The sequence below is a fragment of the Triturus cristatus genome, chromosome 4_1 (assembly GCF_964204655.1).
Source record: "Triturus cristatus chromosome 4_1, aTriCri1.1, whole genome shotgun sequence".
Taxonomy (NCBI): Eukaryota; Metazoa; Chordata; class Amphibia; order Caudata; family Salamandridae; genus Triturus; species Triturus cristatus.
This window is the reverse complement of record NC_140585.1, coordinates 1000576726-1000720904: the sequence shown is the minus strand read 5'-3', so window position 1 is coordinate 1000720904 and position 144179 is coordinate 1000576726.

Below are 144179 nucleotides of genomic sequence, written 5' to 3'. Positions count from 1 at the left end.
CGATGCGGCATGTGGTGACTTCTCGAGCCATGTGCAGGCGCTGGGTCAGTTTCTTCGGCAATGCATCGGAAACAGGTGCGAATGCGTCGGGCTTCTCATCGTTGCGTTACTTTCCCAACTCCCAACAGCAGGAAGAACCTCCAGAGGCCCAGTACAGCAGTAGGCACCTCCCAGCAAGGAAGTTCAGGCGAGCTGGGGGTGAAGTCTTTGTATCCCCAAGACTTACAAAACAGGAGGCAAGTTCTACTTCAATCCCTTAGAGATCTTCCTCAAGCAGGGGACACAGCACGCAGCAAAGTCCTTGTAGGCCAACCCCAACAGCACACAGAACAGGGGCAGTACTTCTCCTTCAGCTTTCCCGGCTCTCCTTCTTGGCAGGTTCCTTAGTTCAGCAGTAATCTAAAGTTCAATGGTCTGGGCCCTACTTTTTATAGCACAAATTCCTTTGTTCTCTGGTGGTAGAGAAGCTCATTGCCCAGTCAAAACCAATGCTGTCCTCTCTGGTGCAGGAGGTGAAGACAGCATTGGGTAAGGCAGACCAAGCCTATTCAGGTGCTAGTGAGAACTCCTCCCCCTACTCAAAATGCAGCCCAAGTCTACTCAGCCCAGCCCTGACTCATTCAGGAAAGGCAGGGCACACATCAAACACCCCCAGTGGCCGTCTGAGAAAATGCCTATCCCCAGCCTCTGTCATTCAAAAGCCAGACAGTCAATCCATTAACCAGCAGAGGTACACCGGATGGCTAAGCAAGAAAAATAACTTTTCTAAAAGTGATATTTTCAAACACTCATTATAAAAATAATCTTTACTAAGAGATGCATTTTTATATTCTGAGTACAGGCATTCTAAACTCCATCTTTCTATATAGTCCCAATGGGAAGTTATGTTTATAAGATGTTATAAATAAACTCTCATGGGAAAGATAGCCTTTCAATTGTGAAACACGAAATTGGCATCGTTTCACTATCAGGACATGCCACACACATCAGGGCATGTCCTACCTTTCACAAACACTGCACCTTGCTCTCAGGGGTACCTTGGGCCTACCTTAGGGGTGACTCACATGGAAGAAAAGAGAAGGTTAGTGGCGCACTTGCCAGGTCAACATGGCAGTACCAAACTGCACACAGACACTGCAGTGGTAGGTCTGAGTTACATGTACAGGCAGCTCACGTGGGTGGCACAATCAGTGCTGCAGGCCCACTAGCAGCATTTGATTTACACAGGTCCTGGGCACACACAGTGCATGGTCCTAGGGACTTACCAGTAAATCAAATATGCCAATCATAGAATCACCAATCCATAAATACAGTTTACAGGGAGAGCATATGCCCTTTAGCACTGAATCATAAAACCAACAAAAACAGTGTCCAAAAACCTAGGCCAAAAGCAAAAAGTCTGGGGATAAACCCGCTGGACAATCCAGGTCTAACAATGGGTAACAGTGAATTACGGGAATGTTTTTCACTAAGCAGTTCTGAGTGTTATCAAATAGACAACGAGAGCGAAGATCGAGCTGTCTATGGTGTTACTCTGAAACCTATGGTGAAAAACATCCCCGTAATTCATTGTTATCCATATATAATTTCATGCTATGTATGGTCTCCAAACACATGTGCCCCTTCCTTCAACTACTGCACAGGGGCAGAGGATAATGTGAGAGGTATGAATATCATGCCCTTTCCTTCCTCACACAAATGTGAAAAATGAATATCTTATCTTATATCCTTAACCAAACCCCACTACCTTCCCAGCGTTCCTTCTCCCTCCTGCACCTGTGATTTCAGTCAGAGCAGGCAAGCAGCACTGTGCTCACAAGCCATGTCACCTGGCTGGGAAGGTTTTTATAGTGTCACGAAAGTTGATAACTAGTTTTGTTAACAACTGTTTTGATGTCATAGCAAGGAGTTCTAAATTTCAGAAACTGAAATAATTGATAGAGGCTCTCTATGAGAGTCACATATAACATTAGAATTGCTACATTCTAGGACCTCAAATGCCAGTACTCATAATAAAAAAAGTTCACATTTTTATCTATGCATGTATAGTTAAAGTAGATTGAATAGTAGGTGAAGTTTCCAGATTTTCGTTGAGCAATCCAAAGTATAGTTAAAAGTGCTTTAGGTTCCCTCTAAGGCACTTAGCAGTGTTCATGCCAGCGTCCGTGAGAGAGTGCTATTAAGTGCCAGCAGTTCCTGCATTCCTTTGATCGATGTCCTGTCCACAGGCACAAAACTGTGAGGATAATGAGGAGCCAAAATGTAGGAATCTGTCTGTATATCTGCATCTACCCATGACACAGGTGCCTGAGAGGGAAAGGCAAGAAAGAGAGGGCCGGAAGAGTGGAGGGTGTAAGTTATGATGCTGGATCCCACCAGAAATGCAAGGCCCAAGCAAGGAGGGTTGCCAGGAGGCAGGGTATCTTGGCTGACAATAGTTCAAAGAGCAGGAACAACTTTTGATGGGTTGGGAATGTTGAGGCTTGTAATAAAGCTGTGGGTCTACATGGTTGAGAAGCTGTCAAGAAACTCTCACCAATGAGCTGGGTGCCTCATTGTGCTATGGTGACGCACTACAAGTAGTACAAAATCAATGGAGGGATGAGGAGAGATATTTAATGAGGTCCTACACACACACTACTCATAGGGGACTATAACATAAGCAAGTCATTGGGGTTGTTACTGCTGTGGGGCTCAGTCAATCCTATGTAGTGAGGAATCACTGATCTGATCCTCAGAATCACAAGGGACTTGAGTGGTCAGATCATGAAGCCCTCTCACACCCAAAAGGGTGTAATGTTTAATTATAGGGTGCCCCTCGTCAAGCCAAAGCTGCAATGCATGACGGTCCGGGGGGCTTTTTGTTGGAGATATTTTTGATCCTTAGATGCCGTTAGATGCATGCATGTGAGGGGTCATAAAAATAGGGTGGTGAAGAAAAGATGTGGTTAAAAGTGTCTAAGGGAGCCTAGGATTTTTTTAATTATTAAAGTGATGGTCCCTTGACACAGTAAAACCAAGGGGCTATCTTGAGTCACAATGGGCCTTAATAGCTAGTAAGTGGAAAATGTGAAAGGGTCGATATGATTCATGCCCTATTTGCCTGGAAGGTCAATTGGCATTTCATCAGGACCTAGGAATGGAGACAAAATATTGAGCCAAAAATATGGAATTGCACAAATATTGTGTCAAAAATATCGTGGGTCAAGAAAATCGGCACACAAATTATCGTGGTCAGGAATATCGATTTTAGGTAAGTAATATCGAATTAAAAAAATATTGAAACGTTTTATATCATTTGCAAAAATATAGATGTTAAAAATATCAATTTTGTATTAATGTTATGTATTTTAGTATATAATTTTATATATGTGTGATGAATGTACTTTTTGTATAAGAATTGTTTGTATTTTTATTATATGTGTTAAACCTTTAGTAGTTATTAATTTTTTTTATTTGAATTTTGCGATTTTAGTTCCGTAGGGGGTTGTGGGTTTATAGGGGAATAGGGTGGGAAGTAATTTAATTATATAAATTATAGTTATTATTTTTAGTAGTTACTATTTTACTTTTTATTAGAATTTTGCGTTTTTTAGTTCCGTACTGGGATGTCGGTTTATAGGGGAATAGGGTGGGAAGTAATTTTATTAGATTAGGGGGCCGATTCCAATCCTGGAAAAAGGCTATACAAATCGTTGTACAGAGCGTTTTTCCCGTGCGACTCGTACCCGGTAAACTTTTCTTACAACCTAGGAAGTACGATTCGTACAGAAAGCCTTTTTCCGTACGAATCGTACAAAAGGCCATACGGCTAAAATAAACCAACGATTCTGATCCGGAACAGCTTGTACGCGACGTCCGTAAGTATTTAAGCAGCGGTTTCTGCGCCAGCAAGTATGATTCGTCCCTACGGCACTCCGTGCAGCTCTTTTCTTACAGGAGCCAAAAACAGCCGTAAAAGCAGAGTCCCCAGGGGTACGAATCGTACAGGCATACACCCCGGTGCATTGTGTATGTACGGTGCGTACACCCAACATCGCGTACCCCAAAATTGCATACCCCCAACATCGCGTACCCCAACATCGCGTACCCCAACATCGCGTACCACAACATCGCGTATGTACGGTGCGTATACACATAATAACAACTCACAGCTCAATTTTAGACAACAAAGTTACTCAACAATATATAATAAGACAAAATGAAAAAGAGAAAGAGAAAACAGACCAAATACATCACAAAATTACAAAAAATACACATCATCATTTAAATAACACATGTAAGATTACACATAACAAAGGGAGTGCTTCTTTTCCGTAGATTGACAAACTAAGCGCCGACGCGTGTTTCGGAAAAGGACCGAGGTCCAACAAGTCCTTCGTCAGGGCACAGGAGATCACAGTCATTAATTGGTCATAGATCCAATCCACAAATTTCTTTAAGAGGCATATCAATGCAAACTGTGAGGTGTAAGGGCTCCTTAGCAACACAGTGTAAAACTGGCTGTAATCTGTGGACAATAATGAGGCACAAAAAGGTATATATAAATATTAAAAACTAGTTAAGAATATATCTATTGGAGCTAACCACAACCAACAGCACACCAGAATCGTGAAAATGGAATGGGGAAAGTGATTCAAACTCCTAAGAGGAGTGTGGAAGTGAATTATGTACAGTGAGAAGGAATGCCACAAAGATCATTAGAATAATACAGCAGATGTAAAGAATAGAGGCGACTTACTACATTCAGATCAGTCATACAGAGTATGAAAACGATCATACTAGAGACAGAATACCTACTATTAGAGAATCCGACCACCAAGCACCAAAGTCGTGACAAATGGAATTAGGATAGTGATTCACACTCCCGAAAGGAGTGTGGAAGTTGGTTATGCACAGTGAATGGGAATGCCACGAAGCTCACACGAAAAATACAGAGGATGTAAGGAATAGAGGCGACTACCTGCGTTCAAATCAGTCACACAAAATATGGGAAAGATAACAATGGGGACAGAATACCTACTATCAGAGAGCCCGGCCACTAATTGCCAACCACGTCCGAAGAGTACAAATTGAGGGCGCGTAACCTCAGAAGTAGAATCCAATATAGAACGCCACTATGTGGGGATAGAAGTACAAATAACTATGCTATTCAATGCCTGTACTGGTCATGATAATACAACCATACAAAAACTGTCTTACTATATATCCGGTACTCAGGAGCATGTAGTCATAGTCACGGGCACAATGGTGTATAAATATTCCTCAACTTAGGATCTGGACGTATCCTAATGTATAACAGAAACAGATGTACGTAAGAGTTCAGACGCTCTACGTGTTCATAAATAAAGTAGGCTCAAACTATGATAAGCGAAATGGCAAAAACAGGGGAGCCTACAAGTGGGTAAAGATGTATGTATGTATGTATGTTCTTATATAGCGCTCGACTTACCCTTGGGCATCTTGGCGCTTGCATTGGGAACCCGTCCTGGCTTTTTCCCTGTGAGATAACCCGTACTGGGCATCCCCAAGGTGAAAGCCAGGCATCCCGCCGCAGGGGGGGCCGCAGTGGAGATTAAGCAAGCTATTGCCCAGAGTTGCAGAGTGTGAACCCATGATTCGAGTAGGCACCGAAGTGAGAATTATCGAGTCCGTGGACAACTTGGGCTCATACCCTGCCGCGTCGGGAATTGAACCCTGGTCCCGGGTCTGACCTCTGCTTCAGGGTATCCCTCCTCTAACCAGTGAGCCACACTTCTTGATGGGTATTTATAATTAGAAAGAGCCGCATGGAATCCACAGCTTCTTAAAATCAAGACATGCTCACACATGTAGAGAGCCAGATGAAGGGGGCCAGAAAACAATAAAAAAAATAGTACAGTGAAGATCGAGTCTGTAAAAGTATAGACAATCTAAAGCCTGTTCAAAGGTGACGCGCCATGTACACTCACCTGACGAAAAGGCGCAGAATCCCGCATGCGGTTCCCTTGGTCCTACGGCGGTCCAGTGAAGGCCTCTCAGAACCGGGTGTAAACATACCGGAAGTAATTGGATCCACCTGCGATGTAATAGGGCGCAAACGCGGACTACTAGAATGCGCACTTGTCAAGGCGCCATCTTGAATGTGGACAAAGGTCTCTGATCCCGTGGCTCAATGAGAAATAAAAGCGCAACCTATTTAAATAAGGTTTTATCTCATAGAAAGCTCGTGAATGATGGAAAAAAGCTTGCCATTTTGCGGACATGATAGTATCACCTAATTAGCAAAGTCTAAAGATATAATAGACATAAAAGACAGACTGCCCGCAAGGTAAGGAACAGATTCACTAATTACAGTGAAAATGCCAGTAGGAAAGCTGAAACCATATACAGATACTAGAAATATGACTGAATGTAAATAAGAACAATGAAAAAATAAAAGATATGCAATATAGAGGAGATATATTGGTGAAAAACCCATACATATAAGTATCCAGTGATATGGATGCAGGCTATAGAATAAAGCCAACTAGCTCATAAATACTAATTTAAAGACTCAGAATATGAGCCATAAAAGAATAGTAAACAGAATAGTTATGGAGCCTCTGAGGAAAGATATAGATAATCGCAAAAGGCCAAACAATTACAGTAACGTATTTTGCCAAGGGCAGTGCTCATTCAGGCCTGTAAGAGAGGTCCGGAGAGTGTAAATCCAGAACACTTCTCTTTTGCCCCTGAGTCCATTGATGTTCTTATCTATAGGGTTATGGACTTTTTCGAAGATGGTCCATTTAAGCTCAGTGTCGGAATGTTGCTGGTCAAGCCAGTGTTGTACGAGAGGAGCCCCTCTACGTTTGTTTTTGATCGCTGATTTATGCTCACTAAAATGGGTTCTGAACTCTCTACCCGTCTTGCCCACATATCCCTTGTGACAGGGGCACAGGATAAGGTAGATGACATAGGCAGATCAACAGTTGCTCATTTCTTTAAGTTGGAAAGTTTGTTTCCCCCATAGTAGTTCCGTTGATACCAAGGCAGAACTACACGCATGACAATTTCCACATTTGTGGTTACCTTTCACTGGAGTGGTGCCCATGATAGATCTCTGATTAAAAGATTTCACTTCATCTAGTCTGGATCTAACCAAGATGTTTCGTAAATTTCTATTTCTTCGGAAGGCAAAAACGGTCGGGGCAGTGGGTTAGAATGTGGTCCCGAATTGAGAATATGCCATTGTGAGCATATAACTTGACGCAGTTTGTTATTAAGCGTGGAGTGTCTAGTGACACAAATAAGTTTGTTATTCTCCTTGATGGGTTTTTCTTGAAAAAGAGCATCCCTATTGGAATACTTTGCCCTTTTGTAGGAATCCTTAACAAGCCTGTAAGGGTATCCTCGTTTGATCAATTTATTCCGGAATTCTTCTGCGTGGGTCTCACAATTTCTGAGATTGGTACAATTTCTCTGCAGTCTTAAGAATTGACTGAAGGGAATACTGTCTTTCTGGCTGCGGGGATGAAAACTTTGATACTGGAGTAGAGTGTTCCTAGCTGTGGGTTTCGTATAGAGGGATACCTCTATTACTCCGTCAACCACCTGAATCCAGATGTCAAGGAATTCAATCTTCAGTTTACTAGTGTTAGGGCTGAATTTAAGATTAAGATCACACAGATTCAGCCAAAGACAAAATTCAACTAATTGGTCCTCCGGTCCGCTCCATATAAAAAAGATGTCATCAATGAAGCGATGCCAATGTGTTATATTTTCTGCAAAGGGTGCATTCTCATTAAAAATAAACCGAGATTCAAACTGCCCCATGTAGATATTAGCTACATTTGGGGCACAGGCTGCCCCCATGCTTACGCCTTGAATTTGTTTACAGATGGATTTGTTAAATTCAAAATAGTTTTCATGAAGAACAATACTGAGACACTCGAGTATGAAAAGTTTATCATCGGTGTTATTATTGGCTTCCAAAGAGTGTTTAACTGCTTCTAGGGCACCCTTTTGGGGAATGTTGGTATATAATGCCTCTATATCCATAGATACCAAAGTGTCTACATGGTGGTTGAATGGAAGTCCTTCAATGCTACTGATAAGATGGCCGGTGTCTTTGATGTATCCCCGAAGTCTACTCGCCAGAGGTCCCAGAAACGTATCCACATATTTGGACAAAGGTTCTGTGATGGATCCTATAGTCGAAACTATAGGTCTGAAGGGAGGTTGTCTGGCACTTTTATGGGTTTTGGGTACCCCATACAAAATAGGGATGGTAGCGTATGGTCGATTAAGATAATCAAACTCTTGTTGGCAAATGGAGCCTCTTTCTAGTGCTCCGTGGGTAATACATAGAATGTCTTCTTTAATTCTTTTGCTGGGGTAAGAAATTACCTTTAAGTAATGTTCAGGAATTCTGAGCATGTGTTCAATCTGTTGTTGGTAGTCAGAACTATTAAGTGCCACAATGCCCCCTCCTTTATCACAAGGTTTAATGGTAATGGTCTTATTAGTAGAAAGGTTTTTGAGGGCCATATATTCCTCATAATTAAGGTTGTTTATGGGCTTGGGGACAAACTTCATGATGTCATTGATTTTAGATGTGACAACCCTTTCAAAGATACCCACCTCGGGACCCACTTCCTAAAGGGTAGGGTTAAAGAACGAATCAGGGCGGAGTCCTGACCTATTGATGATCTGTGGTCCATGATGATTTTCAAAAAATGTATTCAATCGAATTTTCCTAAAAAATGATTGAAGATCCCGTTGGAACTCAAATTTATTGAGTCCTGTACTCGGGACAAAGGATAGTCCACGCTATAATACATCTAGAACCTGTTGGTCCACAGGGATGCTAGATAGATTAAAGATCGGTATTAAATCACTGGTGGTGGGAGTATTCATTCCCGCCAGTATTGATTTCTCCGAGTCTGTAGAAAATGTTGTTGTTTTTCTGGGTATAGATACTGATGCACCGTACATACGTGATGTTGAGGTACGTGATGTTGGGGTATGCGATGTTGGGGTACACGATGTTGGGGGTACGCACCGTACATATGCGATGTTGGGGTACGCGATGTTGGGGTACGTGATGTTGGGGTACGCGATGTTGGGGGTGCGCACAGTACTTGCGCACTGGGGATACGCACAGTACATATGCGATGTTGGGGGGACGCGCAGTACATATGCACTGGGGGTACGCACAGTACATGCGCACTGGGGGTACGCACAGTACATGCGCACTGGGGGTACGCACCATACATACACAACGCACGGGGTGTATGCCTGTATGACTCGTACCCCTGTACGACTCGCACCCCGGGAACAACTTTTCCCGGGATACGAGTAGTACAAAGTTCGCTTCGTAGCGGGTAATGGCATTCCCCGTGTACGGGACATTTTCCGTACAAATCGTAAATCGGAAAGCCGGTCCGGATCGTACTAGTACGGTCGGACTGCATTTTTACGATTTGTACGGAAAAGTGTCCGGGTCCGTCTCGTACAACTTTTCCCCATCCGATTTGTACGGATTGGGCCGATCCGTATGTATTTTTCCCGTACGGATCATACTTCACGGGTCGGACGGGACTTGTACGATTTGTATGGAAAAGTTTACGGATACGAGTCGTCCGGAAAAATAAATACAGGATCGGAATCGGCCCCTAAATGTGTAAATTAAATTATTATGAATAATTTAATAATTAGTTTTTATTTAATTTTAAAGCAATAATTGGCAATTAATTATGTTAATTGTGTACTTAATTTTAGGTGTGTGTTTTGGGATTTATAGGTGAAAATGGTGGGAAGGGTGGGAAGTAATTTATTTTTAATTGATGAATTAATAATTAGTTGTTAATTAATTTTAATTAATTAATTAGCAAATAATGGTGGTAATTGTGTATTTCATTTTAGGTGTGTGTTGTGGTGTTTATAGGTGTAAATGGTGGGACGGGTGAGAAGTAATTTATTTTTCATTGACAAATTAATGATTAGTTGTAAATTAATTTTAATTATTAGTACTTGATGGTAATTGTGTAATTCATTTTAGGAGTGTGTTGTGCATATTATAGTGTTAAAGAATGTGTATTCAATTAATGTTTTTTTTATTATTAATATTTTTTTAATTCATTATTAATGATGGTGATTATGGAAATAAATGTAAATAAAAATGCTGACTTTTTATATTAATGTGGTGTTATAGGGTAAGAAATAAAATAAATACATTTATGTTTTAAATATTTTGATTGTTTGTTAATAGTTGCTTCTTTAAGATAAGTATTATTTATAAATGTATTTATTAATTTATTTTAGATCATATTTGTACCTTTTTGTTATATGTAATTAATATATTTAATGGTAATATTTAATATATTTAATCAATATTTTTAAAATATTGTTTATTTATTTCTAAGATTATTCAGTTTTTTCAATTGCTTAAATGTTATTAGTAATTTTTGTTTCTCTGCCATCCAACACTTTCCCTACTGTTGTACTCACTGGAGTGGTAATATTAATGTTTACCCCTCTGCTATCCAGCATTTTCCCTTCTGTTCCACTCACTGGAGTAGGAATAGTAATTTTTACCCCTCTGCTATCCAGTATTTTCCCTACTGTTGCACTCATTGGAGTGGGAATAGTACATTTTAGCCCTCCGCTATCCATTACTTTCCATACTGTTGCACTCAGTGGAGTGGGAATAGTTATTTTTACCCCTTGATATCCAATATTTTCCCTACTGTTGCACTCACTGGAGTGGGAATAGTAATTTTTACCTGTCTGCTGTCCAATATTTTCCCTACTGTTAGACTCACTACAGTGGTAACAGTAATTTTTACCTCTCCGCTATCCAATACTTTCCCTACTGTTACACTCACTGGAGTGGGAATAGTCATTTTGACCTGTGTGCTATCCAATATGTTCCCTACTGTTGCACTCACTGGAATGGGAATAAATATGTTTACCCCTCCGCTATCCAAATGTTTCCTTACTGTTGCACTCTCTCGAGTGGTAATAGTAATTTTTTACTCCTCCGCTATCCAGCACTTTCCCTACAGTTGCACTCACTGGAGTGGGAATAGTCATTTCTACCCCCCCCACTATCCAGTACTTTCCCTACTGTTGCACTCACTGGAGTGGTAATGGTAATTTTTACCACTTCACTATCCAAAATGTTCCCTACTGTTGCACTGTTTGGAGTGGAAATAATAATTTTTACCCCTCCGCTATCCAATACTTTCCCCACTGTTGCACTCACTTGAGTGGGAATAGTAATTTTTACCCCTCCGCTATCCAATACTTTCCCTACTGTTGCACTCACAGGAAAGGGAATAGTAATTTTTACCCCTTCGCTATCCAACTCTTTCCCTACTGTTGCATTCACTGGAGTTGGAATAGTAAATAAAAAATTTCCGCTATCCAACATTTTCCATACTATTGTATTTATTAGAATGCAAAAAGTATGTTAACATTTTTTTAATAGTTACATTTTCAATTAAGTATAGAATTTTTCTTTATTTTAAATTATTGATATATGTATATATTTAATTTTTTATGCTATTTAAAAGTTTAAAAATTAAATAAAGATAATAGTTAATAACTTATTTTAAAGTAATTATATGTATATGTATAAATTATTATGTTTGTGTTTTTATATTTTTTAAATTAAGTTAGTTTTTATATTTAGTTAAAATATATATTGCATTTAAATCATTTTGTTAAAGATTATGTTAATATTTCATATATTTAACGTATAATATTTTATTATATATATATATTTTTAAATCGATATTTGTTACGTCTATATTTTTAACTTCAATATTTTTGTTTTAATATTTTTTACTTACCTGTTAAGGTATTAAAGTCGATATTTTTGTACTCGATATTTTTTTTTCGATATTTAGAACATCGATGTTTTTAGCATCGATATTCTATCAGTGAATCCCTAGGAATAAATCTACCCTATCTGTAATAATTTGCAGGCCCTTGAAATGGTCATGGGTGCCCGCTTGAGTATACAATACTGCTCCTGTGATGCGGTGGGGTAGATTCCACCTAAAAAAAGAAAAAGGGTTATGTGTGAGTTTCAAGAAGGAATGCCCTTAGACTAGAGCGAACTTGGCACTTTCTATATGTCATGGTGATTATAGTGTAGATCTTCCATCATAGCATATGTGCTCCATTGTCACTTCTCATTTACTCATTTCATGTTTATTGTTATGTTTGTAAAAACCATCACAATATTTTACAATTAATACAAGATAATAAAACATGTTTGCAATAAAATACTTCGCTTTTTAATTAATCAGTTTCTTAAACGTGCATGTTGATATTTCAAGGATACGAGATATTAAAATATTTGGCATCTCAAACATGTTGTTATCTCATTTTCTTTTGATTATGGCCAATAGGTTTCAGCAAAGTTGTTCTAAAGTGGCTTGTGCATAAAAATAAGAAATTAATTTCTAATTTTAAAATGGCCAAGGGACTAGAGTCCCATAGTTTTATGGACGTCGTATTGCTCTCTTTTACTCACAATCATCTGTTTATTTAGACATTATGCAGACCCAATTTCTCGTACTAGAGCTACACGCTTGTTGCACTGTTTGAGTGATTTGTCATGTGATTGTAAACATTTCAAAAGTTTACAATTTAGCTGAGGGTCCGTAGGGTCATGGCTCCTCATGTTCGCTGTTCTGCAGGTACAAACTACAAATCCCTTTCTCACTGAATAACCGTTTTAGGAATATGAGAAGTGCTTTCCCTATTGTGGGACATATGCAAGCCAAATGCAAATAATCCTCAATGGGGGTGCCGCATAACCTGCACGTTTTTGGGCCTTTGTATCTCCATGAGGGTTTGTCTGCTAAGGATGGCAATTCTCCTAAGCTGATAGCCAATAACTTTTTCTTAAGATGCACAGGATAAGTTAAAAGAAGGTATGCTGCTGGTTGCAAGGTGACGTATGTTTGAATTGTCATCCAAGCACCGCCGCAAAAAATTTGTTTTTATCCTCCACTAATGAGTGAGTTTTTCCTGCTTTATTGATCGCGTGTCAGAAAATGGAATGTGACCAATTTAGGTCCCATAAGGTCCCATAAGCCAACTATATTGATTATTTCTAATGAGGATAGCAAATATTTGTTGTAGCTCGAAATTGTATTGTTAACCTGTGACTGCCATAAAGCATTCGCTAGAGGGCTGGACTGGTTATTTTGTATCCTATACCAGGATTTGATTGTGTGGTATCTTCTTGCTATCTCTAGTTGCATCAATCCAAATTCCAACCCGATTTGTGCAGGTGAAGCATTACAAGGAAGACCAAATACTTGTTTGTACGTGTTTATTTGTAATCTGTCTAACATATTGGAGTTTTTACCATGCATCACCATACTCGCGTAAGTTAACGAGGGAAGCAATTTTGCATGGATGTTATCACTATGTTTATATCAGGACAGGGCAAGCAACAAGAGGTACAGTGTAAGTGTATCTTCTTTTTGTTAAAAACAGTATGTAAAATGTTTAGAAAAACATAGACAAGTGCACATAATTTTGCCTGCTGTATTACTCCATTCACAAAGATCCATGCTCTAGTGAGGTAATGTATCATATCATCGGTGAAACATAGGTAACAACTATGCATATCATTGTAAACTTACAATGAGCATTAAAAGTATGTCTCTCCAGACCTTACTAGAAACTATGCATAGAAATACCTTTTTAGGTCTGGCAGAGGGCTGCGAATGAGCTACGCAGAGAACTGGTGTTTCTGGTAAGGTCTTGAGAGACATATTTATTACGCTCATTATGTTTACAAAAATCATTCAACAACAAATAGTTCCCCTCAGAGTTGAAGAAAGACCCTTAGGAAATTCTAAATCCTTCCATTGATTTAGTTTTGTCTGTTGTGCATTGCAAATAACATTTCTGTATTTGCACAATATTATAATAGAATGTACTATTTAAAAACAAATAAAATTCCAAGTATATACCAAAAAATAGATCGCTTAGCTCACATATGATAAATATAAATAATAAAAAGACAATACACAGTAAATTACACATCTTCCCATCTTACATAAAATGTATTACAACAATTATTCTTTTCAATTGGATGCAATGGGGATGAAAGATTGTTGATGCAGCATTTTGGTGGAATCATATGTATATCCCAACTTCTTCAGGACATATATTGCACATACATCTCATAGCAATAAGTTCACTCAACACACTGTTAAAAAAATTGTAATGCACATTGACTATTATTCTTCTCTTTACAACTCTCTTGTATTAGCTTTATTAATCTTTTTATTTCACTAACGGCTAGAAAGCCCATCACCCACTTAGTCCAATATTACATTAGGGGCTCCTGTGCATTCATTAATTTCTGTTAAACACTTTCCTTATATCCTACCTCCCAAATGTATAAGCATTAATTTGCAGTCAAGATTTGTACCTAATTTCAAATCAATCCCATGCAGCTTCCTCACCTTAGAGGTCAATCTTATCTTACTAAATATTTATAGCAATCCTGCTTTATTTGTAATTGATTGGCATGTACACCTCCATTTAGTGGCCGATTCCGATTCCGGCCGCAAAATGTACCGGCCGACACGGACCGGCACCGTACGACCCGTGCAGTACGATGCAACGCGTGTGAATTACAACCGACATGTACGGAATACAAGCCGCACGACCGAGCCATAGGAAAAACAGTGATTCGCCCGGAAAACTGACGCGAGTTGCACCGACCGACACGTACCCGGATTGAACCCGACCGACACGTACCCGCGATGTCCGATCCGCGCAGTACGATGCAATGCGTGTAAACCCAGACTGACTCTCACGGAGCCCAAGCCGCATGACCGACACGCACAGAAAACAGGGAGCTCAAGCAATAGAGATCTCCGTGCCCGACACGTATGAAATACAGAAGGAAGTCAGGGTGAACGAGCCGGAGAAGACCGCATGAGCCAACATCAGCGTCCGTCTCGGTCAGAAGAACGTCTCCTTCATGCCTAGAAAACCCAAAGGAAAAAATACAAAAAAAGGACCAAACAAGCAATGACAAAGCCAATAAATATTGAAAAAAACCAACCTGGAACAAAGACACACCCACAACTCCACCTATATAAAGGACATCAATCACTACCATGATCCTTTGCAAATAGGAGACAACAGCCAGCAGAAAACATCATCACACAGCAACCACACACACACTCACAACTCACCCATCACACAACTTTCACACCATTAGCACCTCACCAAAAGCACACACACATACAGCTAGCAAAACCAACACTAACCCACCCTCACTTGCACCCTCACCCACACATCACTCACCACCACCACCCATCACCATGCCCCCAAAGAAGAATCCAAAGTTCACAGATGATGATTTAGAAGTGCTGGTAGATGAGATCATCAGAGTAGAACCACATTTGTTTGGTACATTGGTCCAAAGGACCCCCATGTCACAGAAAACAAAGATGTTGGTGAGGATTGTGGACAAGTTGAATGCACAAGCACCAATGTTGCGCACAAAGGACGATATCCAGAACAGGTGGTATGACGTGCGCAGGAGGGTCAAGAAACTCATCGAGAAAGATCACGCCTTGAGTCAGCGCACTGGCGGTGGCCCTCCTGCCAAACCAGTCTACTTCAGGACCTGGGAGGAGAAGGTGCAGGACATCCTACCACCAGAGAGCGTCCAAGGTCTAGCAGACATAACAGAGCCTGGTGAGTACACAAACAACATACTCAATATTGTGTGGCAAGGGTACAGTGAAACCATGCACCATTAGCAAAGCCACAGTAACCAATAGATAATCATCCCAAGATGTGTATGCTAGTCAGACAAACACAATACATGCCATCTCATAGTGACTTGGAACTGTGTCATTACATGTACCAACCTACAAACAAATAGAGCAAGGCAGTGGCACAAAGCCAAATACACACTGTCAGACAGTTTGCCAGCACAAACACACTACCTCACAGTGCAGCTGACTGACAGGAAGGAATAGTGGGTATGTAGGTGAAGTGAGTGTATCCAAAAGCATGATGGGTTTGTAGTCACAGATAATGCTCCCCCTCAAAATTGGCCGATCAAGACCTCTCTAAACCATGCCCACATCACAGGGAGTGGAAAATGACTGATAAGATGGCTGACCCTGGCTCCTGCTGTGGGGAGCACAAGGCCCTGGTAGGGCTTGTGCGCCAATCAGAAGCAGGACACTGACTGACATCCTGAAAGACAACTTACACACCCTCCAATGGAAGCACGTTTCATGGTGGGATGTCTGGCTGGGTGGGAAGGAGGACTGACAGCTCTGACCATGCTTACCAGCATGTGGAGACACACACACCCCTCAACACAAACTCCACACAACTCACCGGGTAGAATGCATTGACTCACACCGTAGTGAAATATCAGCCAAAGATACACCATACTGGGTGCTGCTGTGTGAAGCACAGGGGCTCTCTCTGGACTTGTAGCCAAACAAACACCAGGACTGCACAGTCAGCCATCTTGCCATTGCTGTCACTCCCCCTCACAGGGAAGCAGAGTCAAGAGGAAGAAAGTATGGGCATGCTGGGAAGGGGGATGTAGCCAAGAGCCTGATAAGGTGTTGCAGTCACAGACAATCCCCACCCACATGGCCCATCAAGCTCACACTGAACCATGCCCGCCTCACAGGGAGTGGGAATGGACTGACAAGATGTCAGACACTGGGCCTGAGAAATGATGTGGCTGACAATCACACATATGCACTGGCCAAACAAAACCCGGCTGCACACACAGCCATTGCAACCATATGTTCAAACTCATTGTCTGGGGATGCAGTGTCCATGGGTGCCCCTTGGCCAGGCTGGGGAGGTGTGTCTTGCAGATGACAAGTGTGGAGAGCCATATATGGTACATTGCACAAAACACACAGGAACTCACATATACATCATTGACAGGGGTCATCTGACAGTGAATGGAATGGACACACCAATATAGCCGATACCATAGCATGGTCTCATTCACACTCGGTGCTGTTGTGAGTTGCATTCCACTCCTACATCGTGCTGAAACATATGCATCCTTCACACAACACACCACTCACTGACATAGACACTGTAGACTTAAGGTCTAACCTGGACTGCATTGGAGGAGACATGCTACTCACAGCAGCAAAACTGCAACACACACACCACCGGCCCTCACTGTCATGAGCATTGAAAAAGTCAGAGTGCTACCTTGCCCAATCCATGTCACCGTGGAGAACATTGACAAGTCAAATCACATATGCACGTACAAAACTTAGCACCAGACTCATTAACGATGGTGGATCTCTGACAAAATTTCGAAAGTCAGAAATTCGACCTACAAAAATATCGCAACAAAAATATCGATGTCAAGAATATCGACATCCTATCTACAACATGGTAAGTACAAAAATATCGAAAATAAAATATCGATGTCAAAAATATCGTTTTTTAAAATATCGGGGTTTTTTTTGTTACAAAAAATATGTAAAATAAACATAATAATACTTATAAATCAAATAAACATAATTAAATATCTTTCATAATGTTAAAAATGAATAATTAATCAATATATTTTAATAAAAAAATAATTAAACATATACATATAATATATAATATATATACATAATAATGTTTTTATGAATATTTTAATAAATTATAAATTATTTAAAAATATACAAAATTGCAAAAACATTACACACATAAAACAATAACATAAATACAAATTAAATAATTATATATAACAAATTAAAAAAATTACATTTAATTTAAATATTGTTAAAATTAATAATATACTACATTAGGTAAAATAATAAATAAAATATTAAATAGCAGAGACAATAAAACTACTACTCCTACTCCAAAAAACAACAGAAAGAAAAATTTTGGATAGCGGAGGGATAAAAATTACTATATCCACTCCAGATAGTGTAACAGTAGGGAAAGTGTTGGATAACGTAGAGGTATAAATTATTATTCTGACTCCAGGGAGTGCAACAGTAAGGAAAGTGTTGGATAGCGTAGGGGTAAAAATAACTAATCCAACTGTTAAGAGTGCAACAGTAGGGAAAGTGTTGGATGGCGTAGGGGTAAAAATTAGTATTCCCACTCCAGACAGTGCAACCGTAGGGAAAATGTTGGATGGCGTAGGGGTAAAAATTACTATTCCCACTCCAGACAGTGCAACAGTAGGGAAAGTGTTGGATAGCGTAGGGGTAAAAATTACTATTCCAACTCCAGAGAGTGCAACAGTAGGGAAAGTGTTGGATAGCGTAGGGGTAAAAATTACTATTCCAACTCCAGAGAGTGCAACAGTAGGGAAAGTGTTGGATAGCGTAGGGGTAAAACATGCTATTCCAACTCCAGAGAGTGCAACAGTAGGGAAAGTGTTGGATAGCGCAGGGGTAAAAATTACTATTCCAACTCCAGCGAGTGCAACAGTAAGGAAAGTGTTGGATAGCGTAGGGGTAAAAATAACTATTCCAACTCCAAAGAGTGCAACAGTAGGGACCGTGTTGGATGGCGTAGGGGTAAAAATTAGTATTCCCACTCCAGACAGTGCAACCGTAGGGAAAATGTTGGATGGCGTAGGGGTAGAAATTACAATTCCCACTCCATACAGTGCAACAGTAGGGAAACTGTTGGATAAAGTAAGGGTAAAAATTACTATTCCAACTCCAGGGAGTGCAACAGTAGAGAAAGTGTTGGATTGCGTAGGGATAAATATTACTATTCCCACTCCAGACAGTGCAACAGTAGGGAAAGTGTTGGATAGCGTAGGGGTAAAAATTACTATTCCAACTCCAGAGAGTGCAACAGTAGGGAAAGTGTTGGATAGCGTAGGGGTAAAAATTACTATTCCAACTCCAGAGAGTGCAACAGTAGGGAAAGTGTTGGATAGCGTAGGGGTAAAAATTGCTATTCCAACTCCAGAGAGTGCAACAGTAGGGAAAGTGTTGGATAGCGTAGGGGTAGAAATTACTATTCCAACTCCAGAGAGTGCAACAGTAGGGAAAGTGTTGGATAGCGTAGGGGTAAAAATTACTACTCCAACTCCAGAGAGTGCAACAGTAGGGAAAGTGTTGGATTGCGTAGGGGTAAAAATTACTATTCTAACTCCAGAGAGTGCAACAGTAGGGAAAGTGTTGGATAGCTTAGAAGTTAAAAATAACATACTTATAAATACAATGATTCTTTAAAATAATTAATAATGTAATTATTAAATAACTCAAAATTGCTTACAAATACCAATAGATATTTATTAAAAACATAACTACCAATAAATATTTAATTAGCAATACATTATTAAAAAATACCAATATATAATAATTAATGAATATTAATTACCAATTAAAAAATATTAAACAATTACATTTTTTATACCACAAAATAATTATCAAACTTTAATTACCAATTAAAAAATATTAAACAATTGCATATTTTTTATACCAAAAATAATATTTATTATACATTAATTACCAATTAATAATTACTTATTAATATAGTAATTAGAAATATCATTAAATAATATTTAAACATATCTAATTACCAATTGATTATTAATCAACAATAACCCAATTTTCATAACCAAAATATTATAATTTAAAATATTTACCAATTAATAATTAATCTCCAATTAATTAATTATCAATACCCAGCAAGAAATGTAATAAATACTTAATTAGATTTCAATTACTTCCAACACTCTTCCCCTATAAACGCACGAAACACTCAAATAATAAAATAATACAGTTAACATAATTATCAATTAATCAATTAATAAAAACGAATTACCAATTAATAAAAATTAATTACCAATTAATACTTAATTAACAAAAATATAATTATCAATGCCAATAAATAAATAAAAATATTACTTAATTACATTTAAATTACTTCCCACCCTATTCCCCTATAAACCCACAACCCGCTATAGAATTTAAACGCAAAAATTATTTAAAATTAATTTATAATTCCTAAAAATTTATAATTAATTTCATATAATTAAATTACTTCCCACCCTAATCCCCTATAAACTCACAACCCGCTACAGAATTTAAACGCAAAAATTATTTATAATTCCCAAAAATGTATAATTAAATTAATATAGTTAAATTACTTCCCACCCTATTCCCCTATAAACCCACAACCCGCTACGGTACTAAAACACAAAATTAACTTAAAAAAAACATTATTAACATATAAAAATTGTATATATATATTTTAAAACCAGTTGAACACTTAACAAAAAATAATTAACACATACATATTAAATACATAATAAAATACATAGCAATATTATACATATCGATATTAGTGACATAATTATTAGTAACATCGATATATTTCATATCGATATTACTAACTTCGATATTACTAACATCGATATAAAAAAAATCGATATTACTTACCTTAGGGTCGATATTCTGTCCATCGATATTCTTGACATCGATATTCTGTCCCTTCGATATTCTAGACTCGATATTATTGTAGGTCGAAATTAAATTTTCGATATTTAGACTGCTCACCAACGATGGTGACATCACTTCCTCCAAAGAGATCACAGGCATACAGGACTGTGACCATGTCATACCGATACACCGATGTGGCACACAACGACTAGCAAAATCTGCTACCACACATGCCCCAATAGTACAACATATCCTTAGTGGAATAGCACGTATGTCCTGGTTAAAGCTCACAGGTGTACAGGGATGACACACCTGTGTCAGCAACGTGATGGCCCTTGAGTAGTAATGGTCATGTACAGACAAATCTATACATGAGCTGGGCATGCACACACTTCGACATGCACATTGAAATGTTTCATTTTGGCTGGCCAATATGCAACAGCAATATCAATCTCTGTCCGTATCCGGACGTACAGTATAAAATGTCAACACAGACAGCACAGGGACACAGGACCCCCAGGAAGCTACAGACAACACCACCCAAGGGGTCCCAGTGTCACCTGTGCGTGCCACCGCTGGTCGTGCCTGTGTGGATAGGGGTGCTGGGAGGTGTGGGAGGCAGAGGGCGCGCCTTGCAGAGGGGTCTGGACTGCATGATAACCCCCAACTGGCATGCATCATAGATGCGTACCAGGATAGCATCGGAGGATTTGGCCAGGTAGTTCGGATCCTCAAGGACATTCAACAGGAGCAAGCTGCCCACCATGCCCGCATGGAGGCAAAGTGGGATGCACTTACTGCGGTGCATCGGGATATACTCCAATGCCTCCGCCAGATCAGCACAAACATTTCCACACCTCCCTGTGTGGCCACAACATCTGTTGCCACACCATCTGCCAGTGCCACAGGGAGGGAGGATGACTCTGGCGGAGAGTCACATGCACCACGGAGGCCTGCACCTTAGGATCTGCCCCCAAGAAGAAGAGGGGTCGTCCGAAGAAGGACGTGTGAGACGCAGGTGTCCCTGCACATCCCCCAGGACCTCTAAACCTGTTCTGGACAATGTTCTTTGTGCGCAACCCGTTCACCTTATCGTATTTAACACAACTCGCCTACATGACATGGAGGGTTCATGTTGGTCCAATGTAGCAGATGACTGTGGACTCTTCTCTGGACATTTCATCTACCAACACTTACAACTCTACTGTGAACTTTGGATTCAAAACCCAATGTACAGCATCTACCCTCCTGTGCACTATCCTCACACATGTTTGTAATACACATGCACAAAACATATCACAAGAAACCTACACAGAAAGAAGTTAGCAGTTCTACACGATTGTGGAGTACAGACCACCTGAGAGGACACATCACTGCACGCATCCAGTCAAGTGTCACACAGACAGACTCAACCAGCAACAGAGCAGCCACAATACATTTCAGGCTAACTCCATACATTGACATAACAACCCTGTAAACTCACATACAGGTGAAGAAGTTGTTGATGAGCTGTGTGCGGACGTCACCCTCATCATCATCATCATCACTGGCATCGTGTCCCAGGCCTGGATCCTCCACAGGTGGCGGAGGTCGGTCATTGTCATCCTGGATGAGAGGCAACTTCTTCCGCACTGCCATGTTGTGTAGCAAAGTGGTACAAAAGGGGGTGGTTGTGTAGCATGCAGCATACAAGGATAATTTTGCACACCTTTGCAGGGTTATATGGGAGGGCCCCTCCAGTCTTGTCCAGGCAGCGGACGCGGCTTTTCAGGAGACCAAATGTCCGCTCAATAACCCTCCTGCTCCGACCATGTGCCTCATTGTAGCTCATCTCGGCTGGTGTCACAGGGTTCCTGAGGGGTGTCAGCAACCACGGCATGTTGGGGTATCCGGAGTCACCTACACATAAACAATTAAACAATTAGCAGAGTTTTGAGGGAGGGCAGAATACAACATTACCAAACACACACAATGGTAAACAGTCAGTACACACCGACAAGCCAGGCACGCTGGTCTGGCATCTGTGACATCAGCGTTGCAATGCGAATACTCCTCATGATGTAGGCATCGTGCACAGAACCGGGGAAACGTGCAGACACATGTGTGATACACATGTCTGCAAGACATACCACCAGAGCATTGATGGAGTGGAACTGTTTCCGGTTCCGGTATGCCTGCTCATGTGCCTGTGGTGGTATCAGGGCCACATGTGTACCATCAATAGATCCGATGACATTCGGCATCCTCCCCAGTGTATAAAAGGCATCCTTTATTTCAGGGAGTTGACCTGGGCTAGGGAACTTGATGTACAGGTCAAGGAAATGCAACATCCCCTCCAAGATATCGCGTGGCACACGACTAAACATAGTTTGCAACATACCACCAGCAGTAGCCACAGTGTACTGGAAGGTACCAGTAGCAAAGAATTGCAGGGATGCCATCACCTTCACCTCTGGGGTCAGTGCGGTAGGGTATGTCCAGCCAGGTAGCAGATGTGGCGCCAACTGCTCTGCCAACTCCTCAATCAGTGGCCTGGTGAAGCGGTACCATCGGATGAAGTTGCGTTCCTGCATTGTTTCAAGGTCTGGGAACGGTCTATGGACAGCTGGTGCCCTGCAGAACAGAGATGCACAAAGGACGATTGTCGGTTCATCCACCCATGATGCTATGACCAAGCAAAATTTCACATGATACATCATGCCAATACACAATGTACTGAGGTGTGTGCTGTTGGGCATCAACACATATGTCACCTACATGGCCATCACCTGACATCTCAAGTCCACATGTCCACATAAGTCACATGTAGTGCAATGGCCAATCATTGGGCTGTGTCACCCTACCTATGTACTGCTGTGACGTTACAAACACACAACACAGTGACAAGTGAGGCCTGATGTCTCCCAGGCATCACAGATCTTTGCCATGCAGATACCCAGGGTCCCTATATTGCCACATCGACACTGGCATGACATGGCGTATCATGTACATGCCACAAGGCAACCGTGAGTCCCACAGGTAGTGGCCACTGTTGTCTCTGCAGGCCCTACATGTACGTCTCTTAGACACACACACAACATCAATGTTGATGCACAAACCACATGGATGTGGAGACTGTCTCCCATTGGGCACATTTGATCAGCCACAATCTGAGACACAGCATGTACATAGACTGTGGGTGTACATCAGTATTGTGGCTACAGGTCTCACTGTGATGTACATGCCATCACCCCCAGGACTCAGGGTGTATGTGACATGTCCTAACCATATCCAACCTGCAAGCAACTGTATCCATGACTCATGCCCATAACTGTACAGTTGCACATCACAGTGGTAATGTGCATAACACACAAAGGATTCTGTACCCATGAACACATGCACAGCCTGGGAGTGGCTGCACAAAAGTGCCACACAACAAACCAAATGTTGACCGCCCCAACACACAGGGAATCCAGCCTTACATACCATGGGACACTGTGTGGCCAATGCTGTAGTGTGGTAGGTGTGCATCTGAGTCCCTGGCAAGTACTTGTGTGTTGAAGCCGTCAAATAGTCACACCAATGAGGCCCAATGCGGGTGACAATGCGTACGCATTGCACAGTTCAGGACCGAGCCGTGCATACGCTTTGCCATTGACTGCAATGAGGCCCGACTCGGGTGACAATGCATAAGCATTGCACAGTTCAGGACCGAGCCGTGCATACGCTTTGCCATTAACTGCAATGAGGTCCGACGCGGGTGACAATGCGTACACATTGCAAAGTTCAGGACCGAGCCATGCGTACGCTTAGCCAATGACTGCAATGAGGCCCGACTCGGGTGACAATGCGTACGCATTGCACAGTTCAGGACCGAGCCGTGCGTACACTTAGCCATTGACTGCAATGAGGCCCGACGAAGGTGACTATCATGCATACGCGTTGGGCAGGCAGGTTCCAAGACCGGCGAACGCCTTGGCCATCGAATCGTATGGAGGCAGGTGCATGTGTATTTTCAAACTACGCGTTGTACTGTCAGTTGACCGAGCCGGGTGCACCCATTGGCTCTGGACTGTCATGGAGACGGATGCAGATTCAAAACTTGTACGAGTTGTGCGCTGGAAATTCAGTTGGATGCCTACAACAATGTTGCAATTCCTAGGGTTCTATGAAGGTGTAGATTTGAACGATGCGGAAGACGTGTACGAGTCGTACATTTCCATGGACTGGCCAGATTCATAGAATGCAACCGTGTTGGACCTATCACTTGGGACACATGGCACAGGTTCTGCTTCTGCAGCACAGATATAAGGTTGGCTGGCCCCCAGGGAGCTCACTTGCCTGCACTACATGCTACTGGACCACATCCCTGCTACCACTGCTGCTGTCTCTTCATCCTCTGGCTACTGCTTTGGCACGTACTCTGGAGAGGGCTCCACCCTTCACTGAGGAGGAGAACTAGGCCCTGCTGGACGGGCTCCTTCCACAGTACTGCAAGCTGTATGTGAAACCAGGGGAGCAGGTGAGTGTGCAGTCCACTGCCTTCTTAATTGTACATGTTGTCTGACTAGCAGTACTAGCAGTGTGTACACCAGTGGCAAGCCTACTCACTGAGTACTTTCATCCCCCAAAGTGTTTAGGTACATGTAATGAACAGGTGTTCTGCAGCTAAAGTGCATTGGTGCAAGCTTCAACTTCCCAGGCATTGTTAGCATGTCAGACATGCAGGGCATTTGTCCTTTTCCATGGGTGCACTACCTTTGTAACTCATTTTCCTTTGTGATGATGACATGTATATCCAACTGTGTGCAGCACAAATATGGGGCATGTATGTTAATGGACTTTTAACTTTGTCATCCTCACAGGTTGGTGCCCACCAGAAGCAGGAGATATGGCTGACCATCCCCCGGGCAGTTCGATCGGTGGCGGTCTACAAGCGCCGGATCCACAAGTGCAAGAAGAGGTGGCAGGACCTTCGAGGCTGGACCCGGAGGATCGCAAGGGTCCAGCTGAAGCTGTTGCCTCCTCGCAGGAGGGGCGGACACCAGACCCTGACCCCCCATATGCTCCGGATACTGACGGTGGTCTTCCTGGACCTGGATGGGCAGTTAAAGGCCAGACAGCAGCAAGGAGGGGGTAAGTCCATGCCTAATCTGTGTACTATGTCTGACATGCTAATTGCAGTCTTTTGGCCTGTCACACTTCCACATTACGTGGGTCTTGTAGTCCAATACTCATGTCCCTAAATTGTGTGATGCACCCTCCTCATCTGATCCACAGGTGTGGACTCTACAGTATGTTGCTTGTGTCACTAGGGCACTGTGTCCCTGCATTCAGCTATGCTTCAGCTTCCGGACAGCATCTGTTACCGTGACTCTGTTGTGGGTTTCATGGGTGGGTAAATTGTTTACACAATGCCTGAGATCTGACATGTGATCTGTGTGTGCCCTGATATGTGTTACAATTGCTGGTCTGACTCGCCACATCTGGCTGGGGATTTCAAACAAACACATGCAGCATGGGACTTCAATTGTTGTGCCTCAGGAGTATGTATATCAAGTGTGTCACACTTGCTTAGCCACCTGACTACTGTCCAGGGCTAAACACTGTTTCACGTAGACCTAGGCAGTCATGCCTACTGAAGGGCATTTAGAAACACTCTGTAATCCCACTCCTGTGTATCAACTTACAGGTTGTGCTAAGTGACATGTGCCTTCAGGTGTCTGCCTCTGTGTCATTGTGGTGTGGCTTCCTTTTACGTACAACTGGGGTGTTCATGAGTTTGAGGGTCAGCAGGACATATGAGATGTGACTATGAGAGACAAGTCTTGTGTGACATATAGGTGTGTGATCACTTGACAGTGCACAATGGTGTATGCAACTGTGCACTTCAGGCAGCTGGGTTACATGCACAGCAGACTGTGATGTGCTAATGTACAGGGAGTTGTGTTCGCAGAGACTCATATGTCTGATTTGTATGATGTGGGGTCTTCTGGGTCAGGGATATGTTGTTTGCAGGGGATGGGCAAGTGTACTTGTCGGCTGCAGAGTTTGCTTTACCCATGAGCTATGATTGTGACACAGTGCATACTGTTGTTGTCTGGATGCCCTGCCCCTGTGACAGGAGACAGTGTTGACTGACTTCCCAGGCATGCCAGTGCCATGGCATTTAACTTGCTATGAGTGATCCTGCATTTTGTTCAAGTGTGCTCCATGCACCCCATTGTGGCATTGACTATCAGGACATGAGAACATCATAGTGTTTGTTACTGGCATGCATCACAAGCATGTGAAATGAGACTCTGCCCATCCATTCATCCTGACACCTGTACTGAGTCAGCAGCAAGAGATGTGATTTGTGTACAGTGACAAACTCCTACATGTTCACGTGCATGTCCAACAAATGTGTGGTGGTGTATGTCGGCACATTGGGGTATTAGCATCCAACATGCAACAGACATATGGGTGCAAGTCCAGGAGGGATATGAGTTTCATGGTTGATGGTGAGACTGACAATTGGCTTATTCTAAACAGTGTGAGCACTTTGAGCAGTGTTCAGCTGATGATGCCAGGGCTTGCCCTGTGATGTGATGTACTCACTGTGGTGTGTGCAGTCAGTGCAGGTCACACGGCCACAGGAGGGGACAGCTCCACGGACCAGGAGGAGCCACAGAGCCTGACTGGGACAGAAGGCGAGGAGTTGGAGGGACCCAGTGGCACGGAGGACGAGTGGAGCCACACCGAGGAGTCCTCAGCAACATCCACCCCAGTTGAGGGCCACAGCAGCTCTGAAGATGACTCCCTTGTGGAGGCGGGTGTCAGCATCCACCAAACCCCAGCTAGTGAGGCTGTCCCCGCCACTGCCCCCACCACCACCATCACCACCCCCCCATCGGCTCCCATCCCAGAGGTCTGTGGAGGCTTCCGTGTTCGGGAGCATGACTCCTTTGTGCCAGGCACTGCACCCCCTGCCCCTGTGTCCCCTGCTGCCCTGAGTGAGGAGTCTGTGGACTTGCTTCGACAGATCCATGTAGGGCAGACATCAATGCTGTGTGTCCTCCATGCACACACCAGTCTGTTGACACAACTGGTGTCATTCATGGAGGGCATTTCATCGGGCATGTCTGCTCTACAGAGGACCAATCAGTCTGTGGCCTCCTCCCTGACGGCAGCAGTGTCCCTCCACCAACAGTCCCGCACCCCTCCTACCCCTGCACCACCCACAATTCCTAGCACCCAACCTGTTCCAAGCACACACAGACCTGCACATTCTCACAAACCCACAGACACAGGCAGCACACAATCACCCAAACCAAGGTCTAGACGTGCACACAAGCAAGCGCAGGGGACTGATACCACACTCACGGGGATGGTTTGCAGACGCACACACAGTCATCCACAACCACTCCGCAGTCCTCCGATAACTCTCCCTCACAGTCCCCTTCCCTTGCCTCACCTGCAACCCCATCTCCACAGAAGCTCTTCCTCTGTGACCTTGGCCTCTTCCCCACCAACCCAGCAGATCCATCTTACAAGTGGAAGATTGCCCCTCACACCCAGACACCCTCCCCCAGGCGCAGTCAGACTGAGGCCCTCACCCGCAAGTCCCCCCGGAGCCAGAAGAGCAAGATTCTACCCACGACCCTCAGCTCCACGACAAAGTCTCCATCCTCCATCCCGCAGGCTACCACTCCACAGGTTCTCCTGCCACACCCTGCCCCAGGTTCCCCCACCCACTGATACACCAACCCCAAAATGCTGAGGCCCTCCCCCCTACCACTTGCTCTTCCACCCCTGGTCAGACAGTTTGTGCCACTGATGTGGGGACCGTGTCCCCTCCTCTGTCCTGCCAACCTCACCTGAATCCCATTCCGCTCCCATTGAGTTAGGCACTGCAGTGGAGTCCACGACCACCCCATCTGACTTGGGCACTGCAGTGGGGACCCAGTCCACTCCATCTGACCTGCCCACTGCAGTTGTGCCGGCACACACCCCATCTGACTTGTGCCCCACAGTTGGGACTGCACACACTTCTTCAGTCAGCTCCACTGCAGTTGCCAGTGACTTTCCTGCATCCACCACCCCTTCACTACCTCCTTCTGCTGCTCCCTGATCCTGTCCCTGCGGTGCCTGGCCTGCCCCCATGTTTGCCCCTCCAAGGGGATGTCCCCTGTCCTTACCAGTGCAGGCAAGCAACGTGTGACAGTTGTCACTCAAGTTAACTTCTTGTCATTTGGATATGGACTCGCCATTGGCCTTTGTTTTGAAAGGACTTTGCATTTTTCATTTGCTGAATAAAGCTTTTTTCTTTATCCTTGTGAATTTGATTTAGCTGTACATTATGTTGATGATGTTTAACATGACCTTGCAGTTGTAATGCTGGATTTCAAATGTTGAAAACTGAGGTGTTGATGTGAGGTACTCCATGTGATCCATGAAATATGTATCCTATTCTGGTCGTTATCCATATCATCCTTTGCAGCTAACTGGGTGTGTCATGATTAACAATTTGTGGACACTCTGTAAACATTTCATTTACATGGTCACATCTGTGGCTTGCACACATGCACATATGATGTGCTTCCTATTGTCCAATTTGTCTATTTCCCTGACTGTGGGCGCAACTCCTCTGGACATGTAAGTGTGGGCATCATTGGTGTAGGAGCAACTGGGTCCTCTGTACAACTTGCTGGACATATGTATTGAGTATGTGCAGATGACTTAAGGGACACTGCCGTGCCCAGGCTGTTGTGACCAGAGCCTTAATTGTGTGGTAACTGATGGCTGACTGACTAAATGTTCTGCTGACATGACTGAGACCTGCTGGGGCTATGTTTGGCACAGCTGAGCTTCCACAGGAGTTAACTTCCCTCATGTAAGTGTGTTGTTCCGTGACATTGCCTGGGCCCATGTTGTGTGGGCATGTGTGTGTGTGTCCACATCCCTTTTCATACACAGGGTGTGTTCCCTTGATATGTTCCTGCTGTTAATGCTTGCTGAGTGGTACTGTGTTCATCCCACAACTTTGCCATGGGCTATCAGATGTGTGGGTGCATGACACACTACTGTTAATTGGTGTTTCATCATTGGGATTTGTCTGTTCTGAGTGGTGATGATGTTGTCAGACGCAGATGGGACACAGTTAGGGGTCCCCAAGGCACTTGTTTGTTCGCAATATCATGTTGCTGTCCCACTTGTCCGGTTCAGGGCTGCAATGTTTGCAGGTATCAGCATGTGTGCCTTGTGGTTCTCCTTGGCTTCTGCATTGTCCTGGGACTGTGGCAGGTATTCGGAAGGTTACATGAGCTTTGACGTCATGGCCTTGTACGGCATACTATGCAGTATGTCTGTCATTCACCAGGGTTGTAAACTGTCCTTGTGTGATGAGTCTGTGCACCTTAGTTCCTCCCAACATTACTGTGTTTGTCATGGGTGCATGTGCAATGTCACCTGTCCATATGGGCTTCACAGATGCACATTGGTGCAGTTCAGGGTGTGTGGTGTTGAGGGTGGACTGATGTAAATGTTTGCATGGATGGGCCCCTAACCCCCGTTTGTCCATGGATGACGGGCCATGCTGAGTGATTTGTGTTTGTGTATGTGTGATGTACGTTTGTGGCACAGGACTAGGCCTGGGCAAAATTTACGTTCCGTTCGCAGAATTTGCAATAATTTGGCATTTCCGCGTTCCGCGTAGAGCGCGGAAATGTCAAAATTTCTGCATTCCGCAGCTTTGCAATAATTTGGTTCTTGCTCGCGCTGTAAAATAATACATTCTCGCGCACGATCGCCTTACCTGAATCCCCGCGTTCGCCGACAAGTTTTCCCGATCCGGTCGCGTTCCCCATGAGATGTTATATTGTTTTAGCCATTTGCGCTGTCTCGCGACAGTTCGCGTCCGCAGTGACGTCATGCGTCGCGCGATCACGTCTTTTTTCTCGCGATCATGCACCACGAGACAACTGAAAACAAGATGGCCGCGCCCGCGAGCAACCACAGGGGTAAGTTAGCGACCCGCAACCATGCAAAAAATATCGCGAACGGGCGGGAAAAAAACTTCCGCATCTTCGCGATATTTCCGCTTGTTTGCAGAGATTTTTTACATTTTCGCGATAATTTGCGAAAGTCGCTTTCGCAAATTCCGCCCACCCCTACACAGGACACATGTCTGGGTTTCACAGTTTGTACGACATCTACCTTTGTCAGCACAGTGGACGTGTCATGCATGCTTGTGTCACCCCAGTGTCTGGTCCCTGGGGGTAGTGCTGTTGTGTGTCAGTCTTTCGCTGTGTTTGTTGCTGTTCATTCCAGCTCGTGTCACATGTGTCTGTTGTGCTCCGTCTCATCTCACAATATCTGATTGCCCACTAAGGAGTAACCATTGATGGTTTGCTTTTGTATGGCACTGTGTCCACATCTGTCTCACTCTGGTTCTTCCCTCCTCATGTGTTGTGTAGTTGCCTGGGGATACTGAGACACACACATGTTGTGTCAGATGTGCAGTGTGAGGTTGCCTGTTTGCGTTTGTGCATCTGCACCAGTGCATTGGTATTGCTGTTGTTGGCCATTGTCTGGATGTTGTTTTTGTGATTTTCCCTGCTGTGCCTTTGAGTCATATCACATCATTCTGCACATTCATACTGGTTGTTAGGTGCCATTGCTGCCATGGAATGGGAGTTTGTGACCTGACACCTATAGTCTACACAGGTTGTTTTGATTTGTGTGTCTATTTTCGAGATGTGTGTATGCTTTGTGATGGTCACTTCTGCTTTTGTGTCATTGTACACTGTATGCATTGTCAGCCCCCATGGGTGGTGCTTGTCTGCACATGGCCGAGAGTATGTTAGGTTTTCACAGCACTGTTAGCCTCACCACATCTCTGTCGGTATGGGACACAACCACTACTTTGCCCCAAAAGTGTTTCATGTGTTGGGACCAGAAATCATAAATGCTGTTTGGCATTTGTAGCTTTGACCATGATGACACTTACCTTTTGGTCACTGTGATGAGGGGGGTTTTGGACCCCATCGCCACAATGCTCAACATTTGCTGAAGTTTGGAAGCACACAATTAACTTTTGTTCTACACAGTGAGGGGGTGTTATTTTTACATTGACACAGTGCTAGTGATGCTTGCCTTGTGTAGGCCACACTCAGTTTTTGGTCACACATGTGATGGTAATTGCATTGTATGTTCGAAGTCATTATCACTGTTGTGGGCATTTGTCACAGACTACACACTGTTGTCACGATGTTAGGGGGATGTGTTTTGCAGGCATACCTAATGTTGGTGCATGATGGATGTGTGGCGCATCACCCATCCTATGAGTTGGGGTGGCAGTAGTGATGGGCAACATAGACCCTATTGGTGGGGGTAGCAGTTGTGATGGGCAACAGGTCCCCTATGGGTGGGGTGGCAGTAGTGATGGGCAAAAATAGGGAGTGGGAGTAGTGATGGGCAACAGGTCCCCTATGGGTGGGGGTGGCAGTAGTGATGGGCAACATAAGCCCTATGAGTGGGGGTGGCAGTAGCGATGGGAAACATAGGCCCTATGGGTGGGGGTGGCAGTTGTGATGGGCAGCAGGTCCCCTATGGGTGGGGGTGGCAGTAGTGATGGGCAACAGGTCCCCTATGGGTGGGGGTGCCAGTAGTGATGGGCAACATAGGCCCCATGGGTGGGGGTGGCAGTTGTGATGGGTAACAGGTCCCCTTTGGGTGGGGGTGGCAGTAGTGATGGGCAACATAAGCCCGAAGGGTGGGGGTGGCAGGAGTGCTGGGCAACATAAGCATTATGGGGGGGTGGCAGGAGTGCTGGGCAACAGATCCCCTATGGGTCGGGGTGGCAGTAGTTATGGGCAACAGGTCCCCTATGGGTGGGGGTGCCAGTACTGATGGGCAACATAAGCCCTATGGGTGGGGGTGGCAGGAGTGCTGGGCAACATAAGCCCTATGGGTGGGGGTGGCAGGAGTGATGGGCAACAGGTCCCCTATGGGTGGGGATGGCAGTTGTGATGGGCAACATAAGCCCAATGAGTAGGGGTGGCAGTAGTGATGGGCAACATAGGCCCTATGGGTGGGGGTGGCAGTTGTGATGGGCAACAGGTCCCCTAGGGGTGGGGGTGGCAGTAGTGATGGGCAACATAAGCCCTATGGGTGGGGGTGGCAGGAGTGATGGGCAACCGGTCCCCTATGGGTGGGGGTGGCAGTAGTGATAGGCAACAGGTCCCCTATGGGTGGGGGTGGCAGTAGTGATGGGCAACATAAGCCCTATGGGTGGGGGTGGCAGGAGTGCTGGGCAGCATAAGCCCTATGGGTGGGGGTGGCAGGAGTGCTGGACAACAGGCCCCTATGGGTGGGGGTGGCACTAGTGATGGGCAACAGGTCCTCTATGGGTGGGGGTGCCAGTAGTGATGGGCAACATAAGCCCTATGGGTGCAGGTGGTAGTGGTGCTGGCCATGCAACCCCTTTGGTGGCCTGTTGCTAGTGGGCAGGATGCGGATCCCCTGTGTGTGTGTGACGTTTTGCGGGTACGTGTCGTTTGTTTGTGTGGTGGGAGTCTGACTTACCGTCTGCGCCGTCCGCGTCGGTTCCTGATCCGGTCATAGATGTACAGTACTGGTATGACCTGCGCGATGGGATTCATGATGTGTTCGTCTTGTACACGCTGCTAGTTGCTCCGTCTCGTACCTGTTGCTAGCTGGTCCGTCTTGAAGCCGTGGATTGAGTTCTGGCGCGGATCGTACCTGATATGCTTCTTTTCCGGATGCTGTGACATGGCGTACGTGGCGCCCCATCTGGAGCGTAGGAAGTACGCATCGTACTTGTCCGGCCGGAAACTGCTATGGATACTGCTTCCGGGTGACTCGGTTCGGCGTTCGGAGTTTGGAGTTACGGCTCGGACGGAGAATGATGCTTGAATCACAGCCTACGTGTCGGTCGGATTTTTGGCAGTTATGCTCATCATACTTCATCAACAGGACGGACCGGCTCCGGGTATGGGTCGGTCGCAAGGTAAGGCTACGAACAGCTCTCGGAGAGCTGTCTGACCCGGATCGGGATCGACCCTTTAGTGTGTTCCTTCTGTATGAAATAATCCCCCTTAGTGATCTTTAAAGATCACCCTTTACTGTACCACTCTCATACACTAATCATTTTTTCAAAATAAGAACGTTGGTATCAACCTACAATCTTTTTTTATCCTGATAGCTTTTATTTATATATACCTTGGTGTATAGGTCCACCTTCATAAAATACATAAAGTCTGTGAGCTTCTGTCACATCACCACTTTCTGTGCTCCGCTAAACATCTGTGGAGCCAGGCCATGTAGATGTAGTCCCCGCAAGAGATTCATAACAAATGTAACTATTTGGATTGTTTAGCCCAGAGTGAATGTTCTCTTCTGCTTGATTGGGATGGGCTTCATACTGAAGGCTGAAGTTTGTGCCTGGCATCTGCAAGGTCATTCATTACAAGGAGAATCGGGCAGTGCCCTGGGTGTGGGCTGTTTTAATGTGCTTGCATGTGTTTTGAATGCTGTTTCCCTGTTCTGTTTCATTTTTAGTTTTACATGGCAAGGACCGCAATCTAGTTATTTGCAGTAAATTTACACTCATAGATGTAACTTTGTATCCATGCCTCATGCATAAAGGAGTGAAGATGTACTCCATGGTGGGCTTGTAAGCAGTAGTTTACATAGAGTTTGATAACTGGAGAAACTCAGAGTTTTGAAGCTGTCACAAGTGATAAATAAACTCACTGCAATACATGAACCATAACTTAATTTGAGCTTTTTCAGCATCTTGGTATATTGGAAGCACCTTAGTGTACAGCGGTATCCTGCAATGACATTTCACTGTTTCTGGTGGCATTTATTTTCTGGAACATGAACATCAATATTTAAAAGTTGTGTTTTCTTTTATTGTCATAGAATTTAATATTGGGTTTCTTTTTGGAGGCATAGCAGTGCTCCCTATCATTGACATTTTTAGTGAAATAGCACACCTATTTGTCTGCTATTTTTTTTATGTTCCAGCAGTTTTGGTGGACATATACGTATTATATCTGACATCCTTAGCATAGTATTCTTCCAACCTGTTTGCTGCCACTCCTGTTTCCTGAATTCGTTTTTGATGCCTTTAGAAGTCTGCATGCTTTACCACTGTTAACCAGTGCTAAACTGCTTGTGCTCTATCCCTACACAGGATAACGTTGGCTTACACCTAATTGACACATTTAATTTACTTATACGTTCCTAGTAAATTGTCCTACAAGTACTCCTGAAGCAATTTGAGGCAACACTGGAAGTTATTCCCCCTCGAAGCACAACACAAATGTGGCACATGAATTGCATTCAATTAAAAAATGGAAGGTTTCGACTTCCAATTGGATAATATCAAATGGAACACGCTGCATTTTCTGCTGTTGGACAAAGAATGTTGTTTATGGAATTATTTGCCCTTGACAGAAACTTTATATTGGCAAAACAAACCAGGAGACACTGCAATGAGTCATTCAACATAATTAGAGAATCCGTTGTAAAGTAGACTCAGTGCCACTGGTTAATCACTTTGATGAGAAGAAGCACACAGAAAATGATCTTAAGCGGATGGTCTTCGCGGTTCTCCAGTCTGATCCAAGAGGGGTTGATCTAGAAAGTTGTCTTACCCAAAGGGTAGCCATCTTATTGTGAAATTCAAAAGAAACAAACGAGGATTAAATGAAATGTCTGAATTGCAAACGTTATAACTCCAAGTAAAGGACTACATTTACTAGCATTCTTGCTAAGCACCATTGTTAAAAAATGTGAAAAGAACACAGCAATGCCAAATCTAAAGCTTTCTGGTATTAGCTACTTGCTCAAAATGAACTCAGGATTGAGAAGTTAAAGTCAACAACAACACTTTGACTGCATCAACCAGTATTCCTGCTCGGTGAAAGAAAAAGCCCTGGATAACGGATGAAGAAATTCTGAGTACTGAAATGAAACACTGCGCTTAAAACAGCGCCTAATCACATTGATACTTGGGAAGAATTTGTTGTGCGACATAGACAAATGATTTCCTGAGTTTGTATGAAAATAAATAAGAACGTGTCTACCCAGTTGAGAAGAAAAGGAAGCAGTTAACGAACTGCATTAAATAAAAAAAATTAAAAAAGCACAAAGACCAGGATTCCCTTGGCTTTATTACGCAGAGCGACGATATTGATAAAGCTGGATTCTTATCTTATTGTATCTTACCATTCCTAAGAATCCTCAGGTCGACTGGACCTTCCTACCTGCTGAACAGTGTGAAGGGAAGAAAATCTATATAGCAAATTAAACTTCGACTTTATACTTCAAAAATCACTGACTCCGAATTCCAAATTTAGGGGTTTATTACAAAGCCAAAAATAGTTGCACATACAAGCACATCATCACGAGGTTAAGAAAATAAATGAGAACTAATACAAAGAATATCCTACGCAGGAGTCTCATCCGACTCAGAATAAGGAGAATAGAAGCATCAGACAACCAATAACTGCTCCAATCTCTATGTTAGAACTCATTAACCTAAAAAGAAAAAGAAATTAGTCTATCCCTACACTATCTCTAAAATGACATCCCCACTTAGCATTGCTCCCAGGCAAGAGAGTAAAAGGTGTCAGTAGTGAAGACTTCCCTAGAAGTACACTCACTTTGCTTAAGTCAGTAGCCAGAGCTCGTTCTGAGATACTCTTTCTAGCTTCCCCTCTAATCCTCAACTGCTGAACCCTCCGGGCACTGTCCCTAATTCAAAATCATAAAATAGTAGAACACCCCCTTATCACACCTCTTCGGCCAGGTCTTCCTTCTGTATTTTTCCATTGTAACTCTTACTTCATCCAAAAACCTTTTCCGCTGAAAGTATCGTATCTGCTTTCCAGTGTACTTCCATGGTTGATTCTCCTACCGTCAAAGGGTTAGTCTTCCTAATGAGCTAGGTGTCCTTGCACCTGTAACAGAAACATGGGAACGAGAAACTTTCCACTCTCTGAGATCTGCTGACTTTTCTAAAACCCAGAGCCTTTCCAAGGCAAACAATTTTCGGCCTACAATATTCAACTAACATAAGAACGAATAGGCCTTTCTCCTAAACGTATATGCGATTAGGCCTTTATTCAATTTAAACACACAATTCTAAAATCACATTATAAGCACATTACATTACATTATACTTCATACGTGAATAAGCAAACTACACGTGCAGACTTTAATATGGTGCACGTTTAAACCTAATGCATCACATTATACGTGAACTAATTCATTATGAATCATCTAAAATACAATTTCGATTAAACACTGCATTGATCTTCATAAATGACATGATTACACTTCTTATTAGCACTATTATATACTACTTTAGTACTATATTTCTAAAACCTACACGTTAATATATTTCCTCTAAATATATGGGTGTGGACTACCTCTGATTATGATGCACCCCTATGATTTCAGAATAACATGGCGCTCTATCAGTTTTTCAGAGACCTTTCCAATTCCCAGGACGACAAAAGGCAACAAACACTTACATGCGAGGTTATTTAAATACATACAAGCAGCTGCACTCAGACACTTGCAGGTGAGTTTTCTCTGCGACCGATATTTAGAAATACTTGATGTAGAATATATGCCAAAGGACTGATTATAGATAAAGTTCTCCTACTGCAACGAGACACTAGTAGAGTTATACAGGCATAACATGCAATTCAATAAGTGATTGTCTTCAATACCTTTTGCTAGCAAAGCTAATCATTAATTGGTTGAAAAACCAACTGAGCAGAACCAAACTGCAGGAATTAGATATTTAGATATGACAACAAATGATTGTAGCCACGTCGTAAACGACGTTTTACATGTCATTTGTTTATGTTCTCTTTCGAGGACAAAGTCAAAGAGAATTAATAAGAAACTTAAGTGATACGTACCTAGATACTCAACAATGGCAACTAATGTCATTTAAAGAGTCAAAAGAAAACTCAAACCGGGCAAATACCATGAGTTCTATGTGAGTGTGTTTTCTTTTGATGCCACTGTTTCATCTTTGGAAAAAAACAGGATATAGTTAAAGCACACAGCAAAATAGATGTAATGTACAGTTGACTGTGAAGGGTTAAAGTTAAATATAAAATACCCACAATAATTATGAGAATATAGCAAGGCAACTTATTAAGTTAATTGTTTTGAGTTGTACCCAATTCCTGGTCCTGTGGCTTCCCCAACACGACGGGGTTTGAAACATGCTAACTACTGCACATAAGGGAGTTGGTGGACTGTTCAACTATATAAGGAAACCCTTTTTGAGAAACTGGGTGCCTTGCTCTGGTTCAGCGAATCAGTTGTGACAAGCCCTTAATATGCATGATCTTAGGAGTTTGGACAATTGATATAAATATGTGCTCCCAAGATCCAGCACTGGGAGCTCACCTAAGAGCAGGTGAGTAATTTAGTTTTTGTTACTCAGCTGATTTTTGGTGACTATTTTAAGATTTGAAAAGTCCACACTTAGAAGAAATTTCAGGAAAAAGCCAGTCAATGTTACCCTATGAGGAAAATAGAGTTCTCGGTTTAAGGGTAAGTACTCGACTGCCAGAGTTGAGGTTCTGGGCATAGACTCAGGGGTCCCCCAGGGTCAGGTAGGTACAGTTGGTTCACCCTCAGCGACTCTAGGGCGGCCGGGTGCAGAGAGAGTCAGGCCCAATGTTATCCTATGAGGGATAGGGGGGCCTTGGTTGGTGGCTGCTGACTGGCAAGCCACGCGGCTGTGGGAGCTGGGCTCCTGGTCACTTACTCAGGGCAAGTGGGGAAGTAGGTAGGTGTAGAGTTTTCACTGCCAGGGCCACTCGGGTGGCTGGGTGCAGAGTGCTTTTGAGCCTTCGGGCGCTCAATTGATTTCAAAGGGAAATCTCCGGTTTAGAAAAAGACTGCAAGCTCGGGGACGAGGACTCTTCAGGTGCCACCACCACTTCGAGAGGTAAGTTGGGTAGTTGGAGGATAGGTAGGTACCCCGGGATTGGGCACAGGGGGCCGCGGGGTGCCGCGTGCAGGGGTGCCTTTTGGTGTCGGGAAATCTTACCCTCTGTTTATCGCGGTGGGGGGGCTCCTTGTTCTGAGGCTTCAGGCTTCTTCAGGAGTGTCGAGGGAGGTCCTTGGGTGCTGGACTCGGGGTCACAGTTGCCGTGGGGTCGTCCTCGGGGTCTTTGTTCACTCCGGCACTGGCCAGGCTTGGCTGGTGCAGAGTGTGCTGGGTTCGCGGTTCCGGGCTGCTGCCAGGGATTCGAGGTAGGTTTTGAGTAGAGCTTCTACTCATGGGAGTCCCAGGGGCTTAGAGCCAAAAGGTAGCCAGGTCCTCCAGGGTTGGTGAGGTTGCTGGCCACAAGAGATGCCGGGTTGGAGCAGGAGCAGGTTCGAGGGTCGACAGGCCGGTAGGGCTGGGGCCAAAGCAGTTGGTGTCTTCCTCTTTTTAGCAGCTGCAGGGCAGATCTTCTTTCTTCTTGCTCTTTGTAGTTTTGAATCTGGAATCTGGGGAAGGAAGGTTCAGGGTGCCCTTAAATACTAGATTTAGGGGCGTTACAGGTAGGTGAAGGGCAGGGACCAATGGGTCGCTGTCCGAGGGTGGGTACACCCCCTATCCTGCCTCTCTCCTGTGGGAGGGGGGCAGTAGCCTAGTCCTGATAGGGTAGGGCCCCCCATCTTCAAGATGGCGAGAGCCCGGAGATGTGCTTCACCTCGCCTCCCCCACCTGAGGGGTGGGGTTGGCAGGCTGGCACATCCCCTGTCCTTATTTGGGGTTTCCGGCCAAAGCTTCCCGCTAGAGTGGGGGGTTGCAGTGGCCTGGGGGAGCTCACAGAGGCGGCATGCCTTTGAAGCTTCCTCCTGCCCATCCTGGGGGAGGAGATTTAGCACCTTGCCCAGGATGTGCATTGTTGCAGGCCCAGGAGAGCAGGGGCTCTCCTACCCAGGGGCCCAGCAACATGTCTGCTGGGTGGCAGCCTAGGCAGCCTCAGAGCAGACGTGGATTTGTAGGTTAGGTTTAAGGGGGCACCTCTAAGATGCCCTCTGGGGTGCTGGGTACATTAAATCCCACACTGGCATCAGTGTGGGTTTAATGTGCGGAGAAGTTTGATACCAAACTTCTCAGTCTTTAGTGTTGCCATTATGGTGCTGTGGAGCTCGTGTTTGACGAGCTCTCAGCACCATGTACTCTTAAATGGCAGCACTGCACTTACAGTGCTCAGTAATGGACCTGGGCACTGTAGGGGCACAGGGCTCCTGCTCCTGTGCCCACACCATTGGCATAAGGCACCCAGCTAGAGGGGTGGCTGACGTATGCCATGGCAGTGTAGGTGTTGGGCATGGCACACAGGGATGTGTGTCATGTCGACTTTGTTTTTGTCTTGCACCCAAACACTCAGCCTGCAAAGGCAGTGTGTGTGTGTAAGGGTACAGGGCCTCTAAGGGTGACACAAGGAGTGCTGCAGCCCTTAGAGGCCTTCCCTGGTCACAAGGCTTTGGGTACCTAGGGTACCATTTACCAGGGGCTGACATGTGGCCAGGGTTTGCCTATTTGGGTTTGGTTTGTTTTAGGGAAGGAACATCGGCCCTGGGCACCTGATTGGCAGGAGTCAAGGGCACACTCAGTCAAAGTACATTCAGCAATTCAGCAAAAAGTGGGGGGCATACCATGCAAGAAAGATGGCACTTTCTCACATAACACCCCCCCCCCCCCCCCAAACGAAAGGTGATGAGACTAACCTTGCCCTATGGGGTCTTCATTGTCTAAGTGGAAGAACCTGGAAAGTCCATCTGCATTGGCATGGGCAGTCCCTGGTCTGTGTTCCACTTCAAAGTCCATTCCCTGTAGGAAGATGGACCACCTTAGTAGTTTTGGATTTTCCCCTTTCATCTGCATTAGCCATCTGAGAGGTCTGTGGTCAGTTTGAACCAGGAAGTGAGTACCAAACAGGCATGGCCTCAACTTCTTCAGGGACCAAACCACAGCAAAGGCCTCCCTCTCAATGGCACTCCAACGCTGCTCTCTGGGGAGTAGCCTCCTGCTTATAAAAGCAACAGGTTGGTCTTGGCCTTCATCATTGGTCTGGGATAGGACCGCTCCTATCTCTAGCTCAGAGGCATCAGTCTGCACTATGATCTGCTTGGCATAATCTGGAGCTTTTAGAATTGGTGCTGAGCACATTGTTTCTTTTAGGGTGTCAAAAGACTTTTGGCAACTAACTGTCCAGTTCACCTTCTTGGGCATCTTCTTGGAGGTGAGTTCTGTGAGGGGGGTCACAATGGACCCATACCCCTTCACAAACCTCCTGTAGTATCCAGTCAAGCCAAGGAATTCCCTGACTTGGGTCTGGGTTGTTGGAGCTATCCAGTCCATGATGGCCTGGATCTTGGGTTGTAAGGGCTTTACCTGGCCTCCACCTACAAGGTGGCCCAAGTACACCACAGTGCCCTGCCCTATCTGGCATTTGGATGCCTTGATAGTGAGACCTGCATTGTGCAGAGCCTCTAAAACTTTTCCAAGGTGGATCAGGTGATCCTGCCAGGTGGAGCTAAAGACAGAAATATCATCAAGATAAGCTGCACTAAAGGACTCCAGCCCAGCCGGGACATGGTTCACCAGCCTCTGGAAAGTGGCAGGGACATTCTTTAACCCAAAGGGCATCACAGTAAACTAATAATGCCCCTCAGGGGTGGAGAATGCTGTCTTTTCTTTTGCTCCTGGAGCCATGCCAATCTGCCAGTACCCTGCAGTTAAGTCAAAGGTACTGAGGAATAGGGCAACTCCTAATTTATCTATCAGCTCATCTGCTCTTGGGATAGGGTGAGCATCTGTCTTGGTGACAGAGTTGAGCCCTCTATAGTCCACACAGAACCTCATCTCTCTCCTTTCACCTTGTTGATGAGGTTTGGGGACCAGAACCACTGGGCTGGCCCAGGGGCTCTCAGAGGGTTGAATGACCCCTAACTCCAGCATCTTGCTGACCTCAGCTTTGATGCTCTCCTTTACTTGGTCTGACTGTCGATAGATTTTGTTTTTGACAGGTGCACTGTCACCAGTGTCCACATCATGGGTACACCAGTTTGTTAGACCAGGGGTCAGGGAAAAGAGGCTAGCATACTGCTGCAAAACCTGCTTGCAGTCGGTCTGCTGTTCGGCAGAGAGGGTGTCTGAGAAGATCACATCATCTACTGATCCATCTTTTGGGCTGTAGGAGAGGAGGTCAGGGAAAGGTTCACTCTCTGCTTCCTGCTCCTCATCAGTCACCATCAGCATGGTGATGCCAGCCCTGTCATTGTAGAGCTTGAGGCGGTTCACATGGATGACCCTCTTGGGTGTCCTGCTAGTGCCCAGGTCAACTAGATAGGTGACCTCACTCTTTCTTTCTAGGAGAGGGTAAGGGCCACTCCTTTTATCTTGGAGAGCCCTTGGTGCCACTGGCTCCAAAACCCACACCTGTTGCCCAGGTTGAAATTCAACCAGTGCAGCGTTTTGGTCCTACCAGTGCTTCTGGAGCTCCTGGCTGGCCTCAAGGTTCTTGGATGTTTTTTCCATGTACTCAGCCATTCTGGACCTTAGGCCAAGTACATAGTCCACTATGTCTTGTTTGGGCTCTTGAAGAGGCCTCTCCCAGCCCTCTTTTAGAAGACAAAGTGGTCCCCTTACAGGATGACCAAACAGAAGTTCAAAGGGTACCTCCCTGTAAGCGAAAAGCAGGCATGGTAACAGGACATCCCATATTTTTTTGAGTTTTTCAGGGAGACCCATGATCATACCTTTCAATGTCTTGTTAAATCTCTCAACAAGGCCATTGGTTTGTGGGTGGTAGGGTGTAGTAAACTTATACTGCACTCCACACTCCTTCCACATGTGTGTTAGGTAAGCAGACATGAAGTTGGAACCTCTGTCTGACACCACCTCCTTAGGAAACCCCACTCTGGTGAAGACACCCAGGAGGGCCTTGGCTACTGCAGGAGCTGTAGTAGTCCTAAGTGGAATTGCTTCAGGGTACCTAGTGGCATGATCCACTACCACTAGAATAAATTTGTTCCCTGAGGCTGTGGGAGGTTCAAGTGGACCCACAATGTCCACTCCTACCTTTTCAAAGGGGACCCCCACCACTGGTAGTGGGATGAGGGGGACCTTTGGGTGGCCACCTGTCTTGCCACTGGCTTGACAGGTAACACAGGAGCTGACAAACTCCTTCACCTTTTGGTGCATCTGGGGCCAGTAAAAGTGACTCACTAGCCTTTCCCAAGTTTTGGATTGCCCCAGATGTCCAGCTAGGGGGATGTCATGAGCCAAAGTTATGAGGAACTCCCTGTACTTCTGTGGTACTTCCACCCTCCTGGTGGCTCCAGGAGTGGGGTTTCTTGCCTCAGCATACAGTAATCCCTCTTCCCAATAAGCTCTGTGGGTACCACTGACATCTCCCCTTGCTTCTGAAACAGCTTGCTGCCTCAGGCTTTCAAGAGTGGGACAGTCTCGCTGACCCTGGCACAGCTCTTCCCTAGAGAGTCCCCCTGGGCCCAAGAGTTCAACCTGGCAAGGGTCAAGCTCCATGGACTCAGTTCCCTCAGGGGTATCCAAATCCTCTCCCTGGGGAGAGGGGTCCTAAATGTTTTGCTGCATAGAAGCTGGTTCCCCAGTCTTCTTTCCTTTTCTCTTGGCTGGCTGGGCCATTATTTCAGGCTCCAGACCTACTTTTTCACGCTTCCTCTTGCTCTGTGCTCTGGTTTGCACACACACCAATTCAGGGATGCCCTGCATGGCTGCATGAGCCTTTAGCTCAACCTCAGCCCAGGCTGAGGTTTCCAGATCATTTCCAAGCAGACAGGCAGCTGGCAACTTTGGAGAGACCACTACCTGTTTCAGGCCAGTAACCCCCCCCTCCAGCCTAATGTTACCATGGCCATGGGATGACTAGTGGTGACACTGTCAGCGTTGGTGACTGGGTAAGACTTCCCAATCAAGTATTGCTCAGGGGAAACCAGTGTGTCTTTCACCATAGTGACACTGGCACCTGTATCCTTCAGAGCTTCTACCCTAGTTCCATTCACCCAGGGGTACTGTAAGTATTTCTTTAAGTTGGGGGGCCACACAGCTACAGTGGCAAACTCCACTTCTTCCAAGGAGACTAGACTTGCTTCAGTGTGTTCCCAGATTTGCTCAGGGTACACCTCTGATCCCATTTGTATGCTTGCTGCCCCAGGAGTAGCTGTACTGGGTGCCTTAGGGGCTTTGTTTTGGGGGAAAGCTACAGTTAGGTGTCCTGACTTCTTACAGTTCTTACACCAGGCCTTTAAGGGATCACAGTTCTTCCCCCTATATGGTTGGAGCACATAGGGAGTAGTTTGGGTCCCACCCACCTGAACAGGTTTTTGGGGCCCTTTTGTAGACTCAGACTTTTTATCTGGGGGATTCTCACCACCTTTCCCCTGGGGAGGCTTTGTGACCACTTTCTTCTGGTCACCCCCAGTGGCTGTCCTTGTCACCCTAGTCTTGACCCAGTGGTCTGCCTTCTTTCCCAATTCTTGGGGAGAAATTAGACCTAGGTCTACCAAATGCTGATGCAACTTTTTATTTGTGCAGTTACTCAATATATGTTCCTTCATGAATAAATTATACAATCCAGTAAAATCCTGCACACCATGTCCAGCTAACCAACCATCCAGTGTCTTCACTGAGAAGTCTACAAAATCAATCCAGGACTGGGTCTGGGTTTTGTGATCCCCCCTGAATCTAATTCTATACTCCTCAGTGGTGAATCCAAATCCCTCAATCAGAGCTTTCTTCATGAGGTCATAGGATCCTGCTTCTGGCCCAGAGAGTGTCAGAAGCCTGTCTCTGCAGTTACCAGAGAACAGTTCCCACAGGAGTGCCCCCCAGAGAGGTTTCCTTACCATTTGGTGATATCATCCCCTTCCTCAAATTTAGGGACAATCCCTTTGGGGATTTTAAGGTCAGAAGTTTCCTCCCTATCCTTATTTTTTATTATTGCTGCCACCATTGATGGGTGCTAAACCCATCTCTCTCCTTTCTTTTTCTGGAGCCAGGACTCTAGCTCTAGTCTTCTGGCCAGCCTCATAAGGCTGTCCTCTTCACTAGTGGGTTCCCCAGTGTTCTCTCTGGTACCAGAGCCACCTGTGTAATCTCTAGGTGCCCAGATGCTAATCCTTGGATTGAAGGGTATGGGTGCCCTCTCCTCCCTAGGGGATAGTATGGGGGGGTTATTGTCAACCTCCTCTGCTTCCCCTTCCTCATCTGAGTGGCCATCACCATGTTCAGATGGGTGGTCCTTAGCATACTCAGCCAAGAGCTCCTGGAGCCCTAGTTTGGTTGGATGCAGGCCCATTGGTAAATTTGTAAGTTTGCATAAGGACCTCAATTCCTTGAAAGACAAGTGTAAGTAAGGTGTGAGGTGGAGCTCCTCCACCAGGTCGATGTTATTATTGTCACTAACAGCTGGGTTTGTTTGAGTCATTCTAACCTGACAGTTCTAATCCTCTACCCTGACTATAGTGACTTATTTTTCTAAAATTCTAATGGGACTTAAGCAAGGCCCTAGCAAGACTTTTAGTAATTTTGGAAAAGACCAATCAGAATTCTAAAGGCAATTTTTAAGAGTTCTGTCGTGTGATCAGATGGTAACCAAGTAGTCCAACAAATGCAAGTTTGTATCACACCGCTGATCCACCAATGTGAGAAAGTGGCTCTGTATATACTGTTCCTTAATAGGTACAGGGTGTACAGAGTCCACAGTCCCCCAGGGTTTGACAGAGGTTAAAGTTAGATATAACCTTACTCTCTAAAGTGGTAGCTTGGTCGAACAGTAAGGCAGTCTCAGAGAACAGTGTAAAGCATTTGTTGTACACACTCAGTCAGCAAATGGTCTCACACACTCAATACCTGAACTCTAGGCCAATGGTTTAAATATAAAAAATATATGCTTGTTTTATTTTAGAACCAACACTTGGATCTAAAATATACTTTCTCAGAATGAGATGTTTCATATAAATACTTTTGCAATATGCAATTGACTTTTGTAAACAGTTACAAGTGGTTGCAATAGGCAACTCTATTTTAAAGACAACAATGCATTGAGCTCAATGGAAAATTCAAGTTATTTGCAACAGATTACTTTTTAGATTACTTTTGGAATTCCAGAACTGGATCCTAGATTCAGTCCTGGGTCAGTACTCAGAATCAAGTGATGAAAGTCGACTTAATTACTGTAATGATTTTTAAACAATATTTAGCTATTTTAAAAGTTGACAGAAAACATTTCAATGAAAACAGTCAATGATTCCCTATGGAAGAAAATTCAAGTTGCAGGTACAGTATGTTCTCGTTACTTTTGTACTGGGTGCCTAGACTCAGTACTGGGACCTTTATCCAAAACAGGTAAGTAATTACGTTTTCAGATATTATACGATTTTCGAAGAATATTTAAAGATTGCAGAAATCGACACTGAGAAGAAATTTCACAGAAAAACAGTCTTTGATTTCCTACGGAAGAAAATTGGGTTACGGGTAAGTACAGTTGTAAGTATTTTTCAGAGTCAGTGCTGGGCACCAAGATTCAGCACTGGGAGCTCACCTAAGAGCAGGTGAGTAATTTTGTTTTCGTTACTCGGCTGATTTTTGGTGAATATTTTAAGATTTGAAAAGTCCACACAGAAGAAATTTCAGGAAAAAGCTGGTCAATGTTACCCTATGAGGAAAATAGAGTTATCGGTTTAAGGGTAAGTACTCAACTGGCAGAGTTGAGGTTCTTGGCATAGACTCAGGGGTCCCCCAGGGTCAGGTAGGTACAGTTGGTTCACCCTCAGCGACTCTATGGCGGCCGGGTGCAGAGAGAGTCAGGCCCAATGTTATCCTAAGTGGGATAGGGGGGCCTTGGTTGGTGGCTGCTGACTGGCAAGCCACGTGGCTGTGGGAGCTGGGCTCCTGGTCACTTACTCAGGGCAAGTGGGGAAGTAGTTAGGTGTAGAGAGTTCACTGCCAGGGCCACTCGGGCGGCTGGGTGCAGAGTGCTTTTGAGCCTTCTGGCGCTCAATTGATTTCAATGGGAAATCTCCGGTTTAGAAAAAGACTGCAAGCTCGGGGACGAGGACTCTTCAAGTGCCACCACCACTTCGAGAGGTAAGTTGGGTAGATGGAGGATAGGTAGGTACCCTGGGATTGGGCACAGGGGGCCACGGGGCGCCGCGTGCAGGGGTGCCTTTTGGTGTCGGGAAATCTTACCCTCTGTTGATTGCGGTAGGGGGGGCACCTTGTTCTGAGGCTGCAGGCTTCTTCAGGAGTGTCGAGGGAGGTCCTTGGGTGCCGGACTCGGGGTCACAGTCGCCGTGGGGTTGTCCTCGGGGTCTTTGTTCACTTTCTTGGCTGGTGCAGAGTGTGCTGGGTTTGCGGTTCCGGGCTGCTGCCAGGGATTAGAGGTAGGTTTTGAGTAGAGCCTCTACTCATGGGAGTCCCAGGGGCTTAGAGCCAAAAGGTAGCCAGGTCCTCCGGGGTTGGTGAGGTTGCTGGCCACAAGAGATGCCGGGTTGGAGCAGGAGCAGGTTCGAGGGTCGACAGGCCGGTAGAGATGGGGCCAAAGCAGTTGGTGTCTTCCTCTTTTTAGCAGCTGCAGGGCAGGTCTTCCTTCTTCTTGCTCTTTGTAGTTTTGAATCTGGAATCTGGGGAAGGAAGGTTCAGGGTGCCCCTAAATACTAGATTTAGGGGCGTTACAGGAAGGTGAAGGGCAGGGATCAATGGGTCCCTGCCCTGGGGTGAGTACACCCCCTATCCTGCCTCTCTCCTGTGGGAGGGGGGCAGTAGCCTAGTCCTGATAGGGTAGGGCTCCCCATCTTCAAGATGGCGAGAGCCCGGAGATGTGCTTCACCTCGACTCCCCCACCTGCGGGGTGGGGTTGGCAGGCTGGCACATCCCCTGTCCTTATTTGGGGTTTCCGGCCAAAGCTTCCCACCAGAGTGGGGGGTTGCAGTGGCCTGGGGAAGCTCACAGAGGCGGTATGCCTTTGAAGCTTCCCCCTGCCCAACCTGGGGAAGGAGATTTAGCACCTCGCCCAGGATGTGCATTGTTGCAGGCCCAGGAGAGGAGGGGCTCTCCTACCCAGGGGCCCAGCAACATGTCTGCTGGGTGGCAGCCTAGGCAGCCTCAGCGCAGACGTGGATTTGTAGGTTAGGTTTAAGGGGGCACCTCTAAGATGCCCTCTGGGGTGCTGGGTACATTAAATCCCACATTGGCATCAGTGTGGGTTTAATGTGCTGAGAAGTTTGATACCAAGCTTCTCAGCCTTTAGTATTGCCATTATGATGCTGTGGAGCTCGTGTTTGATGAGCTCTCAGCACCATGTATTCTTAAATGGCAGCACTGCACTTACAGTGCTCAGTAATGGACCTGGGCACTGTAGGGGCACAGGGCTCCTGCTCCTGTGCCCACACCATTGGCATAAGGCACCCAGCTAGAGGGGTGGCTGATGTATGCCATGGCAGTGTAGGTGGTGGGTATGGCACACAGGGATGTGTGTCATGTCGACTTTGTTTTTGTCTTGCACCCAAACACTCAGCCTGCAAAGGCAGTGTGTGTGTGTAAGGATACAGGGCCTCTAAGGGTGACACGAGGAGTGCTGCAGACCTTAAAGGCCTTCCCTGGTCACAAGGCTTTGGGTACCTAGGGTACCATTTACCAGGGGCTGACATGTGGCCAGGGTTTGCCAATTTGGGTTTGGTTTGTTTTAGGGAAGGAACATAGGCCCTGGGCACCTGATTGACAGGAGTCCAGGGCACACTCAGTCAAAGTACATTCTGCAATTCAGCAAAAACTGGGGGCATACCATGCAAGAAAGATGGCACTTTCTCACACTCAGCTGACCTGCTGCAACTGGACCTGCAACTGAACCTGAATGAGCCCTGTAAGCCTCTGCAAAAGTAAGTTTCTGATCCCCAAGAAGTGTTTCCTCAGGTCCTTCGATCCTTGACTGGTGTCAGATTGCAGTCCTGTACAAGAATAGGTGAAATCCTGAAGTTTTGGGCTCTTTGTGACCATGAATGGGCCCATTCACACCAAGACTCTGCCAGCCAAGATGATCGACAATGTGAAGCTACCTTGGGCCCGACTCTTTGCACTACAGCGACCACCAGCGATGACCGGCAACCCAAAATCTGCACTTCTCGCTACACCATCAACAACTCACAATTACTGCCAATGGGGACTCCACCAACGACCATCCGGGACAACCAACCGGCTCTCTTCGATACAGCAAAGACAGTCCTTATTGCCCAGCCTGCTCTTTTTGCTTCACCGATGACTACCCTCAACACTCTCCCTGCGGCCTTTTCCACAGAGATTTGAACTCTTCTTGCCACAATTTAGAGGGTACCTTTTTCAGTGGGTATAACCTGGTCCCTATTACTAGCCTGTGCTCTATTGTGGTCCCCATGAACTTGTTACTTCCCTCCAGTCTAGCATGACCGGATGACCACGAATGGTGCTTGTGGCTTTTGGCACTATATATACCTAAACCTTTCAAATGTTATATCTCCGGTTCTACTGATTGAATAGTTTTGGTTCTAGTATCATTTCATTTATTACAATTTATTCTTTTGCTCTATATTGATTTGGGTTTTTTCTTGTGTTTTTACTGTTTGTGTGCTGCTTAAATATTTTACACTTTCCCTCTAAGTAACCCTGATTACTTTGTACCAAGCTACCAGAGGTTTAAGCACAGGTTAATTTAGTGCCTTTTGGGGTTCACCCTGACAAAGGTTGTGGCTGTTGATTCAGAAGGAACTCCACCCACCTCAAACAATTCAAAACCTGATTTCTTACAATACATAATTTGCTGCTCTGACTGCGGAAATATTTCTTAAGGCATACTTCATCAGCTTTGGGTTCTTTGGGTCATATGACATTTGCATTACAACTCTGAAAAGAGTAATTCACTTACAGATCTAAAAATATGTAAGAAAAATGTGTTTATATACTGGGCTATATAAATAGATGTCACATCTTCATGGTGAGTTTAATGGAACGTCTTTAGAAGATATGAATCAGTTCCTTCAGCTCATAAAAAATAAAGGGGCGTATTCTCAAGGATTTATCGCCGAGTTAGCGGCACTTTATCTCAGCCAAAGTGGCGATAGATTTATCTCCCTATTCACAAGCTGGTGCTAACAGACGATATTGCCAGTTTTCCTGCGATAGCAGCCGCAAAAATCATTGCCACGGATGACACCGGCAACTAACGCTAATGAGATGCAGAGTAGGTGTTCCCGTGCAAAAAGCCACAACAACATCACCTCGAAACATTCTCAACGACCAGCCAGATCTGCGATAAGATCACAAAACATGTGATTAGGCGCGTTAGCAGTAGGGAATTAACACCTGCTCTTCCCTGGTATTAAGTCGGACGATAACCTGCACCAGAAATGGGAGCCCAGCCCACAGCCACACCTGAAGAACAACAGATGCCATGGAGCTACTGATCATGCAGCTCGGACACCCAAGAGGGCCACAACTCCCACTGCCACCACACCCAAGTCCCATCCCCGGAGCCCTACCCCAAGCATTCCCCCCCACCCCGGACAAAGATATTTTGCATCAACTTTACAAAATCATGAGCAAAACAATTCGCCTGATGTCGCACAATTACAACAATTAACATTCATGTGTGGTAAGAAAAAGGAGAACCATTCATTAATCTTTGAATTTCCAAACACAATGTTTCATTTAAATTTAACTCAAAACAACTATTTGGAAGAGTCATGGCAGGTCTCCCCTGGACAATCTGTAAGTCACAGCCTGCAAGACAAAATTCACGATAAGAAGGTGTGTCATGCGCTCATCAAAGGACAGAGAGAGAGAGAGAAAGAGAGAGAAAGAGCAAGAGAGAGATAATGAGAGAGAGAGAGAGGGAGAGAGAGAGGGAGAGAGAGAGAGAAAGGAAGAGAAAGAGAGAGAGAGAGAGACAGAGGGAGAGAGAGGGGTACACAGAGGGAGAGAGAGGGGGAGAGAGAAAGAGAGAGAGGAAGAGAGAGAGAGGGAGAGAGAGTGAGAGAGAGAGAGAGAGAGAGGGAGAGAGAGGGAGAAAGAGGAAGAGAGAGAAAGAGAGAGAGGGAGAGAGAGGGAGAGAGATGGAGAGAGGGAGAGAGATTGTACAAGGAGTGCAAGGCCACTCGGGCTCTTGGCTCATGCATGCCAACTGTTGTGTGTGTATCGCTATTGGTGCACCATAAGCCTAAGGCCTAGCCTCAATTACAGCGCGAAAGCCACATCACATTTCCAGAGTGCAAGCAGTAGTCAGACTAACATTAGGGATGAAAGCTCCTTTGTCTCAATACATAAGGCGGAAGGACATCTGCACCTCAGACCTTGGTCCTGCATGCAGCTGGAACCCCCTGAGAGAGATACCATAGCAGATGATGACGACTCCCACAGCACGCACAGCGCTAATGAAAGACCAATGTGTCTACACCCCACTCACAGAAGTCCTTGCTTGAGGTACTCCTGCATGGGATGCCCTTGACACTTACGTACATAGCAACTCATACGTCCAAACGTTGCACACACATACGACTCATTGCTCCGAGCTGTGGCATATCATCCACATAGATGCAGCAGGTCAGCAGAGTGCCGGTTCTAAGAGAGCCACCAACACAATGGCAGGACATCCCGGGCACATACACCCCCCCTGTCAAGTGGAACTGTACTGTGCACGTATGCTGCATTTTTTGGGGGCACTGCCACTGGCAGTGTTGCGCATCAGTTACCGTCTGAAATTTCGTCTTGCGTACATCACCTGCGTCCAGCTCTGGTTCCACTGTCGATCATGCACATTCGAGTGGCCCATTGATGTCTGCCTATCCAACACAACGGTAGCTGAACTGGATTATGACTTGTGTGTGCGCCCTCTGTTGACCCACGACCAGGAGTGTAACCGTGATACTCGTGCATGGGGTGCCTTGATATTTGGCGTATGTGCTGACAGTTGGGCATGGGAGATTGCACAAGTCCTTGTGTCCAGTGACCACATCGAGGCGCTCCCCTATTGGGCTATGTTGCAGATTGGTGAAACAGCATGGACGGAGAACATCTGTATGGACCAGTTAATGGATTGGCTCACCCTCGTGTTTGCTGAACTCGACAACGACATACTCTTGGAACTGATTGCCCAGGAAGCTGCGCTCGCATTCATGGATGAGTAACTAAGTTCCTGTAGCCACAACTGATTGTAACCCAGAGCACAGGTCCCAACACCTTGTTGCATCCTGGATGAATGATCACATATCCCACCATAACAGTGGACATGCATGCATTCGCCGGGACTCAGAATGCATGTACGTGCACCTACGCGTGTTGACAAACACCTGTGCAAGGTGAGGCAGTTCCGTGGGCAGAGCTGCAAAGCGTCGTTTGGCAATGTTCCTAAATCTGACATACTGATGAAGAGAGAGTACACACATGACAATGAAGTACAACATGTGACCTTGCTGGACCCTTTCACCTGCTCACTGTCAGCAGAGCAGACAGTCAGCGCGGTCCAGTGGTACAGCACTATGCAGATCCCACGGGCTGTGAGTCATGTCCCCTGACACGGGGCAATGAGCATACACCAAACATCACATGACTGGTCCAGCAAGGTAAGGTGGGCTGAGACCGTTGCCATCCGTAATGATTGGTGTTCATTTTTGCCTCCCCGTTTCTTGCACCTCTACATGTTCCTTTGCTGCCTGTTAGTGTCTGAAGCATTGGTCTGCATGTTGTGACCCTTGTCTTGCCCGTACTGACACGCACATGCTAATAAAGTCTACGCAACTTCACTAGTGTTCAGTGTTCAACTGTGATGAGTGTTGATTAGAATGAAGAAACATGTGCCTCAATGTGCATTGTCCATACACAGGGAGGGACTGACTGACGCATTTCACTTGGGAGTGATTCCCTATTGACAGCTCCACCTCTGTGAGCCAGACATTGTGGTTGGGATAGTTGCTGGTAGACCTGTGCTCTTACGTGTCTTCAGCAATGTGAGTATGGTGTCCAACTTCTTGCCATGTGGATCAATGTGATCCATCAAAACAGGCTGTGTCCACACAGTTGAGTGTGAGTACGTATGTGTAGAGATGTTCTGTTATCACATGTGATGGGGGGCACTACTTTGGGCCTCCTACAGAATTTGAAATTTTTACACACAGCCCTATATAATACATGGACGTGGGGCCACGTTGAGGGGTTGCTAGATTGTTGTTCATGAGCAATGAGGCCACAGCTAGTTCACACCTTCACAGTCATCTAATTGGCCATGTGGGTCATGGTCAAACATGCGCATTGATGTCATTTCCCAGGGTGCACCTTTTTGTGCAATCAATGACCCTACATTCATCCATACTTTTATACTTGATTGAACATAGACATGACACATCTGTGTCATTTGGAATGTTTTATTCACATTCTGTCGAGTGTCAGAGCTGGAGCAGTACATGGCCATGCAAACCCCATATTACATGGTTGCCCAGTGGAGGGCCAACCAGAGTCCTTTGGGGAATGACAAGTTAATCAGAAGAGGAAGAGTTCTGTCCGCAGCCTGATTGCTGTGTCATTGGTAACGAGAGCAGATATGGCAGTCCATGTAGGGGTGGGTGGAATTTGAGTAGTTGTGTTACGCATAGCTCCGTGAAACGATAAAAAAGCTCCACAAGCACGCAGAAATCCGCGAACACGCGGAATTGCTTGTTCCGTTCGTTTGCGATGCTTTTTTCCTGTTCGCAAACCCTATTTGCATGCTCAGGGGGAAATATCTCACGAACATGGATTTTGAAAGCGCGAACAAGCGAAAAATTCCGCAAAACGGCGGATAGTAGAATTTTTGGCAATTCCGCGTTCTCCGCGGAACGCAAAATTACCCAAATTCCGCAAGCGGAACGGAATTTACCGCCCAGGCCTAAGTCCATGTCGGGCTCCAGGTGAATGTCGCAGAGTGTTTCGGGGGACAGTGGAAGGTGTTGTTCCAGGGCAGGATGCAGTGGGCTGAACCCAGCAGGAACAGGCCATATGGTGGGGATGAATGCTACAACCTCCTTTCGCACACAGAGTCATTACCATCCATATCTTAGTCCTCTATAGATCTTCTGTGTCAGGTGTGTCAGGTGTGTGGTGGTATTATGACTGCATCACTGTGTGCCACTGCCACATCAGGAGGCGGAGGTGTTATGGCTGCATCACTGTGTGCCACTGACACATCAGGGGGCGGAGGTGTTATGGCTGCATTACTGTGTGCCACTGACACATCAGGGGCGGAGATGTGTGTGTCGAAGTTCCTGCAGCAGTCATCTGGGACAGGCTCTGTGGCAGCAAGATGCGGATCTGCAGTGCATAGCAGATCCCAGCTACATCTCGCTGATTTTCAGCCATGGCAGCCATCCTTCCAGCCTGCATCCGCTCCATGTTCTCCATTGTCCTCCGCAGCTGTGCTAACTCTGTGCTGTCATCGCTGGAGCCTGTCTGGCTAGACAGTTCTTGTATCCGAGTAATGGTTCCAGCCAGGTCAGCCAAGGATTGTTGTAGAGCATGAAACGGACTGTGGGTGTCCGTTATGCACTGTTAGTGGTCCCTGATGGGACTTATACACCCACGTATGGCATCTAGTTTGGCTGCCATGAGGTCAAAACCCACCCGCACCTCTTCAGCCAGTTCCTTCTGGCAGCTCCTTCTGGCAGTCACACACTGCGTTGGAATGCCATGTGTCTTTCTGTGAGGTGGTGGGAGCCAGCCGTGGTGGTGGGTGCTTGCTGCTGTGTAGTCTGTGCAGGGGGTGGGCTCACCTCGATGCAGCTGGGCTGCCCTGCTCCTGAGGTCATCATCACTGAAGAGATGTCTAGTCTGCTCTGCAGGACATTTTGATTGTCCCTCTGCAATGTATAGGGGAGATGCAGGTTAACAGTGTGTTCCATTTATGTTGACGCACTGTACATGTTTACAGACAGACAGCATGACAATGTACATTGTGACTGTTTTGGAGGAGCTGGCTATTTGATGGGAGACAGTGGACATTTCGACTACTTGACGGATGTGAGGTTGTACTCGTACATTATCATCTCACAGTTTCCTGCTATGCCAGATTTGATAGGCCAGTTTCTACACACAAGCAGCACCAGTTGTGTCCTCTGTCCTGTTGTGAAACTGTTGCACTTTGTACCACATTGACGTCAATGTTGATGTGCTGTGATTGCTAGGTGTGTGTGCTGCATTGTGGGAAACTCGCCCATGCAGCTCTGATTTAGCAGCCCCTTATCCCTTTGAGGCTGTGTGCCTTTGACTTGTGTGCTTTTATTGTGCTGAGTTGCTGGCCACTTGGGTCATTTGTGCTCTTGGATGGTTTTTGTACTCTTGTGCATTGTTTGTCCGCAGATGTGTTGTTGACATCAGGGGTTGTATGTGCACGTGGATGTGTCAGAGTGTGACCTGCCACTTTGAGGATGTGATCCACATTGGGCCACCTCAGAGTTGTGCCGTACACCATGTCATATATTTTGACTGCAGCCATGCTATCGGTCATGCAGTGTCCCTTGGATTGTCAGTGTGGCTCACAGAGCCGCTGCTTTGCTGGATTCAGCTCATGTTCATGGGTAGGTTGTAAGACTGGCGATAAGGAGGGGGCCCCTTTGAGCACATAGTGGAAGGGGGCCTACTTGGTGTTTCTATGTGTGCTGCAGTGTGCCAAAGGTATCGCGGACATGTTCCACAATCATTGTGGGTGTGCAGTGTGCTACACATAATTGTGCATTTGTGCCATTGTGCCCATCTCCCCCAGTTCCCCCAGTCCCTGGTCATTACTCACCCTGTTGCTGTTGGGTCAGGTTATATCGAGCTGAGTCCGGACTCCCAACTCCTTGCACCGTCTCCACACTGGTGAGGTGACTGTAGCCACAATTTCCTAGAGCTCATCCAGCTAATTCAGCTCCTCCTATGGCGCAGGACTCCCACCTCCAGTCGCCGTTGCTGCCTTCATGTTGGCAGCGAGTTTCTGCTTGGTTTGGCTTTTCACATCATGCCAGCGCCTCTTGACCTCCTCCATTGACCTCATCGACACTCTGACTGCATTCACGTTGTTTACGATGGACTGCCATATTTCCGTTTATGTTGCCAATGACACAGTGGAGGTGACGACCAGTTGTTGGTAGTGTTCTATCACCTCCGTGACGACAGTCTACTTTTCCTGCGGACTGAACCTCGTCTTCCTCTTCCTCTTCTCCTTGCCCTTCCCCAAACACGTGGTTCCTGGCTGGTCCTCCGTTGGGCTTGTGGGGTTCGAGTTGTCCTCTGCACTCGGTCCGGGTGCATCCATGGTGCTACGCAGTTTATTTTGGTGTTTTTTTTTGTTGCTTTTATAGTGGATTTTCCAGCATGACGTGGGAATTGCAGGCCTGTCGCTGGTTATCGCTGATTTTTGTATCGCGATTTGGGGCATCGCAACTTTTTTCGCCTTCGCGTTATGCATTTTTTTGGCGTTGCGTTAATTTTAGCGCGATCATTTGACGCTTCATCGTGAGACTATCACATGGTGCCGCCGGGTTGGGAATAGAACGTTAACACAGTGTTATTTTGTCATGATAGACTGTGATGTGCAAAGCTGCGTTAAGCTAATTTTGCGATAATTATCACAGGTTCTTGAGAATATCCCCCAAAGTGTCCTTTGACAAGTGAATGCTTATCAAAACGTAGACTGACCCCTCCGTGCAAGTTCTATATTGTCTACATGTCTATTTGTAGCTGCAATGTGAAACATTATTTAAGATCAGCATTTTAAGTCTGCTCGTGTGGATTGTTCACCAGCTCCAAGATTAAGCAAACTAAAACAGTGTGAATCTACCTATATACATCCACAGACTAAGACAGAGCTAAAGCACGTTTTAAAAAATACTATTTAATCAAGCCGTTTACTGGTTCCCATTTGGTAAACTACCTGATCCGATACGATTTCTCCTATATTAGTAGCACAGTTCTGAGATTTGTATATTCTCAAAAGTTTCAGATGTGCGAACAACCTTCACAGTTTGCCCACACAGCTCACACGATTAGCATTTTAGGAATGTATCCGCGATATTTCATTCAGAGGGATACTACCATCAATGTATTGACGAATGCCCCCAAACCTGCAGGTTTGTGTGTCATCACCTGCCTCTTCGGGTAAATCCTGGCAGGACGTGTGTATGCAAATGCATTAGTACATTTGAAAATCACAAATAAGGAGCACAAATATCCATGTGTGAAGTGAAAACTTATAATTGCAAAATAAAATTAAGCCTTGCAAAACTCTTTCTGAGTTGTTCCTTTTGCGACTTGAATTTCGTTTTAATTCTGCCAGATAGGAATCTGACAACTGTTTTATATTTCCTTGCAAACATAAAAAATCTGTCACAAAAAATCAGCCTGAAACAAAAATAGAACGAATTAGTGTATATTGAGATATACATTAACTGGCATTACTGGCAACAACGGGGGTTGAGCTGAGGCGGGGACTCCACTTCCCAGACTCCCCCTGCTCCGCGTCGCACTGCCTACGTCCTCTCTGCGCCGGAGGTGCTTAGGACTGCCGGAGGCTTCCCGCCCGAGCTTCGGTGGGCCTGTCATTGCCAGGAAGAGGCAGGGCAGTGCCACCCCCTTTCCACCTGCCCTTGGACTGTGTTGATGGACGATATTCGCCTCTAAGGCACTGTGCTTATTTTTCTCTTTATTTTCTCTTTAGTTGTTGACCCCGCTGGAACCTGATTTGGACTCTACCCATCGTGAGCGAACTGATACAGCCCGGCGACGGTGCGTTCTCTGCCCGCTAAGTCATTATCCCTCCAACCACAGGGTGATTGTCCTACTGAAACTGTGCTGAGCTGTTGATACCTTTCCTGTTTGCTATTGTTTACCCTATCTGTGGGCTAGAGGGATGGGGAAAAGGAAATCCATGGAGGGCAATGGTTGCTGCCCTGCAGGGAAGGGGAGAAAGGTTAAGAAGACACTGAAACATCCAGGTAGCAACTGTGTTGTCGACTGGTTGACCGCATCAATGCCCTCATCAGTGAGTGTGAGAACATCCTTGTGGAGAAACCTGCTGCTGCATCGAGCATCACTCCTGCCTTATCCCCCCACGTATCTATGACTTAAGCCACTCACCTATCATCCCAGCAATGTTGCAGAAAACCTCTACTAAAGGGGCAATCTTATGTAACCAGGAGCTGCAAGGGCCTGCTCACCCCCCATAAATCTCCTAAATAACTCCAGTAATACCATCGCGCAGCTAGGACCTATAATCTCCTGCTCCAATAGGTTTACCCCTCTCTTGGAACTGTCCGATGATCCACCCCCTTCTGTGCTCCCTGCAGCGACTACACCAGTATCTGTCCTAGAACCCTAGGCCACCCACAGACTTATTGACACACTAAGAGCAGAAATAGGGTCTTTAAGATCTATGATAGAAGGCCTTACCACTCTTGTTAAATCATTAGTACAGAATGGCCGGCCATTCCAACAGGACGGCCTGCACTCCCTCTATGATCATTGCCCAACACACGAGACTCCGACTAATGGCAGGGGCACTATTTCTTACGGTCCTACCCATCCTCCCCTTCCCCTTCCCACTCCGGTCCTCAACCACGTTTCACTCAAATCTATTGCTAACCAAAACAATAATCTAAATATTCCCCAAAGCACTCCCTACAATGTAGTGGCTGCGCAAGAGCCCATTAATAATGCAAGATCTGTTGATCTGCCCCAGGCTCAGGACCAGCAATTGCTTTCCCTCTCCCTACATCAGCCAGCCCACTCGGACACCCTTCATTCATCAAATACCCAGATAATTTACATGACCAACATCCTCAAACTCGGTAAAGAGAAGGGCAATGAATGTAAACACTCCTTAACCAACAAAGTGATCCGTTGGATCCGCCACGTCAGGAGCTGTCATTTGGTAATTCGCAATGACATAATTAGGGCCCGGAGATGCACCTCACCCAGGCATCCACTTGACTTCATCGAGCTCACCCTCAAAGGGGCTAATCTGGTATAAAATCTTATTGCCCTGGAATACCGCACCTGCCCCCGCTAACCTCTTCTTTTCAGTTTAAGCTCCTTCCAATCCGCGATCGGGTCAGACAATCTATCCCCTTACCGTTCTTCCATCTAGTGGATGGCTCCTTTCTGGAGACTAATTATTGACTACATGGAGAAGCACAGCAGCATCCTGGTTTACACACCTTCTCACTTAACCATCTAACTTGTTCTACCAGTGCTGTGCCTCTGGAGATGGCGCTCCAACGTAAGGAAGACAGTTCCTGAGGGGAACTTGGAACAAGTAGCCCCTCCTCTAGCACTTGCACTGAGCTGCAAGAAGATTTTCTAATAGGCCCAAGCCTCCAATCCCCTGCACTCGTTCCATCTTGTACTCCCTTTCTAAAAGATGCACATGGCCTTGCAACTCACCAACAGCTAAGGATATTATCATGGAATGTGGCTGGGCTAAGCAGTAAAATGTCATCCCCCTATTGGAACGACCAAATTGAGGGTGCTGAAATCTGCATTTTTCAGGCCACCTGGAGCCTGGTTCCCTTACATAAACCAGGTTATGTCTGTTTTTGCTCACCAGTGACAATCATGGGGGGGGGGGTGCCCATCGGGGGGTATATCATCAGGGTGAGCATCACTTTGTGTTTTCAAATTACAAGTCTCACCAGCCCTAGCCCTGACATCCTGGGGATAAGTATCAGAGGGCCTAGGGGGGGAGCCACAGGTAACCTCTTTAATGTTTATCTAAGGGGGACCAAAGTGGGCAGACCCTCACCCATCATCGTAACGCTGTAAGAGTTTATCTACCTGCCCTCCCCATGCTAGAGTGGTCATAGCAGGAGATTTCAAATGCACCTTCGAGCCGCTGGACAAAGACAAACTGTTAGGAACTAAAGATGATGACCCTAAATGAGCTGTTCCCCCATTAAATCTCCCACCAGTCAAAAGATGGACACAGTTGGCCCTCCAACTTAATGCCCTCACTGTTGAGTTTAGTCTGAGGGCAGCCAATGGTAGAACACCATCAGATGTGCAGGGTGCGAACACATTCAATAGAGTTATTAGCCCATCTCGCATTGACTATATTTTCCTTGACGTGCGGCTCTGGGGAGACCTGATAGACACATGAGTGTGGGAACCGCTACAGAAAGTGACCACAACCCCTCTGCTTAGCTATAAAATCTCTGTGGGAAGCCCCCAGCTACTTAACGAGTGACTTACCCCCAACTACCACCATAGAGATCATCCCCTTGAACTGTAATAGATTTTTTAAATGGCAGAAGGTATCCCTCCAGAATACTGAGATTGCGGACATCCGATACAACCTGGCCACAGGCACACTTGAGCTTCAGGCTGCCGCCTCTAGCTCAAGTGAGCTGGCCAGGTTGCCTGTAGTCCATTCTCATGTTATCAATCGACTAAATGTTCATTTCCTAGCTCCTAATTTGGACACCAAACCTAGTATGCCAACAAAAGGGCCTCACTCGTGGTCTACTAAAGACTGCAGATTTAAATGACTACTTTTAGCTGCAGCAATCAGGAACAAGAACAGTTCCCTGATTAAAGCAGCAAGGAAGTCCTACAGAGCTGCCCTGCAGCAAGTGAAGATGGCTTGGGAGGAATCCCGATGGCAGCAACCAAAAGCAGCAAGTTTGGCCAAGGATGCTTCGTTGTTCTGTACTCTAGTGACTTGGGGCAGCAAGTTAGGTATATGCTCGCCCCCAAACTTGATCCCAGGCCAGGAATGGTTCAATCACTTCCAGAGCCTTTACTCAACAACAGAGGCTATGCCCGCTGTGGAGCTTGATGCCCAGTCTTAGCTTAAAAGCAACAATAGGCTTTTCACCCAGGCTGAAATAGAGGCTGCTATAAGCAGAGTAGTGCCCTCTAAAGCAGCAGGTCCAGTTGACCTGCCAGGGGATTTATTTCTTGCAGATATCACAAACTGGGCTAGTTATATCATCCTTTTGGAAAATGCCATTGTCAGTGGAGCCCCTGTCCCTGAGCCCTGGAAGGGCACTTAGGTGGTTCCAATTTCTGAAAAAGGGCTCTAGAGAGGACCCATCAAACAATAGGCCCATTAGTCTGATTGATGCAATGCAGAAGGTCTTTGTTAGAGTCCTCCTGCAGAGGATCCAGCTATGGCCAGACGACAACGCCATTCTTTCACAGTACCAGGCTGACTTTAGGCCTAGGACAGGAACTATCGATCAGGTGCTTCACCTGTTACTCATTTACTGGAAGGTAGTAGGGATCGGCAAGGGCAGTCTTTACTGGGCATTTATTGATATAAAGACTGCCTTTTGATCTGGTCCCTAGGAGCAAACTGTTGTTGTCTCTCAAGGACATGGGTATCCCCGCATTTATCTTAAACCTGCTGGTGCGACTTCACAAAGGAAATTATTCCCAGGCCAGATGTGGGGCACAGGGACAACTGACAGAGCGCATTTCAGTCAACGGGGGAGTTCGGCAAGGTTGGGTCATGGCCCCTACCATATTCTCCCTTTATATGAATGGGGTGGTCTGCTTCCTACAAGAAGTTCCAGCAGAAGCACCAACCCAGAGGGCCAAGTGGCTAAATCCACTGTACCAGCAGCTGGGAACACGGGGCTATCGGGTTGCCCTGCGCATCCTCAGGACTGATGCTAGACCTATCTGTGCATGCTGTGTGGCAAAGTTTTTTAGTCACGCATGGCTCATCAGACAGACGTTGCGGTTAGGACAAGCACAGCATTCTGCCGAAACATGCTGACTCTCAATCACTTTGGGGCTCGACTGCTAACCCCCTTAGTCCCATAACCATATGCTAAGCACTTTAATTTCTTCCCTTGTTTTACCTTTTTAATGTCATTATCCTACGGAGGGTTGGATCTTTCCTATAAGGTATAAGGTTCCTGGGGGTTTGTATCCCGATACCTGATTCCACCTAAACAAATTATAAAGTTGTTTTCCTTTCCTATTTTTAATATTCCTTTTTATGTTTTTATCGATATGACATGTACAAACTTTTAAAATGTGGAACCGGGTAACTGCAGTTTTTATTGAGGATGCAGCAGAGTACCCAGAAGGACTACATATTACATCACTTCTTAGCGTATTCCGTATGATAATAAGTTGACTCTGTATCTGTTTTTATAAAATGTCTTTTATTGCTTTTATGACACCGAATATCGAAATAAAGCTTATATCGATATACATTTAATTCCACAGTGTTTATTATTTATCTATTTACATTGTCCTACTGCAACAAACATTTTAAAAACAAAAGGAGATTTTGTTAGAATGACTACATTTTTATTTCAAAGATATATTTCAAAACAAGGAACTGTGATTCACAAACACTATAAATAAGACACACTTTAACATGTGAGGTAGGTGTTCTTTTGCAACACATCACGCTGACTGATCACATTAAGGTAAACCACCTAAATGTTTCAACAACAAAAGTCACAACATCGCAGAGAAAAAATAACACTGAGACATAAAGTGTTACTGAGTAGAAATGTTACTCAAATGTACATGACTATAAAACTACTAGCTACTCCAACAAACAACTTGTTTCTACTGTGACAAAGAATATGCGCAATGATATTTTTAGTTTAATTGTGGAAAAATACATTTATTCAGGGTAGGTTATTGTACAATTGCCCAGACATGGAGTACAATATCTAGACAATAGCTAACTGATTCTCATCACGGAGATATCAGGCGTTTATTCCAAGTACACATTAGACTATAAATGCATTTTGTAATATTTTGCTTTCAAAGCTAATACATTTCCATTAAAAAATTCAGTTTGCTGGGAGTAATGAGAGAGGGAAGCCCCTCTGCGGTTCTTGTGTCTTTCACCCAGCATCCATTGTAAAGTTTATTACTAATACCCGTTACAAGCTCAAAAAACATTGGCAAAGCCAAAAAGATCTCATCTTTAAAAGGCTGAACTTAGATTTCACCAATGCTCTTCTGGACGGTAATTGTACGCAAATACATGCATCATGATGCATACACATTCATAGTCAGCAATCTTGGGGTGTGTTTTTTGTAGAAGAAACCTATTCTAAAATGGCTGCTGATGAATACACACGTCCTTACTTTAGTATGTCTATTAGGCGAGCTGACATATTTAGCATTTCCATCAACTGCTGGCATACAGATTTCTGGAAATGCTTTGAAAGTTTGACTGATGGCTCCGTCAACAAGCCTTATGTCAAACGTGCATGTGTTTTTTCATTTGAAAAAACAAAACCCCAAAGCAGGATTTTGATTTTGGAAATAAAAAATCATGCCTCTCTTGCTATGGTGAGGGGGCATTTTTCATGATGTACTTCCCCTTACCACCAGGGTTTGCCTGGCAGTGACAGGCAGTAAAAAATAACTATAAGCCTTTCCATCTAAATTAGGTGGGTGGATATATAGCCGTTTCTCTGGTGACCCTTACTCTGTTGGACCATCTATGAAGTTCGAGAAAGACTAGTCTCTGCCATGGCCTAACAATGGTCCACCAGCATTTAAATTGGGTGAGGGGACCATCATCTTAGCGATAAGGATACTCCCTCGCCATTGTGACAGACTGTCCTTAAAGCCAACATATAAATCAGGCCCTAAGTCCCAAAGTAAAAACTCTGACCGTCCCACACCTGGTTAGTATATCTGACCAATGCCTTAAATCATGACTAGATCCCAGTCTACAATGGCCATTAACTACCATTTGGTGGTTTGTGCTTTTTTGCTGCTATTTGTCATTAAATCTTTAAAATAAATCATCTGTCCGGTTGACCTTACTGGCGTTTTGTAATTCTAGTGTCATTTTTTTGTGCATTAAATTTACTCTATTATAATAAGTTGGCATGCAATTTTTATTGTGTTGTTTTTATGACATTTTGATTGTTTTGATACTTCTAAATGCGTTGCACATTTTCTCTAATTCAATTCTATCAGCTGTATGACAGAGCTACCAGGGTGTTCAGGTTTAAATTACTGAAATCTTCACCAGGGCCTAACAAGTACGTGACTTTATTACTTATTGTGGACTACCATCCATACCAACTAATAATTCACTTTCTCACAGCATGCATTGTGGCACATAAGACCCATTTTTAATTTGCCATTCCAACATGGCAAACCATGACCATGGCAGACCAAACCTGAAAAATAAAGTGTATGACAATGCATGAAAGGAGGCCATCAGCCCATCAAATTTGGTGGCGTCAGTGTGCTTGCAAAAATGACTAAACAACTAAACACAGCAAATAACATGGGGAACATAACAGGGAATAAACCAGGGAGCATCTAAGAGGAAAGTAAAAAGAGAGCTAAGGTGGGAGTTGAGGAGAGAAGAGAATAGGAGAGGAGAGGAGAGATTGGCAAGCAGACCAAGGAAGCACATGCACTCCCATTGAGTGTAGAATAATAAAGAAAAAAGAGTACAATTAATTCAGCAGTGGAAGGATAGGACTCATTCGGATACTGTGAGACTGAAATGCCTAGGTTGGGAAAATACAAGAATAAAGTAAACAAATCAAGAGCAAATACTTGAGATAGAATACAAAGCCTTCCAATGATGAGCAGGGGAGGGACCTAAAGCCCACTCTAAATATATACATAGTGCAATGAACACTATAGGTATTGCTAAAACTGTTTGTAGATGAGGCCTAATAAGTTAAGCATGTGTGATGAAAAGTCAAAGGCAGATACAGGTGTTAGGAAGCAAATTTAATTCTCCCAACATATCAGGCTGAAATATTACATCAAAGCACAGCCCTCAAAATATGATATTTAGAGAAGAAATTCCTTAATTGCTAATAAAATAACAAAAGAGTTGACTGCAATTAAAACAGAGACTACAAGCAACTACTAGCTGGCTCATTTTGTGTGTCATTTCAGATTTACAGACTAAAAAGACAGTGTTTATATTGCCTCTTTTTCACCATACACTGGAGAATAACCTGCAAAAACAATGTTTTATTTTATGCACTGTATTCCACTTACCGCACTGTTTCGCTCTTGCAATCTCCTTCTGACAAGGTAAGAGAAACAGAGGAATGTGCAACATTTGTGTGAAAGCAGAGATCATAAAATGGGAACAATATTTCAGTTTACATTTAACATCGCCCTCAAGATAAGACTGGAAGTAGAAAAGTTACTCAAAAGGACTTCAACTGCAAACTACAAATCATTGCAACTACCTTCTTTAGCAAACCTGTCTAAAATTACACACAAGGAAATGTACATTTTGTTATGAAATTGAGCTAGTAATTCTGGACTTCCTTGTTGAATGTCTGTTTAGAAGTGCAGTAAGATATGCAGAATAAAGTTAAGGAGGTGATCTCACCAACTACCTCAAACTAGGTAAAATCCTTTCTTTTAAAGAGAGAAATGTAAAACTTTAAATGTCAAACTCCTACTGGGTTTTTCCGTGGAAACAGCATGCAAGAAGAGAAATTCCTGACTTCCCTCCTTCACCTATTGTGCCCAATGTTGTCAAAGCAACAATGGTAGATTGGGGAAAGGAAGATAAGAGAAAAAGCAGTTCCAACGCTGTCTTCGTAGTTAAATGGTAATGATTCAGATAGGCAGGTGTATTCCTAAAGTAGACAACAAGTCCAAGGGTAAGATATATGTAAAACTGAGCTTCAATGAATACAATAACCAGTGCAAAAACAGCTATGTAAATACCTTGGTAGTTCCCCTCTTCCGTAGGGTAACCTGATTGTTAGAGTGGAATATGGTGACGCTATAAAGAGAAAATATGTGCTAATAACTCATTCTCTGTTTTAACCCTAACATGATAAAGCCAACATACATTAGTTACAGCCACCTGATAGTGTAACAGCTCTCTCCAAAAAGGAAAAAAAATAACTGAAGCGAAAACGCTAGCTAGCTACCAGAATAGGCACATACAATATATAAAGTATTCCCTACTTCAGGAATATTAGTAAACAACAAGACTTCTTCATCTTTTCTAGGAATTCCATCACTGAGCAGGACTAGGCAGATCTCCAAACAGCATAGAACACATCCCAGGTAAGTATTCAAAGAAACTATAATGTTGAGAGTTAAGCTTATGCAAGACCACTAACAAATTAAGAGAGTCACCCATGTCTTTTTAGGACTGAGACCTCTTACCTGTAACCACCAAGAAAAGGGAAACAACAACAAAAGGCAACCTGCGCGGCCATCAGCAAAGACAAACCGGGGTCCCGGAGATCTCTGTATCGTCACCTCCAACTCGTGACCACCGAGAAGGCAGGAAGAAAGGCTGGGCACACGGAGAGCATCAAGGAAGCAGGGATGTGGCCGCTGAATGAACTCAAGACGGAGAGGGCCAGGACACTGAAGCTGCGCCGGAGAGGGTGCCGCCACCAGGAACACGGAGCTGCGCCAAGGAGTATGCCGTTACAGGAAGCAGGTGAGTAACCCAGAAGTGGAGCGGGAAATGCAGAAACACTAGAACACGAAGCGTTCTAGTGTGAGGGTACAGGTTATTAATACTCTCCTGCTGCGGCTCGTAGCGAGCAACTACAGGTCTTACATTAAATTGAAAATGAACTAAAATCAGAAATAATGAGAGTATATATGTTTCAAGCAATAATACTAAAAATATTGTCACAATGATATATCAATCCTGAAAACAAATGAAGAGATGAGTTTTGACAATTTAAGCAGACCAGGCATCATATCGAAATGGCCAAATGAAAAAATGTGCCCAAAAGAAAATTTGTCTGATAAAAAAAATGCCACTAGATCTACTGCCTATAGTTGTGAAGCAACAATACAAATCAAATCCCTGTATCAAAAGGGGTTCGCCAAGTGTGTGTTATGGCCCTAACACTATTTTCATTGTTTTTAAATGGGGTTGTCAACTTCTTTCCCTCCTACCCGACAGATGCACCTTCACTGGCAGGCACTAGAATACCCATACTCATGTTCGCAGATGACAAATTCATCATCTCTAAAAACACAGAGTGGCCTCCAACGGGCACTAACCCACTTTGAAGAATTTTGCAAGACAAAAGTCATGGTTCTTCACAAGCATCGGGCAATTAGAGGTAGTATTCACTTAAACTTAAACTATGAGCACCTTGAACAGACTGATTTTTTAAAATTACCTAGGAATCACCCTGGGAAAAAACTTAACTGGAAACCCCAGATAGAAACCGTGGCTTGAAAGCACTGCCAATTGGCAGGTGTGCTACTAAGAGAACATAAGACCTCCCGTACCAAGCCCATAAGCCCAGCCTTGAAAATATATAACACCAAAGTTACAGTGTCTGTACTATATGGAGCTGAGCTATGGGGCATTGGCAATTTGGTACCATTAGTCTTAGCTCAAAACAAATTCATGAGAGGAATCACTGGGCTCCCACAAAACACACCACTCAAGCCCATTGACCTAGGATGCAACAGAACAGACGAGATAGCAAGATATCGCCCAATAGCATTCTGGCATATGCTATGGACCACCCCTGAGCTGTCTCACTATGCTAGTGCACTTAAAGATGTTTAGAAAGCAGACACCTACCACAAGATACTTTGGTTGTAAAGGGTGAAAAGTACACTGGTTAACAGAGGTCTGAGACATCTATGGGAAGACCCAGTGGGCCAACGGTTCCCCTAGAAAAAAAACAATAAAGGAGCTCTACTGGTCCATGATCGCAATGAATAGCACACAATCCATTGAGAGTTCATCACTGACAAGCAAATTCCTAGAGTTCAAGCCGAGCCCCCAATATGAACCATACTGGGATGTCATATTCAGGCCAAGAGGATGTAGCCTTACGGCTAGAGCAGTTGACCTCAAAGCTAGGGAACCGGGTTCGAGTCTTGGCAACGATGCTCAACATTCAGTGATTCTGGGCAAATGAATGTGTCCATTTGTAACGAGACTGGTGCTCTTTAAATCGCTCTGATACCCGATTTCTCGGGTCTAGTTTGCACTATATAAAACTCTTATACATTTTTATTTTTTAAAAGACAGAAGCCTATACTTCCAATTTCATTTAGGCTCATTACTGTTAAAATCATTCACCCATAAATGGCATGACACCAACGATAGCAGATGCAATGTATGTGTAGAATATGAGGAGACTTAGTCACACATTTTATTTGTCTGCCCTGACCTATAAGGCCCCACGAGAAAAATGCTTAAAACCATTGTGTTGAAATGTGGGAACTAGGGCCAGCATTATTGCTCTAAGAATATTGCAGACAATTACTGATGAACTGTGTGTTATTGCAACTGCCAAATTTTTAAGCTGGATGTGGACAATCAGGGCTAAAATGATTAGGTTGATTACAGCTCCCACAGCAGTGGCCAACTAGAAGGATAATGTTGGTGCCCATCTGTCGGTCTACCGCTGTAACAGGCTGTGAAATGCAAAATATTATGCCCATAGACTCCCAGTGTCGTATATGCTGCTGGGTACATGATAGTGACCGTTAATAATGAACAAAATCTTGTAGTTTCCCACAAGTCTTAATAAGCTCAACATACTTTTTGTTTTTTAAAGACAAGAGAGATCCCCCTGGGGATGATTCGCTGCGCCCTACAAATGAGTAAATAATAATAATAACAATAATGATTTGTATATTTCCATGATAGTTTTAATGAAACAGTCACATTTAAATTTTACATTTGATTGAAACTAAAATAGAAATTAAAGTTTTATATTTGTGAACATAATGGTTTTAAGGTTTCACCTCACATAATCAACCTTTAATTTATTGTATGCTCTAAACGGTCTTGTACATTAACAAGGAACAGCTGTACATTGCTATGTATTATGGTTAAATGGGTGCTCATTTTTATAACAAAATGTTTTATATATTATTGCGAATGTCTTTTATGATCCTGGCAATCAAAATAAAGATTATTAATTGAATTGAATTGATTGATAAAAACAAAATTCAACGGTATCGAAAATACCATCATCAGTCTCTTTCATTCAGTACTGGATTTTGTTAATTTTCCTAGTCAAATTGTAAGACAACCAAGTCTAATTGCCAATGGGAGTTGTTTCCACAGCAGAAGGATCATGACAGCATATGATTGTTCAGTGAGACAAATTGGTGTCATATATGTTTGCGCCAAACTTTGCCATATTGTATATTGACTGGCTTGAAACCGAGAGGTTACTGTCACCTTTCAATACTTTTCTCCCTCACATCCTGGAATGGAAAAGATATATAGACAATATTTTCCTTATTTGGAAAGGCACCAAGGAAACCCTTCTCCATTTCCTCAATTGGCCTAACGCACACTGCAATGGCCTTAACTTCACCCTAACCAAAAGTAAACAGGAGGTAGCATTTCTTGATCTGACTATTATTGCACACAGTGAAACACTGTGCACTACATTCTACCGCAAACCTATAGAGAACAACACCTTATTACCTTACAACTGTTACCACTCCAGAGCCTTACGTGACTCCCTTCCCTACTCTCAGTTTCTTTGCATCCGAAGAAATTGTTATCGCAAGGTAGATTATTTTAGTGAGGCCCAGATTCTGTCCAAAAACTCATCATGAGGGGCTATCCACACAAATTGGTTAAGAATTCTCTTAAACGTGCCTGGTACTGTCCCAGGGATACACTCATGATTAGGGCAGATGATGAGGATTAGAAGTATCGCTGTGAATCCTCCCAAAAAGAATAAAATACAAAAAGTGGCAAAATGAGGGAATCAATCCAAACACAGGTTTAAATCCAGTCAAACAATCAGATCCAATGTTCAAAAAATATTTCATAATACCAGTTGTAATGGACGAGTTTAAGATTATTTGCACAAAGTCTGCTATTTAGGTGGGGTATGGTGTTTATAACAGCCTTTTTATTTCTGAGGCAGTTCTGACAGATTTCAAGCCGCAAGTCTCAGCCGAAAAGGTTAAGGACACCTAAGTTTGTACTAAGACTGCAACAAGTTTTGTCAAAACGCATGTCCCTTGTATCAATTCTGGGCCAATGGATATTTTTGATTACTTGTGGAGGAAGGGATCCCAGGTCATGCCACAACACTGTATTGTTTTAGAAACTATAATCACATGCAGTTGGCCAGATTCTACCCCACAACATTAACATTAAATTTGAACCATTATTTAAAAGTGTGAGGTGTATTAGGATACCTGAAATGGGCTTTACTGATAAAACAGAACCTTACTACTGCTTAAAAGGATTGCCCATTTCATGCAAAGAAACAGAGTTGCACTCAAGTGAGTGACCTAGAGGATTTCTGCAACTAGAAACACTGATATACACAGGGTTGTCTTCATGTAAACACGTGAGAAAAAGGTGCATTTTACGAATGATGCAAAAGTGTATTGAAGATTTTCTTGAACCAGCCTAATAATGTATATTTCTGGCACTGATAATTGGAAGGGAAATGACTCCATCTATAAGACATTAACAGGTGGATTTTCATTTACAGAAAATGAGGTTCCCATAACTTGTTCAATACTTCATAAGGTGTAGCTGGGTTATTTTGTAGCCATTGTATTTTGTGTTAATATTGAGCTATATGGCTCAAAAATGGCTGAGCCTGTTACATTTAGAAGTTGCCAAGTCACATGACCTGCTTGAAGAGTTTGTAAAGTCCCATGTAATTGTGTTATGGCTCTAAACTGAACCTGGCCATATTGTAAAAACTAAGCCTCTTTTGAAGAGTCCTAATGCTGAGAATGTGATGTTATTTAATGAATACACTCTTTTAGAAATTGTCTGCATGACGTTGCCTATAATTAAAAAAAACTGCTTGCATATTTTCGGGATCCATTTGTCCAATACTTTCAGCAACTTCTCTTTTGACAGTGTGTTCCATTCATTGTAAATAGCATATATTCCTGTTGCTGTAAATGATTTAGTTCTAGCTCAATGCGGTTCCAGGAGAAAATATGAAATATCCAAATTTCCTTTAATTAGGGACAAATGCTCATTTACAACTTACCTGCACTATTTGTAGTAACGACTACCGGTATGCATTTATTATATCGGGGATGCGGGCAATTCCATTTTGGACCAGGAGTGTTGGAAAGAGAACGGTGCATGCATGTATTAGAGTCAATGGGCCATAGGGCTAAACCTTCAGGAAACAAATAGTGAAGAATTCAAAGTTCCACTCTGAATTCTGTTTTTTAACCCAGCATCTGAGATATTTGCTTTCAGTCACCAGTTGGTGAACTGTGTTGAGTCAATCTTTGGTATAGAGGGTTTCTAAGATCTTTCATTGTTCCAGTGGAAGAGGTGTTGCGCAGCAGCCAGGGTGCCTGACTTCAGACCACGGGGTTCATGGTTCAATCGCTGGTGGCAGGTCAGCCCAGCACCATGTGACTCTGGGTAATAGCTGGCTTAATCTTCCTGAGGGCCCCCAGCACTGGAAAACCACTTCGGAGGTAGCTGTGCGCTTTCAAATTCAAGGTTTTTAATATTATTATTCCAAACCCCAGATAGGTAGTCAGCCGAATTGCCTCATTTAAGAAAATCATTTCTCTGAGTATAACGCATGCTCTGAAAAGAACTTCTTTTCCTTGAGCTTGCCAATATTTAGTTCCCTGGGTACTTTTTTCATCAAAATATTCTTTCCAATACTTGTGTCCTTGAATGGCTAATTCTGATTAAACTCCTCTTAATAGATTATCTTGTTAGAAGTAGGTACGTTTTTCAGGAGTTGCTCTGGAAGTTGTGTAAAATATAAAGCTGTAGGGTGGACCTGTCTTCGCTGTGAAAGTAGGAGAATTGTAATAGTATACATAATTGTGAAAACGATACATCATTGTAATGAAGGGCGTTCAAATAAGGATCCTTGTTAGACTTGGCTTTTTCAGCTGGTTTACCCCAGACATTTAGCTTTTTGACCTATTTTTCAGTGGTTTCAGGACTCTGGGCAATTTACCACTGCTGTTCAATGCTAAAGTGCAGACTCTTTCCATGTAAATTCTATTATGATTGGTTTTCCATGATTGGGATATTTAATTTACTAGTAAGACCCTAGTACAGTGTACTGTAAATCAAATGCTACTAGTGGACTTGAAGCACTGGACGTGCCACCCACTCATGTAGTCTTTCAAAGGAGTCTCAGACCTGCCACTTCATTGTCTGTGTGCAGTTTTTACTGCCATGTCAACCTTGCAAGTTGACCCACTTGCCAGGCCCCAACCTTCCCTTTTTGTACATGCAAGATACCCCTTGGGTAGGCCCAAGGTATCCCCATGGCCACGGTGCTGTGTATGTGAAAGGTAGGACATGTACTGGTGTGTGTCACATGTCCTGACAGTGACATTCTGTGCATTTCATTTTTCACTGTTGCAAAGCTATCTGTCTCATGGTCTAGCAGGGGAATTGCTTTGTATGATCTTACAAGCATAACCTTCTCTAGGGACAAAAGAGAGAAATGGAGTTTAGGCTTCCTGAACTCAGGATTTAAAAATTCATCTTTTAGTAAAGATGATTTTGATACTGTGTGTTCTCTGTCTCTGCCTGTTGTGTATTCGCTGTCTGGGTTGTAGACTGACAGGGGTTGATTTGTGCATTCACACTAAACAGACATGGGGGTTGAGGTGTGTCCTGCCTTTCCTGGGTGACTTATAGCCAGGCTGAATAGACCTGGCCGCATTTAGACTAGTGGGAGGAGTTGTTGATTGCAGCTGAATGCTGTCTCCAACCCCTGGAGTGAGCCTGGCCTGAGCCAGGGAGAACTGGATTATTTATGCCAGCGGAACTTTTGTTTGTGTCAACTTCAAAGGTAAATGTGGTATACATTTTAGAGCCCTGACCACAGAACTTTGGATTACTGCAGGACTAAGAAATATGCCAGGAAGAAGAGTTGGAATAGCTGTGAGGATAGACTACGACTTTGCTGTGTTGGCCTACAGTTGCTTTTTCTGTCTTTGGCAGGTAAAGGACTGGACTGCGCTTTGTGCATCCTAAGTATCACCAAGAGCTTGATGTAGAGCTTGACTTCTGTTGAAAGTCTCAGGGAAGTCAAAGACTTCAACTTCTTCTGGAACTGGATGTTTCAGCTGCCACAAACGAAAAAGGTGAACTGGTCCAACCGATGCCTCTGAACGACTATCACCAAGCGGCTGCCTGCACCAAGACCTTAGGGCATCGCTCGTCGCACTACTTCACTTCACACCACAGCCTTGATGCCTGCTGACATCGGTGCTCCTGACTTCAACCACATGGAGTTCAACCTGCAACTCATGTGACTTCAAGGGCCTGTCAACTCTTGCAGCAATGTCCGGAACCAACACCTGCCAATGCTGCTCTTCTGGAGCACACCGCAAGGTTTGACACTCTGCATCTCCAAAGGTACTGTTTTACGGGTTTCCGTAACACCGTAGCCCAGGACACCGCGGTCGGCCAGAATTGTTGGATTTGTTTGCTCACGATGCTGTGATAGCCCCGAACAGAGATATTGACTTTGAGGAACTGTATATAAATTCTATTTTTGCCTTATTAGTATTTAGATCACTGTAAGTTGGATTTTTATAATTTTGGTCTTCTTTTGCACAGATAAAATATTGGATATTTTCCAAAAACTGATGTGGTGTCCTTTTGTAGTGTTCTCATTGTATTACTGTATGTTATGTGCAAATGCTTTACACACTTCCTCCGGGATAAGCCTGACTGTTTGTGCAAAGCTACCAGCATGGGTTATGTTAGATGTGTAGTCCCCTTACTCTGTCTAGAGTAGTGGATTCTGTCTGGCTTAGGTGCATACCCTAGCCAACCAGAAAACCCATTTTAAACAATCCTTATTACTAAGGGCTGTATATGCCTATAAATCAGACATCATTCATCTGAGAAATTGGGTTGTTGGTTCACGGCGTAAAACTCTCCTTAAATAAAAGCCACAATCCTTGTCAGGGTGAAAAAAAGTCACTCAATTAACCTATGCTTATCCCCCCGTAGCTTGGCACAAAATCAGTCAGACCTAACTTAGAGGCAAGGTGTAAATTATTTATGCAGCACTTAAACATTAATGAAGTTAAACACAACATAAGAATAATCCCACCCCAATTTAGAAAAATAGAGTACACTTTAATAAAGTATTTGGTACAAAATGACAACAATCCAATCAGTAGACCCGGAGTTATGAATTTTTAAGCTTTAAATTGGAAAATAGCACCTAAAATATCAAAGAACCAAGCAAGAACATCTAGTCATGCAAAATCGGAGCAACGTTGAAAGTTATGGCCAACCACGCTGGAGCGTGGTTTGTCTAAAGGAGGTGTATTGGGCCTGATCTCAGCTTACCTTCGGACTTGGAAGAAATTTTAAAGAAAATGTTCTGGGAAGGCAAGGTGCAACGTAGCAAGGCAGCAGGCAGTGTCCAAGGAGGAGGAGGCATCGCTGTGAGGCTGCTGGATGATGTCCCAGTGAAGATTTCTACAATCGTACTTTGTCACTTTAATCAAAATCAAAAACCGCCAGCAAGATGCAGCTGCAGGCTTTAGCTGATGAGGGCGCCATGAGGCCATATATCCCTTTTGTAAAGATCCTCAGACCAGGATTTACTGCTGTGGAACTTAGCAGAAGCTACAGCGAAGTCAGGCGGAATAGTGATGCACCTTGAGGAAATCAACAAGCAGTTAGGTCACACTCTCCTCTTGGTTCTCACAGAAATCTTTGGGCAAAAGGTTTGGGACATCTGGCCACTTTTAGTTCCACTTCCAAGGGAGCAGCAATGCAGAGGCAACACTTGGAGGGACAGGAAGTGAGGAATCACATCGGCAGGGTCCAGGTACCTGTTCAAAATGGTTGGAGCCTTTTCTGTCTGTGAGGCTCAGATCTGGAGGCCAGGCAAATAACCCTTGGAGTCACTCTGGAGCTCCTGGTTTCATATAGAAGGGCATGGCTTAAGCAGCAAGGCAAACCTCTGGGGGCTCAGAGGTGCAGGATTCATGCATCACAGCAGTCCTTCTTGGAGCAGCAAAGCAGTTTTTCTGAAGTACATAGCAGGCCACAGCAGCAGGCAGTTCTTGGAGAGTCCTTCTGCAGGTCCAGGGGTGAACTGAAGAGTGGATCTAAGGGTCCTATTTGCCTCCTTTTGAGTGGGAGAAACATCTGGAGGCATCTCGTCACAAAAGTGTCTGGAATGTTCTGCCTCATTGCCCTGGTCTGGGGGTAATACAAAAAGGCCAACTTCCAACTACACCCAGTCATGTAACCCATGAACAGGCTGCAGGCACCAAATGGTTAGTGTCAGGGTCCACCCCCAAGAATGCCTGTTTTGGCCCCACTACTGTAGATATTTCGGGGCGTATCAAGAAGATGTCCAAACATTCTTGTCCTCACTCTGTGGCCTTTGGTAAGATCTAAGCCCCCCAAGCACCTGATAGATCAGCTCAAGCACCCATTTTGTTTTACTAATGTGACACTTTTTATTGCTATGGTGGCTGTGCTTAATGTAACTGTGAGGAGGGTGTAACAAAAATTAATAGTCATCTAGTGGTGTTTTTTTGCTTTTGGTTCCTCTCTCTATTGTTTCAATAAGAATTGCTGAGATCGTGGTAAGATCTTGGCTAGTCTCGGCAGTCATGTTGGGTTTGGCAGCTATTTAAATCACCCCCAAAATGCCAAGCCATGCTTTTCCTCAAGACCTCAATGAGGGAGCAGCTTGCCCCTCTACCACTACAGAAGCAGTACTCACCTAGAATCCGGATTGCTCGATTTTTTCCACCATCACTCCCAGCACCCTTGAATCCTGCAACCTGGGGGCCCACAGCAATCTCCAACAACCGTAAACAAAGGAAGTAAAGGTCAGACCAAACTTCAAAGGTGCTGTACATGGAAACCCCAAACATCCCAAATATTACAGACTAAAGGCCTGATTTAGATTTCGGCGGACGGTTTACTCGATATCCCATCCTCTGCAATATAAATCCCATGAGATATTATATGATTTATATTTCTGCAGATGGTATATCTGTCACCATTGTTATGGAGTAACCTACCTGCCAAAATCTAAATCAGGCCCTAAGTCTAACATGAAACAGTGTAACAATAATGATCAATCTTACCATTATAAGTAAATCCATGAAAACGACGAAATAGTTGGCATATCGTGGATATGTTTTGGCATACCGTGTCTTCGAGTTGTGATGGAACATTTGCAATGATTAAGGTAATGTGTCGTCCTCTTCTCTAAGGTATTACCTGCTAATAAACAATATATAACTCTGTTTAGATTTACTTAAGTAATGTGAAATTGTTAGCAAATTCATGTATGTTTCTGTAGAAATCACTGGATCCAAGAAGGCTGATTCACAGGTACCTATTGGGACATGGGCAAGGAATTACAAAAGCACGGAAAACAAGGGGTTAAGAGCAACTAAGGGGTCCATTAAGATGACGGGCGGTGGCACCAACGCGGTGCCGGCAGTGTGAAAAAATGCATTTTTCCGCCTGCGAGCAGCGGTCCTCACTCCCGCCATATTAGTATGGCCAAACATAGCCCATTTCCTGACCGCCATCAAACTGCACCCGCCACTGCAGTGGTGGGAGCAAATGGGAGCGGTGGGAGCAAATGGAGACTCTCCACCGTGTGGAATGATGTCCGCTCCACAAATTAGGATGACCCAAACAAGCAGACGCACCACAGCGGAGAAACCGCCCAATCAACGACGGCGGAAGCACAACAGCGGAGCACGAAACCAGTGTCCCGGACCACACCACCCTGTCACGACTGCCATGAACCCCGCTCTACACGTCTTTCCAGTGCTGTACCTGCTACATCACCAGGAACTCATGGACCGCCGCGGACGCCGCCGCAGGTATGCAATAACACAACACATAGCACATGGGCTGACACAGGGTCCAAATCCATATCAGACACCCTGGTGGGGACAGGGACACATCCACAAGGGCACCCACCTGCCACCAAGTCACCCCTCTGCATCCTGGACACACAGCTACCGCCACCATGCAGCAATGTCCCGGTCACATCACCGCAGCGGTGAACACAAGGAAATACATGCGCACAATGCAGAAGGCAGGGTCAGTGCCAGGCATGGGCAGGACACAAAGGCCGCAGGGCTGCACCCCCTCCCACCACACACTAGCACACCCCATGAAGGCACACACCATGGGCCCCTCCTGTGCACCCCATGCACAACAACAAGCCAGTTCAATACAAACCCTGCACCACAAAACAAACAATCATGTAGACAGACACTGCAGGAGTGGCTGCACAGGAACACACAACACACAGCACTGTAGAACAGGGCCAGGGAAACACACACACCACCACAACACCACACTTAGGGAAACTAAAATGAGGACAAGCACCAAATGAATACATACAAGGAACAAACATCCAAATGGAGACACAGTCTTCTTAGTCACACATTCATACCACAGACTGACACACAGACATATACTCACCCCACATGCCAACAGCAATGGAGCACAACAAATAGGAAAACCAAAGTGGGATGCACACAATGGAAGGCCAAGGAGACACACAACAAGCATGTGCACAGCACATGCAAGACAAGGAATAGAGAACAACACCCTCACACGATCAAAGCACACATGGCTGGTACAGGCAGTGAGGACAAACCACAGACATCACAGTGCAACAACACAGGGAGACAGCAAGGCAAACCATGTAGAGGCACAAGGATGAAAGAAAGGCCCTGAAGTCAAACTGTGAACAAGCACACATCTATACAACTACTTCACAGGAGTACACCAGCAGCACTACACACTGGGACCATTGACACATGCCATGACTGACAAACACCAGTAGGAATCCACACATATACCCCCTCACACCAGCAGCACACAACACCAGTGCCAAACACACTGAAGGCTGGCAATACTTGCCAGTCAACACACACACAAACAATCACACATCCTGGGGGTAGCCGCAAATATCACACACACACAGGGATGCCACAACAAATGTCTGCACAAAACCAACACACAAACCCATGACCCAACAGAAACACACACAGAACCACAACAAGAACAGACATGCGCTGTGCAGCTAAATTGTAGAAAGGCAATGGGAGCACAGACACAACAGGAGGGCACAACATCATCACTCAGGAACAATGCACAGACAACATACCACAACACACACAAGAAGTGCACAATCACAGAAAAACACAGCCACATCAAATAAACAATGGATGCACAGGCACAAAAATCACACAGCGAACACAGCAGGACATCAGGGGATGCACACCAGGCAATAACAAGGCAAGAGACGCACACAGCACTGCATGCACAACAAGCAGTGTGTGCACACCAGGCATACCAGCCACACACAGAAATCAGTGACAGAACAGCAATCCACACAACACCATACAGCACAACACAAACACAACAGCACACCCAGGAAGTGAAGCAATACCACAGCCAACACACCTACATCCAACACAACACCAACAGATGCACAAGTCCAGGACACAAAGGTGGAAACAACTTGACCAGAGGACTGGGCCGCACACACAGTTGGCCTGCATGGGAGCAACCATGACTACCAAACAGCACCAGCACATCACATACAACCCATTGGGGAAATACCCTGAGTGACACATTGACCCTGGACAAAGAACTGCACCACAAAGCACAGTGGCACAAATGAAGTGATGGGGAGGGACACACACATGGAAACCAAGGGGACCGCTGACACCAAAGTGAAGTGTACTGCATGCCAGTAGGGGACATGGCAGGAGTGTACCGTACACAAAGAGAGGGAGTGCAGGCCCACAATGGGTAGGCATCTAAAGCACAGATAGGAGATGGCATGACAACACACACAACATTCCACACTGGAGGCAAGAAGGCACCATCTGACAGCAAGGCATGAGAAAACACAAACACAATGGCTATGTGGAACAGCAGGTCTGCACAGTCCCCACAAACAGCTACCAGACACATGGATGTGCAACAAAACACAACACTGACTTGCCAGTCACACACACTGCATACTCACAAGTGACAAAAACAACAAGTAGGAGTCAGACAGAACTGCAAGGACACACCAACACACTATACAGTGCACTACATACAACTCACACATGTGCATACAACCACATCCACAGGGCTGAACAATCAAAACAACAGGCATACAACTCCTGGGTGACACATGTGTGTAGTTTACATTGCAGGGGAATGCACACATCAATACTCTCCACAAACTCACCCACTTCACACCGCACACCACCTGACCATCCAAGAGTGCACATGGAAAGTAAGCCATGGGACTAAAATGACTGGCCATCACAAGATGACCACACACATACACCACTGGGCACACATAAAGAAATAACACACATACATGATGAACCTGGACAGCCTGCCTGCAAAACTGTGTGAAGAAACCCACTCTGTGCTGGCAGTGCCCCCCAACTTGACATGTGTACAATATAGTCAACATGAACTAATCAAGTAAATGACAAATGCTGCACATTGTAAAATTACACCATTGCCTCAACAAGTATCTGGGTCATGAAGAACTGTAGACCCCGTCATCCCAGAAAAACATTGACCATGTTGAAGTGGCACGCAGAGCATGTGGCACAGTAAACCATATACACACAGCAAAAGAACTTCATTCAGTAAGGACAATGACAAAATAGACAACAGGAGCAACTGTCTTTATTCACATATTGCATAGATAGGCACCATGACAAGAGAAGAGCAAGGCACAAAATGCAGAGCATGTCCATGAGAAGCTGCACAGGCAGGGGGCACACAGCAGTGAAAGACAAGACCAGTGTGCAGGACAAAGTGCAGACTGAGTCCATGAGAAGCTGCACAGGCAGGGGGCACACAGCAGTGAACGACAAGGCCAGTGGACAGGACAAAGTGTAGACTGAGTCCATGAGAAACTACAAAGGCATGGGGCACACAGCAGTGAACGACAAGGCCAGTGGGCAGGAAAAAGTCCAGACTGAGTCCATGAGAAGCTTCACAGGCAGGGGGCACACAGCAGTGAACAACAAGGCCAGTGGGCAAGACAAAGTGCAGACTGAGTCCATGAGAAGCTGCACAGGCAGGGGGAAAACACAAAGCCAGTGGCCAGTCCAAGGTGCTCACTGAGTCCATGAGAAGCTGCACAGGGAATGTGTGCGACTGTACCTTTCCATAGTCAGCAACACAGTAGGGGATAACTATCAAGCCAGATACCTGATCAAGATTCTTCCACAGGAACTGAATAGCCGAAATACCCCGATGAATGTTTCCCAACTCCCCAATGCCTCAAAACCAGAATCTCTCTGATATCAGAAGCAGGGGGAAAGGGGAATGGGACAGAAAGAGAGACTGCCACACTGGTGTCTTCACTGGATACTACCCAAGAAGGATCTATCTGCACCTGCAACAATAAGCACAAAATTATTACAGCTCAGAACTCCTAAAGGGGCCCTCAAATATTGTTTGTATTTCTAACTTCTAGTGAAGTGTGGTTTACCTTGACTTGTGTGGAACCTTGCCTCTCTCTTATTTATATGTTTTACGTCTTCATTTTCTAATTTAAAGATGTCTTTAAATTGCTGACTCAAAGCAGTATTTAAATAAATATATTTTTCTCTTTCAGTCTTTTTTCATCAGGAAAGAAGTTCCAGAGCTGGCACTGCTGTGTTGAAAATGTAGGTGAGTACAATATATATATATATATATATATATATATATATATTCCTGCTTACTTGTTGAGTAGAAATGCTGTGTACACCCAACTGCTAGAAATTCGATGTTTATAGGAGATTTAAGTAAATTCCCTCTTATAGTTTCTCTGCTGCTGCTAAATGAATAAGTAATCTTCTCATAAACTAAATGTCTCTGTAAAATACCAAAGTTTAGATTTGAGTGAAAATAACAAGTTCTGGCGGAGAAGTGGGAACACTGAAACGATATGCCTGGAACCAACTTGATAACCTAGCTGGGAAAATCAAGTTACAGACAAAGCGTTTGCCCACTGAGTTCTTTATCTGGCCATAACTACATAGCGCTGCCTCCCAGAAAGGATACAATCACTGGAAACAGGTGCGCTGAGTGAAACTGCTCGTTCTATCTCAGAAAAATACAAAATACCTCACCAAAGGCGTCGCTGTGAAAAGCGTTGGAACCTCGAGGAAATACCGCTGGGAGTTGCAAAATGGGGATTCAAAGAGTCTGGAAACAAGCAGGAAAATGCGCTTTCTGAGGAGACAGAAAACGCGTTCCAACCGGCGAAGGTCTTCAGTTGAAGTGCGCCGATAATCAGGTGAGCGCGCTCGATACAGCTGAGCTGTCAAACGAGGGTGCAACAACTAGAGCGCTAACCAACAAAAAGGGGCCGCCATGTTACGACAGTGTGAGGAGCATAATGTTTTCTAACTTATGATTTTGCAATTACCCTAGCCACTAACTGAGACCAATTAATGGGGGAATGCAACAGTGAGTAACCTTGCTTAGATTTAAATGTTGGACCCAATCGCTTAGGCTCGAAACACTTTTGACCTATCCTGACAGTACCCCCCACCAAAACCCCCTCTCTAGGCTTCTGTGGATTAGTTTTGTGGAATTCTCTTATTAATCTCGAGGCATGAACGTTTGAACTGGGCTCCCATGATCTTTCTTCCGGGCCAAAACCCTTCCAGTCAATCAAATAAAATTGTTGACCCTTCTTACATTTGGAGTCTAGAATTCTCTTAACTTCAAATTCTTCTTCTGATTGTACTTGAATTGGAACTGGTGGTGACAAACGTCTTAAATTAGAAGGACTTCTTTTTACTAAAGAGACATGAAAGGTTGGATGAATCTTACACTTACTAGGAAGTTTAACCTTAACACTAACGGGATTCACCATCTTGACTACAGGATAAGGACCCACAAATCTAGGTTGAAATTTCCTATTTCCTCTCAATCTCATATGTCGAGTAGAAATCCAGACCTGATCTCCTGGCTTAAAAACTGGACTAACCTTTCGTCGTTTGTCTGCCTGCCTCTTATGAGGATTCGTGGGGCTTAACTAGATTATTCGAAGCCTTTTGATAAGCTTCTTGCAACTTCTGTATCACTTCTCCAGCTACAGGAACATCCACCTCAACCTTACCTAGAAGCATATTTGGATGTCTACCTGAGTTTAAATAAAAAGGTGAGTAACCAGTAGAGGAATGGATTGAATTATTGTATGCAAATTCGGCTGTACCCAGAAAATCTGGCCACTCTCCCTCTTGATCCATTAAATAGAGACGTAAATATTGTTCTAAATCCTGATTGACTCTCTCAGTTTGCCCATCAGTCTCTGGATGAAAACTGGTGGACAAACGAGAATCAACACCAAGCCCCTTCAGAAAAGATCTCCAAAATCGGGACTCAAATTGGGGTTTCGATCAGAAATCACAACTTTAGGAATTCCATGGAGTTTCACTATATTCTGAATGAACAGGTTTGCCAATTGGGAAGCATTCGGAAGGGCTTTTAGAGTAATGATGTGGCTCATCTTAGAAATATGGTCCACAATAACCCAGATAACAGAGTAACCTTGACTGGAAGGCAGATCTACAATGAAATCCATGGAAACTGTATGCCATGGGTAAGGAGCAACAGGCAAAGGCATGAGAAGACCCTGTGGAGTTTGACGATCTACCTTTCCTTTAACACATTGCTCACAAGTAGCAACATGCTGTCTCACTTGAGCTTCCATGCCAGGCCAACGAAATGATCTTTTCAGGAGTTCCAAAGTCTTTTTAACACCTTTATGTCCAGCCAATGGGTGATCATGAAACAGTTGAATCACCTCTTTCCGGAGGTCCTCATTAGGCACAAAAGGTTTTCCTTGGAAAAAAGGTTTACCACCCTTTATTTCTCACTCAGGTACTTCCAACTTCCGAGATTCTAACTCACTAGGAGGAAGATTCTCCTTGATCTTTTCCTCAAGTTCCTCGTAGACTGTTGTGCTCACAATCTTCTCTTCTGGGATTATATGCCCTTCTTTTACTTCTTCTTTCCCTTCACCAACATTCAAACGAGATAAAGCATCGGCATTTCCATTAACTGAACCGGGCTTGTAGGTCAGGACAAAATTGTAATCAGCAAAAAAGAGTGACCATCTGAGCTGCCTTGGAGTGAGAGTTCTGGCTGATTTCAAAAACTGTAAGTTTCGATGGTCAGTGAACACAGTTCTTTCATGTTTTGCACCAAATAGATAATGTCTCCACTCTTGAAAAGCATACTTTACATCCAATAATTCTTTGTCTGCAATGGAGTAGTTGATCTCAGCAGCTGATAACTTTCGAGAACGAAAAGCCACAGGATGGAGTTGGCCAGTATCCTTATGCCGTTGAGAGAGAATTCCTCCAATAGCCAAGTTGGAAGCACCAGCTTCCACAAAAAATGGTTCTGCCAAATTTGGATGCTGCAAAACTGGTGCCGTAATAAAGGTTTCTTTCAATAATTGGAAGGCCATTTCAGTTTCCGCATTCCACACAAACTTTTCATTCTTCTTAAGCAATCGTGTAATGGGACTGACCTTCTCTGAAAAGTTTTGCATTAATTGTCTGTAGAAATTGACAAATCCCAGGAATCTCTGTATCTCCTTTACTGATCGTGCAGCAGGCCAATCCTTAATGGCTTTCACTTTAAAGTCGTCGATGGACACTCCTTCAGGCAAAAGAATACAACCTAAGAATTCTATCCGTGTTGAATTGAAAATACATTTCTCCAACTTTAGAAACAGCTGATGTTCCAGTAAACGCTCCAAAATTGCTCGGACATGCCGTGCATGCTCTTCCATGTTCTTGGAAAAGATGAGGATGTCATCAATGTATACTATGGCAAAGCGGTCCAAGAATTCTCGTAGTATATCATTGACAAAATGCTGAAAAGCAGACGGGGCATTGCATAGACCAAAAGGCATAACTTGATACTCGAATAGCCCAAAGCGAGTTCTGAACGCTGTTTTCCACTCGTGCCCTTCAGCCATACGAACCAAATGATATGCCCCTCACAAATCCAATTTGGTATAAACTTGAGCCTCTTTTACTTGATCCAAAAGTTCTGTGATCAAAGGTAAAGGATACCTATTCTTCTTAGTGACCAGATTTAATGCACGATAGTCTATACAAGTTCTTAAACTCCCGTCTTTCTTAGGAATAAAAAAAAGAGGAGAGGAGACTGGTGATTGGGACGGACGGATGAATCCATTGGCAAGATATTGATATAAATAGTCTTTTAAATGCTTGTTCTCAGCTTCTGATAACGCATAAATGTGACTACAAGGTAAGGAAGCTCCCGGTTCCAGTTCTATCTTGCAATCATACTCCCGATGTGGGGGTAATTTCAAGGCTTCTTTATCATTGAAAACTGCCTCCAGGTCTCGATACTCTTCAGGAATGCTTTGTATTTCCACGGCACAAATCATACAAGTCTGTTCCGCCAAACAAACTGATGGGGATGGTCGAGATTCAATTTTGTCGAGATCAAAACAATGCTTGACACAATATTCTGAATTCAAATCTATTGTTCTTTTTGCCCATTCAATTTTCGGATTGTGCTCAGTAAGCCAGGGTAGTCCTAGAATCAACTGGAATTGCGGGGCGTCAATCAGATTGAAACTTATAATACTTCGATGTTTCTCTGGACCCAACAATGTGATCTCCTCAGTGTCATAGGTGATAGGTCCAGAAGAGAGGTTGGTGCCATCCACCGCTCTCACTGGCTCCGGTTTATCTTTTTTGACAAAAGATATTCCCAAAGACTTAGCGAATTGGATATCACAAAAATTTCCAGTAGCTCCGGAATCAATCATTACCAAAACTTCCTCCACCTTAATCTCTCGAAACGAAATTTGACTGGAAATTATTAAATGAGGAGCAGACGACTGAAGAGGGTTCACTAACTGCTGAGCGTTTGGAGTTGTCTCTTGTACAGCTCCCACCAGAGTAACTCCGCACACTGATGGGGCCTGTCTTTTACCCATGATGAATTTTTAGGCATCTTTGGACACTCCTTGACGAAATGGCCTGCACCGCCACAATACATGCACAACTTTCCTTGACGTCTTTTTTCTCGTTCCTCTTTACTCAAGGGCCCACGTACAGTGCCTATTTGCATAGGTTCTTCCGTAGTTCCGAGATCACTGGTCTTTGGTGCTTCGTATTTTATCCTGTCAAATCTGGGTCGAATTTGTCGAAATTTTTTCCGTGGCTCACTCCTTCTTTCAAATTGATGCTGATCTATCTGCAGTACTAGATCAATTAATTCTGATACATTGGTGGGCCTCTTCGGAATCTTAGCAAGGCAATCCTTCAACTCATCTCTCAGACCTCTGAAAAAAATTGCAGCTCGTTTTGACTCTGGCCAATTTGTTTCTACGATTAATTTATTAAACTGAGCCAAATAAGCCACCAACTCACGATTCCCTTGTTTCAAATCTAACTGCTCATTATCTGTGGTCTGAGAGATGGTTCTGCGATCAAAAATTCATAGAAACTCAGCCTTGAAACCTTCAAAATTGTAAAGAACTGAATCATTCGTAGTCACCAAAGGCATGGACCAGGCTGCAGCATCTCCGCTCAAGTAAGACAGCATGAACGCAACTTTAGATTGGTCCTATTTAAATATGATGGGCTTACACAAAAAGTGTAATGAACACTGTGTGAGGAACATTTGAGCCCTATGAGGATCTCCCTGAAATCTCTCTGGAGGAGCTAGCGGGATTGTGGGAGACATGGCATGGATTACCTGAGTAGTTAACTCAGTCGATGAGGAAGGTGTAAATGTTGTGGGTTTCTGCTCACTAAAATTTGGACTTGGGCTAAAAGCTAGTTCATCAATTCTTTGTCTTAAATAACTAGCCTCTTGATTAGATTTTCTAACCTCCTCCCTCGTTTCACTCAATTGCTTTTGTAGACCTTCTAATATTGATGCCAATGTCGTGACATCAAAACCTTCAGCCATTCTGTTCGGGTAGAATGAAAAGGTATGGCACTTCAATCTGTCAAGCCAGATACCTGATCAAGATTCTTCCACAGGAACTGAATAGCCGAAGTACCCAGATGAATGTTTCCCAACTCCTCAATGCCTCTAAACCAGAATCTCTCTGATATCAGAAGCAGGGGGGAAAGGGGAATGGGACAGAAAGAGAGACTGCCACACTGGTGTCTTCACTGGATACTACCCAAGAAGGATCTATCTGCACCTGCAACAATAAGCACAAAATTATTACAGCTCAGAACTCCTAAAGGGGCCCTCAAATATTGTTTGTATTTCTAACTTCTAGTGAAGTGTGGTTTACCTTGACTTGTGTGGAACCTTGCCTCTCTCTTATTTATATGTTTTACGTCTTCATTTTCTAATTTAAAGATGTCTTTAAATTGCTGACTCAAAGCAGTATTTAAATAAATGTATTTTTCTCTTTCAGTCTTTTTTCATCAGGAAAGAAGTTCCAGAGCTGGCACTGCTGTGTTGAAAATGTAGGTGAGTACAATATATATATATATATATATTCCTGCTTACTTGTTGAGTAGAAATGCTGTGTACACCCAACTGCTAGAAATTCGATGTTTATAGGAGATTTAAGTAAATTCCCTCTTATAGTTCATCTGTTGCTGCTAAATGAATAAGTAATCTTCTCATAAACGAAATGTCTCTGTAAAATTCCAAAGTTTAGATTTGAGTGAAAATAACAAGTTCTGGCGGAGAAGTGGGAACACTGAAACGATATGACTGGAACCAACTTGATAACCTAGCTGGGAAAATCAAGTTACAGACAAAGCGTTTGCCCACTGAGTTCTATATCTGGCCATAACTACATAGCGCTGCCTCCCAGAAAGGATACAATCACTGGAAACAGGTGCGCTGAGTGAAACTGCTCGTTCTATCTCAGAAAAATACAAAATACCTCACCAAAGGCGTCGCTGTGAAAAGCGTTGGAACCTCGAGGAAATACCGCTGGGAGTTGCAAAATGGGGATTCAAAGAGTCTGTAAACAAGCAGGAAAATGCGCTTTCTGAGGAGACAGAAAACGCGTTCCAACCGGCGAAGGTCTTCAGTTGAAGTGCGCCGATAACCAGGTGAGTGCGCTCGAGACAGCTGAGCTGTCAAACGAGGGTGCAACAACTAGAGCACTAACCAACAAAAAGGGGCCGCCATAATAGGACAGTGTGAGGAGCATAATGTTTTCTAACTTATGATTTTGCAATTACCCTATCCACTACTGAGACCAATTAATGGCATGCAACAGTGAGTAACCTTGCTTAGATTTAAATGTTGGACCCAATCGCTTAGGCTCGAAACACTTTTGACCTATCCTGGCAATAACAATGTGCAGTACAGGCCCACCTGTGTGAGTGAAAGGTGTGTGAGGGTAAATAACACTCAGACTTGGCTGTCAGGTGGACTATGAGGTGGCTGTGTCTTGGGGACTCTCGGGGCACCTGAACGGGGAGAGAGCGGAACAGCTGAGGTAGAGCTATCAGTGGCTTGGCAAGCCGGAGGGCTCCTGGACCAGGTGGTGTAGTGGCATGTGGAGGTGGAGTCATGCAGACGGGAGACACGGTGTGGCTTGGAGATTGTGGAGGGGTGCCTTTCCACTTCTTGCGGATTCTAAATGGCTTGCCTGACTTTGGATCAATGGGAAGTGGTGTGGGCACAACAGGCACACTCAACACCAAAGCTGGATCAGGTGCAGGTGCTGGCATCCCCTCTGGTAATGTGCTGGACCCAGCAGAATGTTTTGCCTGGTTTCGCCTCTGGCCCCCCCTTCCCTTGTTTACTAGGTGTCACACCTACAGTGCACTCCAGCCCCTGCTTCACTGGGCATGGAATGGGAGCCGAGGTGGTGTGTGAATCTGCCTTGGAGCCCTTCCTAGGTGTACCCTTGGCATGCACCACTTCCTTGGTGTGCACAGACACTGTATGCTTCTCTTTGCGCGATGCTTTAGGGGCAGGAGAGTCCTTGGATGGGGATGCCACTGAGGCATGTGTGCCTGAGGCCTGCTGCTTTGCTTTTTGTCCACTGGTGTCGCCTGACGGGCTTTTCTCCCAGCGCTCTGGGGTGGCTTTGGTCTTCTGTGGGGATGGTGTCTGCGGCCGGGACCGCTTGGGTTGCTGCTGCTGTGTGCTCCATGTGCTGTATCGTGACTGTGATGTATGTGGAACGTGGGCGCTATCGTCAGACGTGGCCACTGCCAGGGGTGTGGACAAAGGGACCGAAGCTGGACTGTGAGTATGTGCCTGTCGAAGGGCAGACGTCACTGTCGATGACAAAGCCTGGACTGTCTGGGGCAGCCCACCCATGTCAGAATGTATGCCCTCCATGAAAGCAACCACCTGGGCCAATTTTATGTTGTGGTCAATGAAGGCATTGAGGAGAGCTGTCTTGCCTACACACAGCTGGCACAAAAGGTCCACAGACTCAGCACTGATGGCAGCAGGGGGGACAGGGGCAGGGGCAGCAGTGCCAGGGGTGAAAGACACTGTTTCCCTCTTACTGAGGCAGACACGGGCAGCATCATAGGAAGTGGCTGGGAGGGTGGGCACTGGCTGCTGTGTGGTGGAAGTGGATGCAGAGTCCCCGTTTCCTGATGGATGCATCCCCGCTGCCATCTGATGATGTGGTGCTTTGCATCTCAGGCTGGGATTCCTCCAGCAGACTCCTGTCCCCCTCTGAGGCGCTGGTGACATCTGTGTCACTGGGCTCCTGTGCAGCTGTTGTGCTTGTTTCACCCCCACTGGTGTCCGTCTCCTGTCCCTCCGTGACCACAGGAGATGCTGCATGAGAGAGAGAGATGTAGGGTCAGGTCAGTGACAGCAACAGAACAAACATATACAAGCAATGCATTACAAAAGATGACCAAATCTACATGTTGCACACCACCCTGTGCAATCACATCATGCCAACTCACTATATAGACTCAAGCAGTGCGTGGAAACTGGACACTAAGGCATGAGTGAGCCATGTGATGACCACATAGCACAACACCCTGCTTGTGGCTCTGTTCAACCAGACACACAACTAGCTCTGAGCACACCTAGGGACATAATGGGGGCACACTACTTGTTGCCAATGGCAGATCTGGATGGAACAGGAGGGGACAATACAGACCCAGACTACAAAATGACAGTCCACAATGGACATTAGCCCATGCCACCCACCATGTTGTACTGTGGGGACAATAGAATGGTGCACATTGCTGTCAGATGTGTAGGCCTCCCCAATCTGGGTGCATGCAATGGACGCATTGATGAAGGCACAGTCAGATTTGGCACACTGCCGTTCCCTCCCATGGGATTCCCAAGACTACCCCAGTGCAGAAGAAACCTGAAAATCACAACTCAGAATGTAATGTGAATGCACAGCATCCAAATCACCGTTGTCAGTACAGGTAGGGCAAATGCATGGCACCGGCACCCAGCCCAGCAGCTACTTACATGCCACAGCATCACACTACCAACATCACATAGGCCAGTGCTGGCACAAGCTCTGTACACATGTAGCCACTCCCAGCCAAAGTCACCCTCACCAAATGCCCCTGACTTGCTGCTGATGCTCCTTCAAACGTGCATCCAGCTCAGTCTGTGTCACCACCAAGATGCGGCCCATTAGTGGTGTCATGCTGCGCTGTGCCAAACGCTCAGTGCGATGAAGCAGCCCCAAGGTCATCTCCGCCACGTTCTTTGCCTGCCGGTTGATGTCGTCCCACCTCTTGTGGCAGTGGGTGCGCCGTCGGTTTGAGACCCCCAGAGCTCGAACCTTCGCGGCAATGGCCATCCACGCGGCCTTACGCTGGTGTACCTTGAGCTGCAGGCATGGGAGACAAGAGGGGGAAATGATCAGGGACACAGTGTTATGTACCAACAGCTATCAGTATAGCAATATACAAACTCATCACATATCCAATGAAATGTCTATCAGAGACTAGAGTACTTTTCACATGGTGCATCTGCATGAGAAAAGCTGATGTGAATGCATGCAGGTGTGAGGGGGAACACAGTCCCTGCACATCTCACACACATGCAGAATGCCAGCACTGGAACCCCTATGTAGCCTGCTCACATCTCCAGTCCATTGTTGGGTTGAGCAACACATAGATCACATATCAACCTGTGGGGGGTGACCCACTGTGTCCAGGACTGTGCAGCCCCAATGTCCCTGCCCTGTAAATAGATAACTGTGTCATGGATGTCACATTGAGGGACATGATCTCACAACTACAAAATGCCGTTCACAAGGGCGGTTGTGTGCATTCTACAGTGCTGGAATGGCCCATAGCTGGAGTGCAATGTGAAAAGACTGATGTCATACTCTGTAAGTGAAGTGATGTGTCTATGTCTTTGTAGACGGGGACAGTGCTGCCCAGCTGGGTTCACACTGAGATGGACTACAGGGGCACACACAGCCATCTAGCCAAGCAATCACTGTCCTAACTACAGCATTAACAACCTTCTGTGTCACTGTATGGCTGACAACACAACACAGGTCACTCATGCATACATGTGCAGGCAGGGAAACCTGTGGCATTCGGTACACACACCCTCCCCCTGGAGACAGCATGTCAGGCAGTGCATGGCACTACCCGACACTCCCAGGCACATACTGCATCAGTCCAACTACATGTGTGGCCCCCCTGCCCTACCACACCACTGTTGATGACTTACCATGACATTTGGGGCGCCATATAGCCTTGGGTACTGTGTGAGCACCTCATCCACCAGGACCTCCAGCTTCTCGCTCGTGAAGGGAAGCAGCAGGTGAGGGATCTCAGGCAGCAGTCCCTGGAGGCAACAGCAGGTGAGGGGTCTCAGCCCGCAGTTCCTGGAGGCAGCAGCAGGTGAGAGGTTTCAGGCAGCAGTCCCTGGAGGCAGCAGCAGGTGAGGGGTCTCTAGCAGCAGTCCCTGGAGGCAGCAGCAGGTGAGGGGACTCTAGCAGCAGGCTCTGGGAGCAGTGGAAATGTGAGGCTCAATTCCACACATATATAGCCCCCCTGGGGTCGTTTCAATCCAATGACCGCCTCCGCAGTGGCGGAGCACGCCTACCGCGATTTTCAAAATTGCATCATGCCACCGCTATCGAGCTTCCCATTGGCTCTAGGGCAAGCTCCATGGTGGGTACACACCGCCTGGGCCGGGCGAGAGCTACCGCGATATGGGTGCCATACATTGACACGAGGCACCGCGATTTAGGTGGCGTAGCATGCCAACTGCCATTTCCCCATGTCTCCATGCCTAACACTACCGCACTTGTGTGAATGGGGGTGCTGGTGACACACCGCCGGGACCAGACGGTAGCTACCGCGATATGGGTTGCGGAGCATACCAACCGCCATTTTCCCATGTGTCTATGCCTAACACTACCGCACTTGTGTGAATGGTGGTGCTGGTGACACACCACCGGGGCCAGGCGGTAGCTACCGTGATATGGGTGTCATACATTGACACGAGGTACTGCGATTTAGGCCGCGGAGCATGCCAACCGCCATTTCCCCATGTCTCCATGCCTATCACTAACGCACTTGTGTGAATGGGGGTGCTGGTGACACACCGCCGGGGCCAGGCGGTAGCTACTGTGATATGGGTGCCATACAATCGCAATGGCCATCTGGCAAACATCAACAGTGCACAGTGCCCACATGGTCAATGGCACATCATTGTGCACACTATGCCAATGTTCCATTTACTCCACTGATGGCTACACATGCCATGTTTGTGTGTGTGATTTCGTAGATTGACCTGTACTCACTCACATATCACTTATGGATTTGATGGTTGGGTGGGCAGGACAGTGTTCTTCTGGACTCTACAATGTGTACACATGTCAATGTGTTGAGGTGCAGTGACAATCACAGCAATGCTCGTCTTAATGAACGATGATCCATTTTGCTTTGCCTCTCATGTCTGCTCATGCACAGATTTGTCATTCCTGCGCTGACGGTGGTCATTGTGTGGTGGATGTGTGCCAGTTTGTAATGACGAATTAAGGTGTGACTGGTACAGCAGCTAGGTATGAGACAGTGGGTTTGATTTGTTGCACATATGCTGGATGCTATACTCCCAGGCGTATCCATGTGAAATGTGGCCATCTCCCTATGTGCATTCACATTGACCAAGGTGGTGTTTGAGGTACTTGTCTTGTGTAAGTTGACAGGTGTGCCCTTTGTGTAGCTGAAGGTGTCCCTACATGTAAGCTGGTCTGTAACTCAATATTGATGGCAGTCATTGCTGTTGTTGTGTTATCCAGAACGTGATATGCTGTGCACATCTCATGATGTATTGCATTGACATGTGTCCACTATCATCTCAAATAGGAGGGGGCCAAATTTGATTCGTAACTTGACGGTGCTGGAGGACATGGAGGACGTTGCGATCATGCGGAAATGCCGTCTGGATAGAGCCACCCTGAAAACCCTTTGTGATCTGTTGGAGCCCCACCTGCAGCCTCGCCAGACATATCCAACAGCTTTCACCCCTACTCATAAGGTGATGGCGGCCCTGCATTGTTTTGCCTCTGGATCGTTCCAAGAGACAGTGGCCAGCGCAGGTGGGATGTCACAACCGATGTTCAGCATGGTGCTGCGTGATGTACTTTCCGCCATGATGATATACAAGGACAGATACATCCATTTCCCCAGGGGTACTGAATTGCCAGCTGTGAAGGGAGACTTCTATACTCTTGGACACATCCCCAGTGTTGTTGGTGCCATTGATTGCACCCATGTCAGGCTTGTGTCACCGCAAGCCAGTGAGCACATTTTCAGGAATCGCAAGCATTACCACTCCATAAATGTGCAGGTGGTGTGCCTGGCAGATATGATCATCTCCCACATGTGTGCCAAATTCCCAGGCTCGGCCCATGACTCCTACAACATGCGGAACAGCATTGTGACCCAGCTGATGGCTAACCTGCTTCCCGAGCGTGCATGGATTGTGGGTGAGTATGCCTAGTCCTACTGCATGCTGGGTGTGTGGGCTGCTGCCCTCAGCCTCAGTGTCATTGCAATGTCTATTTGTGTTTGTCATACCTAGGTGACTCTGCATATCCCAACCGTCCCTGGTTGCTGAGCCCAATAAGGAATCCCAGGACCCCAGCTGACGTCCGCTACAATGAGGCACATGGGAGGACACGTTGTGTGGTGGAGCGTACTTTTGGTCTGCTCAAGTCACATTTCCGCTGCCTGGACAAGACCGGAGGTGCACTGGCATACTCGCCCGGGAAAGTGTGTCAGATTGTAGTGGCATGCTGCATGTCCCACAACCTAGCCATTCGCAAGGAGATTCCCGTGCTCCTGGATGATGGCGAGGACCCAAGGCCCCAGCGTGCAAACCAACCCATGTCCAGTGATGAGGACAGTGGAGAGGAGGAAGGTGTTGACATGCCTCAACTGCTCATCACACTCTACTTCACTTGAAGGTGGGTGACAATGTGCAACATACCCATTGTCTGCTGATATTGCTGTTGGCATGAAGGGGCATGTGAGAATTGTAACAGCAGCCAGTTGTAGACCCAACGGTGTTTGGCAATGTTTCTGGGACAGGTCATTTGGGAACATCTACAGGATGTGTATGTTGACACTTGTTGCACATTGTGACGTGTGCATGTTGGGTTATCCTGATGGTAGGGGTTGTGTGATGTCTGTGATGCCACACCCAAACCAGTGAAAGTAGTTATGTTGTGTTTCCCTAGGTGCCTTCAATTTCTCCTTGCCTACATGCAGCCCATGCTGCTGGTACATTGTGTTCATGTTGAAGGCTGTACATCCTGCAATAAAGACGGAGCAAACACGACAACATGTGTATAAGGATATTTTATTTGCAATGGTGAGATGCGAGGGGGGTGTACATTTCCATTGGGGGTGGGGTGGAGCAGTGAGTTGACAGTTGTGGTAGATGAGATAATCGAGTAGTCACCACGTTGCTGTGGTGAGCCAGTCCAACAGACAGATGCCATTCACAAGGCAGCGTGGGGAAGGACAGTCCAAAAAGTCAATGCAGTGGTGGAGAGGGTTGCCATCATGGCTGGCTCCGTGACTGGCGTCTGGCAGGTGCTTTGCCTCCAGATACTCCCAGGGTCTTCTTGGGACGGCCCCTTCGTCGTTTGTCAGGGCGGGCCCTGCTACAGGGCCAGTGGGGTCTGAGGACTCACCCCTCTCGGTGGGCACAGGGGATGATGGTAAACTGTCATCCTATGGCCCACCAGAGGGAGGTGGAGGTGTTGTCTGTGACGCATGCCTGACCCTCAGTACTGCCACTTGCTGGCCCAAGAGGTCCACAATTTGTCCCATGCGGGTGTGGATAGACCTCATCAGCAGGATGAGCTCGTGCAACAGTTCGTCCGATCGGCCCATTCGTCCCTGGGCCTGTTCGTATGTGCCTAGGACTCTGGTGATATGTTCCTGGGATTGGATCCCAGCCTCCTGATGTCTGTGGGTGACCCTGCCCCACCAACCTGCCCTGCTGCCATGGACCTATTGCCTCACCACTGAGGGCACCTGCATCCTCTCCCTGCCCTCCTCCGTCGGTGGTGTGTGCTGGTCATCCTCTGGGACAGGGAGGGAGTTGCAGGCAGCACTGGTGGTGGTGGTGGTGGCTGCACAGGCCGTGACAGCAGGGGTCTGCTGTGAAATTGTTGTTGCCGCAGATGTGGTGGGGGGACGATGGGGTCCTGGGACCTGTTGCTCCCTGGCACACCAGATGGGCCAGCTTCAAGCTCATCGTCCATGGAATTCTGGGAGTCAACATCCGAGAGTCCATGTACCAGGGAAGGGGTGACTGGCTCTGCAGCTTGCTGGTGTTGTCCTCTGCACTGAGTTCTTGGTCACCTATGGGTCAGATGGGAAATGGTCATTGTAGTGCACCTGGCAAGCTTTGTGTTAGCTGTGTGCCATTCATTTTTTGTACACTGCACAACTGACAGATCATCACATTGTTTACTATGTGCACTACTGTGCTTCCTGACATGATGCAGTGGTACATGCATTACTTGTCCATGGTGTGTGGTGTCAAGGCATACCATGCGACCTGTGCACAATTAAGGATTACAGGGACTTGTTGCCATCTAGGGCTTGGCACAACATGTGTTTAATTGAGAACTCATTGTTGATTTGTCTGACCTGGCAGACGTCACAGCTGGCCATGGACTGGCCATTGTCATCTCCTGCATACCTTTGTCCTGTCATGTGCATATCTTGATTTGTACCACCACATATGCTTTCATATTTTTCAAATGGTCCTTGTTGCACTTGCTCCATGGCGTTGCACATGTAAATATGCGCTGTGCATGATTGTCCTCTGACTTTCTTCTACTTGTGCATTGGTGTGTCACCCTTTGTTAGCTGTGACAGTTTCCTTAGCTTACCTGTGTGCACACTGTGCTTGGCAATGGGGTAGGTGTGCCTCTTTGTGCAGTGAAAGGGCTGGTGTTGTCATATGGCACCATTTAATTTGTGTCGAATGGGTGGGTGCATGTACTGGCTACTTATCTGTAATGTGCCCACATTTGGGTTTGTTATGTCACACATGTATGTGTGTGTGTGGTGGCGGCTTACATCCTGCTCAGTGGGGTCACGGTCCAGAATCATATGTCTACCTACCTGTAAGTTTGTTTGGTGTACTGCAATGGCTTCCAACTGCTTCTTGGAGGTGGGGGGAGGGCTCCATCCTGCTGAGGTGGTGGGCAGGGGGCATGGTGGGAGTGGTAGTGCAGACCTCCCACCCCCAAGCACCCTCACTGGCTACCTACCTGTTAGTTTGATGAGGGTAATGTGATGGATGCCACATGCTTCTGGGTGGGAGTGAGTGCTCCAACTTGCTAGGCTGTGGGACAGGGTGCATGGTGGGAGTAGTGGTACAGGCCTCCCATCCACAAACACCCTCACTGTAAAGATGGCTACCTACCTGTAAGTTTGATGTGGGTTGTGTAATGGCTGACACATGCTTCTGGGTGGGGGGAGGGATCCATCTTGCTAGGCTGTGGGACAGGAGCCATGGTGGGAGTAGTGGTGCAGGCCTCCCACCCCCAGACACCCTCCAGGGAAGATGGCGACCTACCTGTTAGTTTGTTTGGTGTACTGTAATGGCTTCCAACTGCTTCTGGGTGGGCTGAGTGCTCCATCCTGCTCAGGTGTGGGACAGAGGGAATGTTGGAAGTAGTAGTGCAGGCCTCCCAGACACCCTCACTGTGAAGATGGCTACCTACCTGTTAGTTTGATGAGGGTGATGTAATGGCTTTCAACTGCTTCTGGATGGGGTGGGGGAGGGCTCCATCCTGCTGAGGTGGGGGCCAGGGTGCATGGTGGGAGTCGTGGTACAGGACTCCCACACCCAGTCACCTTCACTGTGAAGATGGCTACCTACCTGTAAGTTTAATCTGGGTTGTGTAATGGCTGACACATGCTTCTGGGTGGGAGTGAGTGCTCCATCTTGCTAGGCTGTGGGACAGGGTGCATGGTGGGAGTAGTAGTACAGGCCTCCCACCCCCAGACACCCTCCCAGGAAAGATGGCTACCTACCTGTAAGTTGGTTTGGTGTACTGTGATGGCTTTCAACTGCTTCTGGGTTGGGGAGTGCTCCATCCTGCTCAGGTGTGGGACAGAGGGAATGTTGGGAGTAGTAGTGCAGCCTCCCACACCCAGACACCCTCACTGTGAAGATGGCTACCTACCTGTAAGTTTGTTTGGTGTACTGCTATGGCTTCCCACTGCTTCTGGGTTTAGGAGTGCTCCATCCTGCTCAGGGGAGGGACAGAGGGAATGGTGGGAGTAGTAGTGCAGGCCTCCCACCCACAAACACCCTCCCAGGGAAGATGGCTACCTACCTGTAAGTTTGATGAGGGTGATGTAATGGCTGACACATGCTTCGGGGTGGGGTGGGTGGAGGGCTCTATCTTGCTGATGCTGTGGGACAAGGTGGCCTGGTGGGAGTTGTAGTGCTGTCTGCCTGTACACATGCTCCCATGGTAATGTTGTTAGCTATGTTTAGGGTGAATGGGAGTGGGTGAATGTTGGATCTGTGAGCCATGTTTTTGTGAGTGTGTGGTGCAGATGAGTGGAATTTGTCCTAGGTGGTGTATCTTTGTATTGTGCAAGACAGTACATAGCTGAGTGGTAGTAGTCATTTGTTTGTACTTACCAGCCTCCACTCCCCCTGGCTACTCCTGTGAGACTCTCTGAATGCAGTATGGCAAGCACCTTCTCCTCCCATGGTGCAAATGGTTTTTGTGGAATGGGAGGGCCACCGCCAGTCCTCTGAGCCAGCTCACGGTTCTTGCTCCTCCTCTCCTTGACCACCCTCTTCAGATCATGCCACCGCCTCATGATCTCTTTTTTTGATCTTGGGGTGGTCCCTACAGCATTGACCCTTTGGACTATCCTTGCCCACATTTCTGTCCTTGTGGCCAATGGTGTCTGTTGGACCAGGCTACCAAACAGTTGTGGTTCCACTCTGACTATCTCATCTACCATGACTGCCAATTCACTCTCTGTGAATTTGGGCATTTTCTGTGTGGCTGTGGTGTGCAAAGTGGTTGTGGGTGCAGGAGTGTGAGTGGTGGTTGTGGTTGTGATGTGTATGGTGTGTGTTGTGCATCGGGTTAGTTGTGCAGGTGTTGAAGTGGTGGTGTTGCTGTGTGTGGTGTGGCTAGTGATGTTGTGTCCTTTGCCTCTCTTGTCAGCTGGTGTGTGTGTCCCTTCTCTCATGGAGTATTGCAAAGGATTGTGGTCAGGGAAGAGGCTACTTTTATACTCAGCTATGTGGGTGTGTCCAATTGGGGTATTGCTGTCAGGTGTGTTGTCCTGAGATTTGTATGCTTCTTTTTGCCATGTGGTTGTGTCATTGGGGTGTGTTTTATGTATTTGGGGGCATGGCTAGTTTTCTGTGTGCACTTTTTGGCCTTCTTGTGGGTTTTTCGCTTCGTCCGCCATATTTTTTTACGGATCGTCCGCAGCGGTGGCTGTACTTCAGCTCTTCCTCTGGCTCTCCAATTCACCCCATTGTGCGACCGCGGTGGTCAGAGACGGCGGTACGTACCGCGGGACCGTCGGGGATATCCTTATTTCCCGTGCGGTGTCTCCGCTATACTTGCGGCGGGTTAGGATTTTTCTGCCGCGAATCTGACCGCCGCGGACGGATTTTGGCCATCTCCGCCCGCTATGGGTGTTTTTACTTGGCCCCGTTCTACCGCGGTCGGTGTTTTTGGGCGGATGATCCTAATTTGCCCACCAATTTTCCCACGGTGCCGGCGGGCGGTTATTTTCTGCTTCCATGGCAGTCGGGGTGGTTTTCCGGCCGCCATCCTAATAGACCCCTAAGTTCCTAATTAGACTCTTCTTTCAAGTTTCGACAGCTCTAATAGAATCCTCTTCTCACGCACCAACAATCAACAAGGTCCTCTTTCTTAATCTGAATCTATCCTTCATTGTGTAGTACAATCTCCAGTAGGAGCAATAGGGCAAGAGGAGTTAGGACCATAATGACCCTTGAAGGCATTCAGTGTGAACTATAAGGTAAGAGTCTGTATCACTTCCGACAGTTAGGACAACATTCTAAAAGTGGTATTTTCAGAGTTGTGGCTTACAGTCTGACATTACCATTAAAGAGGATTTTAAATCATAAATTCTGAGACACTACACATGAGTTTTCTACCTTCTCCCAATCAAAAGTTAGCACTTAATAGTTATGTAATAAGGTAACTCAATATTTTCCAATAGGAGAAGTAGGCCTAACAGTAGTGAAAAACATTTTCTTTTCACTATTAGGCTATGTAAAACTTAAGTGTACATGCACAACTTTTTAAATATACTACACCCTGCCCTATGGGCTTATTAGAGCATACCCTAATGGTGACTAGGGGTGGGTGTATTATTCCATTCAGCGTGTGGAATTGGTGGAATTTTGGCCACTCTGCATTACTCTTAAATTCTGCCAAGTGCCACATGGTGGAAGGCTCAAGAATATGTGAGCTGGTGAGTGTGAGTGCGAGCTGGCGTCCTCTAGCACGATTTTCTAATGGGGGCAATCACTGGCATTCACGAGTGGTCACGGTCAGAAGGCTGCCATTCAAGTTGATTTTGCTGCTGCTCAAGTAGATTTTCTACTCGAGCAGCAGCAAAATCAACTTGAATGGCCAGGTGCAATTGCGCAATGCATGGTGCCCTTCACTCTGATTATCAGCGCTTCTAGCACTACCGATGCTAGATTGCAGCATGAGTAGCTCAAGCTGCATATTTACATCTGTTGGTGGAATTCGACTGAATCTCGCAGAGTTTTTTTGTAACTGTGTGAATCCCGCCCATCCCTAGTGGTGACTATGTATTAGAAAGGGGAGTTTTAGACCTGGCAAAGGAGTTATTCAGCCAAGTAGAGTTGGCAGTTTAAAATTGCATACAGGCTATAGTGGCAGACCTGGGACATTTTTAAGGGGACACTTAAGTGGGTGTCACAATAAGTGCTGCAGGCCCACTAGTACCATTTAATTTATCAGCCCTGGGTAGATGGTACACCATTTTACTAGAGACTTACAAGTAGATTAAATATGCCAATCAGATATAAGCCAATTTTTATAGAGCGAGCACAGGCACTTTGGCACTGGTTGGCAGTGGTAAAGTCCACAGAGTCATAAGGCCAACAAAAGTTAAATCATAAAAAAGGAGGGGAGAAGGCAAAAAGCTTGGGGAAAGATAGCTCTAAGGCTAACAGGTGTAACAATGTGTTTTACAGTTTCAGTGTCCCAGTCATCTGAAACGGAACCAAGAATAAACACATCATTAATTGAAACTTTCATCACATATGGCTATTGCAATGTCTCAGTGGGCCTCATAACCGGATAAGGAACTTTGTCCCAAACCATGTCTTGGGCACAAGATCAGTTGTAAAGCTTGCAGTGTAAAGATCTTGTTCAGCTCAGTGAGAAGAAAGATGTGGCTGTTGTTCTTGGACTAGAAGTTGTTGTACTGTTCTTTCAGGGATATAGTGTCCATTTAGTCGTAGCAGACCAATAGTCAGAATCATAAGCCACATGATGAAAAGAAACACCCCTGTAGCAATCTAAATATAGGACCATGGTGGTGTTAAATACCTGTCCTTGAGCCAACGATAAGCAAGGAGTAATCAATGGTATAGTATAACTGGGGAGTGTGTGGAAAAGTCATCTGTGTGGAGCTCAGATAAATTCTCAATAACTGTTACTGCTCAAAAATGCATGATCTTGATTCAAGTTGACTCGTGAGTTTCATAGTAAATCATGACATTGATTGGAACATTTGCATCAATAGAAATAGCAGCATCATTAGGCTCGAATATCCCCACTGGGGACTCAAGCTGTCAATGTTACTGCACTTTTCAAGGAGCATTTCATTCACAGTATGGAGAGGATTTGAGGCTCTACTTTGAAGTCTCCTTGGTGTCCAGGAGGGCAGGTTGTAAAATATGGGCCACATGGTGCTTCTTAATGTAGTCAATATATACCTGTTTGCATGCCTTTCATCTGAAGAACTGGAAAGGGGGGTCTGTAGGGTGGCCCAAGCACTTGTTTATTGGGCATTTTTTTATCAATCTATATCACATAAATGGGGAATCCACCTGGCAACAGCTGTCAATACCTTTTCTTTGTCAGTTGTGGCTTCAGAATAGTTCACATTAGATAGCTTGTCCCCAACCTCTTGTACGTTATGTAAAATATTTAGTCATTGGTCAAGGTCAAATTCTTTTTCTGCTGCCAGCTTCCCAGGATTATTTAGGTCAGGTACCTATATATGCACTCTGAAGAGTACTTCATATAGAGTGTGACCACTTAAAACTCTACTACACTAGTTAACTACTGCTCTCTGAACCCCATAAAGTGTCATGCCTTTTAGGCAAGTCCTCTCATGTATACACCTATTACATATATTTGTCCCATCCACACGACAAAAACTATTCTGAACAGGTGACCTCTTACCTAGTAGCTTGATCCTGTCTCTTCGACACCAGGCTCTTAGTACTCTATCATAATCCCTGTTCCTGACGTACATAAACATGTCCCCAGGCATGGCGGAATTATCCTGTATATATCATGTCACTACTTTTTTCATCCTTGGCCAACAGCCAGCTGGGCATGATCGCATTTGTTTAGAAAAGCATTGGTGATTGTTTTCAAAACATCCATGATTGTTTTAAAAACATATTGATTCTAGAAAAAACCCTGGAGTGGCCACTTTAGTATAAAAGACCCTCACTACCCCCTACAAATTAGAGGAGAATTCCTAACAAGCTGAGATGGGATCCTGTAGGCTGAATGTTGGATACGCAGGATCTGGCATCCCTTGCAGGCTGTTATCCTCAAAGCAGAGACAGGGTCCTACATTCCCAACCATCAGGTGAGTGGGCTGATTCTTCCCTAGGGGTTTCTTGGCTACATACAAATACACGCATATACATGCTACTCATACAGATCTAGGCTAGATACATTTAGGCAAATTACTTAGGGAGCGCATTCTAGCAATATGCAAGTGCTACTGTTTTTATCTGAACTACTTATGTTCATCTTATTAGCACTATGGTAGAAATGTATCTACTATTTACGTTATTGGTACTAGCAATCTCTTAAGTATGCTTCTGTCTCCTTATTGTCGCAGCACATATGTTTTACACAAGGCTGTCACTGGACCAATAAATACTTATTGAAATGTCCTAATTTCCTTCCTGTGTATTGTCTGAGAGAAAGCAAACACGAGCATCTGAGCGAAACTCACTGTTCAGTTTTCCACGATCCCTGAGGAATCAGGGTTTTTTAATTTTTTTTATTTAAACAAACTTTATTGGTTTCCACAAGATTACAACTTCCGTCATCATTAGTATACTGCATAACATAGCAATATCGACAGATGCATCAAAGAGACTCCAACATAGAAAGCCGGGAGACAGATGTCTATAAGTGACCAATGGACAAATCTAACACGTGTCACCTGGAAGTGTTCCGGTTATTGCATCATCCATAATCCTGTTATTAGGTCGTTATCAATATTGCCTCACACCTCTCAACCAGCAGTTCCATAGGTAGTCCACCTCTGCGGAGGCGAGGAACCGCACAACAATGTGTAAGTTCAACACCTTGGAGAGTCCATTATCTTCAATGCTTTACAATCGATGTCTCAGTGAATTCGCTTTATCCAAACCAACTTAAGACAATTCCCATCTCTCACCTCCCAGCCGCTTCCCCCCAACCCAACTGCCCCCCCCTTGCCCTCCCCCCCTCTGCCGGGTCAATGTAACTCCAGGTTCATGTATCTAAGTACTCATACGGGGCCACCTGCCATCTCCCTCCCCCGACCTGGGGTCACCCCCACTCCAATGGACATTCCAGCTGTACTGGATATAGTGACTTGGGAGGCCTGTCTAGCTATTTCCTGCATCATAGCCCCCCATGCTAGTAGCACCTCAGGCAACTTGGGGTCTCTCCTGGTGCTCCGTATGTGCCCCTCCTCTGCTAGGGCCCATTCCCGTAAATCTGACCTCCACTTTGCCACTAGAGGTCCTTGCTGTGTCAACCAGTGGATTGCTATATGCCTCTTGGCTATAACTAGCCCCAGGACCAGAAACCGCCTGCTTATCTTGCGTTTCGGGTCTCGCGGAATCAAGCCCAGTAGACACACACGGGGGTCCAATGCAATCGTCCATCCGGTTATCCGGGTCAGTTCTTCAATAACCGCCCCCCAGTACGTCTGGATTGATGGGCACGTCCATACCATATGCAGAAAATCTGCTGGATCACAGCAACATCTGAGACATTGGGGGTCTCTGGAGCCATAAATAGCGTGCAACCTTCTAGGGGATAGGTATGTCATGTGTATTATGTTGTACTGGATTTGCTTAAAGCGATTGCTCACTGCCACCTTCCGCAAACTTTCGTGGATTCGCACCCAGTCTCGCGGCGTAAGCTCCTGCGGGCACACCTGCTGCCATTTTTCTTCTATTTTTAGGGGGCCGGTCTTTTTATCATCCCTTAACGCCTTATAAAGGTGAGTAACCTGAGGAATCAGGGTTGTCATGTTCAGTGGTTGCCAGAAACTACCTCCACCACTGTAGAATGTGGGGGTGGTAGTGGCACTGTAGAGCTAGCTGGTCTAACAGGTGACATATCCTATGGGGGTGTCCGGAAGTGGTTGGGACACCAAGCCCTCAGTTTAGGTCATCCAAAACGCGCAGGTCCTGGGGGATTCCTAGGAACTACAAGACAAAAGGTGATGGCACCAATTAAGTTTTGAACTGCGCATCTTAGAAGTCAGGGTTTGTGTAATAGTGCCATTATCTCACTCAGTTAACCCATTACTCTTTGATCAAAACGGATAGCTGAATTGCAGACATACTTGCAGAGAAGACATAGCATTCCTGAAAGCCTTTTAGGTTAACACAGGACCAATGTCAGAATGAAAGCTATGAATGGCTCCCATGGCTATAAAGCATTGCATGTCCCTTATGACTGCTCAAGCATTAAGCATTTCTTTATGGCAAAACCCAGAGGAATCAAGACTATGAATTGATTGCCACCAATATGTATTTATATTGGGCAACATAATTTATTGGTCAGATATGGTCCAAATATAAAATTGTGAAGGTAAGCTGGAGACAAAAAAGGTGGGTCTGTTCTAGTCTTTTAACAGTAGAAGCTAAATCATTTGGCAAATATTGCATTGTCTTACATAATGTAGGTAAGCATGGCCACCAGTAGCATTGCTGTAGTATTGCAACTGTAGTCATAATTTCAGTATGAGCAAAAGCTAGCCCTGCATGATCTGCTTTAATTACGTCTAATCTGTACAGCTTATTAGGTATCACCCTATCTTCCACTCGAGGTAGAGAAGCCACTGGAGTGTTATCTGAATTGAGGGTGTAGGAATGTCTAAGAGGAAACAAGACTGGAGATTGTTCACTCTTTGCTGTTGCTTGATCACTGCTAGTATATCTCCGTTAATCTTCATTTGATGTCTGGCCATGACTGCTAATTTAACAGTCTGCACTGCAGTCTTTGAGGCTGACTTGGCTGCACAGTTAATTTTGCTGTGAATAATATCATGCTGATGGCCCTAATTGTATGTTAAATGAATCAGTGGAAGCCTGTCTTTTACGACAGCTGCTTTTCTCCAGAGCTGTTTATTTTTAACCAGTTCACATTTTGAATATGTGTTTATGTTCAGGGGCCCACATTTTAAATATACATTGTAGCCTTACAAGCAGGAGGATGAATCTGACACTATTAGAATGAGAAATTATATATCAGCCATATGCAATGAAAGAAGCAAGGCATTTATTTCTGCATGTTTTGATGTGCTGTCACCTAACATTTTAGTATGGGTGTGCTGTAGCTGGAGTGTATTGTCTTTAATTGGACCTTGCACTGCTCTGCAGGCTGAAGAGTACTTTTGTGTAGTACCAATTGCAGACTGGGTAGATCCATCTGCATAAAACACACTCCGATATGACTCAATGGGTAATGCTTGAGGAGTCTGAGGTATGCTTTGTTTATAATGGAGAAATGTTTATGTATGAAGAGTCGAAACATATTTATCTGTGCCTCATTGTAGATTGCATATGTACAACCTGAGGTGCTTGGTTAAATTCTTAGTAGTAGGTCAGTCTTGTTATCCATTGTCTGTAAACATTGTGTCTCTAGCATGTCTGCTTGTAGCACATGCAAGATATCAATGTGTTTGTCAGTCCAGTTTTTTTGAAGAAAACATGGGAGAAAATAATTCATACAAAATCTTCACTCAATCAGCATAAGCTGATCAGCGAAAGCATCAACATTATACATACTTATAAAAGTGTTTATAACAACAATTTCATATTGTGGCATGCAGGTCTGCGTAAAATGAAGAAATTTGGATTGTAACTTCTTCAACGTGTCTGGAAGCTGCAATGTAGTACATTTCAAAAGGGAATATGGTGGCAGTCCCTTGCCCCTATTGGATACTTCATACCATATAAAAATCATATTCAGGTGGAGGATTTCAGATTTTTAAACGTTAATTTTGTAACCATGTGATGTCTGTATTGTTGCTATCCAGTCTACCCTAGTTAGGTGGTGTATTTAAATCATAATGTGCAAGGGAAATGTCATCAATGTAAGATAGTCCCTTAGGATCTAGTTGTGAGATCTCTATAATACATGCTGAAAATAAACAAGGTTTATTCACATACCCCATGGATAGTCTTCTAATGAAATAATGAATTCCATTGAAACTGAGGTGAAGTTTATTTTTCATGTTTTCCTTACTAGTTTTGTCATTAAACATGTAGTGTAAGGGTTTTGAACTCCATAGGTCTTTGGGTGTGAGTTCCGATTTCTATAATCTAATAATATTCTATATGATCTGTCTGGTTTTAAAATGGGACAAACATGTGTATTTGTTAGAAATGGGGGTCTCTAGTTGGAAGAGGTAGGTACCTTTGTCCAAATAGGGACCCTTGCTTCTTGTCAGAGTAAGGGGGATACACTTCTAAAATAACCCCTACTCACCCTCTTGGTAGCTTGGCACAAACAAACAGGCTTATCTCAGAGGCAGTGTGTAGAGCATTTGTGAACACATACAGTAATACAGTGAAAACATTACAAATGGACACCACACCAGTTTATAAAAATAAGTAATCTTTATATAAACCAAAACAAGGCCAAATGACAAAAATCCACAGTACAGTCATAAAAATATGACTTTTAGAGGGTAGAAATAGTTCCGTTCAAAGCAAATTGAAGATGTGACACTTTTCGCACAAAGTACCTTGGATGCGGCACACAAAGAAAAAAACGGGCCGCGTGGAAGGTGATGTATCGGTTCATTACTCTCAGGGAAGGTATGCGTCGGTTCCTTGCTCCAGGGAGGTGTTGCATCGGTTCCTTACTGCTGTGCAGGGGAGTTGATGTGTCGGTTCCTTACTGGAGAGGAGTTGATGCGTCGATTTCTTACTGCGTGGGGAGTTGATGTGTCTGTTTCTTCCTGCATCCTCCAACGAAGTGACAGACTTGGCGCCTCGATGCGATGCAACAATCCGGGCCGATGCTTGGATTCTTGCAGCTGCACAGCAGGGCTTGCGTTGTGATCGGTGCGATGATCTTGGACTTCGGAGACTGTTGCACTCGATGCGGCGATTTCTTGAGTCGCAGCAGGCGCTGCAACGGTTTCTTTGGTGATGCTTCGGAAACAGGTAAGGATGCGTCTCGCTTCTCAATGTTGCATTGATTTTCCATCTCCCAGCGGAAAACAGTGCTCTAGAGGTCCAAAACAACAGCAAGCACCTCTTTGCAGGTCAGAACTCCCAACAAGGCAGTTCAGGGGAGCTGGTGGTGAAGTCTTTGTGTCCCTGAGATTTCAGAAAAGGAGGCAAATTTAGTTTCAAGCCCTTGGAGATCTTCCTCACGATGGGGACACAGCAAACAGCAAAGTCCTTTCTCCTTTCCTTGGCAGAAAGTAGCCATTGCAGGCCAACCCTAGACAGCAACCAGCATAGGGGCAGTATTCCTCCTAAGCTTCTCCGGCTCTTCTCCTTGGCTAATGTTCCTTTTGATTTCCCAGAAGTGATCTAAAATTCTAGGATCTGGGCCCCAATATTTATACTACAAAATCCTTTGTTCTCTGGTGGCAGAGAAGTTCTGTGCTTGGTCAAAACCGGCTCTGTCCTCTCTAGTGCAGCTTCCTGGCAGGAGATGGAGACAGCAGACAAGGCCCATTCAGGTGAAAGGAAATCTCCTCCCCCTACTTTAAAGGCAGCCCAGGTCTATTCAGCCCAGCCCTGACTTGTCGGGCTCTCTGGAGCCACTGCTCCTCCCCAGCCCCTGTCATCCAAAAGCCAGACATGCAATACACAAACCTAGCAGAGGCACACTGGATGGCTAAGCAATAAAATACCCACTTTCTAAAAGTGTTTTGTTTCAAACACAGAATGTAAAAATCGCCCGTCTGTCTTTTCTCTCACCCCCTCTGTTTCTTTGTACCTTGAGTTGCAAGCTATTCCTTAGCATGACTCTCAATCTTGCCCTTAGGTTTGTGATGTGGTTTAACGACTTTTTTACATAAAGCATCATGATCTACAGAGGTATAAACTACAAATATAATGTTTGGGTAATTTGTGTTCACGATCCTGATCAGGAGCTGCTGCAAGCCTCTGCCGTGTAGACAGAACTGACACTTCTCCATCATTGGGCTACTAACAGTCCCTTAAAGGGTGCAGGGAAGCAGTAGTTATTCAAACCCAATTTCATTGTTGGAATAGCTCACTCAAACATAGCACTAAAAAAGATATTAAACATATTTATAAAAGGGTTTATGTCAACAGTTTCGTACTGTTGCTTAGTACCTGAATGATAAACACAAATTTTAATTACAACAACAGGTTTGCATGTTGTTAGCAGAGAAAATAAAATTAACAGTTCTAGCATATTTAGAATGTTCCTAGCAGCCTACCACCCACACACTATTTCTATGCGCTACACTATGAGAGTGTGGAATGGCTAGCTTGCCTCTGGAGTTTCTTGAGGCCCAGTGCATTGCATAACTGTCACAACGGATCAGCTGTGGCTCACAGACTCCAGCCTGGAGAAAGTGTTTCCTCAGAATGGATACACACATACTCTGGTCTACACTGCTCTCTTTACTGGACCGACTCTTAGCTTAAAAGTGGATTTTCTGGCAGTCTGGCAGGATCTCTCATGATAACCTGGTGCAAAGGCCTCCCGATTCAGTGGCCAATGAAATGGGTTAATATTGTATATTGTCCACTGACTTTCAGCCTGTATTGTAAAATCTAATAGGTATTTTTCAAAATCTTAAGTGTAATCAGTCTAAAACAACAAGCTGAAAATATGTCAAAGTGGAATACATGTTTATTTTACACACCTACTGTCAAACATTGACACATAAAAATAATGTAGTTTGTGACAGACTTGTGCTGGCTGTCGTTATAACAAATCTTTGGGGCATATTATCAAGCACGGCGTTAAAATTATCGCCGCTTTAGCGGCTGAAAACTGAAGCTAAAGCGGCGATAATGGGCTTGATAATATGCCGCAGAGAATTCCAATAGAAGCCCATGTTGACACCAGAACATGGGGTTCTATGGGAATTCTCAAGGGCATATTATCATTCCCCATTATCGCCGCTTTAGCGGCAGTTTTCTACCGCTAAAGCAGCGATAATTTTAACGCCGTCCTTGATAATATGCCACTTTGTTTGGATAAAAGGACATGAAGGAATAAAATATTAAGCATGGAGGATGCAATATGGTATCATACTGTGCAAAAGCGGGAGCCATGCCCCAAATGGAAAGCTGCCAGGTACCATCTTTCTAGTTTGCATCCCTTTCATAGGAACTAGAAAGCACAATGCTAGCTTTACGGCCTCGAACTGGGACTAACTGTTCTTGACCCTCTGTATCTCTGCCAGTCGCCAAGAGACAGTCCACTACAGTCTCCATTTCTTCCCAACATTTTGTATGTTTTCCAGAAATTATAAAATAGTCTTACACTTGTGTTCCCCTCAATGAAGCACTGACGCTTGTTTGCAGTTAAAAACTCTCATATGGAGTGGGAAGAGAAGACATGAATGGGTAATGGACAGTCAAATACTTATTTGGGTTTTGGGGCGCACATGACAAGGTTCCAACATTCTTACTATGGATAATCACTAGCCTATACAGTGGGGTTTAAACCCAGTTGCAGAGTGTCAAATTCATGCCAGCATTTCAGGATATCAACACAAAATACATTTACATAAAATTAATTTTAATGGAGTCATTTACATAGTAAGTCATTATTACGTCGGACTGAGAAATGTGCAGCGCCTGGATATAAAAATACATTTATTAATGAAAAAACACGATTCTGTCCCTTAAAGACCACAGTCTCACAATCCTGTAAAAATAGTTGCTGAATTGTCAGAATACAGAGACCAACGGAAAAATGTAAACAAATGTTGGATTTTGCAATTGGAAATTAGAATTTGAGTAGTTTCATGCATACTTTCAAGCAGTGGGAATTGAGAAAAATTGTTGTCATAATATTGCTGTTTCTTTATAGCACTTTAAAGCTTCACCTGGTTGAAAGAAAACGCTTTATAAATGAACCATCATTATTTTAACCTTATATAAAATGTTCTAATTGCATTGCCTCATACCATTCCTACAGGAACATAAATGTAGATTGGAGCATTCATTTAAAACGAAAGCAAAATAAATAATTGGATACAAAAGTGGGATTTACTGACCAAGCGATAGGAGGGAAAGTGCAGTAATCTAGCTGATACAGTTTAAATAGTCCAAGAAAGCAGTTTTGATCAGAGTTAGTGACAGGAATATATATATATATGTTTTTAAATGCACAATTTACCACATCGGTGACTGCTTTTGATTCAAACAATCAAACCTCAATGGCATTGAAGAGGTTTCCAGAAAGCAATGTGAATGTGAATCTTTGCATTTTCCAATTACCGTTTGAATGGCCACTGAATGTAGGTCTTTCTACAACCTGATTTATCTAATCTCAGGTTTTGTAGTTTGCGTTTGGCTTATTTGACGTGTATTTATGACAGAATTGCACCTGAGGCTGGTGTGGTTCACAATCAAGCTGGAGTATAACACATTTCTCCATTTCAAGGCGGTGCATACGTTTGCATAATTAGAGCACTGTAGGTATCACAGAAAAAATGTTCTCTTAGCACACTGACAGCTACGCTGATATGTCAGGGTGGAATTTGCCTGGCGTTCTCCCCTCTGTTCAAATTATTTAGTGTCATTTCAAGTTCATCAAAAATGGCCTGGGAACAAAGATCATTAGGTTTACATCTGGTGATTTTCAGCTTAAATGATGAAATGCAATTAACCTTCCTCCTCTTATGCCAATGATAAAAACAATGCTCTCGGTGGAATGGGATGTAACGGTGCCTTCCCAAAGCCGTGTGTGAAAAAAGCCATTTGAAACATTTCATCTTCACGTCCAGCTAAGCGGAAAATTACACTATGTTTCAATGTATTTATTTGTTGTTTCATTAAACAACTAAAACTAATTTGCAAAATAACTTCACGATATAAAAACATTCAATGACCTTGCCGCAGATGTTCATTTCTATACTGTTCATTAGTAAAACCTCTGTTCACAAGCACTCAGCAAAGTATAATAATGTAAAAGCATTTGAAAATAGTGTCACCTCATAGCACTGGGCCTGGGGTATCTGCAAAGAATAAGTTACAGGAACTCCATTTCATTGCTACATGATATATACAATCTTGTTTGTCTCTCTCTAGTTCTAGCCAGGCCCCAGCAGCAAACATGGTAAGGTTTTGATTTACCGGAATTTCAGGAACTTAGTATGTGGAGTGTCATGTGATTATGTGCAGAAAGAGGACCTTGTGGTCCTCAGTGGACTCCTTACAAAGTTATGTAATCAGTTGGGAGGTATCTTGGTGTGTTCGATGTGGTCAATAAAGTTTATGACACAATATGGTCAGTTATCTGTTGCATGCCAAAGAATAAAGATGTGTGTTACAGAGCTCCATGTGCGGCATGGTCATGTGCATGCTCTTAGGCTGGGTTGGGGTGCGACAATTGGTGACGAGTTGGGGATAAGAGCCCCGAAGAAACAATACTGCTCTTCCTGAGATTTTGCTGAGGTCCAGCAAATTGCTTGCGCGTGCCACATGCACCCCAAGAAGCAATGTATGGTTGGTGTATGTGGAGTCAGTGCTCCACTCTAGCTCATACAAAGCCCTTGAAGAAAGTGAAGACCCTACAGAGGAATATATACGTTGCAACGGTCAGTACAACAACCGCGTTGTTACCATGTGTACCATTACAACGCAAGTCATTACAATGACTTGCTGTAGGGGGAGCTGGAGTTTGGAATAGTATAATTTACTATTCCAACTCCAGTCTGTGCAACTTGCGTTGTAATGGTATGCATGGTAACAACACGGTCGTTCTACTGACCGCGTTGTAATGTCATTACGTTGTACCGACAGCATTGTAAACACTGTTTCCCCTACTGAGGAGCACATTCAGGATGCCTGCCTGAAGCCTACTGGTAAGGATGAAAGAAGAGATACGGACCACAGTGTAACAAAGAGGCATTACCCATACAAAGCAGAAACGCTAAAGGCAGCGACAACCAGGTACGAAGAAGCACTAAAGGCAGCGACAGTCAGGTGCAATAAAGAGGCAGAGATGACCAGGTGCAAAGAAACGCTAAAGGTGGTGACAACCCGGTACGATGCACAAAGTTGAGAGCAGTGATGAACATGTGCAAGAAAAAACCCATTACTCACTGCTAATACAGAAGAGGGCACCATATAACCTCACCTCAGGTGTGATGACTCAGATGTAAGCACACGGCTGATGCTTACTCAAGGTGCAGGATCAAGTGAGCAAGAGTCCGCCACTAAAACAGCATATACTCTCAACTTCATTAAGTCCTTACACAAGTCATGGGACAGCTGCATTTCTGAAACCTCCACCACTGTTCAACACTGCCAAAAGCAGAATATTAGCACCACATGGACTACATTAATTGAAACATTTGAAGACATCATAGATGCTCTGAAACCAGCAGATGGACAAAAAAATCATCACATACTTAAAATGCCTTGTAGGTAATGGAGTGAAAGAAGTGATAACGAAAATACCACAAGCTGATGGAGAATTGTACTATTAAATCAAAGAAATGTTGGAAGCCAAGTTTAATCCAATGCCGAATGTCGACTATGAGAGTTACATTTTCAACCAGGCAAGACTGCAAGCTAGTGAAATGATGGATGAGTTTGTAAGGAGACTTGATGCCCTCATCAAGCACTGCAAGTTCAGTGAATTAAATGATGAAGAAGCCATACGTCTCAGAGTCATCAATGGTTGTCTCTCCGATTCCTTCAGAAGACGCATGCTGGGAAGGACTCTCAGTCTAGAAAAGGTGCTCATGGTTGCGAGAGCTGAAGAATATGCAGATCGACAGGCTGCTGATATGGAAGCTGGAACAGCCCAGAAGGAATCAGCATTGGATATGAAAAGCAAGTGAGTGGAGACCCATAAGACGATATCTTTGAAGAAAAACCAATTGTGTTTCCAATGTGGATTTTCATTTCCACATGAAAGTAAATGTCCCGCCATTGGATAGATATGCAAAGACTGTGTGAGAGAAAATCATTTCTTAACAGTTTGCAAATAGAAAGAGAAACGATGAGAAGAGAGAATTGCCGCCAGAAAGTTCCATAAGCATCTTAGCCATGTCCACAGGACCAAACGGCAACATCAAATGAGGCAAGTACAGACTGAACAAAGTTGATTTGTCATCAAATTCTTCTTCCAAAGGCTCTTCAACATCACTATCGAATGACAGTGAAGAAGATGGATGCACAATGGTGATGTTGACCGTAGAGCGATGCGCACATGTAGAATTAGCTGCTTGCAAGGAACACACGTCAAAGAGAGATCACCACGTGGAGCGACCAAACTCATTTGGACGTTGTTCAAGGTCACTCTAGAAGTGAATGGCTGCCGTACAACTTTTACTAAAGACAATGGTGCATAGATCAATATCATGTCTGCAGAAAATTACACCAAACTGTCTCCGATACCATGTATAACATCATTGATAGCAAAGGTGTACACATGGGGCACTTCTATGCGATTACAAAGTCAAGAGTCATTTGTAGTGACTACTAGGCATGAGAAAACGACAATGCAAGCACCACTTCATCACCACCCTGGTACTTCGGCGAGTGCATGGCTACTCAGTTTTAGCACTGTTGCTGACATAGGACTGATAGCCATTAACTACACCCTCAATGTACATTCTGAATTAGTAAATAAAAATACAGTAGTTGTTTCATGGACCAAGGAAACTCAAGACAATGCAGATGCAACTTTAAATTATTGAGGACATTCATCCTGTTTCTCAGCGACACCATCTGATTGCTTTTTATTTACAGGAAGCTTTTGAGAAATAACTAGAGACATTATTAAAGCATGACATCATGGAGCGCACTACTGGTCCAACGCCATTGCTTTAACCCATAGTGGTGGTGCCAAAGATGGACAGTGGAGGTGCAGTGCACATTTGTGTTGATATGCACCATGCCAACAAAGCAGTCAAGAGAGAAAGACAGTCAGGTCCACAAATAGCGGATATGTTCACACAGCTGAATGGCACCAAAGTCTTCTCCCATCTTGATTGGAACAAAGGATACCATCAACTCAGCTGGAAGAGAACTATAGGTACACTACTACTTTTTAAACTCAAGTTCCTTTTTTCGGATACAAAAGACTCAACTTTGGTGTGTTGGCTCCAGAACTCTTTCAGGATATCATTTGCAGAGTAATTCAAAATGCCACACATGCTTTTAGCTACAGTGATGCTATATTAGTGTTTGGGGCGACACGAAGGAAGCATGACAGAGCTCTTACACAAGTTTTATGTCTGCTTGCAGAGGCAGGTCACCCTTTAAAAGCAGAAAAGTGTGAGTTTCACAAAACCAAACACAAATTAGAATTATCATCCACTTGTCCACCACAAGATGTAACCATGCTGCAATCCTTCTCAGGAATGGCCAGCTGTTGCTCCCGATACATTCATGACTTTGCCATGCTTTTTGTTCCATTGAGAGACTTGACAAGAAAAAATACTCCTTTCCAATGGTCCTCTGAATGTGACCGAAGTTTCAAGAAAATCAAACATGCAATTGAAAATGCAACTGAAATGGCTTATTGTGCTAAAAAATTACATACTGAGATCAAAGGCAATGCAAGCCCTGTGGGGATGGGCACGATCCTTGCACAACAAAATGGATATCCAAATGTTCAGAGACAAATTGTTGTGGCCTGTACTAGCAGAAGCCTGTCTCAGACTGAATGTGTCTTTTCTCAGACAGAAAAAGATAACTTGGCTGAGTTGTGTGCTTCTGAACAAGTTCATGTATTTCTGTCTGGAAAGAATTTCATCCTTGTCTCCGACAACCAGGCATTGCTCACCATTTTCGGAAATCCACAGGCCATGATGCCCCCTTGCTTCGAGAGGTGGGGGTTGCAACTACCGGAGTGTGACTACACTATTGTGCATACATTGGGGGCCTCTTCACCTCAGGCTCTCCCCGTCTCTGATGCTATTCAGGAAGAATCTCAAGATCTAGCTCTTCGGATGGACCACAGTGCCCAGGTGGACATGCAAACCCCCCCAGCATCGTGAGACCCTCATGGGAGAGTAGCCACGATTACCAAGCACTGATTGATTGAACGATCAAAACCCTGCAGATTACTTCTCACGAGTGCTGTCACAATGTCACAGTGCAACATCTCAAGTGGCTGAAGAGTATATCAATTTCATAGTAAATTTGAGTACCCGTGTAGCTCTATCCATTGAGCAGATCATTGCTGCTACCACCACAGTCAGAGAGATGCTCATAATCAGGGATATTGCAATGTAATCATGGAGAAAACAGACTCGAACTCTCACAGATGACATTGAACATCAAAAACGAATCATTGAACAAGCACATAAAGTACATTGCGGCATTGTAGCCATCAAGGGAGCCCTCAGAGACTGCGTGTGGTTTCCTCACCTTGATGAACGAGGCGAGAAGGAACTGAAAGCATATCACTGGTGTAGCTTCTCATCTACCAAGACAACACAGCATCTGCTAAACATGTCTGACCTTTCTAAACAAGCATGGGAGAAAATTACAGTTGATTTCTTCGGACCCCAGAGCAATTAAATCACCTCATGGTAGTTATTGAGGAGTATGCACATTTTACCTTAGTGACAGATTTGTTCTCAACCACCCATGACAAAGTCATTGAGAGGCTGGATGATATTTTCTCAGCTTGGGGTGTTCCCTCCATTCTTGAATCTGACAATGGTCCACCCTTCAACTGCAGAGCGTTTAAAGACTTTCTTAGTCGTTTGAACATCAAGCATCTTTAAAAGCACACCTCTGTGGCCACAGGCAAATGGCATAATTGAATGATTTATGGGCACCCTGAAGATACTGGTTCAGCGCGCTGTGCTAGAAGGAATTGATCTCAAGTCAGCCCTATGCCCATTCCATCATGCCTTCCAGTCAACTCGCCATTCTACTACAGGTGAAGGCTCTACCTCAGAGCCATTGGGACATAGCTACTGCAATGGACTAAAAGCCGTGTGATAGACACAGATGAGATTCGTATCACATACACTGCTCTGAAAAGCAAAATGAAGACATGCGGATAAGCACTGATGCGCTCAGAACACGGTTTTCAAAAAAGTAGACTGGGTCCTAGTCAAACAAAAACAGCATTGCAAGACTGACGTTCCCTTTCAAGCTGACCCATTGAGAGTTATGACAAGTAAAGGACATATGGTGACTGCACTATGTCCCACAAAGTCCATTACGAAAGATTCATCACATTTCAAGCATCTGCCTTGATGTTTTCTCAGCTCCGGATCTTATGAGTGGGACAAGTCCACCTGAGTGCCCAAGTCAAGCATCTACAGCTACGATGCAGTGCAATATTTTAGCTATTTTCTGCCCCCCGGGGCAGATCGGCCTTTTTTTATAGGCACCATGGGCAGGGGTCAGTCCCCATTATGGGGTCAATATTGTGGCTGTTTTCTGCCCCTCCTTGGGTCAGATCAGCCATGTCTTCAGAGCTATCTGCCACCACTAGACACCAGAGAAAGTTTGTATGTGAAGTGGAGTTCGGCTAACAGTCTGCATGTGCATACTCCTTCTGTAGTGTAACACATTCTCCCCCCACATGTTATGGAAATTGGTCGCCAAGGTAGTATTATGTGGCTTGCTTGAATCCCCCCAATTTTTTTTATCCAGAATCCCCTGCAAACTGCAAGTTTAGCTAAGAAAATCATGTTTTCCTTACATCTCTGTATGGGAAAGTTGTGGAAACACTGGGCTAGCGAAAACATTCTATTACCCAACATTCTCCCAGGTCACATGATAAAAATACTACCTCACTTGTGTTCATGTATTCCAGTTGCACTGGATACACAGATGTCAAAATTACAAGGAAAAAGGAAATAAAGTGCTCAAATGTGGGTGAGTTTAGTGGGGGGTGGTGAAATGAGGGATATGCGAGGGAGTGCATTCGGGGAGAGTAAAAAGAGGGTGCTGAAGTGGAAGGAGAAGAGGTTGAAAATTTGCAGATGGATGAGATGTGCAAACAAAAAGGGCATGCATATCTAATATAAAGCACACATAACTGACGTCCAATACTCCTTTCGCAGGTCTCTCGCTGCTTTTTAAACCTTGCTTTTTTACTAAATTCATTTGCTTTCAAATGCACCATTCGTCAATCTTTTTTCAATCTTTTTTCAGTTGGAGGACCCACCCTGGACCCCATGTTTGCCAATTAAGCTTGCTCACTTCGCTCGCTACATAAAAGCCATGCCCAGCTTATGCGCGCACCACTTTCAAAAATCACCAGCCGCCAGGGATTTGAATGTCTAACCCTTGAATGTGGCTTGCAAGACTCAAAACTTTGGAAATACTGTGAACTTCGCATTGTCTGGAAATAATTTTGGGACCATACCTTGCTACTTATTTGGACTCAGAGCAGTACCTCAATCTATAGGGTCAATACAGAGGAACTGCATTGGATCAGTTTGGTACTCTCATTACAGACCAATTTTCCAAGCCTACCCAATTAAATTCTAGGTTACATTGGGAGACCCAACCATATTGAGAATATTCTGCTGAAAATGTGTTGTTGATACAACAAAATTCAACTAGCTCTTGAGTTTACTGAGGAAATTCATGTACTTTAAATTTCTTCATAACTGAATTGAACGCTGCTGAAATTGTTAAAAATAAGTCTCCAAAGCCAATCTAATTGCTGGAGGTGTGACCCAGTGGAGCATGTGATCTTATGCACATTCTATGGTAAAGGCCTGCTACGCAATCATGCTGCAGAGCAGAGCAGTTAGTTTGAAGCTCACAAATATTGATCAAATTACAAACCCATGTTTGGCAAGGTTAGTAATCCTCCACACCATGATCAACACTGCTGATTTTACTGTACATAGTAACAGATAGTTAGAGATACCCCTGGAAGCAGCCAGAGTATCTATACTTCAGTACTGGTATTTGCCTACTATTCCAACCGTTGATGAATGGATGTATGAACTGTTCTGTATCACTCACTGCATCATATAAAACATCGCATCAGAGATCAATTGACATTCTTTGACAACATATCATATGGGGCTCCTACCTAATGGACCGGGCTTGGCAATAAAAACGTACAAGTACTGCTGAAGCCTAAAGACATTCAGTTTCTTTATTGAAATGATGGAGTGGTGGTTACACTTAACTGGGCTTGGTAGTGTGATCTACTGGCACATGTAATTTGTGGAATAACCCTCTAGTTCTAAAGGCCATTTGAATTAAGGATGTACCGCCTGCATCCCATTTCCTTGCATGGGACTCTGTCCCCATCTATATATCCATCAATCAGGGACCGCTATAATACTCATAATTCTGAATGTAGTTAAAGTCAAGATTCTCTTCTTTAGTCCATAAATGGTTAGAGCAAGGAACATGAGGAAGAAAGGCCTCAGCCTGCATGATAAAGTCCATCATGTCATATTCTCTGAAATACATAAACACATTCTTTAAAGAATGTAAACATATTTATAAAGTCCTTGTGACACAACCTTATTACCCGATGATGTATGAGCTTCTGGGGAAACACCACAGAGTGCTCCAGGGAATCAGCTCGGCAGTATGCAAGGGTTTTTGACATCGGCTAGAAGATAGAAACAGTAAAGCACTATAACACAGGCAGATGAAATGTCCACACTCCACACAATCCAATATCTATAAGACAAAACCACTCTAAGTTCCTTTTCTCCTCAATATGCATGGAGCAATAAATAACAATGAGCATTTAAACACATTTTGCTCAATACATAAATTGTGGATAAATGCTGACAATTAAGCAATTGGAGAATAATACTATTGGATCCCCTTTCCATGTTACTAAAGCACTCCAAAGAAATAAGAACATTTTTAATATTGACTGACTGCCAGAGATATATGACCTAAACAGTTTTCAGAGCCTAAATAAGTGTCAAACACTGCACATATTGACTTATTGGCAGGTGTATAACACAGGCCCCTGCAGCCTCTGAGGCACAGGTTCAGTCCCATCGATTGAGGGGCCACCAACACGTCCATAATATGTGTGAACTATTGGCGACTCAAGTGCATGCATGATTTGGGATGGAATGTAAGGGTCAGTGACTGTGATATTTTTGCACAGTCTGCCTAAGTATTCATGCTATATTTTAGCCTCTCAAGACATGCACACCAAAGAGAGAAACTCAGAGATACCTCCAACAATGTAAGAAAACACATTACTGTACATCAAACATACATACATTGATGGGAGAAAGGCTTGCAATTAATGTGACCACTTGCAATTGCTTCAGATAGCTGGGGTTGTTAGAATTGCCCCCAGGAAACTTTTACCCCATTGGTTAGAGAGTGCCCATAAGTCACACCCACACATTAGCTGGTTCCAAGCATAAACATGGTACCCCAAGGCATCTTGATCCGAAAACTGTTGGACTTGTGAAAGTAAAAAAGGCGAACCGAACCTTCTGCGCTGAGAAGTATCTGAGAAGGTTGGACCCCCCTCCATTTGACAAGGACAGACCTTCAGGGATCATAAAGTTGGTACCCTGTGTGCCCTGAAAGCCTCTAAGTGACTCCTCTAAGGTCATGGGGGCCCTAGAAGTGTACACCTGGAATTGTTGCGGCACCAAAAGAAGTTTGGGAATTTCTTCAAAACCTATGCTTCGGAGTTCCACCAGCTCAATGGGACTGACTGTTAAAAGTATAAGGCTGTCAGTTCCATGGTGTCAGATTCAATTTTAGGTTTGTTCCACCCAGGATAGATTGTTTTGCTCAGAAAAATAACAAAGCCTCTTTTTGGAATGGGCGTTGGAAACTTTATTTTCAAACTTACCTTCTGCCAGGCACTAACAGGGTCAATCTACTTGTTGTAGCCAAGCCGCACTCCACTTCAGTCATCCTCAAATCATGTCTAGGTTTCAGTCTACTATGACCAATGAAAACCACTGGAATTTTTCAACCTTTAGTACTTTTTCCACCTAAATCTTTTAAAAATTCATATCTACCATTTCTATTAATTTCTGTTGCCATTTTGCTTATTGAATGTCTCTCTATTTTTATAAGCAGAATGTGATTTTTATTGTGTTGTGTTTTCAACTTTTTAACTGCTTTAGTACATCTGGATGCTTTACGTTTTTAATAGTTAAGCCTGTCTGCTCTGTTTTGTAGCTGTCAGTGTTTAGCTCAGGGTTAGTTTATTGGACTCTTTGACTTGACCTAAAAGGTAAGTCACATTATTACTTGCAGTGAAAAGCAACTCACTTTCTCACACCACCTCTTAGTGGGTCACTCCTACATTCCACATTATTTAGCAATGTACAATGAATCAAAATCTTCAGGGAGATTTTTCAGAAATCCCCACATTGCATAACATTACAACTATTTAGGGGGAGACTGTGTTGTGTTGGGAGTTCAATCCCCTTAGAGCTATATAGCGCCAAAGATGTTCCCGCTAGATGGGCCTATCTTTGCCCGTCATCGCCAAAAAGAGACAGGGTGTGACCACTACCTTTGTCTTTTCTTCCGCAGCACTCTCTGTAATCTTGTCTGTGTCAGTTGGATCCTGAAGACTGCAAGAATTTGCCCTGGTTTCTTGACACCATTGACATTGAGGTGAGGTCCCACATGCCACATGCCAGGTGCTCTGTGAGTTATGATTGACTCCAACCAACCATTCTTCTGTCTGTGACTTTGTGGCCTCATTTGCATCTATAAGACCAGTGCTAGCTTTCACTTTCAGAATATCTATACTGGGATGACTGAGATCTATAATTGGAAAAAGAAAGGAGGCTGATCCCCCAGAGAAAGGTAGGAAAGAGCCTAAGATTTCTAGGCACACAACTGAGATATGCTCCGACATATATGTATTGATTGAGATGGTCGAGGAAATGCTTGACAAAGAAAGGAAGCAACCACTAGCTAAGGACCTACAAAAATTAATAAGTTAGTTTCAGAAGGAAACTGTTTGGATGGAAAGTCCTCTCCATGATAAAGACATGTACCCCTTCCCTGAGTGCCCAACTGTACTCTTGTCTGAATTCCTAATGGTGATTTGTTTGGCATAGGTAAACAAACATCATGCGTGTGTGCCATGACATTGGTCTGTCCCACAGATTGTGGTATTGTTGGACAGGAAGGGGCACCAAAAGTACCACCCTTATAGTGGTGGAAGGCTCCTGCCTTCCCCAGTGTGTTGTAGTTCCTATGAACCTATATAGGATCTGCACATTTAGACAACATAGACTGTGGGATATGTGTCCAAACTGATTCCGGACACCCCCACTGGGTATGTTTGCTTTTATACCAGCTAGCTCACAGTGCCACAGCAAACTCCTCTTACCAAGGAGAGAATAGTTTGTGGCAACTATCAACATGACAACTCTGTCCCATCAGGGATTGTGAAAACAGTACAGCATTTTTTGCTCAGGTACTCGTGTTCACTTTGTCTCAGAGAGAAACACGGAATGAACGGTGGGGACATTTTTCAACAAGTATTTATTGAACCGGCGTCATTCTAGTGTAAAATAGGTGTGCTGAAACAGAGTAAATGGATGATAGATTCCTACCAAAGTGCTAAAACAATGAATACAGGCAGGTATATAAATAATGAGTACTCCTACAATGCAACCATAACTAGATGTATCTAAGTGTCCCTAGCATGTATGTAGGTGTAGAGCCAAGAATCCCGCTAGCATGAAGCCAACCCCATTACCTCAATTGAGAGACTGTGGGACCCTGTCTTGGTCTTGGATGTCAGAACACTGCGAACTGGCGTGTCTGCATGCAGGAACCTCAGCGTCTCGAGTCTGTGTGTCAGCATGGAAGTCTTTCTCCTCTGCCGGCCTTGGCAAAAATATGGTGTATATATACCCAAAATGTACCCTCAGGGGATTCTACCTTGCTGTGTCATGTTGGTCGAAGATGACAGAAGGGATGACCCGTATACATCGTTTTTATGCAGAAGATGGTAATCCTGCTGTGATTCTGAGAATCTTCATGCATATTTAGTGAAGCTAGTTTTTTGGGGAAAACCACACAACATTTTATGCAGCCCTTAACTAGGTACAAGGTCAATACCAAAAACCTGTTATGTAGTATAATGGGACAGTAAATGTAGGTGAAGGTTTAGGAGGATACTCAGGCCTATATTGGGGTACTGTTGGACTTGGCCCTTTTTGCAGTGTCATCCCTGAACATTTTGCCTTCCTCCTGGATTTTGTCTGACCTGTTTTCGTTGGTTTTATGACTCTGGGCACTTTACCACTGCTGAGCAGTCGTAAAGTGCATACGCTCTCCCTATTTTAAATTGATGTATGAATTAGTGATTCCATGATTGGCTAGTTTGGTTCACCTGTCAGACCCTAGTACAGTGCACCAAGAGTGCCCAGGGCTTGTAAACCAAATGCTGCTGGTGGGCTTGCAGCACTGGTTGTGCCACCCACAGACGCAGCCTGTAAAAGTGTGTCTCAGGTCTGCCATTGCAGAACCTGTGTGCAGTCTGGTACTGCATGCTGACTGGGCAAGTGCACCCACTTGCCAGTCCCTAAACCTTCCCTTTTCTTCATATCAGACACCTGGATGGTAGGCCCAAGGGCAGGATGCATTGTAAGTATAAGGTAGGACATGCCCTGGTGTGTGTGGCATGTCCTTATAGTGAATTACAGCCATTTTCGTTTTTCACTATTGCAAGGCTACCTGTTCCCCATAGGCCAGAATGGGCAGTTTGATTATTACATTTTATAATCCTAACTGACTCAGGGAACATGGTAGAAATTCGAGTTTAGTATGCCTGAACTCAGAATGATAAAATACATATTTTAGTGAAGATGGTTTTAACATTCTGTGTTTGAAAATACTACTTTTAGAAAGTAGGTATTTTCTTGGCTAACCATCCAAACCTGCCTCTGCTAGGCTGTGTATTCCTTGTATGGAGTTTGAGTGACAGGGGCTGGGGGATTCCAGGTGACAGGTGAGTCAGCAAAGGGCTGAATAGAGAGATCTGCATCTAGATGGGTGGGAGGAGTTGTACCTGGGACCTGACTAGGGCTGTGCCTTCCCTCCACAATGCTGGCTCCACCTCCTGTGGTGTGTCTGATGTCCCTGCCCTGCGAAAGGAAAGAAGGAGTCTTGTCAACAAAGTGCTCCAGGACTTACCAGAACTGGTTTGGACTAGGCAAAGGTCTCTCTGCCTTCAGAGAACAAAGAGAAACTGTGTATATAAAGGGGAACCCAGACCCCAGAACTTTAGATCACTTTGGGAAACAAGAAGAAACCTTTGCTGAGGCGTGGAACCAGAGAGACTGAGGAGAGACTATCCCTAAGCTTGAGGGATTTGCCTGCAGTGGTTGCCTGACTGCCGAAGAGAGGAGAGAAGGAACTTTGTGTACTTTATTCAACTTGTGAAGGATCTCCAAGGGTTTGAGAAAAGAGCTGCTGAAGTCTCAGGGACAACAGACTTCACCCACCAGCTCCCCAAGAGTTCTTTGAAAGGGCCTGCTATTTTGCAAGGCTTTCCGAGGGACTGCATGTCGCAAGGAGCTGGAAGCGCGACTCACGAGCAAGAAGCGTGTCGCCGCACTGCCGCTGTCGCTTCACAACGAGAAAGCGCCTCGCATCGCCGGAAAAAGGATCGACGTCGCATCAGACGATGCTGCATCACCGTGAAGCGTCTCGCAGGGCCTGTTGTGGCCCAGAAGAACTGCTGAGTCGTGGCAGGGTCCCCAAAGTGCCTTGCATCGCTGAAGAAGAGGATCGGCGTCACAGCAGGCGCTGCCACATCACCGGGAAGCGAGTTGCAGGGCCTGTCTCGGCTCGCATCATTGTCGAAGCAACTCGCATCGCCGGAGAAGAGGATCGATGTCGCATCAGGCACCGCCGCATCTCCGGGCAGCGTGTTGCAGGGCCTGTCACGGCTCGCATCATTGCTGGAGCCTCCCGCACCATCTGAGAAGAGGATCGATGTCGCAGAAGACGCCACCTCATCAATGAGAAGCGTGTCGCTTGGTCTGTCGAGGTCCGCATCGTGTCGCATCAAGAAAAGACGCCATCGCCACAGAAGCATAGTAAGAAACCGACACACCACCTCCCCTCGCAGAGAAGAACCGACGCATCCCCTATGCAGCAGTAGGGACCCGACGCATCACCGTTCTTGCATGTAAGGAACCGATGCATCACCTTCCCTGCAACACTTTCGTTGTATTGCGTTATGCATCTTAAGGTACATTGAACTCAAAGTGTCGCAATTTAACATCTAAAGAGAACTAAGCCAATTCTACCATTTTAGGTACAGTATTGTGGATTTTTGTTGTTTGTGGTCTTGTGATAAGTCTATTTAAAGACTACATATTTTTTATATAAAACTTGTGTGGTGTCCATCTGTTGTCTTGATTACTGTATGTGTTCACAAATGCTTTACACACTGTATCTGAGATAAGCCTGTTGGCTTGTGCCAAGCTACCAAGGGGGTGAGCAGCGGTTATATTAGGAGTGTACCCCCTTACCCTGACTAGACGCAAGGGCCCCTACTTGGACAAAGCTACCTAACTCTGCCAACTAGAGACCCCCAAATCTAACAGGTACCCTATGAAACTTGACAACAGGAGTGAAGCAGCATGAACATGGTGGATACAGCATACTGTGTAGTCATCAGTAGTAGTGAACAGGCCCTTTTTACCCAGTGTCACTGAAGTGAAGCCTACAGGCTCACAAACCATTTCAAAAGCTCCGTTGCTGTGTGCTTAATTCACCCTTGGCCTACATCAGGTAAGTTGTGGAGTGCTGTGCAGCACTGATGTAGTGAAGCTCTATTAATTGCATGTGTGCCTAGGAAGGGTACAGTACAAGGATGGGGTAGTACGGTGCAGTGCATGTGTGGTTAGTATATATACTTGATGTATGTATGCAGAGAGGAATACATTACATGAGAGAGGTAGTGCTATGCAGTGCATTTGTGGCTAAAGCATGTGCTGAGTGTATGTGTGATTGCGTGGAGTACATTATGAAAGGAAAAGTGTTATGCAAATCATACATAGTGAGTGTGTATGCTGGCAGTATGTGTGTTTGTAAAGATAGAAAAGCTTCAGTGCTGAACAGTGCACAAAGACTTAGGGTGTTTGCTGGATTCATGGGTACATGCAAGTGTACAATGCATGGCGTAACAGTGCTGGACTGTGAGTGTGATGTGACAGTAAAGTGAGTGAGTGCAATGGTACATTGTATGGAGGACCCTGGATTTCATTTTGGAAAGCCAAGGGGTGCCTCGTAAAGACATGAGGCGGGGATGAATCTCCTGCAGAGAGATATGTGTTTTGCTTCATTCCCGTGAGATGGGTGGAGACATACTGGATGGAATGGGAGAGTCCCTTTACATTTCAGAAGACTGCTCTTTGATTCAGTTAGAGAGTACAAGGAAAAGGCCTGGACACATCGCAGGAAGGGAGATGGAGTTGAAAGAGAATCATAAATAGTGGAGCTGTGGGTCTGGGATTGACCTTTTGATGCACATATCACTGTTATTGACATCCAGGTGTGAACTCTGGTCAATCCCATAAATTATGTTGTGGAAAACCAGCTTTAGGGTCATGCTATGACAGTCATCTTTCATGAAGGGAGATAAAAAGGAGACGTGCCCACTTCAAAAGAAGCAGAGCCCAGCATAAAGCTTCAAAGAGCCAGACCCTAAATCACATTTGGTGCCTGGAAAAAGACTATAAGAAGGGGAATTGAGTCCCAAAAAATGTGTCATCTGACAAGAAGCCATGGGCTGTGTGAGAAGGGGAAGCTCTGGAGCACCACTGCCTGCGTGCTTGCCAAGAAGACCAGTATGCCCGGTGAGGAATAGGAGAGCATTGGAGGTAGCAGTGGGGTGCCCTACCGTGTGAATTTCCTGTGCAAGGTGTGAGCAAAGGTCAGACCATTGTCCATATGCAAGACGGCATATGCCAGGACTGCCATTCACTGAGCTGTGTCTCGAGTGCCATGCGGGTTTTGCTAAGCCCGTACCACCACACTGTTGTGACCCTGTTTGCCAGAGGGGGCCTCCGGTAAAAAGTCTGCTTCAAGGAGGGTCAAGACATGTGACTGTCTGGGCCAGGACACATTTGCTGGGATCATGGCAACCCTGTATGCCAGCAAGGGCTGCCAATACCAACATTGGGATTTGGCTTTCATCAGGACCAATGGAGTGAGTGTGGCCAAAAAGGTAGCTGGCCACTGGGGTATATATATCACTGCACACGCCAGGGGGATTCGGTCCACACCGTAGGTTACAGCGGTTTCTATCCTGAGACAAAAGGTCTCCATAACAGGAAGTACCACCTTGCGATCGGATACATGAATCCGTACACGCGTGGAGTTAATATACTCATCGCGCTGGATCTGTAAGTAACAAGATCCCACCACCACATTCACAGTGCACAGCGCCGGGACACTCTTGGGAGTAGCCGCGCGCTCAACAAATACCCAGTAACATAACATAACATAACATATACACACCCCAGTGGCCAGCTACCTTTTTTGGCCACACTCACTCCATTGGTCCTGATGAAAGCCTCATGAACACCTTAGAAGGCTGAAACTAGTAGACCCACACAATTTTTAGGGATATCGAGGCATATCATTACCTCACACATATTTTTACTCATGTCCTAGGACCCTTTCCTTAAAACTTTTACAAGAGTATTCCTTAGAGACATTTTTAGCATTTAACCGCACTTCACATATCACTTCACTTTCTCACCAAATTACCCGCTCCGCTGTAAATCAGGCGTTGAAGCACAACTGGACTGCACTCTACAATTCAGCTGGGCCCCGACTAGGTAGGTGGGTGAGGGGTTTCCTAAGACAACCACTGTTTGTCTGTGCTCCTCTATCAACGTGAAGGTCGACAATGATGACCTTAACTTCGAAGATATATTATCCCGCCTTAATGGGGTGGTTTGCCCACTAGAATTATAAGTGGACGTCTACGTGTTTTTCTCAAAGAAGAGTTCATTTGATTTTCCATTTGTCCCTGAGGACCATGGAGGGACAAGATTACACTTGATACTTTTATATATACAATAATCGTGATTTCACTGGAATTGGACCATCTATTTACCATACCGTGTGTGGTCGTCGCAATCTGTACGACGCACTTGACGTGACAATATATCCCAATGGATGGGGGAGTATCTTTTACTGGAAATTCGTGATTTCTTTACAAATGATCGTTTCTGAAGGCTTTTTGAACTACATCCTCCCTATTTGCCCTGAAGAAGTCCCATAAGGGGACGAAACGCGTCGGCTGTCTCACGTGTCAAACATCGCATGGCTTCATTGAAAAAAGAAAAATGAAATAATAAAAGAGATAAAGAAACACTAAATACTAATGTCGGAATGTTCTTCAAAGAATTTGAATGTATATACATTTGCCCGTCATTTTTACGGATTTAAATTTTTCTTATTGAGTGGTGCATCTGTGCTTTGTTTCAATTGTTCTAAAGTTCCCTTTGGGAATAAGCACTGTGATGGTGGGTACGTTTCAGAGTGCACACTAACCCCATAGGTAATAGATGGGTTACTACTAAGAGGAAGACTTCATTAGGTTAGGTGCTTGTCAGAGAAGGTTCCACCGTCAGGCCCTTGTTGTTCTCATTAGTTACAAAGCATCTCCATCAAGAGCTAATCGCCCTTCTGCCGGAATTTTAATTTGGGTTAAAATATCCCTAAATCTTGCAATTAAAAAATTGGTGATAGAAAGTAATATTATTAGCCTAACCGTACATGGGAGTAATGGATGGATTTACAATCCCTCTTGCAAAAAAACAAGGAGTTAATTTCTGCTAGCTGGGTACTTTAACGTAACTTTCTAGTCTCTAGATTGTAATGACAGTTTACTTATCCTGAAGATGAAGCAAGAGATTTTCAAAAGTTACATGCTGGCCCAATTAATCATGGTCGGCAGCTACTATCTAGCTAGTGTCTTTAACATTCTTGCATGGACTACGCGCACTCAATCAGTGTTCTAAGACAGATGCACACAGATCCCACACCTTTTCCAGAGGGTGGTGTGTAATAGTAGAATATAATATGTCATCCTGTACGTAGAATTATGGCCCACCATGGTAGAGTTTGGTGTAATACATAGAACAGATATTGATCATAATGAATTATAGTTAACATTGAGGGGTTTAACTTCTCTGATTCCATACTTGAACCAAAATATTCTGGGAGATATCACACCCTTGGACATAATAGAAAACCTCTCAAATGACAAAATTTGATAAATAAAAACTGACACCTTAACACAAATCTATGAATTATTCAGCAATCTTCTTGGTAGTGAGATCCCATTTCTGAAAAACTAATACTATTTTGTTCGAGGCCTCAAAATATCGATTCACAAAAGGAGTCCCACCACCCAAATTGCCTGTTTCTAAGAACAACCCATTGTTCTTGTACGAATGTCGAAAGGCAAAGTCAGAATTGATCATGGCTATTAAATCGCTGGACCTGAAAGGGATTAGGAAGGTCAGATACAGTTGCAAGCAAAAAATATCCACTTCTAGGCAGAAATGGATAAGCCGATTCTGGTCCTACCTCTTGGATCTGAGAAAAAGAAAGACAAACTAGCTTTTTTGCAAATTGTTGCTCATGGTAGCCTCACAACTCATAGTTCACTTGAGCATTTAAACAGCCGCATGTATGAAAAACACACTTCCCTAAGTTATACTATGGCCATGGTATTGTTTGGAGTGCACTATTTGTGGATCTCTCCACAACTCTAAATGTCATTCACGCTCCAAACAGAAATTTACTTTGATCATGATGCCACTTATTTTACCTTGGAGGAGACGATCAGAGCCATAGAATCTCCCCAACATAGGAAGCCGCATAGGGCTGGTAAGGTTCCTGGGGATCTGTACTACTCTGATATTGCAGTATGGACCCTTATATTAACTATTTGTCCAACAGGATTGTGTTCAGTGAAAGCATTCCTGACTCTTGGCATGCAACAGAAATTATTTCCCATTTTCAAGACGAGCGATAGGAGTTTACCAGGGAACTATCGGCCCATTACCTTGATCAACAATTTGCAGAAAGGTTTCTGCTGCCAAATATTAGATAAATAATTGGATTGTATGGCTGATTTTCAGATACTTTCTCCATTACGAGCAGGCTTCGACTCCAAAGTTAGCACAAGAGATCAAATTTTTTGTTTTCCACTAATTTTGTGGAAATACCTGAGGCTTACAAAGGGCTATTTGCATGTGCCATTTTTTGATTTGACAATGGGTTTTGATGTTGCCCCCCGAAAACACTAGTGGTCCACCCTCAGGTCAATGGGCACTCCCCTAATTTATTAATCTTTCTTATAAGACTCCATGAAGACAAATATGCTCATGTGACCTAGGCGGTCAGGGTATGCTCACAGATTGCAATCCTGTTGGGAAAGAGGTATAACATAGGTACATACTTGCCCCAACTTTGTTCTCCCTATATCTTAATTATGTTATAAGTCACCTCACTGGATCTACACATGACTCCCCTAAACTAAAAGGCTCCTCAGTTCCAGCTATTTTATTTGCAGATGGCACTCTTTTGATCTGGTGAACTGCAGTGGGATTGTAGAATCTGCTTAATAAATTTACAAAATTCTGTGACCTTCATGTTTAGTGATGAACTCATCTAAAAGTAAGTATGACTTTTATTCTCCATAAAACCCATAGACAAGGATTAACGATGAAGGATTTACAAAAGGTAGAGAGCTTTGACTAACTTGTGATTAGGGTCAACAAGATGCATATATGGAAATCACACATATATAAGAGAATGGCAACCTTGTTACACAGATCTCTGGTAGTTGCAAAGAAGTAAAATATCACAACACTAAGGGGCTTATTTACAAGCCCCTTGCGCCACCAGTATGTCACTTTTTCCCATGTTAAAAGTGTCGCACCAGTGTCGCAAGGGGTTTGTAAATAAACCCCAAAATCTGTTGCACCAGTAATAGAGCTTTACTATGGCAAGGTGCAAAGTGCATCACTATATGGGGAGGAAATATGTGGAATAGCTCTGATTCAGCCAAAGAGCCAGGTCTTGAGTCTCTTCCTGAAGGTGTGCAGGGTGGGGGAACATCTGATGTTGAGCAGGAGCTCGTTCCAGGTTTTTTGCCGCTATGTAGGAGTAGGCTCTTCCACCCACTCTGGCTCTGTGGATGCGCAGGATTTCGGCGAGGGCAAGGTCACCAGAGTGGAGGTTTCTCTTGGGTATGTGGAAGGAGACTCTTTCGTTGAGGTATTGGGATCCATTGTTGTGGAGGGATTTGTAGGTGTGAGTGAGTAGCTTAAAAGTTACTTTTTTCTTGGCGGAGAGCCAGTGGAGGTCTTGTAGCTGCTGGGTGATGTGGTCATGTCGTGGGATGCCAAGGACGAGCCTGGCAGCAGTATTCTGGATGGTCTGGAGTTTTCGGAGCAGGGATTTGTTGATTCCAGCATAGAGGTTGTTTCTGTAGTTCAGTCTGCTGGATATGAGTGCGTAGGTGACAGTTTTCCTTGATTCGGGGGACTTTTTTGAAGTTCTTGCGGAGGATGCGGAGGGTGATGAAGCACATGGAGGAGAAGGGGTTGATCTGTCAGGTTATGCTGAGGGAGGAGTCGAGTATGATGCAGAGTTTGAGGGCATGGTCCGTGGGTGTGGGGGGGTTGCTGACGGTGGTGGGCCACCAGGTGTTGTCCTATGCTTAGGGGGTGGATCCAAGGGTAAGGACTTCTGTATTCTCTGAGTTGAGCTTGAAACAGCTGCTGCTTATCCAGGAAGTGAGCGACGTCTTTCATTCCTTCCAGGAAGCTGAGTCTGGTGGTGTTGGGCTCCTTCGTGAGGGAGAGGATGAGCTGGGTGTCGTCAGCGTCGGATATTATGCTGAGTCCATGCTGTCTGACGATGATGGAGATGGGGGACATGTAGATGTTGAAGAGAGTGGGGCTGAGCGATGATCTTTGGGGTACTCCGCATCTGATCTCTTTAGGTTCGGAGAGGAAAGGCGGTAGTCTGATTCTTTGGGTTCTGCCAGGGAGGAAAAAGCTGATCCAGTCAAGGGTGGTTCCCTGTATTCCGGCATCATAGAGTCTGGCGGTGAGGGTGCGGTGGGGGACGGTGTAGTAGGCTGAGGCCTCCCATGTGGCCCTGGTCGAGAAGAGTGCAGATGTCTTCTGTGGCAGCGAGGAGGGCGGTCTTGGTGTTGAGGTTGTTGTGGAATCCAGACTGGTAAGATTCGAAGATAAAGTTGGCATTGATGCAGTTCGCGAGCTGGATGTTGACGATCTTCTCAGTGACTTTGGCCACAAAGGGGAGGAGAGAGATGGGTCTGTAGTTTTTGAGGTCCGTCGAGTCTGTGGAGGGCTTCATGCAGGGGTGCTTGACTTCTACGCGTTTCCAGTCATCGCGGAATGTGCCAGATTCTCGAGACGTCTGCATGTGCGTCTGGATTCTTGAAGGTCGTGGTGAACCAGGGGGCTTTCATGGGGTGCTGTGTGTCGGAGTTACGGAGAGAGGCGAGCTTGTCTGCGCAGTTGGTGATGCATCTGTGTAGTTCATTGGCTACAGAGTTGTCGTCACCAAGGCAATGGGTGCCTGTCACATTTTGGGGTGCTATGCATAAGGCCTTTATGTCAGAAAGGAAATCAGATACTGATATTAGATCTGGGTCAGTGACAGAGCCCACAAATGTATTTCGGAATAATGTGACTACACTGACTTCGTATGTACGATTCAGCAACAGATCCAGTAACAATGTGCAGCTAATTGAAGAGAGTATTATTGATTGTCAGGGAAGAGATACTGAAGGTGTTGGAGGAGATTTTAGATAAAGGCTGGCCTGCTGCAATTTAACTCAAAATTGTTGATTTACTTAAGGGAAGTGTCTAAAAATTAGTAATTTGAAAATCTGTTTGAGTCTAAATCTACCTTTGTTTACAAAACAATAGCTGTACTTGATATTTTATTGTATAATTGTGCCGATCCTTAGAAACTTTAGATAATTTAGAAAGTGTTGCACAGTAGAATTATGTATTATAGAAATGGGATGTGCAGAATGTCAGGAAGACATAATTGACAGAAATATTTTCGAGGGTTTTTTCTTTCTAACGAGAGGTGTTCTGATTCAGCAATGGAACGCTAACTCTCAAAAGTCAATTCTGTACCATATTGTAAACCCACTTTGCAGAATCCCTATTGATGTTGTTTATAGGTGATGCAAAATTGGGTAAACAGAGCTGGGTTGTGTTCCTTCCACTAAATGCCCCTTAAAAGCTTGACTGGTAAGCAATTAAGTCCAAAACATTTAGACATGTGATTCAATTAACTTTCCTAAGGGCATATCAGCAAGGCGAGGCGATAGAATTATCACCACTTTTGCGGCCGTTTTCGGCCGAAAAGCGGCGATAATTTTATCGCCTAATTAGCAAGCTCATGAAAACTTGCGTTAGCGTAGGAATTCCTAAAGCCCAGCTTTGCATCTCTAATGAGATGCAAAGTAGGCATTCCTGACCTGACATGACAGGAGAAATGTCGCTAAGCGATATTTCTCCTATCATCAAGCCCCACGCTATGAAGCATAGCGGCAAGAAAAGTAGTGATAACCCCTGTTATCGCTACTTTTCTTACGCCTGCTTTAGGACTGATTTAGCCATGATATCCTATGGAAGGTGGATATCATGGCTAAGTTTGTGAGTCCCTATCATCAAGCTAACGCCACATTGCGTGGGGTTTCCTGCGATAATCTCACGTTAGGCAGTTAGCGTGAGGATTTTTATCGCTTTTGAGATAAGCGTTGCTAATGGCATGCTATCTCAGCGATAAAAATCCACGCTAGCCGGCGATAATTATCCTAGCGCTAAGTGCGCTTAGCGATAATTATCGCCGGTTGTTGCTGATATGCCCCCTAGTTTTCTAGGATCACTGAAACTAAGGGAATCAAATAGACATTGCTCTAAAGTTGCTGTTATTTAACCATTTTAATTGCAATAGTATTTTAAGGTTCACAATTAATGGTGACTTAAATTAGTTTTTTTGGTTCTGTAGTCATTATTAGAAACGACCTGCAATACTAAAGTTTTACATCAAATATTTTTAACAGGATTGAACACATTTAATGCAGATTCGGTTTAAGAAACAATGTAAACCCCGATTTTTGTTACAAACGCCGCAGATACGTGTGTAAAATTGGTCTCTTTAGAATTACTGAGAATGTTTGCTATTATACATAACATTGTAAAAATTGGATCACATTTTCAAAAGCATTTGGAACGAGAAAGGTATCTTTATTAGTCTGATGTTTGAACTTCATTTATTTGCTTAATACACAAAGGAAAATGTTAATGAAATCATGTGCTGTATTCTCCCATGCAAATAATAAAAGAATAGGTGCTGGGGCCCGTATGCTCTGCTCCGAAGCACGGGCCGGCACCATGGTGGCAAATACTAAAACTGGAATCACCTCATGCCTCTTTAGTTGACTACAAGACGATCCCTACCCCGATATCGGCTTTTCCTTCTTCTTTGTGTATTCCTCTCTTGCCCGTGGTCAATATCTGATGAGAAAAAATAAGTGGCAGTCCCAAAAATGAATGCCAGTGGGCTTCACCAGCAGCCACCCGCTCAAATTAAGCACCTACTGTAGGACTCGTTAGAATTCCTTGCTAATCCTAATTCAACAGCAAATGAAAGTCTGTTGCCAAATCGCGATTTCTAACTACCTCTGTTTTCCACCCACATGACTATTATTACCCTGGCTGCATTCGTGTAAGGATACAATGGAACAGTTGTATTCACCTCATAATTCTGAAAATATTTGGAATTACAAAGTTATTACCCCACTGCAATGTGGGGGAATCAGCATAATGTAGTAATATTGCACCCAGTAAATACTATGGTGTTAGTGGTTAGTGAATTCTGAGGGCGTTGCACTAAGATTATATATGTAATGGTTCATCTACTGTCAGTCAGTCAATTACTTTTATTCGATCAGTAAAAGATCATAAAAAGAGACGAAACAAACATAAAATCACAATACATAAAATACAGGGCCAAAATACATTAATTACAAATCTGGTAATGGAAAACATAATCAAAATTTAAAAATGTGAAGAGAACATATTTCATGGGTTCAATTCTAAGTTAAAAAGAATAAATAAGGTGTAAGGATAAAATTTCCATCTAAAAGACTAACAGGGATGGAATACTCCATAACTACGGGCCACCGTCCATCACAACCGCATCAGTTGTGTTAAAAATGGGCCGCTCTCTGGCACGCTTCTTACTGATCCGAACAGCTGCGACTAAAAAGTTTGCTACATAAAAAGCAGTAGTGACATTAGGCAGGAGTTGCAAGAACAGAAGCGCTGGCCAAACCTGGGCCAAGCCATCCCCTTTAAGTAGAGGTAACAAATATTTTGTCCTAATCTGTGCAAAATGCTCACAAAACATAATAAAGTGTAGTGTGTCTTGGCAAGAAAAATTATCACAGTCACATGGGGTAGCATTATCAGGGGTAGCCCATGTGGGATAAAAACCTAGCACAAAATGTATCAAATTTAAACGGAATTTGATCAGGAGAGACCTGTGCAGTGGGCTGGTTACAAATGCCAGGTAGGGTTCAAGACCAGGAACGGTGATTAACCCATAGTTCCTTCTCACTACCGGCTTGTTTAATTCAATGTCCTCCCTCTCGGCCATTAATCGTGTCAATAGCGCGGTCTTAATCCCCATGATGTCCTTCTTGTTGATATGGTCAGGGGAATTAAATAACTCTGGTCGGCCCACTGTACTCAACATCTTTTTGACATATACTAGCCATGGAATTGTGTGGGCTCTATCCAGTGCGAGGCAATCCTTGAGTATTAGATGGGTTAAAAGGATGTCTTGGTTAAGCCAGGTTTTTAACCAACATATAACAGGTGCCACTTTGATTAAGTCAACAACAAACCCCAAACCCAATTCTGAATGTGTTGTAAAAGTGGGTGTGGACTGGGGAACAGACAGCAAGGATCTTAAAAACTTGTTTTCCACCCTCTGAATGGTGTCATTATTCGAATAGCCCCATATGGCAGAGCCATAGGTGGCTATTGCCACAGTTTTAGCTTTATAAACTTTCAAAATGGCCTCCAGGGGGCGAGTACCCAACCGTTTGGCAAAGCCAAGTATAGCTGCTGCAGATCTTGCCATTGAATTGCCTTTTAGTTTATGTTGAGGGCCCCACGTGCCTTTTTCGTCGAAAATGACCCCTAAATAAGTAAAAATTGGGACCCTTTTGACCTCGTGGCCTAAACAAAAAAAGGATTTAGATTTCTTTTTCCTACTGGCCTGGCCAGTGATCATGACCTGTGATTTTTGGGTATTAATTTTCAGGTCTAATGATGTCATAAAGTCACCGAAAGAGGCCAATAGTCTGTCAAGGGCCACCCCTGAACGCGCCAGAAGCACGGCGTCATCCGCGTATAGGAGAACTGGGATCTTGGTGTCTCCTACACGAGGTACATCCACCACTGCGTTGGCCAGGGCTGGGTCCAGGGCATTTATATAAAGTGTGAAAAGGAGAGGTGCCAATATGCACCCCTGCCTCACACCCCTCTCTGACTTGAAGCGACTAGTGCACCTTCCCCCCTGGGTAACTCTCACCGAGGCTGATAAGCCGCGATGGAGATCCGCCAAAAATCCAACCAAAGGGGGATCAACCCCAATATCCAGGAGAATGCTCCACAATTTGGACCTGTTAACCAGGTCAAAGGCTGAGGAGAGGTCCATGAAGGCCATGTACAGAGACCCCTCCTTTGCAATAGTATATTTTCAAATAAGTAAGTGGAGGTTTAAACATTGATCCTGCGTACTCCTGTTAGCCCTAAAACCATATCGGGCGTCAGATAATATACTGCTACCCTCAAGCCAAGTGTTCAATCTACCCAGAATGACTCTGCCTAAGATTTTAACGGCAGAGTCAATTAGGGAGATAGGCCTATAACAGGCCGGGTCATCCCTCTGGCCTTTTTTAAAAATTGGGATGATTGTAGATGTCGCCCAGGACTCGGGGATGTACTTATGTCTCGCGGCATTGAAAACATTAGTTAGTATTTTGGCCCACAGTTTAGGAGCAGACCTATATAGGTCAGCAGGGACGCCATCAGGGCCTGGTGCCTTGCTCTTAGATGTCTCTAGGATGGCTTTTTCTAACTCCTCCTCCTTGAAGGCCGAAACTGGGCCTACCTGGTTTAAGGGTAACAGCCCCTCTGAATTCCCAGGCGAGACAAAACTATAATTTTTTTTGAAGTGGGCTAACCACTGTTCATCAGGAATACTACATTCCATGGCCTGATTCTCGCTACCGGAAAAAAAGGGGTGATTTATCAATCCCCAAAATTTGGAGCTATCCCGCAGGGTATCCGGTAACAGTAAGTTATTCCAGGCTTCTTCCTGGATCTCGTTTTTACGAGCTTTAATAGCCAATTTATACTGTTTCCTCAAAGAAATGATTAGAGGTCTGTTTCTCGGTTTACCCTTTATTGCCTTCAAAAGAGCAGAATGAGCCTTGGTACAATTGGTATTAAACCATTTTTTACCTGTGACACAGCCTGACTTAGAATTAGCCAGGAGGGCCGCATTTATATGTAGGCAAATAATAGCAAAAGCCTCAACTATACTAGAGTTGGTATTAGCGTGATCTAGGCATATACCCATCTCTGGTTCAACCTTAGACAAGACTTCTTGAAGGAAAGAAATCGGGGACACATGAGCCCATTTTAACCTCCTGCCCTGGTCTTTTGCTACCAGGGCTCTGGTTCCCAAAATACTAGAATCTTTAAAGACCAAGAACCCATCCGTGGCAACCTCGACTATCACCGGGTTGTGGTCACTGAATGCGGAGTCCTCCACCCTGTAATTTAAAATCAAAGGAAAAATCAGAGAAGAAACAAAAATGTAATCAAAGACTGACCCTGAATCAGGGCCTTTAAAGGTACACGGTCTCTGCCCTTCCGTGCAGCTACTGGTTTCAGACTGACAAACACTGATGTACACTGAAAATGTTTGTGATAATAATGGGAATAAAATGCTTGCTTGAGAACCTTCTGGATTCCACTCTCATTGCGATGGACACTTGAGGCCTCATTAGGATGTTGATCCATCCGCCACTGACTGGCCGGCAGTGGTGGTCCCACTGAGATCCAGGCCATCAGTCCGACCGCTGCTATATATTGTAGACGGTCGGACTGCAACAGTCCGGCGGAAAGACCGCCACCTTCGACAGGATTTTGGATCCTGTCGGGGCAGCGGTCAGAATCCTATTCCTACAATGGAGGTGGTGCATGTGCAGGCACCGCAGTAGAGTGGCGGTCCGACAGTCATGAAAAGGTCAGAGTGAAAGGGACTTTGAGGGCTCCAAGCTGGGCCCCTGTCCCCGTCGGCTACTGGTGAGTGGCCTGGGGGACACACATGCAGTGGACCCCCACCCATCCATTCACTGTGTGCCAGGCACCACATGGTGCCTGGCACACGGTCTATGAACGTGTACAAAGTGTTTTTTTGTACTGCGGTTGTGAAGCAGCCCTTTTCGTGGGCCGCAGCACAAGCTCCACTAGAAAAAAACACTTTCCAACCGCAACTATGGCGGTCAAATTGGAATAGGGCGGGTGGGACCGCTGATTCATTGCTCCATGGTCTCTTGCCTGATAAGACGGCGTTCGGGGTTCCTGCCTCTGCACCTCGGGCAACCTTCATAGCAACCGCAATTCAGGAAGGACCTCAAGACCTGGCTCTTCGACTGAACCGCAGACCCACCCGCAGTTAGCACCTTGAGAGCCTCATGGGCTCATGGGTGAGTGGACATGCTATTTAAGTTTACTGATTGAATGAATTAAAAAATAAAAAAAAAATAAAGAGAAATAAAACAAATCATGAAAATGACATTTGTAGTTTGAAAGAGAATAATCTATCCGTTGTAGCATTATGGCCATACAGACAAAGATTCTGACTTTGCAACTCGGGAATCAGGTTAGAGTCTGGCATACGATCAACGTCCTGTGATTCTGGGAAAATCTCTAAATGTCCCTGGTCTGAAAAAAATATTGAATCTGTATTTTGGACTTCAGCTGAAGCTCATGTAAAGCGCTTCAATATTATATGGGCTGAGTTTGCGCTATATAAAACAGCCCACAAAATCATATTAATCATAAGAAACCAGTATGTTCTAGTAGCCATAACCTACTGCATCAAGGAAAACATATTGTGTGCTATATTTTTTCTTTCTCGTCGACACAAATAACTAAAACAAGAGGAAGGAAATGTGATATTTGTAATCATAAATGTTTGGTAACTTCTGCTGTCTTTTGCGGGGTAAAAACCGCGCAATATTAGACCTGATATTAGTTTTTAGAGGTGACTGAACTTTCCAACAAAATCATCCTTTATTGCATTGAAACAGGAGAAAGCACAGTGCAAACTACCCTTGTGTAAATTGAAATCTCAACCCTTTGTTTCCTATGGTAACTTCTCTGGGTTTCTTTAGATCAGATATTTGATTGTGGCTTCACAGAAGATGGTTATGAAAAGCAATTCACCTGAGGGTATGACAAGTGCTTTCAGAATCTGAAGACATAGACAAAGAAAAAGAAGAACATGATTGCAAGCGCTTTATTTTTAATTATAAAAATCAAAGTTGTGTGCCTCTTCAGAGAAATGAAAACAAGGGGACTTTTTTTATAAGGAACTGGCATAGGACAGCGCCGTCAGACTTCTTGCTGCGATGCACTACGTCAATGTGAAAGAAAAGAAATGCACCATATTTAGGAGATACAGTGCACTCCTGTCCTTTCCCCCTACACTGGTGCACAATTTGCTTCCTAGCACTAACATAAGCACCCTTGCACCACAATGCAAGGGTGCCTCCATTGCAGTCAGGATTGCTTTGTGTGAGAAGGAGCACCTTCCTGCCCAAAAAAATCCTGAGAGGCATTTTCCTCTCTATGTGTGCTGCAGAATGTAGCACACATGGAAAGTGGAAAAGAGGAGGAGAAATACAAATATTTCTTCTCTTTACGCCTGCTCGGGGCAGGAGTATGGTTTGGCACTGCCCTAGGTTTAAGTGAATAAGTAAATCTGGGGAAGCATCTAAATCCATGGGTGTTGCGTGGAAAAACACACCACAACGCCCATGGAATGCTTCCTCGACACAGAGTAAGACAAGGCAGCGACTTACACTGCTTTGTCTTGGTAAGCCATACAGAGTGGTTTTGCGTCACCTCATAGATATGATTGGGAGGCTTGCACCACCGGAGTACCGCTCCAGCTGCCCAAACCTCTCAGTAAAAGAAACAAAGTCTTTACTTTTGTAAGACATATTTAACTTTCATATTACTTCTTATTCAAATGATTCACACAAATGATATATAATGATTTATCCATAACAGTCTTTGCAAAGGGATTTTTTTACATTCTGAAATGTTAAGTCAATGTAGACAGGGGAGCAGAAGTATCCCACGTAAGCATAAAAAGGTCATAATACTGATCAATGCAAATATGTGTAAAATTATTGTGATATTTCATAAAATATTGCAAAGTTACACAAAATGAAATATTCATACCAAAATGGTGCTTCCTGTTATCTCGCCTTAATTTTGTTAAGCAAACACATGCCTTGTGTAAAAAAATCTTGCAAGATAAAAAAAGAAGGAGACTGGTTTGAGCAGTAAAGGTATCTTTGCAAAAGGTTTTCTGTGAGTACCAGTCTCCCGCTGTTCTGTGACAATACCTTTTTTATGCAATTTACTCTCTCTAAAATTGTTCTACAAAATTGCATGATTCAAAATTTCAAGATATTTTTAGAATTTTACATAAGAATGAATTTGGCAATTCTGTGAATTTCTCGACCGTACCTAAAATTTTTCCCAGACTTAAATATTTTGAGTAAAATCAGAACAGTAATACTGGTTGTAAATTGAGATGACAATCAGAAAGAAGTGCATTATCTAGTTCACATTTATAATTGATTAGTTGGTTTGATTTAGGTATAAACAAACGGCTTTATTCACATGCTACACACACATAAAAGAAGATATACAACATTGCCTTAATCCATACGAATACACAGAATAAAATTCATTAATAATTTAAGACAAAAAAATAAAATTGCCTGAGCATACTTTTCCAAGAAAAAAGTGCAGATTTGAGATTTGCACTAACTCTAAAACAGACTTCTTCAAAATCAAGTTTTTAGAGATGCCAACATGCATATCTACATTGTGCAAAATAAATCTTTTTAAATTGGGAAATAAAAGTTTTTTGCAAAAAAATGTAGAACTGACAATAAAACATGAAATGTAAAAGGGTTTGGCTAGAGATACCACCACATGGACAAATTTGATTGGAGTGGGGTTTTCATTATGTTGTGTTTTTCCCTTTTTAACTGTTTTGGTACTTCTAAATGCTTTATACATTTGCTCTAAGTTCAATCAATCAATCATAGCATTTGTAAAGCGCACTACTTACCTGTGAGGGTCTCAGGCGCTGGGGGGGGGGTGGGGAATGCTGATACTGCTCGAATAGCCAGGTCTTGAGGAGTCTTCTGAAGGTCAGTAGGTCTTGGGTCTGCCATAGGTGGATGGGGAGGGTGTTCTAGGTCTTGGCGGTGAGGTGGGAGAACGATCTGCCGCTGCAGGTCGCTCTTCGGATGCGGGGGACTGTGGCAAGGGCGAGGTTGGTGGAGCGGAGCTGTCGGGTGGGGTTGTGGAAGCTGAGTGTTCTGTTGAGGTACGCTGGTCCGATGTTGTGGAGTGCCTTGTGTGCGTGTGTGAGGAGCTTGATGGTTATCCTCTTGTTGACCGGGAGCCAGTGCAGGTCCCTCAGCCTGTCTACTATGTGCAATAGCCACCAGGGGTTGAGCTTAGGTTTAATTTATTGAATCCGTTGCTTGGACTTAACAGGTTTGTGACTGTATTATTTTTAATAGAATATCATCCTCCCCAATGAATAATTCACTTTTACTTCACTTTACATATTATAGAACATAATTTCTTAATTATTTTTCTCAGAGTAAGTCTTGAGCTAAGCCCACATTTCTAAAAGGTGAGCCAGGGACACCTTAAGGATACTTTTAGCCTGCAAAAGTGAGGATTTTTGACATTTTCTTAGGTGAAACCCAGTTTATGTGCATTGTATAGTGACTTGACACTTTCTAATCCATTGTTTATCAGTTTATGTGTCAGAGACGCAAAAAGCACTTTCCATTTAGTTCCAATCCTAATATGAAGGGTGGAGATGTGGCCATATGATTTCAGCTACTACCCTCAGAACTGAGGAACCAGACTCAAATACCAGCATCATTTCAACAGCCTGTGTTTCTGTGAAAGACATGCAACCTTTCCTTGTCTTGAAAACAATTTGGAACATATTCTAGTTCTCATGTAAAGTTCTGTAAAGGTCTCTAACCAGCTTTGCGCTATAAAGAATAAATACAAAATCGGTTAATTGTCATCTTAACCGAAAACCATAGCTATCTTTCAATGCAGATGGGTGATCCTAGAGAATCATTTTACTGCATGGCCATGTGCCACGTGGAATTCTCTTCAATGTAGTACAGCAGCTAATAACTGAGCCAGTTCTGAACCTTTCCTGCCTTTGTTACTTCTCTCAAGTCGCAGCGTCTTTCCGTGGGAGGAGATGCATGTAACTGGCTATACAGTAGTTAACAAGGATTACTCAAGGAAATAATGGTAGCTGACGCTAGGTGCCATACGATGGCAACAAAAGTGTGACTAATGCAGGGCCTAGAAATTAAAAAGGTCTAGCAGAGGCAAGACTATTCGCTCCATTGATCTCTTTTCTCATTGAACAGCACTGACTGAATTAGGACTTGCAGTTATTTTGCATAACTGGCTTGAGACCATTTATATTATTAACATTTGTCTTCATTTGACTGAAAGATCAAGCTGCCAATGAAGATTTCAACATACATCTGTTTCCCCTTGTATAACACAGATATCTTTCTAGCCTGTATATTTAAACCTAGTTTGAAAACCTATTTAGCAGGAACTGCCCCCATTCAGCAAGAAAGAAGCTGAAGAACAATTATCACTATACCTGATAATTAATATGTATTATAAGTATAGGATACAGTTCCTTCACAAAATACTCAGGCCCTCATTTATGAGGACCTACCAGCACTTTTGCGCCCGAAACGTCACTTTTTTGACGTTCCGGTGGCGCAATGTGCCACTGCATATTTATAAGGCCACATAAAGCCACTTTACGTGGCTTTTTATGGACTTATAAATATGTGCACCTTTCATGCAGAAAACTGTGTGAAAGGGGCGTTCCATGGGGGTTGCTGTGGGTGTTTCCATGCAACACCCATGGAACCTGGTACATTCCCAGATTTACGAGGCATTGTAAACCTGGGAATGCGTCTGGTGGCGTTAGGGAGTCGCAACGAAGAGAAATGAAAACATTTCTACTTGTGCTTTAATTTTTCTATGCATTCTGCCTTCTGCAGCACACATAGAAAAAGGAAAGCGCCTGAATGGATTGATTTTGTGCAGGAAGAGTACCTTCCTGCCCAAAATCAATCAACCCCGCAATGCAGGCACCCTTGCACCATGGTGCAAACGTGCCTGTGTTGGCGCACTCCAGCCCATTGTGCGCCAGCGCAGCAGGAAAGGAGAGGGATGCCCTGTATCATAAAGATACAGCGCATTGCTGCCCTTTCCTTTTGCCACAGGGCAGTGCAGCAGGAGGCAGATAGAAATATATATAAGGCAACTGCATATTTCCATGCTATGGTGACGGTCTGTCCGTAACTTACATTGACTGTCTGTATTTTAACTCTAATGTTCCTTGTTCATAATAGACATTTCAACTTTCAAACTTTGTCCATAATTTTAACCTTAGAGAGAAAGGACAAATGTTAATCCACAGTTATGATGGGTCAGCTCGAGTGGAAGGGAGGATATCTCCTGTTCTCCGATCCTGAGGGAGGTGTACACAGCTAAACAAGAAACCAGCCTTCTTGCTAGAGTGTCTGATGCCTGAAAGAAATGTAAAAGAGTGCAACTGGTTAATTTGCCTATGTAAGAGCTGCTTAGCAGCCTGTTTACACGTTAATTGATGGAGTTCACTTCAAGCTTCCTGATGACAAGGATTTAGAGGCATATTTATCAAGGGTTTGCACCAGCTTTGCGTCACCTAGTGTGATGCAAGGCCGGTACAAACAGTAAGTCATATTTAAAAAACAATGCATCTGCACAAATGCATTGTTTTTTATGGATTGCATGGGGCAAAAGCTGCACCAAATCCTTCTGCTTCATGCACAAATTAATATAAGCAAACAGGTGTTCCTGCTCAAAATCCAAGGTAACCATAACGCAGTGGTATTTATTAGTGTAGCACTGCATCACCATGGACAATCGCAATGCAAAGCTACAGATGCACCAGAATTGCTGTGCATTGGGAGCCCAGGCAGAGGAAATGACGCAAAGGCTGTAGCACAAGTTCCTCACTATCACTGTACACTCTGGCAAGCTCAACTACGCCATGAAGGTCATCATAGTGCAACTGGGAGTAGCTAGGAGACAATCACATAGGCAGCGGAGGATGGAGTGTGTTTTCTGTCAGCGCCTATCCCTCATTGACCTCAGTGAGGAGGAGGTCAAATAGTTCTAGAGACTGAAGAGGGAGTCCACTATCATCATTGCTGGAGAAGACAGCGCCAAGTCTCCAGACAGAAACTAGAAGGACCAATGCCAACCCAACACATGTCAAATTGATAGCTGTGCTGCAAATATTGGCCTCAGGATCCTTCCAAACCACAGTGGCCAGATTGGCAGGCATTTCGCAGGCAGCATTTCCTGCTTTCCCATCTGTGCTAGATGCCATTATAAAACACAAAATTTAGTACAGTCTTCCCCCAAAAGCTAGCTAAAAACAACTGAATACCAGGCAAGGCTTCTGCATCATTGCTGGAATTACACATGTGTTTTGTGCCATAGATTGCACACATGTCGAATCTAATGTGTGCCCCCTGCAGCATCATCACAGCTGTACAGAAAATGTAAGCACACATACTCCATCAATGCCCAGGCGTTAGTGGACCATCTGGGAATGTTCATCAACGTCCTGGCAAGGTTTTCTGGAAATGCACATGATGTGGACATCTTCCACCACAGTACCATCAATGAGTGGTTTCAGAAAGGCAGATATGGGAATGGGCAACTCATTGGTAAGGGAAGTAGAATATACATTATATCAACTAAGAAGTTGTAACATGTGAGATAATAGAAATCTCTGTGTTTGTGACTGGATTTCATGTCATGTGCACATAGTGGGAATAACTTACTAAAACATATAGCCAATGAAGTCCCATTGTTTGAGTCCCACAATGGGCCTGCAATGGAAGTTGAAAAATCCTACAGTGAGAAGTATTATGTCATCTCACACTGTGTGAGTGGACAGAACCACAAGTTCTGCAATGTTGAACAAATCAAAAGACAAATCATGTGGTCCACAATTGAATACAATATGATAGAAAGGATAAATCTTTGCAAAGTTTGAGATGTGTGTATGTGAATGGTAAGTCAGGATCAATTGTCAATTTTACATTAAAATAACGGTTGTTGAACAAATCATGTGATCCTAACCACAAATATCACACATGGCAGCATATGTAGGCTGATCAAAGTATCAGAAGAACAAATGGAAAAATAACTTCTAAATTGCATTGTATGTCATGCACTGAAAGCGTAGCATCACATCTTGTGTAAATGTCAACCCTGGGTACATATGTGATACCAAAATATGTGATACCAAAAGTACAAACAGCACATATGTACCAACTTTCCATGGCATATTTACCATGCTATGCAGAGCAATGCAAGGAGACTCAAAGGGCCGTACCATAACATACTAAACTGATGAAGTAGCAACACATGGCATTTATCTGAAAGGTTAGACAAGGGTGCTGTTTTGCATCCATCACATTACTTCAGGTATACAGAGATGTGTAATGTGTGAAGCATGTAAGTCATAATGCAAGCACAAATGGTTGTGGACATACACAAATATTTGAAATATGGTGCAATGTTGGTGCTGGATAGGACATTTTTCCCTGCATGGTAAGAGTTGTTTACCCCTGCCCTGATTGGCCAATTGTTTTGTCTGGATCGAGTATGCTGGTATATTTGCATTGGGGAACATGGAATATGCGTGTGCACCATGACATAGGCCTGTGTCATGGATTGCAGTCTTGTTGGACCAGGAGGACGACCCAAATACCTACCCTCATACTTATGGTACGCTATTGCCTTTGCCAGGATTAAAACAGAGCAGCATGTGGTGGCAGAATACCGTGTAGTGATCAGTAGTGGTGAACATGACCATTAAATCTAGGTCTCTGGAGTGAGGCCTACTGGCTCCCTCATCTCTTCAAAAGTTCTGCTGCTGTGTGTTCAACTCACCCCTGCCCAATATCAGGTTGATCTGGCAGTATGTGCGTGATAAAATCATGTGCTGAATGCATGTGCCCGTGCAATATATACACCATACTTAAGGTGAAATGTGGAAGATTGTACACATTGCTAATAGGTGTGTGCTGGTAGTGTGTGTTCAAAGTGACACATTCTAGTGC